The sequence below is a fragment of the Budorcas taxicolor genome, chromosome 13 (genome assembly GCF_023091745.1).
Source record: "Budorcas taxicolor isolate Tak-1 chromosome 13, Takin1.1, whole genome shotgun sequence".
Classification (NCBI taxonomy): Eukaryota; Metazoa; Chordata; class Mammalia; order Artiodactyla; family Bovidae; genus Budorcas; species Budorcas taxicolor.
The window spans coordinates 7635305-7779483 of NC_068922.1; the positions used below are offsets into that span (position 1 = coordinate 7635305).

The 144179-nt window shown below is 40.6% G+C and overlaps 2 protein-coding genes and 1 long non-coding RNA gene across 3 annotated transcripts in view; 1 reads left to right on the forward strand and 2 right to left on the reverse strand.

Annotated features, from left to right (window-relative positions):
• Positions 1-6969: 6969 nt before the first annotated feature.
• On the reverse strand, positions 6970-98032 carry SEL1L2 (SEL1L2 adaptor subunit of ERAD E3 ligase). Its single transcript, XM_052651129.1, has 19 exons — positions 98003-98032; positions 84751-84919; positions 66021-66123; positions 60464-60626; positions 48184-48237; positions 47698-47757; positions 47527-47608; positions 46173-46327; positions 45463-45519; positions 33674-33742; positions 32105-32182; positions 27501-27563; positions 26848-26935; positions 24032-24180; positions 22756-22921; positions 22560-22634; positions 17977-18149; positions 7228-7356; positions 6970-7089 (listed from the first exon to the last, which is right to left on the reverse strand). The coding sequence occupies exons 1-19, from the start codon at positions 98030-98032 to the stop codon at positions 6970-6972; spliced, it is 1983 nt and encodes a 660-aa protein (XP_052507089.1).
• Positions 98033-135473: 37441 nt separating this feature from the next.
• On the reverse strand, positions 135474-140793 carry LOC128058015 (uncharacterized). The gene is made up of 3 exons (XR_008200387.1): positions 140721-140793; positions 135796-135898; positions 135474-135514 (listed from the first exon to the last, which is right to left on the reverse strand). It is a non-coding gene; the product is annotated as an uncharacterized LOC128058015 (long non-coding RNA).
• Positions 140794-141307: 514 nt separating this feature from the next.
• The window catches only part of MACROD2 (mono-ADP ribosylhydrolase 2), a 2293708-nt gene continuing 2290836 nt past the window's right edge, over positions 141308-144179 (forward strand). The window contains exon 1 of the mRNA XM_052650651.1: positions 141308-141353. Coding sequence (XP_052506611.1) covers positions 141308-141353 — 46 coding nt within the window. The remainder of the gene's footprint in view (positions 141354-144179) is intronic.

Here is a 144179-nt window from a genome sequence, read left to right on the forward strand (position 1 = left end):
ATTGGAGTTTCACCTTCAGCATCAGTTCTCCCAATTAATATTCAGGACTGATTTCCTTTAGGATGGACTGGTTGGATCTCTTTACAGTCCAAGAGACTCTCAGGAGTCTTCTTCAACACCACAGTTTAAAACATCAATTCTTCAATGCTCAGCTTTCTTTATAGTCCAACTCTCACATCCATACATGACCACTGGAAAAACCATAGCCTTGACTAGATGGACCTTTGTTGACAAAGTAATGTCTCTGCTTTTTAATACGCTGTCTAGGTTGGTCATAAATTTTCATCCAAGGAGTAAGCATCTTTTACTTTCATGGCTGCAGTCACCATCTGCAGTGATTTTGGAGCCCCCCAAAATAAAGTCAGCCTCTGTTTCCACTCCTTCTCCATCTATTTGTCATGAAGTGATGGGACCGGATGCCATGAGCTTAGTTTTCTGAATGTTGAGCTTTAAGCCAACTTTTCACTCTCCTCTTTCACTTTCATCAAGAGGCTCTCTTTAGTTCTTCTAAAGAACTAAATGGTTACAGATAATCTAAAAGCCAGAGTCGATCCTGTCTTGGTCTTGGCTGGCCTTTGCCAAAAAAAGATAAACTGCATGTAGTCCAAACGCAGTCTGGCCCGTCTCTGGACTTCTTGTCCAGAGTCTCGTGCGTGTGCGTCAGAGCCAGGCCTGCAGAAGAAGAATCAGGAATGGCTCCAGGCCCCAGGGTCAGGAGCCTGTGCTGACACTGGGCGTGGGAGGAGGGGAGGAAGAGAATTCCAGAGGAGGACTGGACAGCCTTGCCAAGAAACTGGAAGTGGAGGGAAGGGCAGGGAGTGGGAGCCGGGGGGTCTGGCTTTGGTCCTGGCATACTGGTTCCTGACACGTGGGCCAGCACCATCTCGGACCTCAAGATTTTCACCTGTGGAATAAAGGTCTGGCTCTCAATCTCAAGGGAGGCCACAGGCGTGCCTCCCAAGTCCCTGAGGGGAATCTTCAAGCAATATTTTTTCCCACCTTCCTCCTACTGGTTGAGAGTCAAGGCCATAAGGACTTGAGTCCCTGAGCGGAGCAGGAGAATCCTCCACCACATTATGGCGGGAAGATGGCTGTGAGCCCTCGAGCAGGGTGAGTTCAGAAACATTCAGCTTGGTCCGAGGACCTGGGTCCCAAGACAGGAGGAGTCAGGATTGCCCTCTCGCCCTTGCAGTTGCTCAGTCTTCATGTTAAAAGTTGAGGACTTGTCTTTTCAACATTAACTTGGATTTCAACTGAAGCCAGCTTAACTTCTCAACCAAAACAGCTTCATTTAACCTGTACCAAGGTGCTATGGGTGGGCAGAGCCCTCCTTTTAAACTGGAGGGTATTACACCTCTGCCAGGCAATGTGCTGAGGCTCTGATTAGCATGCTCAATTCTCCTTTCATCTCCTCAGCTCTCCAGAAGATAGATGCTAATACTGTTGCCTCGAATTTCAGATGAGGAAACAGGTTCAGAGAGACTGTGATGACTTCCCCAAGGTCACATACATGGGAGAGCCAGTGTGCCTTTGGTTTTGTATGGGACGAAGCATTTAATTTTATCACACTGCCTTCTTTTGGAGGTCAGAGCCTTCTGCGTGATGCCCTAGTCTTTTTTCTCTGCATCTCTTCTCCCCTTTTAAGTATAGTGTGTACCAGCCAGCGTATTGGAACCTCCTCGGTCTCCGACATGCTCAGCCCTGCACTAGAATCTGTCCCTTGGAACCCCCTGCCCTCAAACTCTTCCGGGTCCCTTTCACTCTAAACTCACCTTCATCCAGTTCAACTTCATCGTGCCTTTTTCTCCTGGGCCATCTTGAACTTCTCTGAGTTCCATCTCCGTTAGCCCTTTATTTGATGTTCTTTGTCCACAGCTTCTGCATTTCTGCTAAGTGTTCAACCCTTTAAGCAGTGGCACTACTATAATCAGGGTTCATCAGCCACGGAGATGGCCCAGATGGACTTGCTGCCAGGCAGACAACAGGGGGATCCCCATGAGCACAAGAGGCAATGAGACCCTGGAAATACAGGCAGTGGGGGGACCAGGCAAGTTCAGCTTCAAATTTCAGGGATCAGCTCCTTGGCTGGGTTTCCAGTGGAGTCTGAGTGTCTCACAGAGCAGGGGGATACAGGTTGCAGGAGGCAGGTGAAGTGGGTACAGGGAAGGGCTTGGTGCTGGAAAATCAGACCCATGATGTGTGGCCACAGCAAGGCCTGCATCAGGATGGCTGGGCCTTAGATTGTGGGATGATAGGCTCTGGTGCAGGCAAGGTGTCCGGCTGTCATTAGATATCAGGGTGGCCCAGGAGAGTGGGCAGCATGAATTCTGAAATCAGACCTGCCTGTTGAATCCATCACTAACCAGCTTATCTTGTGTCAGTTATCTGCTGACATGAACCATTCTTAGGTTGTATGATGCCCAGCAGAGAATAAGTGCCAAGCTTGGAAAGCCAAACTCATAAGATGACTTACATGTGCAGTACAATAGCCCTCAAATTACAGTGTTACTAGGTCCTACAAAAGAAGATAAGCATTGGAGTAGGGGAGAGAGGAAGAGTTTCCAGAGGTAACTATGGTTGGAAAAGCTGAGTCACACAAGATTCAGTGGGTATTTTTCCTGTAAGATGCTTCAGAGTCTTTACTATGCCCACATTGTTGTGAATCTCCCACAAGAGGCTATGTGTGCATGCATGCTAAGTCACTTCAGTCGTATCCAACTTTCGCAACCCTATGGACTGTGGCCTGCCAGGCTCCTCTGTTCATGGGATTCTCCAGGCAAGAATACTGGAGTGGGTTGCCATTTCCTCCTCCAGGGGATCTTCCCAACCCAGGGATCAAACCCAGGTCTCATGTCTCCCGCAATGGCTGGCAGATTCTTTACTGCTAGTGCCGCCTGGGAAGCCCCACAGGAGGCTATACCTTACGGCATCTTCCAGATTTAATGACCCAATAACCCCTTTATCAAGGGGCACCCTGCAAGACTGTGAACATGTTTTGGGAAATACAGCCTAGCACAACTCCTGGCATTGTGAAGGCTTTTTGAGTAATTTGAATAGTTGCAGGAAAACTTAATGTTCAGCTATGAGAATGCAGTCACTGGCAAGAGTTGTTTATGAACTTTCTCAAGGCAGTCCAGTGCCGGGATTAAAAGCACAGACTCTGGACCTGGTTGTTCTGGCTGTGTGGCCTTGGACAAGTTACTTGACCCCAGTTTCCTCTTCTGGAAAAGAGGGAAGAAGATACATTACCCTTCAGAAAAGGTAGTTGTAAAGATCTAATGAGTTAATAATACATTCAGTTAGAACAGTCCCTGGCACATTATAAGCATGATATGTTGGCTATTATTATCCCAGACAGAATGAATTTTAGAGAAGCTTTCAAGAACAAATTATTGACAGCTATTATGATGTTGAATAGCTTACCATTTGTCTTACATAAAATTTCCTCTTGCTCATACAAAAAGACTGATTAATAAACAGATACTGCTTAAAGTCATTATTCCTTTTTTTAAAAAAAATGTCATAGGACCTCAGACAGCTGTTTTGCGTCTATGGCAAAATCCAAACCTGAAATATAAGAGATTTGCTCAAATATTCTATTAGGTGAAGATTGAATATTCCTTTTTTCAGAAGCACTTTACACCTAGAAATTATTTTCTGATTAATAAAACACAAATTAGGATAAATCATTTCACATAAGCACACACCACAAAATAATGTTTGCATATCAAATCACAGGCACAAATGCTGAATGAAATTAATTAGGTGGCAGGGGAAAAAAAGAAAGCTAAGAATTAAAGTAATCTCACAGCCTAAAAAATTATTCTTGCCACATATGGAAAGATTTTAAGACGTTTTCTGGTATAGATCTTAATGTTATACTGAGAGTCTGGATTGGAATTATAAAACTTTGGCGCTGTAAGACATTAGAGAAGTCTTCTTGGTTTGCAGTAGAGGAAACTGAGTCCCACAGAGAGACTCATTTGCCTGAGGTCACTAGCTGGCCCTGGAGAGACAGGTCTGGAACAAAGATGTTCCTGAGTCTTGTCCAGCAACCTGAGGCAGGGCTGGTCATTCACACAACCCCAGCAGAGCCAAGGCCCAGCCATCGCACCCACCCGGCTGGAGGTGCATTTGTGAACGTCCCCAGCACAGCTCTCCATCCAAGCACCGAGTCTTTAGCGAAACCCAGAGTCAGCGCCTTACACTGAATCTGTTTAGAGCACACTTCCATGTTGTGGGTTACAGTAGACCTCGACCTAGGCTCTGCTGCCTAGCTCCCACCCCCAGAGATTTTCGTTTAATTCAGCCTTGGGAGTTTTGAAAGTTATAGAGCATCAGCTTTCCTAAGGCAAGAAAACTATGAATCACAGATAAACGCCATTGTAACCTCCCTTGTGTTGTAGCTGGGAACTCTGAAGGACCAGCTACTGTGCTGGATATAAAAACATGAGTCACTGTGCACTTCGTGCCAGGCTTGTGCTGAGAGAAGGGGGTGAGCTGGCCCGGGCTGGGAGTGAGGAAGGGGGTTGTGGACAAGTTGGTCACCCAGTGCTGTCTGAGGACCTTCTGTATGTGGAGCCCTGGGTACTCAGGGATGAGAAGGCCGATCCCTTGCCCTCACAGGGCTCACGTGCAGCTGGACTGGCCACAGGCCACAGGGAAGCTGACACAGCATCTTTTCTTGCTACCAAAAGTCCTCTGACTGAGACACGTGCGGGAAGGCCCTGTGTGGAGCTCGGTGGTCAGTCACCACATGGCCGCCCAGGTGTGGGCGAGGGAGCTGCTACAGCCCCGGCTCTGGAGGAAAAGCCCAGAAACAGACGTTTGAATGATTCAAACACCCTCAACCATGCTTGCTCTCAGAGCCTTTGGCTCGTGTTCACTTGGAGCAATGAGCTGAAACAGGGAAGTGATGAGCTCACCCTGGTCCCACTCCTAGGGTTCAGGCAGTGTTCACTCGACACAGCTCACCGCCAAGTCGTCCTCCTTTCTGCCCCATCTGCAGCGATTCTCACAAGCTCCACCTCGAAGGAGTTCATTCTTCAGCTGGTCTTGGAGCCAGGGCTCACCGACTCTACACTCCCCTCTTTGCATTTATCCCATCTCTGATGTGCTTGCATTCCAGACACCTGTGAGATAGAACTGCACAGCTAGCCTATGCATTAGCCCCTGACCTGAGCTTTGGATGTTGCCTGCTCCTTCCTTTCACATTTGGCTTTTAAATTAGGCTTTTATTGTTCCTTTGGAAATGGAACTCTCTAGTAAGTCAAGGAATGTGTGCAGGAAATTCTAAATACTTGGACCTCAGACAGGCCTGGATAGTTAATGGCTAAGGAAAGACTATGGCTGGCATGTGGATATACAATGTTTACAAAGCATCTGTGAAGTTAGGCTTATTGAAATCTCACAAATCTCCAGTTAGGTAGGAGTTAATCCCATTTGATGGAGGAAAGATTGAGGTTTGGAGAAACTACACCCAAAGTCACAGAGCTACTAACGGGCAAAGCTGGACCTCAAACACAGGGTGTTTGGTTCCAAGTCCATTGCTCTCTTCTTTCTGATTATGATCGACATTAGCAATTAACTCTCTTCCTGTCTCTAGTTTGGGCTTTCAAGTAGGCAAGTACAATCTTTTCCTGCCTAAACACCCAGCATTTTGGCTGGAGAACTATCTCTGGGTACTGAAACCACACTGATTGTTATTACCTCAACTGTCCCCGTGTTCCATCTCCCATGAGCTTTTAGAGAATATTAAAAGTTGTCATTTATGGAAATTCATTCTAGATGCCAGATGCTGTGATAATTCCTTTACACACATTATCCCGTTAATCTTCATACCAGCTCCCTAAGATCTTGAAAAAGTGAAAAAGTCATTCAGTCGTGTCTGACTCTTTGCGACCCCATGGACAGTCCATGGAATTCTCCAGGCCAGAATACTGGAGTGGGTAGCTTTATCCCAAGGGAAAAACATGAAAAGATCAATCTTTTCATTTTGCAGATCAGGAAACTGAGGCTCAGTGAGAGTGAGATTTAAGCCTGGCCCTTGACTTCTGCCCCAGCCCTGGGCCCCAACCCTGCCTCATCCATCAGGGGAGACAAAGAGCCAGGCCCTTTACCTTCTGTCCTTGGAGGCTTGCACCATTACCCACTGTGATTACTCTGCAGGGGAGTCCCCAGGGTTCCAGTGAGGAAAGGAAGAGAGGGATACAATGCTGGACAGACCCCAGACGGTGCTGTTCACTACATGGCTGCTAAGGGAGCTCAGACAGAAAGACCCCGGTGAGGAGGCTGAGTCAGTCCCTAGGCACAGCAACGCCATGAGAAACTTTGGCTCATCAGAGATAGACTGTGGTTCACCAGGTCATTCCCTCAAGATAACAGTCTGTTTGTAATTTTTGCCTTTCTCAAATTCTGAGGGATCTGTGTTCTCGCCCTCCCCAAACTCTCCCTTCTCCCAAGTTCAGTATGTTTGCAGGAGCCAAGAAACAAACCCATTTGTCCTCTAGAAAGGGGACAGGTTGTCACAACCACTTGAAAATGGGTGATTTTTATCCCTAACTCAGGACTAGAGCCTGGAGAAAGAAATGGCAAGCCACTCCAGTATCCTTGCCTGGAAAATCCCGTAGACCGAGGAGCCTGATGGGCTACAGTCCATGGGGTCACAAAGAGTCAGGCACAACTGAGCAACTAACACACGGGACTAGAGCACTCCAAGACGAGAAGTTTGTAAGGGAATCTTAGCTGATGAGTCTCCAACAAACCTCTCCCCACAAGGAGTCACCTCAACTAAGCAGGAGGTCTGAAATGGTTTCTTAGAGGACAGGTCCCAGTCTTTGTCCATTTTCCCTCAAGGCCCGTATAAGAAGTCAGCAGCAGGCCCCTGAGTCTGATGGGGAAATTTTTTATTTAGTGAAGGTAACTTGCAGTGGACTGGTTCTGTGAGCAGGTTTTCCCATGGTCCAGATCCTACCCGTAGCGATTTCTAAGCAAGAAGATCAGCACAGCAACAATTAGGCCAATTACAAATAAATCCCAGCATGGTCCAATGGTGTTGTCCAGTACCGTCCACTTCCATCTCATTGTAAACTACAGGCGAGAGACATTCTGTCAAAAATAAACCCGAGCCTCCCACTTTATTCAGAACATCATCTCCGCCCATCCCTCTGCCCAAGAGTTGCTCATCGGAGTTTCCAGAGATTTGGGACCTAATTGAGACAAACTTACATTAAAAAACAGGATATCTTGGAGCAAATGCACAGTTTCCAGTTTCATGAGGGCCAAGAACACTGGTATGTGAGCGTCCGGACTTGTTTGAGCAGCCATGTCGTATAATCTCCTGGCCAAGTGAATGTCCTGGAAATAGAACAGCCCATACTTATTAGGTGCAGATTCTTTAGGAGTAATTAAGTGAAAGCCACTGTTTGAAATTTATCTTTGGTAGGTCTGAATGCTTTCCCCACTACCCCCTACCCCAGGATGTTCATGCCTTAATCCTTGGAACCACCAGCTTCCCTGGTGGTCCGGTAGCTAAGACTCAACTCGGAGCTCCCAACACAGGGGGCCTCGGTTCAACCCCTGGCTGGGCTACGAGATCCCACATGCTGCAACTAAGAGTTTGCATATCACAGCTAAGATGCAAATAATTAATTTTAAAAAGATAAAACGTAAAAACAAGATTGCTAAAGTCCATTAAAATTTTTAAAAAACAAATGTTAAAAATGTTATGTTACAAGGGCAGAGTAAATTTTGCAAATATAAATAAGGTTTCAAATGTTAAGATAGGGAGATTGTCCTGAAGCACCTGGTGGACTCAGTGTAATCACATGAGCCCTTAAACACTGAGTTTTCTCACAGAGCAGAAGAGAAAGGCAGAGAGACGTGGCAGAGGAGAAGTCAGACGTTCTAGGCATGGGAAGGACTCAATTTCCTGTTGCTGGAAGGGCCCCCTGAACAGGAGAAGGAAAGTGGACAGCCAGCAAGGAAGTGGGGCCCCCAGTCCTATAAACACAAGAGACTGAATTTGGACAGTGATCTGAACAAGTGTGGAAGCAGATTCTTCCCCAGAGTCCTCTGTAAGGACCACAGCTTTGATTTCAGGCCTGCAGACCCTATGCAGAGGTCCCAGTCGAGCTCACCTAGACTTCTCACCTACAGAAACAGTGAGACCAATGTGTGTGGTTTTAAGGCATTGAGTTTGTGGTAATCTGTTAACAGCAGCCGTAGAAAATCAACAGAGTCTCCAAAGAGCTTTCTTAGTATCACTGAACCAGAGCTATGATTCCAATTAAAGGGGCAGGAGGACAGATGCTAATAATACAGCTCCCAAAGCAAATGGCAATATGGACAGTGATAAGTTTCTTTTTTTTTTAATTTTAAAATCTTTAATTCTTACATGTGTTCCCAAACATGAACCCCCCTCCCACCTCCCTCCCCATAACATCTCTCTGGGTCATCCCCATGCACCAGCCCCAAGCATGCTGTATCCTGCGTCAGACATAGACTGGCGATTCGATTCTTACATGATAGTATACATGTTAGAATGCCATTCTCCCAAATCATCCCACCCTCTCCCTCTCCCTCTGAGTCCAAAAGTCTGTTATACACATCTGTGTCTTTTTTGCTGTCTTGCATACAGGGTCGTCATTGCCATCTTTCTAAATTCCATATATATGTGTTAGTATACTGTATTGGTGTTTTTCTTTCTGGCTTACTTCACTCTGTATAATCGGCTCCAGTTTCATCCATCTCATCAGAACTGATTCAAATGAATTCTTTTTAACGGCTGAGTAATATTCCATTGTGTATATGTACCACAGCTTTCTTATCCATTCATCTGCTGATGGACATCTAGGTTGTTTCCATGTCCTGGCTATTATAAACAGTGCTGCGATGAACATTGGGGTACATGTGTCTCTTTCAATTCTGGTTTCCTTGGTGTGTATGCCCAGCAGTGGGATTGCTGGGTCATAAGGTAGTTCTATTTGCAATTTTTTAAGGAATCTCCACAGTGATAAGTATTTAAACTTCCTACTTCTCTTCATGTACTTATCATACTTGAAGCTTTGGGATTTGTTAATTCATTGTCTCCAGGTCCTTGAAGACGAGGTTTTGAACTGCCCGTTTGCCCCTGAATTCCCAGTGCCTAATGAAGTGTCGAATACATGGTAAGTCTTTGATAACACATCAAATAAGTGAATAAATGAGAAGTGAGTGAATAAACTACTTTGGCTCTCAGGCTGGAATTTGATTCCATGAATGACATACTATATTTTTAGGAACATTTCTTCCCATTAAATTAGGCCATGACAGATCAAAATGTGGTTCTGTTTCATTTTCACCTACTTACGGCTTGTTTTTTGCTTGCTTTGTAGTTGTTTTGTTTCCCCAAACAGAATAATGAAAGTCTAAGTAGAATGTAAAGGTCTACTCTTTTAAAGGTCTACTCTGCCTGGGTGCCTGTGGATTATTTTCAAAAGAAGGGGAAGGAGAAGAGCTTTTCACTAACTGCAGTCGTCTTGTAAGTCTCTGTCTCCCCTCCATCTCCCAGACTCCCATTGCTGCTGCTGCTGCTGAGTCCCGTCAGTCGTGTCCGACTCTGTGCGACCCCATAGACGGCAGCCCGCCAGGCCCCACCAACCCTGGGATTCTCCAGGCAAGAACACTGGAGTGGGCTGCCATTGCCTTCTCCAATGCAGGAAAGTGAAAAATGAAAGTGAAGTCGCTCAGTCGTGTCCGACTCTTCTCGACCCCATGGACTGCAGCCTACCAGGCTCCCCATCCATGGGATTTTCCAGGCATGAGTACTGGAGTGGGGTGCCATTGCCTTCTCCCAGACTCCCATTACACAGGCCTTAATAGTTGTGAATCCTGAAGCCTCGGCTAAACACATTTCTTGGGTGGTGTCCTCTCAGCTGTGTTCTGCTTGTCATTTCTTAAATTTTTCCAAAGTTTTGTGGACTGGTAAATTTATGTTTGAGAAAGAGGAATAAGGCCTGCTTAAAATACTTAAAATTCAGGAGACTGTTCAGAACAAATCTTTCTGGCAACAGAGAAAATGGATGTTGTAAAAACTCTAATTTGTGTCTCTAATTCCAACAAATTCAGTGGCTGTTCATTTGAAAACACCCCACAGATGATAACAGTGGTGTCACTCCCACACGTGACAGGCATATTAACTTGAATGGGGCGTTCGGAAAAAGGCAGCCTGTGTCAATATCTCAGGCATTCCTTCTTATTTAAAGCCAGCAAGAGTTATTAATTCATTTCTTGGGGTACAAATATCACAAGTGAGTCACTTGGCTTATAAATAAAAAATAGCAAAGAAGTACCATTCAAGAGGGATGAGCTGGCTCCTGGCCAAGGCAGCCTCACCATTGGCAGAGGGGGTAGGATGAGATAGGAAAGTCTTTCTTTAAAATTACCAGAGAAAGAAAATCCTGAATGTTTCTGACTAATTAGGGCAACTCATAGAAAGAAAATTTTATTACTAGACTCTGGAAAAGACTCCTTGTTCTTTGATCTTATTTAGTAAAAAAAAAAAATAAAATCAATATCATTTCCACACAAAAATTCCCCTTGATGAACAGTGCTTTGGTGATTCCCAAGGTTCATTAAATATGTCCATTGCACATCTAGTCCTCTTAGGTTTAACTTTTCTGTGGTACATTTGAGTTTATTTTGCTTTAAATTATCTGATTAGGAGATTATGTAAACCTATCTGTAGACTTCTTACAGGTTTTTGACTATAATGTCAGGTGTGCTGAAGTCCTGTTCAATGCTCACATGTTCAAAAGTTGCTCACAACTCAAAGGTACAGAATTCTCCAGCAATAAAATATCTGGGTTATGAAAATTGTTCAATCACATGATGCAGGGGCTTTCCAGCCCAGAATCTTTGGGTGTCATCAAAAATTTCTTATACTGGGACAGAGACAGTTTCTTTAACAATCCATTCTTATTTTCTTATTATAAATATGTTAAATTAGTGGAAACTTTGAAAATATAGAGGTGAACAAATGAGGGGAAAACACCCACAGTCTCACTGTACAGAGGTAACTGCTGATATTCCACACACATCCTACTAGCATTTCAGTGTTCTTATACTCATGTATACATTTTTTTTTATAGTTTTTTATTTTTTTAATTTTAAAATCTTTAATTCTTACATGTGTTCCCAAACATGAACCCCCCTCCCACCTCCCTCCCCATAACATCTCTCTGGGTCATCCCCATGCACCAGCCCCAAGCATGCTGTATCCTGCGTCAGACATAGACTAGCGATTCAATTCTTACATGATAGTCATGTATACATATTTTTAATTAAGGAATTTTTCACTCTGTATGATACTTTGTCTTCTGTTTTCTTAAGCTAACAATATATTTCAAGCAATATACCACATTCTAAGATATTAGTCTATAATATTTGTATTTTTAATGGTTGCTCAGTATTGCAGAATAATGGCTGCTGTTGCTAAATCACTTCAGTCGTGTCTGACTCTGTGCGACCCCAGAGACGACAGCCCACCAGGCTCCCCTGTCCCTGGGATTCTCCAGGCAAGAACAATGGAGTGGGTTGCCATTTCCTTCTCCAATGCACGAAAGTGAAAAGTGAAAGCAAAGCCGCTCAGTCGTGTCTGACTCACAGCAAACCCAGGGACTGCAGCCTGAGGGGCTCCTCTGTCCATGGGATTTTCCAGGCAAGAGTACTGGAGTGGGGTGCCATTGCCTTCTCCTAATACTTATTAAATATTTACTGTGTAATAGCCACCACTGTTGTGGTGTCATTTAAACCCTATGACAATGCTGTAGGGCAGATGATATTAACCCCATTTTAAAGATGAAAAAACTGACATAGAGAGCTTAAGTCACTCATCCAAATTCATTTGACTTGTAAGTGGCAGAGCTGAGATTTTACAGGTTTGTAAAATAAAAAACTATTCATTTGGGCTGAGGAATCATATTGTCAGATTCTGTTCTAAAATTTTTTTTTTTTTTGACATAGAGAGTAAGAAACACATGATACTCTATTTTTATTTTTGGAATTTTTTTCACTATTTTTTTTGTTGTTTTGATACTCTAAAATGGAAGAAAGCATATATGTTTTAAGATATTGACTAGAAAATCTATCCAAATTAAGACAAAAAGTGAGAGGAAATTAGCCTTTAGAGTTTCACTATATTATAGTTAGACATACAAGATAACACATTTTTTTGGTTCCTGCAGGTAAAACAAAACCACATCTACTGAATAAACTACAAATAGATCTGTCAAAAACAAAAGTAATTATTGCATGAAGCATTTTTATTTCTCATTTGTCTGGTTTGACCACCTATTGAGTGTTAGAGCTGAAGCTTTAAACACCAGAACAGAATTATTTTCTGGAAAAGCCAACTTAAAGTTAGATTTTAAAATGGCCCTCTCAGAAATATGACAGGACAAAATATACATCTTTTAGAAAGAGTCATAACCTTTCTTAAAGCATTCGAACAGTAATTTGAAGTAGAGGATTTATTTAGCAAAAAGAGTACTATGTTCAGCAACACGGAAATGAACATTGTTTTTCATACAAAGTTAATTATTTCATCTGATTGATGATTGTCATTTACAACTATATTGCTACCTCTGTCTCGGGTATTCCTTTGGAAAAAGTCTATGGATTCATTACATTTTCTAATTTATTGTCTATAGATTATAAGATAAAGTCAAGCATGTATCTGCTGATACTTTTTAAGTTGATCTGTCTTTATACTTAGAAGCCACCACTTCTCTGGTGGCTCAGACTGTAAAGAGTCTGCCGGCAATGCGGGAGACCCAGGTTTGATCCCTGGGTTGGGAAGATCCCTGGGTTGGGAAGATCCCCTGGAGAAGGAAATGGCAACCCACTCCAGTATTCTTGCCTGGACAAAGGAGCCTGGCAGGCTACAGTCCCTGGGGTCGCAGAGAGTGGGACACGACTGAGCGACTATCACTCCCTCCCTCTCTCATGTGTGCACACACACCATTTTGCACTTTGATCTTCATTATGGATGTGTCTCTTCACAGCACACTGTGAACTCTTTGAAGGATGCCTTGTTCTTGTATCCCCAGAGTCACGCACAGTGTTTCTGGACACAAAACAAGGACTTGATAAATATCTGAGTAAGTAAATGAATGAAGAAAAGCAAGGCATGGTACCACAGAAGTTTAGAATCAGGGATTCTAAATCTTTTAAATCTTTTAAATCTAGGGATTCATCGAAGGATTCATAGAGGAGATGATATTGGAGCTATTCTTTGAAAAATGGATCGGTCTTCAATGGGCAAAAATGTGAGAGGAGATCATTCCAGCAGATGGGGCAATATGACCTAAAGTCAGGAGGGTGCAGTTTAAGGGCATGGGGGAAAGGAAAAGAAGCCTAGAAGATATATAGGGAAATAGTGGCATATCCAGCCATTATTACCAAGGCAGGTTAGGTCAAGGAGGGTTTTGAATGCCAGGGTAAAAAGTTTGGACTTCATTAGGCAATAGAAAGTCAGTAAGACTCTTTTTTATTTTTGCGTTTGCTCATATTTATATCTGTGTGTGTGTCCATGCATGCACACTTTGGGGGAAGTTAAGTCTCAGAGTAACGGTACCAGAGTTAGATGGTTAAAGTATAAAGAATAACCTGGTGGGGCTTCACTAGATGTATGTATGTTAACTGAAGTAATGCTAACATCTGTAACAAACAAACCCCCACATTTCAGTGGTTTAACACATTCAACAGTCCATTGTGGATGTTACTGGTTGGTGGTAAATTTTCCTGGGGTGGTTCTGTGCTACAGCCTCTGGGAGAAGCTCCATCTACTTCTTAGCAGCCTTGGCCCAGAAATTACACTCTTCCCTTTCACATCCATTCCTTCAGTGAAAAGTAGTCACGTGGGTATCACGGGAACTGGGAAGTGCAGCCTCAGACTAGGAGCCATATCTCAGCAGTGAGTATTTCCTCCATCAGAGATTACACATCTTTGGTGGACAGAGCTTTCTCTGCCATACAGTTCAAGAAAGAACATTAGAATGAGAGAACCCTGAGAAGCCTTTACAACAAATAGAAACTTTGGCCTGAACCAGGATAAGGACAAAAGAACAGACAGGAGAGAATGGGCAACTGTTTTTTTCTCATGGTTAAATTTTTGAAGTACCTCTAAATCAAGTATAAATTGAGAAGGAATTTCATATTAACTTGTGAGCTGAGTGCTTATATTTCTAAATTAGTTCAGGTCATTTCCCAGTTTCTCTCCAGGTACTATTTTGTGTTCCAAAACAATGGTGTGGGGACATCCCTGGCAGTCCAGTGGTTAAGATTCCATGCTTCCACTACAGGGGGCTGGGTTCAGTCCCTGGTCAGGAAACTAAGATCCTGCATGCCATGTGGTATGGCCAAACAAGAAAACAAGAGCAGTGCTGTCAGTCCTGGTCTGCAGTTTAAGCCAAGTGAGCTTAACTTGAAGTCAGATAATGGAGAATGAGATGTTGAGATGTTTCTCAATGAAGCCATTAGGATAATTCATCTATATCACCTTAGTCCCCAAATCTGCTCCTAAAGAAGGATGAGAAAAATAACCCATATTTTTGCATTGATTTACCAAGAGTTGATTTGTACCTTTCTTTTTCCAGAAGGCTTAACTACAGAGTTTACCAAAACCCTATTTGATTCTCTGATAAATCCTATTAAAAATGTTAAACTCACCTTTTCCACTGGTTTGCATGAGGTTTAAGTAACACAAAGGATGGTGAAGAGCCTTGTTAAAGACATGCGTAATTACCTGTTCTCCTAATTGCTTTGCTTTCATTAAACGTCTCTGGAACACGCTTTGGGCTTTTCATTATCCGCATATTTGTTTTAAGAATTAGAAGAAGTGATATCTCATCATTAATTTGACAGCAAGATAGCAAGATTAATTAAACTTGGCCTCTGGGTAGTTGGTTATTATTTTACTAGTTACTAAACAAAATAAATTAATAAAGATGAAAAGCAACGTCTCCTCATTAACTGAATCTAAAATTTCTGTGTCCAGGTCTGAGGTTAAGTGCAGCTTTTCCTTTTTTTTTTTTTTTTGGTTAAATGTAGAGACTTTCTGTAGGAAAAAATATATGTGTGACTGAGAGACTGATCAAAATGAACTATCCGTGATTTAACAAGAACTCTGACTGAAAAGAACAAAAATGTGACTAGAGGGAAACTTCAAAGTGTTTTCCAGATGTATGAAATGTCTGTCTCAACAACTGCTATTTGACATCGTGAAGAAAGTGCCTAGGAGAGAGCCCAGCAGTGGCTCCGCGGAGGAAAACCGAAGCTCCTGAGGTGGCGGGCCGGCTGTGTAGATGGCCAACCCCGTGTCCCGGCAGAGCCGCCCTCCCCGCTGCGGGGAATCAGGGCGAGACGACCTCATGGCGGTGAGGCCGCGGCCGGTCAAGTCCTCCTCGACTCGCGGGGGGCAGGGGGGGGGGGGGTGGGGGGGGGTGGAGAGGGAGTGGGGAAGGGGCGAGGCGGGAAGGAGAGCTCATCTGAATCTAACCCACGGGGTGGGGTCACCTTCATCCTCTATACAGACAATGCTCCTCTCACCAGTGTGGTTATGTTTTACATGGGGAATGAGGAGCAAAAACTTTAATCCTATTGAAGCCTGATTTAGCAATCCTTCAAGTTCTCTTCTGATCTACATAACAGCCATTCCACACACTGTTTCTCGACAAGCCCTTTCACAAAGGCTTATTCGTTTCATCCTTAAAGCCTGGGGCAGGGCTTGTATCCCTGTTCCGCTGTACAGATGTGGATGACAGCTGGAAGGGAGGGAGTGTGGTTTGATAACATCCAAAGAATCAACCAATTTAGCTATTTGGTCCCGTCCCCTCTGTCCCCCATTTCATCAACACAGGAAAGTTGCATCTGCTAAGAACAGGGATAACAGACTGCATTTGGGTTTGACAGTCTTTCCACGACTTAGGGCGCCGGGAAGATGGAGAGTCATCAGGCAAAAGGCAGGTGCAGGGAGCACAGAAAGGCAAGGACCTCTCCCACCGGGCTGTGGGCACCTGAACAAGAAGCCCTTGCTGCGGTAGGCATGGGAGCGGTTGTCAGCCAGGAAATTCCCTGCAATGATTGCCAGTTACTAGCACAACTGGAAGGAAGAAGAAAGCATCGAAAATGCATTAATGCAGGGCCCACTCTTCCCACCAGAAATGTGGGGTCAGATAGGTCTGGGTTCAAATTCTGGTTCCACCACCAATGAGCCCTGCAAACTCAGTCCTGTGATTTAACCTGCTCTGTGGTTTCCTGATGCAAAAATGGAGGCCAATGATAGGATGCATCTCATTGAGTGGTTATGTGACTTAGATGAGGTGGTACACACAATACACCAACACCTGGCTATTATTATCATTCAGTTCAGTTCAGTCACTCAGTCGTGTCCGACTCTGTGACCCCATGAATCGCAGCACGCCAGGCCTCCCTGTCCATCATCAACTCCCGGAGTTCACTCAGACTCACATCCATCGAGTCAGTGATGCCATCCAGCCATCTCATCCTCTGTCGTCCCCTTCTCCTGCCCCCAATCCCTCCCAGCATCAGAGTCTTTTCCAATGAGTCAACTCTTCGCATGAGGTGGCCAAAGTACTGGAGTTTCAGCTTTATCCTCATTCCTTCCAAAGAAATCCCAGGGCTGATCTCCTTCAGAATGGACTGGTTGGATCTCCTTGCAGACCAAGGGACTCTCAAGAGTCTTCTCCAACACCACAGTTCAAAAGCATCAATTCTTCAGTGCTCAGCTTTCTTCACAGTCCAACTCTCACATCCATACATGACTACTGGAAAAACCATAGCCTTAACTAGACAGACCTTTGTTGGCAAAGCAATGTCTCTTCTTTTCAATATGCTATCTTATGTCATAACTTTTCTTCCAAGGAGTAAGCATATTTTAATTTCATGGCTGCAGTCACCATCTGCAGTTATTTTGGAGCCCCCCAAAATAAAGTCTGACACTGTTTCCACTGTTTCCGCATCTATTTCCCATGAAGTGATGAGACCAGATGCCATGATCTTCAGTACTGATATGTAATACACCTTCCTCACCCTGTCAGACCCCAGTGCCATCTTCTGCCTTACTTACACTTACTACAGGATTTACTCAATATTCTTCTCCCACCGGACTGTCGGCTTCTTAATGAACATGCCTCGTCTCCTCAAGTCAAGTGTAGCTTTTAAAGGATGGAGATCCATCTTCTTGGGCCTCCTAGAGCTCTCAGCGCTGTGTCATGTATGCAGCGGTGTGTCAAAAGACATTTCTGGATCAAAGCACCTCCCAGTATTCAGCTGGGACCTCATTCTCACTTTTTCCTTACTACTGAGAGCTTGAGAATTAGTGGACACATTTTTTTTTAATTTGTATTCTTTTGGAGTACAGTTGATTAACAATGTTGTGTTAGTTTCAGGTGCATAGCAAGGTGATCCATATCACAGATTCATACATGTATCTAATCTTTCCCACATTCTTTTCCCATTTAGGTTATTACAGAGTCAATGGAAACTAATGGAAAGAGGTCTGGAGGTGGAAGGGAGTGGGGGCAGAGCCCACTAGTGTTGCTGGGAAAAGCGTGAATTCACTGTGAATCAGGTCAGTCACTAGATTCTTGCCTGGAAAATTCCATGAACAGAGGAGACTGGCGGCCTACAGTCCATGGCATCACAAAGAATCGGACATGACTTATCACACTCACACACCACACGCAGTCCAGGTGTCTTCCACTTGTTAGTTATGTCCTAAGGCCTCATGGAGAAAATAAATCCGATCCTATGGAGTCTATGTGAGGGTCCATGGTACGTGTTGGTCTGTGGGAGGGCTCAGCAAATGTTAAGGCTTCTTCTCTCCATTGATGACATCGGAGAAATGGAAAATATTTACAAATTTTCCTTCCTGTACAGCCATTGTTACTAGGTTTGGATGATCTGCACAATTACCTTTGTGATACCTAAACCGTGTTCGTACATATAGCCCAGGTTGAACATGGCTTGTGCGCTGTGGTACTTGTCGGCCGCGATGCTATAATGCGTGGCTGCTGTTTGATAGTCTCTCTTGGTCCCGTAGCCATAGTAATGGTAATCTCCAATTTTCACTCTAGCAAATGCATTGCCTGATAGAAATACCAGAAAGAGAAGAAGAACAACTCAAATGATTCAGGTGTAGTTCCTAGTAACTCAACCTAATGATAATCTATATAGAAAAGAAAAGAAAAAAAAACACTTAGAATCCTATAATCAGGATTAGATATGATTTATGGATATAACACACAATACTAGCTGTCTTCATTGTCGGATAATTCCCACAATGTGGTACAAATGTTCTTAAAGAGTAAAACATTATAACAATGTCTTTACATGTACACTCTGCTATATACTTTTGTTTATTTTTGGCGATGCCGCATCTCCACTGCTGCCGTGGGCGTCTGCGGGGGGCGGAGAGTGGGGGCTTCTCACTGCCATTGCTTCTCAGGGGCTTCAGTGGTCGTGGCATACAGGCTCAGCAGCTGCAGCTCGCAGACTCTAGAGCACAGGCTCGATAGTTGAGGTGCACGGACTTAGTTGCCCTGTAGCATGCGAAATCTTTCCGGACCAGACAGGGATCTAGTGTCCCCTGCATTGGCAGGCGGATTCTTATCCACCACGCCACCAGGGAAGTCCCAGAATATAACATTATTAATTTTACCTTTTAGATTAATTTTCTGAAGGTAGGTCAACTGGATCCCATCCCTCTTTTCTCAGATTTCACTCCTGCAGAAGCTCTGCTCTCCTGCATCACCAGCTTCTCCCCCTTTCTAGTCCCATCAGTCACACAAACACCCTTTGGTATCTTCTGTGAATGACATCAAACCCTGCATCCCATTTCTTCATCCCACGGCATCTCCTTGTCACAACGCCCCATTTCTCAGTTTACTTCACACTCAGCCTTTTCAAAAGTGTGTTCTATACTTGCTGTCTCAAAAGCTTCTCCTCCCACATACTCTTCAACCCACCCCAGCCTGGCTTCTGCTCCCGCCTCCATGAGACTGCAACTTTCGAGGTGGTCGATAACTTCCATGCAGCCAAAACCCCGGCCACATCCCTGTCTTCATCGCACTGGGCCGCTAAGCCACGCTGGAAGCCCCGGGACTAACTGCCCAAGTCCTTTCCTCTCTCGACTTCCCTCATGCCCCATAGGCCTCTCCTTTACAGACTCTTGCCTGACTTCCTCCACTAACTTCGAAATGTCCGACTGCTAAGGCCTTATCACCGATTTTTTTCCTCCCGCTCCTCTCCCTTCTTTCCTCTCCTCTCCTGCCGTCCCCTCCTCTCCCCAACTCTGCTCTGTCTCAACTCTGTCTCCACGTCATCTCGTCTAGTTCCACGGCTCTCTATGGCCACTATTTCTGAATCAGTATTTACAGTCCTGTCTCTCATAAGCTCCAGATTCTTACAGGTGCCTTCTTGACTTCCCTACCCGGATCTCAAACTTAAGACATCCGGTAGAGAATCTTAACACCCCATTCCCTCTTCCTCCAAACAGAATCATCAGTTTCTTTCCTCTCTCAGGACCAGCAGCCCACTTCTCAGGCCATAAATCTAGCAGAATTATCCCCAGTTCCTTCCCCTCACTTTTATTATCAAATCCGTCAGCAAGTCCTCTTTCTCTAAAACACACCCATTTTTTACCCTCTCCTCTACCATCTAGTCTCATCCTGGAATATTACAACAGCCAAGATGATTTTTTTCAAATGTAAAATTGAATCATGTTATTCCCTATGTGAAAACCGTCCAGTGCCTTCACTTTGCACTTGGAATAACACCCAGACTCCTGACCTGACCTGCAAGCGATGCCCTGTCTGTCTTCTACCTCCCTGACTATCCTTATCTTTCATCACTTTCTTGGCATGTTCTGGTCTTTATCATATTCCTTCAACACACCGAGCTCATCCTTGCCTCGGGATCCCTGTAAGATTCTTCAAGTCCCTTTGCCTGGCGTGTTTGGAGTTCCTCATCCTTCTGACCTCACTGCAAATGTTGCTTCCTGCCTAGCACTTCTCTGACCACCTTGTCAGACTACACTCCAATAATTATCTGTCCCATCTACATGCTTTATTTCTTCATAGCACGTAACATTATTATTTTGTTTACTAGTTTATTTTCTCTCCCTCTTTGATGAGAGAAAACTTTGACACTCTTGATCACTAATACAGTCCCAGAACTGGAACGGAACCTGATGAATATTTATGGAATGAGTGGATAGACATAGTAGGGAACTTTTTTAGAAAATGTTTTTCCCAGATGTTAAGTATTTTACAATCTTAATTCCCAACAAACATGAAAATATTCATGTCAGAGTAAAAATAATTCACATGACTTTTTAAGATGTGAGACTTCAGTCTTTTGAAGGCTAATTAGGGATGACCTCTAAGGGGGTCTCTGGGGCCCGTGTTTTCAGTCACCAGGACTATGTTGATTGGAAAGATGAGGGAATGCTCATGCAGGACTTCCACTTCAACTGCGGCCAACCCTGATGCACAGTCTAGGCTTACTTGGAAAACTGGTAAGTAACCTTGTGTGATATGGTCCATATCATTAAGGGCTATAGGACTCCTTCTAAGTTTTTCTCCCCATTTGGCCTAATACAAAGCCTAAAAATTTTTGAAATTAATTCCTTTGGGTTCTGAAGTTCTTTTAACCTTCTAGAATCCTGTACTAAAATGTAAACCACCTTTAGCTTTCTATAATTAGAAGTAACGTCATAAAATTCTTAAGCTGCCAAAGATATTGGTTGTTAGGCTTTGCTTCCCAGGTACTTCAAAATGTGCAGGTAGCTGGGGGCAAGACCTCATAGAAATGATGCCGAGAAGAGGGGCCCAGAGGGGCCTGGAGAGGCAAGAGACCCCTTGGGCTCTAAAGAGAAACCTGCTCCATCTCTAATTTTGCCCAAAGCTGCCTTAACGTTTGACTCCAAGGTTCCTTCTGCACCATAACCACAAAAGAAGAGGACTCTGCATTTTTGAGCTTTGCAAGCAGTAAGCAGGACCCCAGAGGTCTCTAGGAATGAAAGGTAGTGAACAAGCAGATTCTCCAGAGGATTCAGCTCCACCCTACTCAGGGGACTGACTGGGGGCAGGTGGCAATCCTGACAGGCTCCCAGAGGGTCACTAGACGGGTGGAGGGATTTCCCCTCCAGTTCACCATCATGATGGTTCAGCAGCCTCATCACACACAGCAGCTCCTGAAGGCAAGCACCACCAGTGACTGACTGGAAGTCTAACTTGCTCGACTAGATTTCCTCACCTCGAGACAGCCACCAGCGCCTACATCTTCAGGGACACTCATGTCTGACCTCTCTTTTGACACACAATTATTTTTAGTGGTCTGACATTTTTATATTGGTGAATTCTGTTTAATATTAATGTCCTCTCGTTTTCAAGGTCTCTTTCCCTTGGTGCAGCTTCTGCAGCATTTTATGGCTTGGGATAAACCTGTATTTGTACAATTGAGCTGATTTGCCATAGATGAGAGATTGCTGGTGGTGTTTCTCCACTCCAAACAAGGTCTTCTTTAAATTTTAGAAAACATGGGCTTTTCTTTTTTCGGGAATTTCTCACTAAAATCACATGGATGGCTTGCCACTGTAGTAGCAGCTTAGCTGAATCCGAGAAGGCACAATGGTGGCTTTTTCCTTCTGCCTCATCAACTGAGAATTGTTTTTTTTATCCCATTCACTTCTTGGAGAAAAGGGATGATTCGACCTTAGCATGAGGTGACTTTAAGAAATTAATTAGAAGTAAAATTGCTCTCTTACTATAAGATAGTTCCTCACATATCCAAATGCCAATAGTGACAGCTTTGCAAAAGCTCTCTGCTTTTAGCAATATGATTTTAGGGAAAGAATGGAACGAGACACAGTGATGCAAATGCCACCTGCCACTGCTTCCCCACCACCCTATCTTACCTTCTTCATCACTTGTGATCCCTGTAGTGGGGCTTAGGAACTCCAGGAAGGGAAGGGGGTTGGATCTTGCTAATTAATTTTTTTTTCTGATGCTACCATACTAATCATTACAATAAGGATCTGAAGGTTGTGGTAATCTTCAAAGTGATATTTTAAAAGAAGAATCAAGCAAGTCTTACCGCCATAAGTAGTTTTATCTATAAACTCCTTGAAAGATAGATAATATCTCTGATAAGTTAAAAAAAAAAAACTCAGCAAATGAGTGACTGAAGCCAGACCAAGAAAACTAATTTCTTGAGTAACACTGTCAAGTTTCAGACAATTGTTTGAATTGGTGCCATGGAGACAGAGCCATAGAAAAATTCCCGCCATATGCTAAACTGGGGACCTTGAGAATAACAAAAGAAATTTCTGGAAATGACCTCCAACCAAAGACTGACCCTATCATCAGTTTGAAATACCACGTACTAGATATTCTGCACCTTTGTGCCTATGTGCCCAAGAGCTCAGCTGTAGCAAATCAGAGGAATAATAGTGGACAGGGGCCAGGCAGTGCTCATTTTTATCTAAGTTCGGATACCTTGAATGGCAGCTCGATTCCATAGGAGAAGTGCCATTGGATACATCTTCTCTTTTTCAAGAATTTTAGCCTTTTCTTAAAAAAAGAAAAAAAGAAAAGGAGACATTCCATTAGGAAGGCTTAAGGTGTCCCTGTAGTAAAGTCAAATATGCATATGTATGATTAGGGAATTGCAGAGAATTTTAACTTATCTTACTAGATTCCAAAATGAACGCTGAATTGCTTTGAGCTACTTCATACCCCATTTCTGCAAGCAGTGCGTACTGAACAAGAGAAGAATCTATATCACCATTCTTATAAGCGAAGTATGCTGTCAGGAATTTCTCAGCCCAGTGGCCTAGTTCACAGACACCTTTATAAAGCTGTATTTGGAAAGAAAAATCAAGCAGACTAGTTAGCCAATACATGTAATTCCATGCAAAAGGTAACTGACATCAGTCTTTAGTTCCTCCTGGCTGGTCAGGCCAGGATTTTTGGTCTGAAGCATGGCTTTTGAAAATTATTTAGAGTGAGGAGTTCATATCTTTCATAGGCACAAAAGTTATAAGTGTGTATTTTATTTGTCTTGAGCTTATTTTAAACTTGCATAATACACTTTTCTGACTTAGAGGCTATTTGGCAGGACAAGAACGTCTCAATTTCTGTTTTTGTTTTTGTAAGGGCCTTACTGGGCACTGCGGCCCTGTGAGGGCAGCTGATGTGGGAGAGAGAGCGAGGAGAGGACACGCCTGCGGGCACGGGCGGCAGAACGAGGGAGGTGTGCAGAGCGCACGGGACTACTGTCAGCCGAGCTGAACAGCGCGTAATTCCGCACGCAAAGGAGGCTAGCCACCCACGGTTCATTAGGGAGCTGGCAAAGGAGCAAATCTAAAGACAGATTTTTAGCTGGGAGCTTTTGAAACGAATTTCAGAGGGATTAGATTACAACATGGAGGTATTTATACTGGTGCAGGGGAAGTGTTTAATAAGTCAATGAACGACATTAAGATCCTAAAAGCACTCTTTTGAAAAGTGCACCAATATCCCAGGCTAAAAGAATTTACTTTCTCCAGTATCATCCAAATCATCAAAAAAACCTCAGGACCTTGCTTTCCGGGAAGAAGCGGGCTACATTTTCTAGGCTAAATCAAGCCTTGCATTTCGCAGCTGCAACTCCCAAGCCCACTAGAAGTGCCAAGTTGCCCTGGCAATTTGATTGACGACTGAAACAGAGCCCCCTAACTGAATTCTGCGGAGAGCTCTGAACCTGATGAAAAGCCAAATGCAAGAGAGAGGAAGGATCATTTCTCTGCCTCCCTTTCCCAGGCTGAGTTACATCACTGCTCTTCCTCTCTGGCAAATGTCAGTATTCACACTGTCAGCTGGAAGAAACAAAATAATATGTATAAAATCAAAGGCACCACAATTTAAGGACAGTATCACCTCCTCTGTGTGACAAATGAAAAGTACTTCAGAAACAGCTCCTGATTTACCTCCACAGCGGTTCTGCATGATCGCAGCACTCCTGTTCCTGTGGCGTACATCTCGGCCAGGTAATAAATGGCTAGGGGCTGCCCACTCTGAGATGCCAAGTAAAAATATTTGAAGGCAAGTTTATAATCCTTCCATACTCCAGAGCCAGCTGAAAAATTAAAATCATTTTGAGCCACCCCTTATTTACATTATATTTTTTACATTATAGTCTATGCATGTAATGGTCATGGTGATTCCTGCTGTTTTAAATAGGTTCAGAAGAGTCAGGCAAAAGTCAAGCTACACTCCCGATTCACTATTTGGAACCGGGGGTGGGGGGTGGAGGGGGGGATGTTGAGTTAGATTAGAAGTAAGAGTGTGGAAATGAATGTTCTCTGCCCATTCAGCGAACTGAAGGAGAAGGACTGTCTAGTCTCATGGCAGTATCTCCTCAATACGGCACATATTGTTAATGAAGTTAATGGAAAGGAGACCAAGTGGTAGGCTCTGAGGACCAGAAGCCCCTCCGTGACATGTGCTACCATCACTGTCGTCCTTCCATACCACGGGGCCGGTACAGCTCCTCCCAGACGTAACCATCGAGTTTGGGGCAGGCAACTCCCAGCTCCAAGGGGCCCAGCTCAGACTCGGCTCATGCTTGGAGCAAGGAGAGGTATTTGGAGCTGGTGTGGATAAACAGCTACTCCCAGAAGCTGGGGTTCTTGTTGGGGTTCTCCCATTACTCCTTTGGCCACTTGGGCACCTTGGGGCACATCCTTTGCAAGAGGAAGGGTTTTCTTCAGGTGGTTCTGAAATTGCCTCCCAGCTCTAACATTTCTTAGCCTTCAGAAGCAGTGCCATGTTGCTGCTGAGACCAGCAGCTCTGCCAGTAGATCATTTGGGTTAGAATCTCAGATCCACTGAGCGTGTGATCATGTGACCTCGTGTAAGACTTGTGACCTCAATATGGCTCAGTTTGCTCACCTATAAACTGTGGGATACCCCACAGGATGTGTTGAGAGGACTAAATGAGTAAAAGCATGCTGCTGCTGCTGAGTCGCTTCAGTCGTGTCTGACTCTTGCGACCCCATAGACGGCAGCCCACCAGGCTCCCCTGCCCCTGGGATTCTCTAGGCAAGAACACTGGAGTGGGTTGCCATTTCCTTCTCCAATGCATGAAAGTGAAAAGTCAACGTGAAGTCGCTCAGTCGTGTCCGACTCTTCACGACCCCATGGACTGCAGCCCACCAGGCTCTTCCATCCATGGGATTTTCCAGGCAAGAGTACTGCAGTGGGGTGCCATTGCCTTCTCCGAGTAAAAGCATATCAAGACTTAAACATCAGCCATAACTATTACCCTAATTTTGAAGCTTGAGGAAACTGATGGATCCTGGGGCTGGGACTTGGAATAAACTAGAAGGACAGGCTATCTCAGTCAGGCAACCTTCCAAGATGTACAGAACAGACTCTGAAGCTGGACTGTTTTGGAAAATGCCAGCTGACCTCTAGGCCAGATCTGGCTTCCTGATGATACATCTACTCCTGCCCTTGCTCTACCTCTGATGGGATGGACTGAGACAGAATACTCAGATATATTTGGATCTCTTGGTATGTGTCTTGGCCAATCTCTTTCTCAGTGCTTATAAAAATGATTACAAATCTTCAAGGCTTTCTGAGATCACCTATCTCAATCACTCCACCTTTGTTCTCAGGTAATGACCGTACCTCTGAGCTCACTACAGGAGCCCTCTTGTTATCTTTCCTCACTTGCCTCTCTCCTCAGATTAACAACTGCACTGTTTGTTTCATCATCTCTCCAGTTTTGAGGATGAGAAATCCCTCCTCTTTATCAAAGCTAGTGAGGCTCCCTGGACCTGATCGGATACTTGCAGATTTGCCACTGGTCAGGTAAGATCAGAAAGGCCACCTAAATTTTTCCAGAACCTCTTCATCAATTATCTCATCTCCCCAGTGACCCATTAACCACTTCCATTGGTTGACTCGCTTTCATTTTTTCTGCAAAAAATTATACTCAGGTCTCTCACCACCTTAAAAACAACTTTCTCTTGATTCTTGATCTCCCTCATGCTATTATCTCATCTTTCTCCTCCATTTAAAGGAATACTACTTTCAATAATGTTTGGACCCATCTACCTCTTCACCTCGCATGTAATCCTCACCCCACTGTATCTGGCTTCCCTCTCAACCAGTTTGATGACCTCACAAACATCCTCTTTACTGATAAGTTCCACAGACACTTTGCCCTTTTTTTTTTTCGGAAAGTGAGAACCAGGCTTTTCACTGAATTTCAGCGGAGTATCATTCATTTACTCTTTCTTGAAATTTCTAACCCTTGTCCTCCTTAAGATAACCTCCTCCCCACCCCATCCCTCTGACTGTGCATTTTCAGTCTTCCTGTGATGACTCTTTCTTTACCCATATTTTCAATATGGCGCCAAGGATCACCAGATCTCTTATCGTGGCCTACCGCGCCTTCCTCTTGCACTCTCTCTCCGTTCCCTTTGGAAGCTTGGCTACTCTTAACTAACACCTATATGTTGATGCCACCCAAATCTTTCTCTCAAGTTTGACCTTTCTTGTGAGTTTCATACTTGCTCAAACTTGGCTTTTTAAGGTGACCTTTCGGGTCGTGCCTCATTGCCCCCTCCCCCAAATAGTGTACTTTTCCTTGTCTTCTTCAAATTCCTCCTCAGATTGCTGCCTGACTGTTCTGTCTACACCATCCACACCAACCCTTTGATTTGTGCTAGAAAAGGGCCAGACTTGATGATGCCTTTGCCACCCTAAGTCAAGCAGCCACATGTGTAGTACTTACAGTAGTACATGAAGCCTAACTGAAACTGAGCATTGGGCCATCCCTTCTCTGCAGCTTTCTGAAAGTATTTAAGCGCTTCTGCATAACTCTGCAAGATAATTACACTTTGTTACTCAAAGGTACATGCATAACTCCATGGTAACAATTGCCTTCCACTTTTTTAAAGAGTGTAGTTAGTGCCCTATGTGATTTAAGCTAATTAAAATTTTATCAGAAGTATTACACATTTTATTTCATTATTATATTAGATTCTACCAAGAAATAATTATCTCATGATCATTGTAAATTATGTCTTTTCCTACACTGACAATAGGTTTTGTTAGATATTGGGGGAAGGTCACTCAAAAAGACAAAAGTTAAACTGAGAAGACAAATTTATCTATCCAAAAAAAAAATCCTCTTGGGTTAGATGATTTCTAAGTTTACTTAGAATCTATGATTCTAAGATATTAATTAGGGTTGTTATTCTTGTCATAAGCTTACTCTATGTCTCTGGCAAATATTTCACTGGATTATTTTATTTTGTATTATTAGATATGATACCGCCACGAACCAGGTAATAGAGACTAATTCCTTTAAATTAATCAATGGTCATGAATTTCACCCTAGTCAATTTCTGGAAACATGAAAGATGATAAAACTATTTAACTTACCACGGGAACTCCTTTCCCATAAAAGTAAAGAAGACCGAGCCCATGAAGACCAATTGCATTGCCCTAGAACGGATTTAAAAATCGAAGTAACGTCTTAGTAGAATTCATGATAAGGAACAGTGCTGCAAAATCATTCACAAAATTTGAAACATGCACAATAGGAGCTGAATTAAGGCAGGTTAATGAGGCAGTTGGCATTATTCTGAGCCTCTCTACTTTCTCCTTTCACACTTTCATAGCCCCCTTCTGACCAGAAAAGAGGGAAATGACAGTCACATCTTTCCTCCAATCTTCTTTTTCTTACTTTTTTTCAAATTAGAGAATGATTGCCTTTTCTGCCATACAACAGTGTGAATCAGTTATAAGTATACTAATACCCCTCCCTCTTGAACCTCTTTCCCAATCTTTCATTCAACATTTCTTTAAGGATTGCTTTGTGTGACTCCACAAGAGGCGTCGGGCAGAGGTAGGAGGTGAAAGTCAAAAGATTCTGAGGCAAACCAGACAGCACCTTCCACGTCTAAAGGCAGCCTGACAGGTCCGTGGGCTCTGACCCACTAGGAGGGACCTCTTAATCGTGGCAAATGTGGTGAGTCCTGCAGTGGAAACAGATGGATGGTGTTGTGGGCAGCCCAGAAGAGGGACACTCAACTGCCTGTGGGACCGAGCAGGCTGAGTCGTTAGAGGTGGTGATATTTGAGCTGGGTCTTAAAGGATGTGTGGGAATTTTTCAGAAGGGAGAAGTCTATCTAAACACTTGTTACCTGCTTTGGGCAAAGGAGGTTGATGTAAGTGGCCAAATAACATTTTAGAGACTCTGTGGCTTTCAATCTAGCCATTGTGGATGGTAAAGCACTGTTGGCCTATGTTTTTTTAATTCAAATTTTACTGTTTATTAGGTTCATAGTATTTCCTCAGGAACTTAAGTTCTGATAGGAAACTCTCCAAATTTCTTTTTACTGCCTAAACATATTCATTTGTAATTATTTTTAATAATTTAATAATTGAAATGTAGTTATTGCAGATACAGATAGAGTACTCCTCGGTGAGACAGAAATCGCACATAACTAGAGACGGCATAGTTCAACAACTATTTCAAGGTGCTAAACTTTGAACCTATCCCTATTCAAAGGGCCAGCTAGTGTAAGAATTATTGAGGACAGTCTATGTGCATTCCAAACAGCTGGTATATGTCTACTGTCTTCTTCTCTCTTCTCCCCTGACTACATCGACCTGTAGTCCCAGGAGTCTGGGGATGGTCTGCTCTGGGGGCAAAGCCTAGTGTGAGGCATGTGGTAAAGTATTGAATCTATCTCCTTTTAGCTACCCTTATTTATTTATTTTTTATTTTTTATACCTTTTTATGTAGACCATTTTCAGAGTCTTTACTAAATTTGTTACAATATTGCTTCTTTTGTTTCATGTTTTGTATTTTGTGCTTGGGGCTTGTGAGATCTTAGCTCTCTGACCAAATGTTGAACTTGCACCCCCTGCATTGCAAGAATTCTTAACCACTGGACCACCAGAGAAGTCCCTATCTTCATTTAGATGTTGAGAGAAATGAGAGGGAAGGGAAATGAGAGGAAGGAAAAGGGAAGGAGGCAGAAAGAGAAAGGTTAGAGTACTGGGGACAAATTCCTTTCTATCTTTAAGAGAATCCCTGGGGAACCAGGGGCTCACTGGATGACTCAGCAACCGTCTAAGGCCCAGAGTAATGGACATTAGTTTGAGCAAACTCTGGGAGATGGTGAAGGACAGGGAAGCCTGGCGTGCTGCAGTCCATGGGGTCACGGGTCACAAAGAGTCAGACATGACTTCGTGACCAATCAACAACAAAACCTGTTCAGAACGTTCAGATCAAGAGCGGCCAGCTCAGATGCCCCCTGAGCCATGTGGGTACTGTAAGACGTGCGTAAGCCAGGTTACGGGGGAGAGGTGGAGACTGCGGCGAACCAAGAGCAGCTGCACGTCTAAAGGCAGCAGCACCTCCTCTGCTCTGCTGCAGCTCACTGTCCTCACGTGGAATGGCCACCTCCTGTGCTCAGCTCTTCTCATTTTCCAAGAAAAGCTGGACACCCAGATTTTGATATGAAATTTCCTAATTTTTAAAACTCCTTCCAAGCTGAAAAAAGTATATGCATAGGCAATCCCTCTCCCTATACATAACTTCCACATTAGGGCTCAGTGCTCCGGCTGAGATGAACTGACATGAACCTAGGGAGCAGATGCTCATATTAGATGCTCCACTCCTGTGAGGAACGAAGACCACTGCCCTCCTCTCCTTGGAGAGACATGGCCTTCAGACACCAGGAGAGAGGGTGCAGCATAGCAGCAGTGAAGTTCTAGCAGTACAGAGTGAACACAGGGCACTTTCAGAAGAGGGAGAGGATGAAGTGTGCCAGGAAGGCAGGGAAGGCTTTGTGGGGGTAGAGAGGACAGAGCTCTGCACTGGGGATGGGTGTTCAGAATGATTCTGGGAAGGGAGAGGGGATGACAAAAGTGTGAAGATGGAGCTGGGCCTGGTGTGTCCATAGTCGTGAGAGAGAAAACCAGAAGAATATGGTCCAACTTGGACCCAGCATCACATTGGATAACTTCATGTTTCTGAGTAAGATACAAGAAGTCAGAGAGTCCACAGCTTTGCATCGTGGTACTGATGTGACTTGGAAACAACTTTAAAAGCAGCAATTAAGAAAAAAAAAAAAAAAAAAAACAGTAAAAGAAGATTATGGGGCTGCCCTGGTGGCTCAGTGGTGAAGAATCTGCCTGCCAGTGTGGGAGACATGGGTTCGATCCCTGGTCTCGGAAGATCCCATATGCCACAGGGCAACTAAGCCTGCGTGCTGCCTCTACCAAAGCCCATGTGCCCTGGAGCCCGTGCTCCACTGTAAGAGGAGCCACCACCGTGAGAAGCTCCTGCACCGCAATGACAGAGTAGCCCCTGCTCACTGCAGCTAGAGAAAAGCCCGTGGGGCAATGAAGACCCAGCACAGCCATGAGATGGTAATACTGAATTTTAAAAAAGAGAAGCGTACAAGTGTGCAGGAGTGGAGACAGAAGCTCTATACTTTGGTAGTGAGCCCAAGGGAGAAATCTAATAAATTGTCCTGGAGATGATAAGGGATTACATGGTCATATTTACCTGATGCCATTCAGAAGAATGACCTTAAATACAATGTTAGATTTCCTCCATAAAGAAGGGCAGCTCAGGCTTAGGACATGAGTAGCTCAGATCACAACTGGTTACATGGCGCTGAACAGCTTGGGGGCTGGGTTAATTTACACACTCAGCTCCCTGGCGTTGTTCCTTTACACTGACAGATCAGCACTATTTGCTGTTACATTACCCCGCCTCTTTTTCGGGTCTGCTCTCCTTGTCATCCTAATCTAATGGTATTCTGGATGACTGTCTTGCTGAGCAGCAATTCCATATAAATTACAAGGGAGAGGAGCCGACTACCAGCCTTCTCAGTAATTTACACCATAATAGCAGCAGTTCCGAGGTGCTAGTCATTTATAAATAGGCTCCTAAAGCAGCATGTGGGCTTTTAAAAAGCATGAACAGTTGAAAATATTCCCCATTTGAGCACATCTCTACTGCCAGTGTTGCAGTAAGATGGTGTAAGACAACAAAAGGGTTCTTACGCCGCAGGGATAGAAAGTTTATCAAGGCTGCTCTCCAATGTTAGGGTGGTGGGTGTTGCTATGAGGATGTCTTTTATGCACCAAAGGTGTTTAGGGGAGTCTGCTAAATTTCACCTGACAGATCCAGCCTCACTGAGCTTAGGAACCAAGGCAGGAACTTCAATGGCAGGAGCCATACTCTGAGATTCCTCTGTTTCCTCACAGATCCAATCCATTCTGCCTTGGATATGCTTTGAAATTGACTCTACCTAACGGGCCCCAGACTTAGAAAGATAATAGCTGACACACAGCACATACTATGCACAGGCACTGCTTCAAGTATTTTTAATATGAGGCACATAACTATTGACTCATTAAATCCTGAAAACAGCAATATGAGGCAAGTATTCTTATATTCTCATTTTATAGACAGGGAAATTGGGATGTGGAGGGGTTAAGTAACCCATCTATGGTCACACAGCTAGTCAACTGAAGGACTGGCCTTCAGACCAGGGATTCTGTCTCCAGAGCTGTGCTCTCAGTCATCTCGTCCTGGCTCTTGGACAGCCTTCTGCCTGAGCCAGAGCCTTTGAGTAAGGTCAGAGGAGAGAAAACTGGGCATTTTTTGGTTATCTTTGTATTCAACTTACCGCAGTTACTGATGGAGTTTTCCCTTCCTCTGCCCTCATCTTTTTTGTTTCTTGAGCTAGATGGCCTCATGTACCACATGGTGGAGGGGACGCTGAGTTGTCTGGCCTGCAGCTAGGATGCCATCTTCCATTTACCAAGAAGGCGAGGTGGGTCTCTGCCTACCCCAACCTGCTATTTCATTGTCAGTGACGCTGTTCTTTACCAGGACCCTACACTCCTCCCAGGCCCATTAATCGGGCACGGGGCTTTAGAGTTAATGCTTCAGCCCCAGTCTGCATGTTAATACAGGCAAATGTTTCATGTGTCTACAGAATGGGCGGGGTGCATACCTTACTAGCTGCCATAGAAAAGTATTTGAAAGCAGTAGCATTATTTTGTGGTGCTGCAGCATTCCCTTCTAAATACATCTACAAAAAAGCACACACACACACAAATAAAAAGCTGTAAAAACTAAAGATTTCGAGGGCAATGAAAATGTTTTAGAATGACATCGAGGTGATGATGGCACAACACATTGAATGTAGTAAATGCCGCTGAAGCACATACTTTAAAATGGGCAATTTTATGTTATTTGAATTTCTCCTCGTTTTTAATAAAAGGAAAAATTAAGGATACAATCTAGTACACACACTCTAGAGTACCCTCACCTAAGGGTGAGAAAAGAATCCTGTTGGTATTTTTTTCGTGTTTTCTTGCATCTAAATTTACTGTATGTAGTACTTCTGGAAACTGGGCACTCGTCCCCATGGTTACTGATACAGACTGGCTGTGGGAGCCAAGGGCAGAGCGCAGGGGAGTGAGTAGTCTTGTAAGGAGAGAAGGTGCCTCCCCAGAGGAACCTCCCACAAAGGCTCCTCCCACAAAGGCTCCTCCCACAAAGGCTCCTCCCACAAAGGCTCCTCCCGTCAGTCAGGGAGGAGCTGGTTCTTTGGTCAGTCTGGACCTGGTTCTCATTCCAGGGACAGTGGGAGGAGGCACCACGTTGGGTGGAGGTGTGTCCCAGGGTTTGATGTACAATTAGATCAGCTCTCCTGTTACACACCAGGGGTTCATGGGGAGGGCTCCGAGTTACTCTCAGCCAGGAGCCCTGGGCCACTGGTACTTTCAAAGACTGCTTTAGGGGAAGGGATAGTTAGGGAGTTTGGGACTGACATGTACACGCTGCTGTAGTTTAAATGGATAACCGACAAGGACAGAATGTATAGCACTTGGAACTCTGCTCAATGTTATGTGGCAGCCTGGATGGGAGGGAGGTTTGGAGGAGAATGGAGCCTGGTGGGCTACAGTCCATAGGGTTGCAAAGAGTCAGACATGGCTGAGCGACTTCACTTCACTTCAAGCTGTGGCAAGTTGCAAAAATAGCCATAATACTTTATGGGCTTCCCTGGTGGCTCAGAGGTTAAAGCGTCTGCTTGGAATGCGGGAGACCCGGGTTCGATCCTTGGGTTGGGAAGATCCCCTGGAGAAGGAAATGGCAATCCACTCAAGTATTCTTGCCTGGAGAATCCCATGGACAGAGAAGCCTAGTAGGTTACAGTCCACAGGGTCGCAAAGAGTCGGACACGACTGAGCGACTTCACCTTACCTTACCTATAAATATGGCTGAGTCTCTTTGCTGTCCACCTGAAACTATCACAACATTGTTAACAGCTATGCTCCAATATAAAATTAAAAGTTAAAAAAAGACTGCTTTTGGTACCCCAGATAAAGACCACTATTGTATGGGACTTCTTCTCAAACTGTCACCTCAAGAATACCACTGTCAGTTTGTAGCTGAAGGCCCTGCTTAGCTGCTTTCATGAAAAAGGCAGGCAGACCTATTACCCTACACTGGTTCAGTTAGCTGGTACTACTAGGTTTTAAGAAATGAAAACTATTGATCAAGATGAAGCTTGTACCTTTCCTATAAATGCCATAGCATTTGCGCTCCCAGCTTTTGCTGCCTTTAAGAAGTAGTACAATGCTTTCTGGAGAGAAAAGGAACAGTATTATTGACAGTCATAAACATATCCTGTAAAATAGCTTTTGCATTAAACTTTATTTCATTTGACATGCATTAAAAAACCTCTCTGAAATGCCTGCTTCGTTCAAGGCACTCACTACTCCAAGTGCTATTTCAATCATGAACCTGGAGAGTGGGAGATAAATATATATATATATTTCATACATACAGTTTTAGAATGTGAGGGCTTGTTTTTCACATTTGGAAAGGCATCATGGGCATGTTGCTTTGGGGAGGAGGGATAAATCCCAGCTGTAGAACTAAATACTCCATTATTTCTAAAAAACTACACTTGTATGTTGACAGTATGTACTTACTGTGTAAGACAGTTTGTGTAACTGGCAGAATTGAATATACAGCATCCTAATGTTTACAGTGCAGAGGGAATGAGACCAGACACACCTGGTTGCCTTCTTGGTCCAGGTCTCTCTGCAGAGGTGAACCTCAGACCAGTTCTTTCCAAAGAAAGTCAAAGGGGGCCAGCAAAACCTTCTGACTCTCTCTGGGTCATAACATTAAACGAAATGCTCAGTCTAAACGCATGGGAGGTCACCTGTCTCTTGCTGCCTCATTCCTCAGGCCTCCTCCTGATTTTCCCTAAGTTCTCGTCAGAGACTTCGTGGAGAATTAAGGAAATAAGTCCCAGGAATGAGAAATGAAGACATGCTCCAAAGTGTCTTAGTAGGACACAACTTTCCTCTCTTTAAAAAGCCTTGACTGATTGTAAGGGCCTGCAATTGATGGGCAAGGATCTTCCCCTTCCCAAAGAGAAGAGAATGCTTGAGGAAGAAAGGTACGTAGTTCTTTTATATGTAAGTTTTCTCTAGAAATATTGGCAACTTATTTGAGAACTATACACATTATGTCACAAGTCAGTCTGCCACGGACATAAAGTAAATACAAAAGCCACCATCCTGGACCTCATCATGTCATGGATCCATCCACCCATCCTTCTCTTCTTCACGTATCCTTTCAAGATCTTGACTGATACCTGCCATACATATGGTAATATGTTAGGTATCACAGGTGATTGATAGATGAACAAAAACCACGGTTCCTACTTTGCTTCTTAGCAATGCTGCTGTGAAAAAGTAGATGTAAATAGCGATGACAATAAGTGTAAGGTAGAATAAAAGGGACACTAAAAAGAATTAGAGGGGTTTAGAACAACAGAAATTGTACCTAGTCCTTTTAAGTATTTTATAAGCTTTTTCTTCCTTCATCTTCAAAACTGCACTGTAAGGAAGGTATTACTAATATCTGAGCTATTTAGTGACAGTTGGAGTCAAGGAGCTGATACTGGCATCCTGCCAGCAGCCTAAATCCAATTCCCACGCATTCGGCACTCTGCCTTCATGGTTTAAAGAACGAGGGCTCAAATGATAAAGGTCACACAAAAGATGGAGAGGATTCACCACACAGCGGGCATCAGGAGCTGAGGGAACAACATGAGCAAAGCATGGAGATGGGAGTGTCCAAAGTGTGCCAGGAAATAGTAGTTCCTTCCCTATGGCTGAAGTAGAGCACTCAAAAGCTAGGATGTGCTAAACTGTGATGGGGCAATATTATTAACAGGCTAAGGCCTTTTATTTTATTTGGTTTAGAAATAGAAACCAGTGGAGATTCATGAGCATGAGGGAGTGTTGAAACAAATGCGGCTGAAAATGTCTGGAATAATGTAGGTGTCAGTTGGATAGGAGAAAATTATAGCAATGTATGATTTACTATACCAATTACATATTGGTAAATAAATCAAATGTATGATAAAATGTATGATTTAATAATCACATTTATCAAAGAACATCAATATAAAAAATATTTCTTATGAATATCCCTGCCGAACCAAGGCCCAAATATATCCATCAAGAACCATGATGCGTGCAAGTCACAGTATCTCCAGCCTTGTTCCCTCATTCGTGGTCTCCTTCTCCATGCTCTTGGGCACTCTGTCTTTCCCCATCATAGAATGCATCCATTGATTTAACTGTCCGCTTAATTTTCTGTTTCCCCCAATGTTGACTCCTCTGTACTTAGCACAGTATCTACTGTATATTAGGCAGTCAGAAAATGTTTCTGGGATGAATGAATGAGTGAGTGAATGAAAGAACAAATTTGTTAATCTCTAAAACAAAGGGACTGAATTTTAATCTTTATGGTCCCTTCCAGCTCTAAAATTATGATTTTGTAAACTCATTTTCAAAGTGCAGTTTCAGAGTTTGGGCTCAAATATTTGGCATTAGAGAGTTACGCTCTGGGAAACTAGATTTAAACTGTTAAAAGAGAATAGCCTATTCCCCAGAAGCAAATAAGAATCCTGGAGTTTTTCCCCATCCTTCAATATAATGAGTCCATAAAGACCAAAAATGGAGGATCTAATTTCTCCTTCCACTTTCCTTGGTTACTTGGCATCTCAGTTCTCTTTAATTTCTCTTTACATTAACTTGCCTTTAATGTTGGGCTTTCCAGGTAGCTCAGTGGTAAAGAATCTGCCTGCCAATGCAGGAGATGCATGTTTGATCCCTGGGTGGAGAAGATCTCCTGGAGAAGGAAATGGCAACCCACTCTAGTATTCTTGCCTGGAAAATGTCATGGACAGAGGAGCCTGGCAGGCTACAGTCCATAGGGCTGCAAAGAGTCAGACATGACTGAGTTCACATGCCTTTAAAGCCACTGTTTCAACTGCATAAACATTTACTAAACACTCTGTGAAAGTATCATGCAAGCTGCTTCAGCGGCCATGCACGGGCCAACCTGCATTCTTGCTTTTAGAGTCAAGTATTCATCCATCCATTCATCTATCCATCTGCTGTGTTCTGTATATTTCTGTTCCCCCCAAATCCATATGTTGAAAACCTACTACCCAACATGATGATATTAGGAAGTGAAGTTTCTGAGAGGTGATTGGGAGAGTCTTCATGAATGGGATTAGTGCCCTTGAAAAAGGCCCCAGAGAGCTAGCTTGACCCTTCTGCCAGGCAGGGATACAAGGAAAATCCTACAGATTGTAAGAGGGCCCTCACCCAAACATGGTGGCACCCTGATCTCAGACTTCCAGCCTCCAAAACTGTGAGAAAATAAAGTTCCATTGTGCATAAGCCACCAAGTACTCAGTATTTTTGTTATAATGGTTCAAACAAAAACATGATCCATCCATCCATCCTTCCTTCATATATTTACTGAGCACCTACCATCATATTTTACTGGTTATAACATGTATACCCCCATCTCTCATTTTAATCAGGACATTTTTACTATCAATGGCACCATATAATTTATATTGGCAGTGTTTTCTCTTGCTCAGTAAAACATAATGTATCTTATAACTGATGGTGTCTTAGGATGAAATACAGTGTCTTAGGCATTATGCTAAGTGAAGTTTTATTATTTGAATGCACATCTCTCTCTTTTTTTAAACTGAACATGATTTTTCATTGGTTCTAAGAAAATCCCTAGTTTAATCAGTTTGCAATGTTTCCTCTAGAATGAAATGCCAAGAAAATGTATTGTTCTAAAAACATTTGGGAATACTTCTTTTATCTCAGGCTCTGTAAATAACTCTTAAAAGGGATAGCATTAGCTCTTTTCTTTTTCATGGATGGCAGAGTGGATAAAGCAGTTGCCTTTACAATTTGATACTATTCCTCTGCTGGTTATAACTTAATTAACTTAATTATGCCTTATCCACTTTAATAACATGCACCAAAACACCCAGCTTTTCCTAATCCAATTCATCCTGGGCCTGTATATATTTAGAAAAGCAAATAACATTAAAATGTATGTATACAAATTCAAGACAATGTAATCAAGACTTGCACATACAATACTTTCCAATAATTAAGAATCTTGTGGGGAGAAGGTGAAAATGTTGCCTATAGTGACAACTAATAAGAGAAATTAATTCAATCAAACAATGAGGAGGGTGAAAACATCAAGCTAGTCATTTCTAAGTATTTTGATTTTCAATTTGCTGGACAGTGCCAGGACAGGACTGGGAAAGGTCAGTTTTCATTCCAATGCCAGAGAAAAGCAGTGCCAAAGAATGTTCAAACTACTGTACAATTGCATTCATCTCACACGCTAGCAAAGTAATGCTCAAAATTCTTCAAGCTAGGCTTCGACAGTACATAAACTGAGATCTTCCAGATGTTCAACCTGAATTTAGAAAAGGTAGAGGAACCAGAGATCAATTGCCAACATCAGCCGGATCATAGAAAAAGAATTCCAGAAAAACATCTACTTCTGCTTCATTGACTATGCTAAACCCTTTGACTGTGTAGATTACAACAAACTGTGGAAAATTCTTAAAGAGATGGGAACCAGACCATCTCACTTGCCTCCTGAGAAACTTGTATGCAGGTCAAGAAGAAACCAGACATGGAACAACAAACTGGTTCCAAATTGGAAAAAGGAGTAAGTCTCAAGGCTGTATATTGTCACCCTGCTTATTTAATTTATATGCAGAGTACCTCATGTGAAATGTTGGGCTGGATGAAGCACAGGCTGGAATCAAGATTGCCGGGAGAAATATCAATAACCTCAGACATGCTGATGACACCACCCTTATGGCAGAGAGCGAAGAGGAATTAAAGAGCCTCTTGATGAAGCTGAAAGAGGAGAGTGAAAAAGCTGGCTTAAAACCCAACATTCAAAAAATTAAGATCATGGCATCTGGTCCTATCACTTCATGGCAAATAGATGGGGAAACAATGGAAACAGTGACAGACTTTATTTCTGGGAGCTCCAAAATCACTGAAGATGCCAACTGCAGCCATGAAATTAAAAGATGTTTGCTCCTTGGAAGGAAAGCTATGACCAACCTAGACACCATATTAAGAAGTAGAGACATTACTTTTCCAACAAAGGTCCATCTAGTCAAAGCTATGGTTTTTCCAGCGGTCATGTATGGATGTGAGAATTGGATCATAAAGAAGGATAAGTGCCATAGAATTGATGCTTTTGAACTGTGGTGTTGAATAAGACTCTTGGGAGTCCCTTAGACTGCAAGGAGATCCAACCAGTCCATCCTAAAGGAGATCAGTCCTGGGTGTTCATTGGAGAGACTGATGTTGAAGCTGAAACTCCAATACTTTGGCCACCTGAAGCAAAGAGCTGACTCATTGGAAAAGACTCTGATGCCGGGAAAGATTGAGGGAAGGAGGAGAAGGGGACAACAGAGGATGAGATGGTTGAATGGCATCACCGACTCAACGGACATGGGTTTGGGTGGACTCCGGGAGTTGGTGATAGACAGGGAGGCCTGGCATGCTGCAGTTCACGGGGTCGCAAAGAGTTGGACACTACTGAGCGACTGAACTGAACTGATGCTGAAGCTGAAACTCCAATACTTTGGCCACCTGATGCAAAGAGCCAACTGATTAGAAAAGATCTTGATGCTGGGAAAGACTGAAGGCAGGGTGAGAAGGAGATGACAGAGGATGAGATGGTTGGATGGCGTCACCAACTTGATAGACACGAGTTTGAGCAAGCTCCAGGAGATGGAGAAGGACAGGGAAGCCTGGTGTGCTGCAGTCCCTGGGGTTGCAAAGAGTCAGGCATGACTGAGTGAGTGAACAACAACAACCAGGCATCACTTATATTTATAAAGAACCTTGCAATAATTTTCTTTGGTGGACTAAAATATTAGCATACTCACTCAAGTGGCTGAGAAATAACATCTAATTCTTAGGATGCTATCATTTATTTATTCAGTAGACAGTAAGTACCTAGTACGTCAGTTCAGTTCAGTCGCTCAGTCGTGTCCGACTCTTTGAGACCCCATAAATCACAGCATGCCAGGCCTCCCTGTCCATCACCAACACCCAGAGTTCACTCAGACTCACGTCCATCTAGTTAGTGATGCCATCCAGCCATCTCATCCTCTGTTTTCCCCTTCTCCTCCTGCCCCCAATCCCTCCCAGCATCAGCGTCTTTTCCGATGAGTCAACACTTCACATGAGGTGGCCAAAGTACTGGAGCTTCAGCATCAGCATCATTCCTTCCAAAGAAATCCCAGGGTTGATCTCCTTCAGAATGGACTGGTGGGATCTCCTTTCAGTTCAAGGGACTCTCAAGAGTCTTCTCCAACACCACAGTTCAAACGCATCAATTCTTCTGCGCTCAGCCTTCTTCACAGTCCAACTCTCACATCCATACATGACCACTGGAAAAACCATAGCCTTGACTAGACGGAACTTAGTCGGCAAAGTAATGTCTCTGCTTTTGAATGTGCTGTCTAGGTTGGTCATAACTTTTCTTCCAAGGAGTAAGCGTCTTTTAATTTCATGGCTGCAATCACCATCTGCAGTGATTTTGGAGCCCCAAAAATAAAGTCTGACACTGTTTCCACTCTTTCCACATCTATTTCCCATGAAGTGATGGGACCAGATGCCATGATCTTTGTTTTCTGAATGTTGAGCTTTAAGCCAACTTTTTCGCTCTCCTCTTTCACTTTCATCAAGAGGCTTTTTAGTTCCTCTTCACTTTCTGCCGTAAGCATGGTGGCATCTGCATATCTGAGGTTACTGATATTTCTCCCAGCAATCTTAATTCCAGCTTGTGTTTCTTCCAGTCCAGCATTTCTCATGATGTACTCTGCATAGAAGTTAAATAAGCAGGGTGACAATATATAGCCTTGACATACTCCTTTTCCTATTTGGAACCAGTCTGTTGTTCCATGTCCAGTTCTAATTGTTGCTTCCTGACCTGCATACAGATTTCTCAGGAGACAGGTCAGGTGGTCTGGTATTCCCATCTCTTTCAGAATTTTCCACAGTTTATTGTGATCCACACAGTCAAAGGCTTTGGCATAGTCAATAAAGCAGAAATAGATGTTTTTCTGGAACTCTCTTGCTTTTTCCATGATCCAGCGGATGTTGGCAATTTGATCTCTGGTTCCTCTGCCTTTTCTAAAACCAGCTTGAACATCAGGAAGTTCACAGTTCACGTATTGCTGAAGCCTGGCTTGGAGAATTTTGAGCATTACTTTACTAGCATGTGACATGAGTGCAATTGTGCAGTAGTTTGAGCATTCTCTGGCATTACCTTTCTTTGGGATTGGAATGAAAACTGAACTTTTCCAGTCCTGTGGCCACTACTGAGTTTTCCAAATTTGTTGGCCTATTGATTGCAGCATTTTCACAGCATCATCTTTCAGGATTTGAAATAGCTCTACTGGAATTCCATCACCTCCACTAGCTTTGTTCGTAGTGATGCTTTCTAAGGCCCACTTGACTTCACATTCCAGGATGTCTGGCTCTAGGTGAGTGATCACACCATCGTGATTATCCGGGTCGTGAAGATCTTTTTTGTACAGTTCTTCTGTGTATTCTTGCCACCTCTTCTTAATATCTTCTGCTTCTGTTAGGTCCAGACCACTTCTGTCCTTTATCAAGCCCATCTTTGCATGAAATGTTCCCTTGGTATCTCTAATTTTCTTGAAGAGATCTCTAGTCTTTCCCATTCTGTTGTTTTCCTCTATTTCTTTGCATTGATCGCTGAAGAAGGCTTTCTTATCTCTTCTTGCTATTCTTTGGAACTCTGCATTCAGATGCTTATATCTTTCCTTTCTCCTTTGCTTTTCACTTCTCTTCTTTTCACAGCTATTTGTAAGACCTCCCCAGACAGTCATTTTGCTTTTTTGCATTTCTTTTCCATGGGGATGGTCTTGATCCCTGTCTCCTGTACCATGTCACGAACCTCATTCCATAGTTCATCAGGCACTTTATCTATCAGATCTAGGCCCTTAAATCTATTTCTCACTTCCACTGTATAATCATAAGGGATTTGATTGAGGTCATACCTGAATGGTCTAGCGGTTTTCCCTACTTTCTTCAATTTGAGTCTGAATTTGGTATAAGGAGTTCATGATCTGAGCCACAGTCAGCTTTGGTCTTGTTTTTGTTGACTGTATAGAGCTTCTCCATCTTTGGCTGCAAAGAATACAATCAATCTGATTTCGGTGTTGACCATCTGGTGATGTCCATGTGTAGAGTCTTCTCTTGTGTTGTTGGAAGAGGGTGTTTGCTATGACCAGTGCATTGTCTTGGCAAAACTCTATTAGTCTTTACCCTGCTTCATTCTGCATTCCAAGGCCAAATTTGCCTGTTACTCCAGGTGTTTCTTGACTTCCTACTTTTGCATTCCAGTCCCCTATAATGAAAAGGACATCTTTTTTGGGTGTTAGTTCTAAGAGGTCTTGTAGGTCTTCATAAACCATTCAACTTCAGCTTCTTCAGCATTACTGGTTGGGGCATAGACTTGGATTACCGTGGTATTGAATGGTTTGCCTTGGAGACGAACAGAGATCATTCTGTCGTTTTTAGGATTGTACCCAAGTACTGCATTTTGGACTCTTTTGTTGACCATGATGGCTACTCCATTTCTTCTGAGGGATTCCTGCCCGCAGTAGTAGATACAATGGTCATCTGAGTTAAATTCACCCATTCCAGTCCATTTTAGTTTGCTGATTCCTAGAATGTCGACGTTCACTCTTGCCATCTCTTGTTTGACCACTTCCAATCTGCCTTGATTCATGGACCTGACATTCCAGGTTCCTATGCAATATTGCTCTTTACAGCATCGGACCTTGCTTTTAATCTAAGTACAGGACACACATTTTGAATAAGATGGATAAGAATTTACATTGCACTGCAGGAAGACAGTTAACAAGCCAAGATCAGTAAAGTACAAGAAATGAGAGGGGCTAGAGAAAAATAAACACAGCATGATAAGATAAGTGATTAAAAAAAAAAGGTAGAATTGATCAAGAAAATCCTCTCTGAGGAAGTAAGATTTTAAGGATAAGAAGCTAGCCATGGGGAGATCTTCCCACTCCTCTCTGCATATCTCACACTATTCCAAATTGATTTTGGTGCAGGGCTTCCCTGGTTGCTCAGACGTTAAAGCATCTGCCCGCAATGCGGGAGACCTGGGTTCGATCCCTAGGTTGGGAAGATCCCCTGGAGAAGGAAATGGCAACCCACTCCAGTATTCTTGGCTGGTGAATCCCATGAATGGAAGAGCCTGGTGGGCTACAGTCCACAGGGTTGCAAAGAGTCTGAAATGACTGAGTGACTTCACTTCACTTCAAGCTGTGGCAAGTTGCAAAAATAGCCATAATACTTTGCAGGTCTGCCTGTTAAGAGAAGTTCTTTTTCCTATTCTTTCAGTGCTGGCTGGCCTTGTGACTTACTTTGGCCAAAAGAATATGGCAGAATTGATTCTGTCGTTTCTGACCCTAGGCCTCAGGAGACTTTCACTACTGCCTTTGTAAAACATTTGACTGCCATGTAAAAAGAGTGGGCCTGCTAGCTGGAGGATGAGAGCATGTGGAGAGATCAAGTCATCCTAGCTGCCATGGACCAAGCCATCATAAATCAGCCAGCCCTGGTCAAAACTCTAGCAAACTCTAGATGTGTGAACAAGCCCAGCCAAGATCAGAAGAATTACTCAGGGGAACCCAGCCATAACTACTGACCTGCCAAAATCATGAATTAAATAAATGGTGGTTGTGTTAGGGTACCTACGTTTGGGGGTGGTTTATGATGGCAGCCTAAGCTAACTGAATAGCCAGTGAATCTTGAGGTCTGATGCCTTGATGGGAATCCTTCATCCAAGTTCAGGTTTCTTTAGGCTAAGGAAAGCAGGAAGGGCTAGTGCTTGCCCTACTGCTGGGATGGTTCTGGAATTAAACAAGTCTTTTTGAGATGTCTGGATGGGAAGAAGGGGGCCCAACCTACCAACAGAAAATTAGAAGCAACCTGAATGATTACATCATTCCTTTTTCTTGCCTTATGAATAAGAAAACTAGATATCAATGACTGGTGTTTTTATAAACCTGTTTTTTGTTTTTGCTCAGGTCAAGAGTAAGTAAGTAAGTTTTAACTTGAGTTTAAGTAAGTTTTAATGAAAGGAGCACAGGCTTTGAATACAGAAATACTGAGTTGGACGTTTATTTCTTAACACTCTTACTACCAAGCTGTGAGATTTGAAACAATTTACATCATCTATCATCTATCATCTACAGCCTCAGCTTCTCATCTGTAAAACAGAGCTAATGAATGTGAATGAGCCCATAGCAGAGCTTGTCTGGGCCATTCAGCTGAGGCTCGACTGCCTAGCCGTTGCTGCTACAGCACCAGACTCTTCTATTGCCAGCCTTGGGACTGCACCTCATTCTCACCTGGAGGCAGCTATAGCTCCCATCTGGTGTTCATGTGGCTGGAGCTGACTGGAAGCGCTTAGCTTTGTGGGGTTTTATATACTCTATAGATGTTAGTGGGCATTCTGTATAGGTGTGGTTTTGGTGCCTTCATAATCAAATTTTGTCTTTATGGAAAATGGGAACTTCTTCCCAGTTTTGCATCTTGTAGTTAGCAGAAGAAACTCATCACAGGCTAAAATCTGATATTGCCATAATATTGTGAATCCAGAAGTTCTCATCCAAGAAGATAAAACCTTAGTTGAAGACCTTCAGTTGAGCTGTCCTGAGATGGATGCATATGTTTATTTCAACTGCTACCTATTTTATCACATTTTATGAAATTAACTTTGACATTTACATAATGCGTATAAAGTGAAAAGTGAAGTCACTGAGTCGTGTCTGACTCAGTGACCTCATGGACTGCAGCCTACCAGGCTCCTCCATCCATGGGATTTTCCAGGCAAGAGTACTGAAGTGGGTTGCCATTTCCTTTTCCAGGGGATCTTCCCAACCCAGGGATCGAACCCAGGTCTCCTGCACTGTGGCTGGATTCCTTACCAGCTGAGCCACCAGCCCATGTAGGAAGCCCATTGAAAGCGTACAGTACCTCATATAAAACACAAACTATAGTGCCAAAGATACATTCATGAAATAACAATGTAAAGTGAAACAGAGAGTAATAACAGTTCAGATTTTTATGTAACTGCTGTGGAAGTAGTTATTTCTATTGCTTAGCCATTGGGATTGAAGTAGAGCAAATACTCTTTTGAGACAGTGAGCACATGGCTCCTATAAAATGACAAGGGCTACAAAGTCATCTTTTAAGAAGAATATCAGCTACTTCCCCAGATCTATGGGGATCTAGGGCCTTAAAACTACAATCAGGGTTGAGAGAAGATCTCATCCATGGGTTTTGGCATCTTACTGAGGAGGATCCTGTGTAGGTTAAGTTTATTTGCTTTTTTCTCCACCATATATTTGAATTGTTAATTAATCGTCTAACTTCACTGGGATAAAATAAGGTTAAGTGATTGAAAGGAGCTTTACAAATTTATAAAGAAGCTTAATAATATACTCAATTATGTTGGAAGCAGCCTGCCCTCTGATTTAGCTCAATGGGGTTGAGGCTGGTCCTCAGGCTCCCTGGCAGGAAATTCCCAGGTGGACTTGCCACAGCTGGCCTTAGAGAGAGCGTGTCCTCCTCACCTAGCCCCAGGGCCATTGAGTCTCAGTGGGAAGAGGGCGGGTTCAGTGGGACCCCAGAAACTCCCCCCAGCTACTCTTTCACAGGCCTCTACCCCTCCATACTTAGAGGATGTAGGAAAAGTGCTTCCTCTAACGAACTCTGTTCTCCTTCAAAAGCTGGAAAGCAGGTCTGACAAAGGAAGCAGCAGTGGGCTTTCCCGGGCAGCTTGTCCACCCACCCTCAGCTTCCCTTACCCCTGTCCTCCCACCCACATGACTCAAGCTTGAGATGGACTTACATAGTAATCTTGATCCAGACCTTTCCTCCCAATTAGATGCAACTGTCCGAGAGATACCTAGAAAAGAGGAGTTTTGGAAAATAATTTTAGCAGTAGTATTCATTTTAACAAAGAAAAAGGGAAAAAAATTACCTGATGATTTTACTATAGTACATCAATCCAGTTTGCTGCAGTTAGCGTGTCTTAAAAAAAGAGGCAGGAAACCATTCCTGACTCTGTGTTTTATTGGGTAAATGGTTGACATTGGGTATGCAGCTTCCTCAGGGGCAGGAAGCTGGCCTGATGATGTACAGCAATGCCCGGCACACTAGTTACCTTAACTTTTGGTTCTCAAAGGTCACATAAACGATGTCTCATTTCTATTCTTATTTCCAAAGACAGGCTGCTTCTGGCTTCTGATAAGAGTTCATTCATATTAAAACCAACATTTATGGTAACTCTTTTCTATAATTACAATCTAGTTTTTTTTTTTAATAAGTTTTTTAGGGTAAGTGCCCCAAAAATGCCACTACTATGGCAACTGGCTCCTTCATAAGCTATAAGAAACTACAAGTTAGGGAACAAAAAAGGAGCAGAACAAAGAGGAGGGGGTTCTCTTTCCTTTCCTATTCTGGATGGGGCATTGCTGTTAACTCTTCTAGGACTCAGAGAGAACCAAGGCCTTTGTCATTAAAATGTTCTAAAAATTTAAGTTCATCTGTATACATTACTTGTATCTGAACATCTCCTCTTTCTGCCAAAAATTTATAGTATTGGTATATGTCCCAGTCCAAAATCTCACTGTTAGAACTCAGATTTTCAGGTCTTTCAGTTAGTCTCACTTTTTCCACTGGAATACCTTCACTTTTTTCCAATTTATCAGCAACTGTGAACAGAAACAAGCAAGAGCAATATATAACAGTCATCTTAGAGCAAGCACTATTTGGCTGATTCTCTTTAAACTATGCCGAGATTGGGCCTACTAACAGAAAAGAAATACCCTTAGGAGACAGAAATCTGCTAATTTTGTTGATTTGGTTCTGAGGAAAGTATAAGACACTACCTATTCTTTGTAACCAGTATAATCATTGTATCAGTATATGTCAGACCCTACTGAAGACCTTAGCCAGGCAGACTCAGGAAAGAAGATAGATGTCAGAAGAAGGCAACCAACCTTTCTATCACTGACTTTTTCTGGGCATCCTGAAACTACAATATAAGAGTAAGAACTGCTTCTTATTTACTTCCTATAGATAGTCTGAAAATAAACTGTAAATATGCTTGAGTAAACCTAAAAAAACAGCAGTTTGAAATATATATATATCAAATAATTTCAGTTTCATTAAGCACATAAAAACATCTTGCTATATAAAGCATCTTAAATTCAAAAGCAGTTTTTTTCTCAGATCCTAATCATGACAAAGATGTAAATTTAGATGTTATTATGATTATAGAAACTAACTAAATGGACTTTAGCTTACTCACTTCTTAGACTTTTATTTAATACTCCATTATGTAGTCCAGTTTAGTGATGCTGCGTGTGGAAATATTACATGCAACTTTGAAAATTCTAGAAATAATTAACCTCATGCTCAATTTTTTTTTTTTGTAGACAAAGGATAGGGTAATAGAGTAATGATTACTTGAATTGTTCTCAAATGCAGTGATAGAGATTGCCAGTGTATGTATCTTGCACATACATTGTACAATGTATGTACATCCATAGCTTCAGGAATTTTTTAACAAGGCATCTTATATTTGAAATGTTTGAATTATAAAAAATACTTAATATTTATTGATGTTATATTTAAATTCTCAGTTTAAGGAAAGAAGATCACCAGATCAAGTAAAACAGAATTATTTGGAGACATGAGCTAACAAAAATAAAAGATGAGTACAATCATTTAGAACTTTTTGAAAAGTAACTTAAGAAATCAGAAGCTTCACATTGTATGGAAAGAGCTGTATTATAACTGATGTTAAAGCACAGTCTTTAAATACCTTATAAATACTTCAACTAGTATTGATTAATTTTTTAAATTTCTTGGCAAGTCTATCTTAAAATAAACTATGTGGATTACTCACTATAATCTGCCACTTTCTTGTAATGACTTAGGGCAACTTCACAATTCTGTAGAACATTGATTCCTGACAAATATCTGTACCCCTAAAACACAGGCATATACATTCTTAATATTCTGACAATGCTATGTTTATAACACACCTATTTGGGCTCAAGAATATTTAATTACAAACCAAAATCATCTGTGACATCATGCTTCCTCCAGCACTTCCAAAGGTATAATATATCAGTGCCTAAAGTTAAAAAAAAAATTATTTGACATCTAAATTTGAAACTCAAACCCAATCACTGCTTTTTTATTCCTAGCCCAGCAATGAACCTCGAACTACTCCCACATAAGTCCTAAATTTCATTCTCTTCCTCTTTAAAGATGGCTGCCATTCACTGAGGGCTTATTGAGTTCTGAAGTTTGTGAAAAGGGGATTGTACATGATATTTCATTAAAACATCATGAAATCCCTATGGAGTAGATGTTATCTGAAACTTTATAATATGGAACATTAGGAAACTATGGCATTCAGGCCCTAACCTTCTCTAACTATTGAGCTGTGCTCTTACCCACCACTCTAGAGTGAGCTCTTCACTCAAAGAGTAGACTCTCTATTCAGTGTCCCTTTAAAAAAATCATATTTTGTTCCAAAAAAATAGAATGACTTTACCTTAGCTTGATTGTATTCCATTCCTATTCCATAAGAAGACAAAAATCCTAAGGCCTAAAGCCCAAAAGATAAAGAAAAATTCAATAAATCCATTTATTTTACAGTTATTACCAACATTAGTAAGGGTTGTTTTAAATGTCTGCTCTATAATTACTTGCATTGTTAACTTATTTCTTATAGCAAGTTGCATTATTATACTTTTACTAAGGCAGCACGAATTTAGAAAAGGTGGCAATAATGAAAGCTTTGTATAATATATGTGGAAATAAGCTAATACTTACTGAACTTTAGAATAATTATAGTGATAAAATAATATAAACCAATGCTCTGTATGTGTTTGCCTTTTTAGAAACATAAAGACATTTTTCTCCAATATGTTAAAATTTGAATTTGAATATTTTTCTTCATATTTTAAAAATAAAATGTGATGATATAAAAAGTTTGAACAGGAAAAAATTATATTGAATAAAAGGTTAGTCTGAACACAGATCAAGATGGTGGAATACGAAGTCCCAGGCCTTGTTCCTCCAATGGAGCCAAAATATATAGTGCAAAAAGCCTTTACGAGAACTCAAGAGACCAGTTAAGAAATCACTGTTACCCAGTCAAACTCACAGCAAAGAATAGCCCATTGAAATACTCCTCCCCAAGCCAGCATAGCTTGTTGTGATCAGGAAAAAAAGAGAAAAATGGGATAGGAATTCTGACTTTCAAGGAGTAGCTGATCAAAGATCTGACTTTCGTCTCATCTGTTTTACAGCACTGGCAGAACTGGAATGTTAGATGCTAGGGACCTCTAAGCAATAAAGAGAGCTTAAAGACTTGTTGCAACTCTAGGGAACCTACACTACCATAAAATGCAGTACTTAAGGAACATCAGCAAACCAAACATTATATTACATATAATAACATTGTAATACATATTGTGGGAGTCACAGGGGAGTGAGAGAAAAGGAGGCAGAGAAATTATTTTAAGAAAATTTGGCTGAAAACTTCCCAAACCTGAGACAGGAAATAGACACCCAAATTCAAATTCAAAGAACTCCAAGTAGGATGAACTCAAAGAGCCTAATGCCAAGACATATCCTTAATCAAACTATCAAAAGTCAAAGGCACAGAACACTGGGTGCAGCAAGAGAAAAGAGACTTGCCACATACAAAGAAATTTCCATATGATTATGAGCAGATATATCAGCAGAAACATTACAGGGTAGAAGGGAATGGGATGAAACATTCAAAATGTTGAAGGAAAAAAGCTGTCAACCAAGAACACTGTATCTGGCCAAACTAACTTTAAAAAATGAAGACAAAAATAGAAATTCCCTGATAATCAAAAACTGAGGGAATTCATCAACACTAGAGCTGCCTTACAAGAATTGCTAAAGGGTATCCAAGTTGAAAGAATGCTAGCCATAACACAAAAGCATATAAAAATATAAAGCTCTCTGGTAATAATAAACACATAGACAAACACAGAATCATATAATGCTGTAATGGTGGTGGATAAGTCACTTTAAATTCTGGTAGAGAATTTAAAAGGTAAAAGCATAAAAGATAGCTATAACTAAAAAACTATGCTAATGGATACAAAATATAAAAAGATATGATTTGTGTCATTGATAACATAAAATGGGAGGAGAGCAGAGTATATGTGATTGAAGTTACTGCTGCTGCTGCTAAGTCACTTTAGTCATGTCCGACTCTGTGCGACCCCATAGATGGTAACCTACCAGGCTCCCCGTCCCTGGGATTCTCCAGGCAAGAACACTGGAGTGGGTTGCCATTTCCTTTTCCAATGCATGAAAGTGAAAAATGAAAGTGAAAAATGAAAGTAAAGTCGCTCAGTCGTGTCCAACTCTTCGCGACCCCATGGACTGCAGCCTACCAGGCTCCTCTGCCCATGGGATTTTCCAGGCAAGAGTATTGGAGTGGGGTGCCATTGCCTTCTCTGACTGAAGTTAAGTCAATATCAATTTAAAATAGATTGGTGCAGTGGTAAAGAATCTGCCTGCCAGTCCAGGAGATGCAGGAGACATGGGTTCAATCCCTGGGTCGGGAAGATCCCCTGCAAGAGGCAATGACAATCCACTCCAGTATTCTTGCCAGGAAAATCCCATGGACAGAGGAGCCTGGTGGGCTACAGTCCATGGGGTCACAGAGAGTCAGACACAACTGAACAACTGCATGCATGTTGTAACTATAAGACATTTTATGTAATCCCAAGAGTAACTACACTCTGGAGCAGAGAATGGCAACCCACTCCAGTATTATTGCCTTGTCTTGTGCCATGGACAGAGAAGCCTGACAGGCTATGGTCCATGGGGTCACAAAGAGTTGGACACAACTGAGCAACTAACACATGCACACAAAGAGTAACTACAAGGAAAATACCTATAGAAAATGCACCCAAACAATGAGGAGGGAATCAAAGTATGCCATTACAAAAAATAAATGAAAGACAAAAGAAGGCATCAAGAGAGGAAAAGGAGGACAAAACAAGGAGGACAAGCAGAAAATAATGAACAAAATGGCAGTAGTGAGTCTTTCCCTTTAAGAAGTTACTCTAAATGTATATGGATTAAATTCACTCAATTAATAGACATAAAAGGCTGAATGGATAAGAAAACAAGACCCAACTTAATGCTGTCTACAGAAGATTTATTTTAGATACAAAAACACATAGTCTGAAAGTGAAAGAATGGAAGAAGATACTCTATGTAAATTGCAACCAAAAGAGAGGGATGATCACACTTAGACAAAATAGACTTCAAGTTAAAAACTGTCACAAGAGATAAAGGATATTGTGTAATGGTAAAAGGATCAATTCACCAGGAAGATGTAACCACTATAAATATATATGCATCTAAGAGCAGAGCACCCAAATACATGAAGCAAACACTGGCAGAGCTGAAAGAAGAAATAGACACTAATACAATAACAGTAGGAGATTTTAATCCCCCACTTTCAAAAATGGATAGAACAACCAGACAGATTAACAAAATTTTCTTTGTTCACAGATGACATGATCTTATATTTAGAAAACAAAAACTGCTAAAACTAATAAATTTAGAAAAAGTGTAGGATGCAAAATCAACACACAAAAATAGATTTTCTATACATTAACAATGAACATTCAGAAAAGGAAATTAACAGTCTAATTTACAATAGCATCAAAAACAATAAACACTTTAGAATAAACTAACCAAGGAGGTGAAAGGCTTGTACACTGAAAACTATAAAACATTGCTGAAAAAATCTGAAAATACATAAGTAAATGGAAAATATCCTATGTTTATGTATTAGAAGAAGTAATATTGCTACTTTATATCCACAGGGATTGGATTTAGTGCAACCCCTGTTGAAATCTCAGTGCCATTTTGCAGAAATAGAAAAAACCATCCTAAAATTTATATAGAATCTCATATGTAAACTCACAAAATAGCTCATCTATCTTGAGGGAAAAAAACTAAGCTGGAGGCCTCACACTTCCTGATTTCAAAATATATTACAAATTAGAGTGATTCAAAATCTGATGGTACTGGCATAAAGACAGACATATAGGCCAATGAAACAGTGTAAAGAGACCAGAAATAAATCCTCATATATATGGCCAAATGAGTTTCAACAAGGATGCCAAGGTATCGGATGCTTCTGAGAAAACTGCAATCTGTCTTTCAATTCTGAACATTAATGTCTCTGTTGCAGTTACTGTGGCTGGTGTAACAAATCACTCAGAAACTTGGTAGCATGATGACCATTTATTACGCCAAGGATTCAGTGGGTCAGGAATTCGGCCAAGGTAGAGTGGGGATGGCTGTTCTCTGATTCATGATCTGGGGGCCTTAGTTGGAAGACTCAAAGGCTGGAGTTGCCATAGTGTGGATTCTGGTTCTTTCATGCATTTGGCAGTTGATTCTAGCTGTTGGTTGAGATCTTAGCAGAGGCTAACAGCCAGAACAACAACATGGGACGTCTTCTATCATACGAGCTTCTCCAAGTCTGGTAACTGTGTTCCAGGACTGAGCACGCCGAGAGAGCGAGAGCCAGGCAGAGCTGTATCCTTTTTACGACTCAGCCTTCAAAGCGACGTGGCGTCACTTCCAGCAAACTCTCATGTTTGAGGTAGTTACAAGCCCACCTGAAAGCACTGAGTCTTAACCATTGGACTGCTAGGGAACTCTCAACCCCGGTATTTTCTGACAAGTTCTTTGCTATCAGATAGGATAAGATGCTTCAATATCATCTTGTACATTTTTTGCCCCAGACCTGGAATTTGACATTTTCCAAAGGAGTTGGGTTCTTTTCAGTGGGAGAGGACGTCTGTTGTTTACTTTAAGGATAATTCCTTTGTGGGGGAAGAACGAATATATAAATTTAACTTTTTATTTCTTTGTTAACAAATTAAGAGATGTATATGTATTAAAAATTAAAATTCTAATACTTCTGAGGGCTTAAATTTTAAACAGCAATGCCCTGCTCTTTTCTCAGAAACTCCCTATTTTCCTCATAGAAAACTACTTTTAATTATTGTGGCTGTTTTCTGCTGATAATTACCATCATTAGGACTCCTGATAAATTGCTTCTACTTGCTGCTAATTTATATATTTCACACATTTAGCTATAGATTTGCTACATGATAGATAATAATTTAGGTCATCTACATGACTTTCTTCTTTTTTCTTTTTGCTTCTCTTCTCAATAGAGTCATAACATTATTTTTGTCAGAATAATTGTAATAGTCTGTTTTGGTGTTCTTAATATTTTCAAGCTTCTGCTCATTTGTAAGTTTATCTTTCCTATCACCATTTTAGAGGTTCATTCCACACTCTTTTACATATCATTGATAATACACCTTTCTTTCCATAAGTTCAGTGCAGTCACTCAGTCGTGTCCGACTTCTTGTGACCCCATGGACTGCAGCACGTCAGGCCTCCCTGTCCATCACCAACTCCCAGAGCTTGCTCAAACTCATGTCCATTGAGTCAGTGATGCCATCCAACCATCTCATCCTCTGTCAGCCCTTTCTCCTGCCTTCAATATTTCCAAGCATCAGGGTTTTTTCCAATGAGTCAGTTCTTGCATCAGGTGCCCAAAGGATTGGAGTTTTAGCTTTAGCATCAGTCCTTCCAATGAATATTCAGGACTAATTTCCTTTAGGATGGACTGGCTTGAGCTCCTTGCAGTCCAAGGGACTCTCAAGAGTCTTCTCCAGCACCACAGTTCAAAAGCATCAATTCTTTGGCACTCAGCTTTCTTTATGTCTGACTCTAACATCCATACATGACTACTGGAAAAACCATAGCTTTGACTAAACAGACCTTTGTTGGCAAAGTAATGCCTCTGCTCTTTAATATGCTGTCTAGGTTGATCATAACTTTTCTTCCAAGGAGTAAATGTCTTTTAATTTCATGGCTGCAGTCACCATCTGCAGTGATTTTGAAGCCCCCAAAATAAAGTCTGCCACTGTTTCCAATGTTTCCCCATCTATTTGCCGTGAAGTGATGGGACCAGATGCCATGATATTCTTTTCTGAATGTTGAGTTTTAAGCCAACTTTTTCACTCTCCTCTTTCACTTCCATCAAGAGCCTCTTTGGTTCTTCTTCGCTTTCTGCCAAAAGGGTGGTGTCATCTGCATATCTGAGGTTATTGATATTTCTCCCAGCAATCTTGATTCCAGCTTGTGCTTCATCCAGCCCTGCGTTTTGCATGACACACTCTGCATATAAGTTAAATAAGCAGGGTGACAATTTACAGCCTTGATGTACTCTTTTCCCGATTTGGAACCAGTCTGTTGTTCCATGTCCAGTTCTAACTGTTGCTTCTTGACCTGCATACAGATTTCTCAGGAGGCAGGTCGGGTGGTCTGGTATTCCCACAAGAATTTTCCACAGTTTGTTGTGATCCACACAGTCTAAGGCTTTGGCATAGTCAATGAAGCAGAAATAGATGTTTTTCTGGAACTCTCTCGCTTTTTCGATGATCCAACAGATGTTGGCAATTTGATCTCTGGTTCCTCTGCCTTTTCTAAATCCAACGTGAACATCTGGAAGTTCATGGCTCACGTACTATTGAAGCCTGGCTTGGAGAATTTTGAGCATTACTTTACTAGCGTGTGAGATGAGTGCAATTGTGTGGTAATTTGAGCATTCTTTGGCATTGCCTTTCTTTGGGGTTGGAATGAAAACTGACCTTTTCCAGTTCTGTGGCCACTGCTGAGTTTTCCAGATTTGCTGGCATATTGAGTGCAGCACTTTCACAGCATCCTCTTTTAGGATTCTTTTCGGATTTCTTTTCATGCTTCATATTAAGAACAATTTGGTATTAGACACAGGAGGAGGGCATGGCAACTCACTCCAGTGTTCTTGCCTGGAGAATCCCATGGACAGAAGAGCCTGGCAGTCTACAGTTCATAGCGTCTGAAAGAGTAGGACACTACTGAAGTGACTTAGCACGCACACACGCACTCAGCTAATAGCTGATGGAATATTTGAAGAGCACAAGGTCATAGGCAGTGTCCTGTGGTGGACTGCCAGAAAATCTTTCACCTTGGCATCAATCCATTAGTCTATACTCTTTATTTACTATTATCAAAGCCCACATTTCTACTTTTTCATCTAGTTTATGGTAACATAATCCAAGACTTTGTTAGATGTCTCCCTAAAATCAGGATACAAGGTCTGATAATTTCATCAAAACAGAAAATGAATAATTTCTTAAACATTTTGTTATAATTTCAAGGACAAAGAACTATGTTACTTTTTAAACTAGGAAACTGAATGCAGAGAGTTCAATTCCTAAAAGCATAATAGCTCTACTATGTGGTTTATAATTTGTCAACTACTTAATTCATGCACTAAAAAAACTTACTATACTGTCAGTTTCTCTTTAGTCTCAAAGGTTCCATTTTTGGGAAAGTTGATCATAAAGGCTGTTATTACAAAAGAAAGGCTGGAATCCTGGTACTCCTCAAACCTCTATAGTTATGTTTAAAATGGTTAAATTGGCTCCTTGCAAAAATATCTTTAGCCAATGTTATTGGCAAAATAATTTATTTTTTCTTGCAGCTCTTAGCAATTTTTGACTCTGCTCAATTTAGAATCTTGTGTATGTAGAAACTTTGATAGAACACAAATATACTGACCTTTGTATAAGAAAGTGAAGATACTGCTCTACTTAGTTGATCATGTATTTTAAGATACTTTCGCCAACACTGAATCATTTTGTGCAGAGCCTACCACGCTTTTTGGCCTGATCCTCTTGGAGAAAATTGTGAGGTTGGGAGGTTGTGCATTGTGTGGGAGTTAATTTTTATCCTATGATTGCGGGGGGGAGGGTGCTTTATCTGTATAATGCTCAGACTATAAAGTAAGGAACTAAAACCATGACTTTTGAAGCCTCAAATAATCAACTCAAAGAGCACGCTTCTTTCTTTAGCAGAAAATAACGAGTGATTTTAAATTATTTCTCTGGAGGGCTCCACTTTTTTTTCACTCTTTAAAACATGCCAGGCACTCGTGGAAGACAGAAGATGTCATGGGCTATCATGTAGTAAATATGCCAATTATAGTCAGGGTTGTCCTATTTCTTTACAGTTGGGCATTGTCACCTAAAATTTTACAGTAATAAGTTTTTGGTCTTCGATATTTTCTGAGATGAGGCTGAGGTGCAATGAGATGGATTATAGAATGATTAAATCTTAACCTAGACAAAAAAATGCTGTAAGTTGAAGAGAAGCTATGCTATAGTGATGACATCAATGGTGGTTTTAAAAGGTCAAACTCTGCAAATTAGATTTGTTTATCAGACTCTGATCTCAACCACTATGCTGTGTTATAGTAGCTGGGATTTAAATTTAAAGAGTTAAGTGTAGAGGATATTTTAATCAATTTCAAAGTAAATTACTCAGGTTCCATATTAACAGTTTAAAAATTAAATATTCCTCCTTTTACTTTTTATATAAGAAATTAAAAGAGAAAAAAGATCAAGCATTTAATTATTGTAATTATTTTACAAGTCTTGAAAGCATCTGTGGTCATTCTTTTTAGATTAAATTGCAAGCCGAAAAAAATGTGAATCAACCCTGATGAAAAACTCAGTTCCTTTTTGTACCCTTAATACAAAAAGATGATTTACATCAAAAAAAAAATGCTCTACACAGGTAGTCCTAGAATTATCAAAATGATTATTTGATACTAAAATGATTTTTTTTTTCAGTTGTAGCACAGTCCTAATAATCATTACCATGATTCAATTAATTTTAAGGTGATACAATGTGAATGATCCATTTCTTGATTCTTAAAGCAAATGAGATTTAGGCCCTACCTTCTTGTTTGGCAAATTAACAAACAAATTTTCCTATTAAAATGGTTCATCACTATTAAGAAAAGAGTGAGCCTTTCTAATTCTGAATTTCTGCTTCCTAAATGAGAATCAGAGAAATAAAAAATACCTAACTACCTCTAGCTGGTATAGTGTAGTATCTTATAAGATCCTCTATTTTTATTTTTGCTTGCTCTTTCTTCAGTTTTCACCATTTTCATGAAGACTAATTCATGAATAGTTTTTTTCAGAAGGTACAGTTGTCTTGAAAATCAGTTCAATGAACTCTGTTCACAATCTTAATTGCTTCTATTGCCCTTATTGGGATTTCTTTCAGTTTATTTGGATTTCTGTCAGATGAACCATTCAAGGTGCATGAAAAGAAATAATTATGCCTCTTTGCCTCCATCAGTTTCCCTTTTATACGTAGCTTGAAGCTGCCTTTCTCCCCCTATGCCCTCAATGCCACTTTATAATCTGAATTCACATCTTTCTTGCTTTCTTTGTTGAACCAGGGCTCCACGAGCCCGCTGGTGCCTGGCTTCTCCCATCTATCCCCCTTCAGCATTTCCAGCTGCCCTTGACCTCTCCCCCAGAGACAGGTGTCCTTGTTCTCTCTTTACCTCTGTCCCTCTCACCGTCCTCTGCTGTCATCTCAGTACACAGTTCAGCTTCTTCAGCCACATTTCTGTTGCTGCATTTTCCCAACAGTTCCCAGCAACGTTTCCTATATCAACCTGGCACAAACAGCTTGAGAGGAAAGGTGGTCACCTGGCCAGTCCTGTTAGAGAACTGTGATCAATATGGCATGTGGCCAGCCTGGTCCCAGAAACCAGTCATCGAACAAAGCAACGTTTGTACCACAGAATATTTTTAACCGTGCTTTGTACAAGGAGATAAATCAACTGCACAAGGACTTGCTGTTGGAAATAGATTTTCCTGTAGTGATGACTGGGATAAAAGTTAAAATTCCAGACTCGAATCCAGCATCCATTAGAATAGAATCCAGCTGTAGCACTGGACCAGGGTATCCTCTAGGCCCCCTGCCCATCCAGATAACACTTTGGCTCAATATCATGGGAGCTAAAGTGAGGAAGGGGAGTCCGAGAGAAGAATAAGAGTGTTCAGGTTGTCAGGGAGAGCACAAGAGGAGCTTGGGGCAGAGACTTTTTCCAATCAGTATCGCAGCACTTCAACAGTGTGGCTGAATTTTGCATATCAGGTTAACGTTGGCCTTTCAGGTGAAACATTTGTCCTCATCCACATTTTGCTTTCTTGCCCTCCTTGTCTGTGGTCCATGCCACAGAACCATGCTACCTAGAGTATGTGGAGTAAAACTCTGATGTCAGCTCTCAGTCCATATGTTTAATGTACCAATTATGTTAATTTGGGATTTCTTTTCTGGGAGTAGTGTTTTGACCTTGCATCAGATATGTCATTCAAGTTCAGACAAATCCTTCATGTTGCCTATATCCAGTATTCTAGACTGAGTGTAAATGTTCCTTCATCCTTGAAGCCTTTTCTACCTGCCCCAGGCAAAGCCAGTCAGACACTTTTCCATGCCTAAAGCACTTTATACCTTAACTCTAGTCCACCTAAACTGTGCTGCAATTATTTGTTTATATTTAAGATTGGCCCATAAGGACTTTGACCTATTAATTTTTTATTCCCATCAACAAGATTGTGTGTGGCACATAGTAAATGTCCAAGAAACCACTGTTGACTTAATTAATATACCCACTGACAAAGCACATGTTCACTAGTTCATTACCTAGGGGTTAGGTAATATTATTTGTAGTGGTGGACATGATAACATTTGGTCTGTTTTGGAACTTTATATTTTTGATTAACCAAATATGGGATATATTCACAGGGAAAGAGATCTATTTGGGTTGGCCAAAAAGTCTGTTCATAAGAGCTTATGGAAAAACCCAAATGAACTTTTTGACTAACTCAATATGATATATTATTAAGTGAATCAAGAGCTGATTAGGAAACAGTAATTAAAGCATGTCTCATTTTTGTAAAACACATTCTACAAAGTTATAGAAAAAATTCTAGAAGGATAATAGAATAATAATAATTATATATATATTTTTTTCTGGTGGATGATTATAAAGTTACAGGTATAGAATTAAGTGCCTTCACACACTGTTTTAATTCTCACAACTTTGTTCATTCATTCATCATGAATTAATTCACTATTGAGCTATATTTTTTTCTGTCCCAGGCCCTGCACTATATTTTTAGAGATACAGTGGTGAACCAAATAAACACAATATCTGGTGTTTTATCACTATCCTAACTCTACAGATGAAAATTAGGGACGTTGCCCCACCCATCAGAGTTCCCCTGGTCCAACTTCTGGTTCAAATGAATGCAGTCTCACAAGAGGCTACACCTGTCAGTCTGCTCAGGTGGACATAGCATAGCAACCAGAGTTTGCCAGAGGGCAGCATCAGTCTCCTTTCGGTAGGAGTCCTTGTAGCTGGTCACACAGTCCTCTAGCAGCCCTCATCTTTAGTGCTTCAGATGACAGACCAGACTCAAGGAGATGAGATCTACACTGGGGGTGTGGCAGCTGCCCTGACATAAAAGCCTCATTCCCTGTGTAAGAATTCCATAGGCATAGTCAGTCCATATTGCCCAGGGTCCCTGTACGTATAGCTCATAAGAGTTTCTCCCAAGGTAGTTTACCAAGCAGAGGTCATTTCAACGATAAGTAATACTACCTGGAAACATAGAGAACATTTTATTCCTATCATATCACCAGGGAAACACAAGTAGAGGGTGAATCAAAGGTCAAATTCTCACGCAGAAGGGGAAAGGGTTTTGTTAAGTGGAAAGTGGTAGAGTGGATTTGAAGTTAAATCTGTCTGATTCCAAAGCTTAGCTTCTACATTTACTTGATGGGAAAAAAAAAGTAATCTCTGGGAAGAAAGCTTTTAGGTAATTTTTACTCTCTCCCTCAAACTTTCTGAATTCACAGGGTTGTTTTTTTTTAAATTGTAATCAGTATAAATTTCATTTGTAATCAGAAAGAAGTGTTTTCATTAAGAAGACCAAGAACATGAAAACATACTTTTGCTACCACACTAAGTACAAGCAGCCAAAAACAAAACAATGCGTGCGCTTCCTCTGTGATGATGGTGCTGTAAAAAGGGAAAGAAGCCAAACAGAAACACAGAGTGGTCCTGACAAGTAGTGCAGTCAGGATGGCTGGCTTATGAGAGGCTTTTTTTGTTTTGTTTTCATTGTTTTCCAGATTTTCTATGAAATGCTTATGTTATTCTGGGAATAGAATGAAATGTTGGTTGGTTGGTTGGTCACTAAGTCACGTCCTACTTTTGTGACCCCATGGACTATAGCCCACAAAGCTCCTCTGTCTCCGGGATTTCCCAGGCCAAGAATATTGGGGTGGGTTGCCACTTCCTTCTCCAGAGACTCTTCCCGACCCAGGGATCACACCTGTGTCTTCTGCGCTGCAGGCAGATTCTTTACTGTTGAGCTACCAAGAAAGCCCCATAAAATGAAACACACATTAAAATAGAAAAGCAAATTTATATAGCTTGTAAAATATTTAAACCAGGCAAACATCATCCTAAACAAATAGATTTAGTTCCATATTTCTTTGCATAGGTAAATACAGTGTATTTTTTAATAAAATTTAACTATGTTAGGGGCTTGGAGTTCTCACATTATTTTAAAACACACATGTGGACGTGGAAGATGGGAAGGGGGATTAGAGAGCAGCTCTGTTCCACTCCTGAAAGTCACCCAGGAGCTAGAAGGACTTGCCCCAGGTTCCTGCCTTGTGTCCTGATGGAACATTTAGGGCATTGCAGTAACTTTCCTAGGCCTGGGCTTGTGCAGCAGAGGCTCAACTCCTCTCACATGTTATTTGTCCATAGTTATTTCAGGAGGTAGCTATTTAAGATTTAATTTTCTCTCAAAACTCACGTTTTGGGCTTTATATGATCCTTCCTTAGCCAAGGACTCATATAATTGGATAGCTGCTGTAATGTTTTGCATGCCAAAATTTCCAAATAGCAAAGCATCAGCCATTTTCTCCATAGCTTTCAAGTTTCCCAGATCAGCTGCTTTGGCAAAGAATATGTAGGCTCTGTTTCAAGAATATGAAGTTAGAAGTGTGAGTATCAAAAATGAAAATTTCTGCTCCTCCTGCATTCTGCTTCTAACAAGAAGGACCCAGTTGACATTGCTACTAACACTACAGTTTCACTATATAGTCCATTACATCTCTATACCAGAAGATTTTTATCAGCCCTAAGCCAGTCTAAGACTATAATTTCAAATATATCTGACAAATAATGAAGCTGCTGAAAAGGAGAAATATGTAAGCTATATCATCCATGCTTCAAGCTTATAGACCAAGTGGAGTGAAAAACTGGGGCATTTGTCCTAAAATAGTAAACCTTCCCACAATAAATCCCATTACTTATGAGTGTTTGATTTATAAAATGAACTCTGAACAATATAATTAAAATCAGTTTTAAGAAATCAAAACTGCAATGTCACACCTAAGAAGTTCTCATGATTGAGAACAGCTGTCCCTTTACATTCCAAAATATTTTTCTGAAGCAGAGCGTATTCTTTAGCACAAGCAGACTCTGGAAAAACAATAACGAAACAAAACTGTAATGATTTTTAGGGCTTTAGAGTCTGATTGACTGGGTTAAAATCTACCATTAATTAGTTTGAGAGCTTCAGGCAAGTTACTTAACTTCTCTGTGCCTCTGTCATCTATAAAATTGGATAATAATAGCATCTACTTTATGGGGCTGCTGGGAAGATTCAATGAGATAATCCATGTGAAGTTCTTGGCATACTGCCTGATATACAGTAAGCCCTCAATAAATTCAGCTATAATTATTATTAAGACTATTGCATAGAAAGTTTTATGGCATGGTAATTGTTCTCCTATAATTTGTGGGTAAATCACATAAAGTTACTGATTATAAATATAGACACCAGAGGATTGCCTTGCAGTATATTTTATGAGTCCTGGTCAGAAGTCACCCAGACCTGATCTGTGTAACAAGTAGTGATGGAGAGCCTTGCAAGGTCAAAACTTGTGTTGGAGACAGAGTGCTCTGAGGATTTATTTTTATTCTTATCACTTCCCCTTTGGTAGCAGTAAGATCACAAAGCATTAACCTCTGCCTGTGACCTTGACTCAAATACAGGAATAAACACACAAATCTACCATAGCTACCAATTCAGAAGGATTAGGAGATTCAGCTTTATACACCCCTACCCATGCTGATATTAAAATAAGTTGCTCATGGTCAAAGGCTGGAGCCAAATAGAATAGGCCAGAAGGGCCAAGAAAGAGAGATATCCAGGTAAGCATTAGGGTCCTGGATGGTAAACAGAGAGTAGATCACAGTGGAACAAAAAGAAGCCAGGAGATCTAGCAAAAAAATAGCTGTGGTCAAATCAAGTGTAAGTTCTGGGGGCCAGAAAGCAAATAATAAGAGAGAGGGTTTCAAAGGTCACTGAATGCACGGGTCTGGCATCACGGGAAAGGTATGGCACCAAGTACAGATTCCCCGGAGCTCTTCTGTCACATGGCTTGTTGCTGCAACAACACAGTCTGCTGGGACTAGAAGGGCACCAACATGGTCCAGAGCAGAGAAACCTGAGATGGACTACAGGGGGCAGGAGTACATGTAGTTGCTGGTCCCAAGAGGCAGCAAACATTTGCAAAACCAGTCCCTCCAGGTGGCTTTGAGTCTGAGGGAGGAGGGGTACCTCTGTCCCCTATCAGGGCAGTCCAAGCTGATATGTGGAATACCAGAAGCTGGACCCAGGGTAGAAGAAAAGTCATGGCAAATTAGGTGGGATTAAGATCTGGACTGCAATCCCCACGAGGGAAAAAGTAGGAAAAACTGGGAAGGAGGGGTAGGTCCACAAAAGAAAGTTCAGTTAGGTGTCTGGATTGTCTCTAGAGGATTTGGTGTTGGATGCTTGGGGGGGTACTGGGGTAAGGAGAGGCTAAATGCATCTCTAGGACACGTCAGATTGGAGAAGGAAATGGCAACCCACTCCAGTATTCTTGCCTGAAGAATCCCAGGGACAGAGGAGCCTAGTGGGCTGCTGCCTACGGGGTCGCACAGAGTCGGACACGACTGAAGCAACTTAGCAGCAGCAGCAGGACATGTCAGAGGCTTATCTCCAAACCTTCTTCGCTGATAAGTAATTCTTAATGACAGTTAACCTTGGATATCATGGAGGCTTCTCAGCTCTTTCAGACAAGTTTGTGTTTCCCTGACATATGCTTGTTTAACATCTGTACTTCTAAAACCACGAGCTTGTTCAACAATTTTCCTCGCATACATACGAAGAGACTGAACAAATGAATTAGACCAAGATGTGGGTGTGGATGAGGCAAAAGGACTGGCAGCACCTGTGGCTTATGCTACCCTCAGTGAGGAGTGGTGAGGCAAGGAGCAGGCAGGGCACAGGATGAAGAGTAGCAAAATGACTCCCCTTTGGTCTGGGGGTGTAGCCTTTTCTCTTCCCTGACCAGAATCTTAGAGATGGCTAAGTTGGCTGTAAAGCAGACAATCCTGAACACTGAAGGAGTTTCACACATCTTGCCCACAAACTCCTGGGGTCTCTGGTTATGAAGAGATTTGTTTTCTGTTCTCTGCTGCTACCAACCTAGAACAGTCAGCAGACTCAGGTTTATGTACCCTCTTACGTATCTGTGCTACTGCACACATAAGCTGTTCTTCTGGGATTCTTGGGCAAGGACTGGAGCAGGATAGGTTGGGAAAGAGTAATCTGAGATTGAGTGATACCATGTAGGCATGAAGGTTCCTGCACTGGTTAATGGCCCTGCAGTGAAGGGCTGGGTTTCTCCCCATCCTTTAAGTCAAAAAAGGAAGGCACCTATCAAGGTTAAGCAGAGCCTTCTAAGAGTGATGTTGTCCCATCAGGCTGAATCTAGGAATCCCTTGGACTTAATGGGGCCCCTCACCTTGGGTTCACCTGCTAGGTTGAATCTCAGGGACAAGCCCTTCCCAGAACGCCACTGTTCTCTCATCCTGCTAGGCTGGGCTCAGGATTCCCTGTCCTTCTTACTCATCTGCTCAGTGGCACCCAAATGAGCTGACTTCCCTCTAAGGCTGGATCGTATTTTTGGAGCTTGGTTTAACTCCATCATCATCATGACAGTCCCCAGGGACACTTAGCATGAGGCTTGAGTTTTTGCTGAGGATGGTTTCTTTTGCTCTTATTCAGTTCAGTTCAGTTCAGTCGCTCAGTCGTGTCTGACTCTTTGCGACCCCATGAATCGCAGCACGCCAGGCCTCCCTGTCCATCACCAACTCCTGGAGTTCACTCAGACTCAAGTCCATCGAGTCAGTGATGCCATCCAACCATCTTATCCTCTGTCATCCCCTTCTCCTCCTGCCCCCAATCCCTCCCAGCATCAGAGTCTTTTCCAATGAGTCAACTCTGCGTATAAGGTGGCTAAAGCACTGGAGTTTCAGCTTTAGCATCATTCCTTCCAAAGAAATCCCAGGGCTGATCTCCTTCAGAATGGACTGGTTGGATCTCTTTGCAGTCCAAGGGACTCTCAAGAGTCTTCTCCAACACCACAGTTCAAAAGCGTCAATTCTTTGGTGCTCAGCTCTTAAGTGCTTCTAATTTAACTTTCCCTAGAGAGAGGATCAAATGCCTTACTTCATTTTTCTTGTCACTTTGGAAAAATCAAAATCTTTTTGACCTTCTATTTCCTCCTCCATAATCTGGGGATAATAATTTATGTTTTACAATATCATTGTGAACAATGAAGAATATCCCACAAGTCACACAAAGAAGAAGCTTGAAAAATGGAAGTTGTGATGTTGTGATAACCAGGTTCATACTTAATCCCCGCACCCTATCTTCTAGACTCACGTCCATCGAGTCTGTGATGCCATCCAGCCATCTCATCCTCGGTCGTCCCCTTTTCCTCCTGCCCCCAATCCCTCCCAGCATCAGAGTCTTTTCCAATGAGTCAATTCTTCTCATGAGGTGGTCAAAGTACTGGAGTTTCAGCTTCAGCATCAGTCCTTCCAAAGAAATCCCAGGGCTGATCTCCTTCAGAATGGACTGTTTGGATCTCCTTGCAGTCCAAGGACTCTCAAGAGTCTTCTCCAACACCACAGTTCAAAAACATCAACTTTTAATTTTAAAATCTTTAAAATTAAAAAAATAAAAAACTATAAAAAAATAAAATAAAATAATCTAAACTATAACAATAAAAAAAAAACAACAACAAAAACATCAACTCTTCGGCGCTCAGCCTTCTTCACAGTCCAATTCTCACATCCATACATGACCACAGCAAAAACCATAGCCTTGACTAGACACGACTGAGCGACTGAACTGAACAGAACTGAACTGATCCTCTACACTCTTACGCTCGTCTCAGAGGCTTTGAGCTTTAGGAAAGAATTCATGGACTCTGCAGCTGCCCTGCCTCAGGCTGGCTACCCCAGCTCTGGGAAGCATCCCATAGGGCTGGTATGCCTAATCCGCGTGAAAACAAAAGAAGCAGGATTGTTGGAGGTTCAGAGTTTATTCCTTCTATTAAGGTTCAAGACACACTTGATTTCTCTTCCACACCTTCCACTTACCAGTTAAAGGACTAGAAATAAAAATGGCAAACACTTATCTCCTTATTACTGTGTATCGGACATGGTTCTAAGAGCTAGACTGCATTATCCAGGGCACAAGGGGTTAAGTAACTTTCTCTGTTCCACGGCCAGGAAACAGTAGAGCCAGAGTTCGATTCCAAGGTTGTGACTGGAGACTTGGTAGGACTTCAGGTTGTGCCTCTCTCCTGGGGACGGGGGGTAAAGATAGCTCTGCCTCCCATTTAGACAGAGCAGAGAAGTGAAACGAGAAACGGTGGCCGCGGTGTGAGACCACATGGCCTCTGCTTGATCACCTCCCAGCTGTGGATTTGTCATCACCTCCCTTTACCATCCTCGCATCTCTGTCCCCAGAGTTTCAAACGGGGTAAAAATGGAGCTCTTCTTAACTCATAATTCTGTTCTGGGGATAAAATGGCATCACGTACATGAAAGTGTTCTGAAAACCATAAAGCGAGGCACAAAAGCTGTTAGGCAGCATAAAGCATTCTAAAACAACTACTCCAGTTCAAACAATACATCTTTTTTTCAAATAGTACATATTTTGTTTCACTTGAGTCAATTAAAGCCAAAACAATACTTTTGCTTGAATACTTAGATCAGTGCCTTTATTCTGCATTTCACTTAATGTGTAGGGACTGCGGTTTCATATATAAGGTCTTCCACATGTTTAGGCTGATAATTTGTAGGATTCTTTAAACACCATTTGATCTTTTTAAAAACAAAAGTTTATAGGCAAATAAGCTTATTTGTTATACCAATAAGCTTTTAATGACAAATCAGATTTTGGATTGCTCTCTTTTCTCAACCTGGAAATTGCACTTGGCTTGAGTGCTGGGTGGACTTACTCTGCTTTTTGTTTCTGGCTTTTAGACTGCTGGAGGATCTTGATGCCCATCTTAAAAAGCTGGTCTCCTTCATCCGTGAAATTGTTCTTTGCTTGGTTTTCTACTGTATGTGGACAAACAAGGAAAAATAACATTATTTTGTGTTTTACATTTTAAAAATAATGTGCTGGCATGTTATTTTGGGGTTTGCTCTGCTTATTTTTTAGCCTCTGCATTTCAAGATCACCCTACCTTTGGCTAGACGGTAGAAGCTGTCTACAAAAGTATTCTCTTCCTCTCTTTTGTGAAAGGGTCTTGGAGGATGGAGGAGAGAGATGGATGTTTCTATGATAGGAGGGAGAGAGATGTCCCCAGTCTGAAAAAGGGGTGTAACGCCCTGCAAGCAGAAGACAGGAAGCAAGGCCTCCGAGGGAGGCGGTGGCTGGGTGCGCCCTGCTCTCTGGGCCTTAGCTCCCTGGCTTCCCAGTGCTCAGCTCTCTTGTCTGAACCAGAAGATATCATGGGCAGTGTGTGCTCAGGATTGGAGGAGAAATGCTCTCTCATCCTCCCCAGAGTCTTTCTAAGACCTTTCTAGCCTGACTGAGAACTGCTGGGGATGAGCGTCAGGAATAAGTGGGCAGGGTAGAAAGCACAAAGGAGGGGATCAATAATAATTTGCCTTGTGGGATGATATCTCAGAGTAAAATTTTATCATATTTAAGGAAACTAAGAAACATAATTTTACCTGCTACAATAATAATACTTCTAAAACATTTATATAACAATTCACGATTTTCAAAGCATATCACCAGTTTACAGATGGGGAAAGCTGTTTAGAAGGAAAGTCTGCCTTAGAGCCCCCACCCCAATGCGCGCACACACACACACACACACACACGCACACGCCCTTCCATAGCATCACAGTGCCTCTTGAAGCCCATTATGACACTCACTGAAACCTCGGATTAGGTGAACCACATGTGAAGCCATTTTAAAGGACAGGCACTCTGGGATTTGATGCCTCATTAACAAGACCACAAAGAAATTTTTAAGTGGTTCTTATTTTTCTTCCTCCTGACATGCTATCAGAACTTCCCACTTTCTTTTGTAAATTAAAAAAATTACAATTTACAATCCAGTTTACAATTATTTTGAATGCTTAAAGTTATCCAATCAATTTAGTAACACCAGACGCATTTAGTGTCTAATTTCTGCTTTGAGTTATAGGTTATCTATACTTAATGATTAAGAGGAAAAATAATGGGAAAACATATTAATTTGTGCTTGGAATGGCAATCGGTCCTATTAAGATGCTTTCACAGAGGGAGAATAAATGTTGAAAGGTTGTCTCTACATCCTCATACATGTGAGAAATGATTTACCACTATAGATTTCTATCCATGGTTTTTACCTTTACATGTAATTTTATTTTGGGCTTTCCAAATGTACTCAAATACAAGTTTTATGTACTATAAGAGGGCTTCATTACCAGTAAAATTATCTTGACAACACTTTTTCTTTGTATAGGTTAATGATTTCCAAATTTGGGTAAAGTGCAGTCAGGAAATGATTTGAGGATTTGAGGAGACAACCCTGAAGTTGTTGTAAAGGACCTTCATGACTCTGGGGTCCTCTGAGCAGCCGGCCAGTGGATGCCTGTTGCTTTGTCCTGATAGGAGCTCTTCAGTGACTGGGAAGGGCTGGGGATGAGCCTCAGGGATAAAGGGTGAGTAGGTGTGCCAGAGGAGTATCTATGGCAGCAGCAATTGTGGAACTTGCTCCAACTAGATGAATTTGGACTTCAGTGTTTGTCAGAGATATAATTTGTAGACAGTTCTAGACTTTTTATTACTTTTTCAGTCTTATTATCAATATTCTCTAATTTGGGGACTGTCATGGGCTGAATTGTAACCGCCAAAATTTGTATGTTGAAGTCTCATCCCCCAGTACCTCAGAATGTAACCTTATTTGGAGGTAAGGTCTTTAAAGAAGTGATTGAAGGAGGCTCTTTGAGTGGAGCCCTAATCCAATATGACTGGATGTCTGTTTAAGCAGAAAAAACACCAGCAGTATGCTGGCATGGAAAAGAGACACTATAAGGACATAGTGAGAAGGTGACCAGTTATAAGCTAAGGAAAGAAGCCTGAGAATGAACCCTTTAACCCTTTAACCCTTTGATTGTGGACTTCGAGCCTCCAGGACTGTGAGAAAATCCATTTCTGCCGCTTAAGCCACTTTGCCTATGGTATTTTGTTATGGTATCCCTGGCAAACTAATACTGATGCTAGCTCTGTATCACATGGAAAACAAGCTACCTCTTCTCCCCATAAGAAGGGAGGTACCCAAACTCAGCTCAGATCAGTGGCTACTCTCTAAAAGCAAGAAGGACTGAGATTTCCCATGGGCCTCCAAGGTTTCCAGATGGACTGGACCTCTGACTTTCCTAGGCAACTGGATGCCCAAGCAGCCCACCTCTGACAAGGCTGTGTTCTCATTACTGTACTCAAAGTACAGTGTAGTTGGTGAACCTTCCAAGTAACCATCAATCTCTAGACCCAGATCACTTTTCTGAGACAATGGGATGAACAGGAATCTATGCCTCTTCCTTCTGATACTTCAATTGTAAAATTCTCTAATCAAGTCTATTTCTTAACTCCTGTCACTTGTCACTGTGGAATTCATGCAAAATCCTCTCATTCATAATGCTGCTGCTGCTGTTGCTAAGTCGCTTCAGTCGTGTCCGACTCTGTGTGACACCATCGATGGCAGCCCACCAGGCTCCCCTGTCCCTGGGATTGTCCAGACAAGAACACTGGAGTGGGTTGCCATTTCCTTCTCCAATGCATGAAAGTGAAAAGGGAAAGTGAAGTCGCTCAGTCATGTCCGACTTTTCGTGACCCCATGGACTGCAGCCTACCAGGCTCCTCCGTCCATGGGGTTTTCCAGGCAAGAGTACTGGAGTGGGTTGCCATCACCTTCTCTGCTCATTCATAATGACTAGAAGCAAATCTTTAGAAGAAAAATGGCCCACTTGCTTGTTTCAGATATAAGAAGAAAGAGTAAAGTTGGAGACAACTTGTTCTCTGCCATTCATACATTACTTGTTCATTTAATTGGTATGAACTGATTCTTACCATGTGTTAGACACAATGCTAAACATTGTAGATTAGCCTGGCAGAGACAAACATGTTTACCAAAAATTACAAGGCCATCTGGTAGGCTCTACATAAGAAGGCACTGTGGGAATACAGGGGCCTTCTTTGTTTGTGAGCCACAGAAACCCAATCTGATTGACTTAAGCTGAAGGAATTAATTAGGAGGTTCACAGATTCAATGGGGTTGATCAGGAATCAAAGCATCCTTGTAAACAGTGGCAAGCACGACCACTGGGATGGATGAGGATCGAATCCTTTTAAGACCTTCCTCTCTCTGTTCCAGCTCCCTGATGAGTCTGATGAGTCTAGTAGGGAAGACAAGGCATCTCATTACATTCTTATAAGAATGTATCCACTGGGGGAAACCTAATTCCAGAAAAGGAAATTGGGATGTTGAGAAGGGTAAAATGGATGATGGGAAGCCCACAAACAGCAAATGCCCACCCACTTCAGGTCCCTTACTCTAGCCTAGTGAAAGAAAGAAATCTTCACAGATGAAATGGCACTTTAGACAGTTCTCCAAAGGTAAGTAGGAATTTGCCAGACCAAGAAGATGAAACTGGTACTCCATTTGGAGGAAACAGTTGGTGCAAAATAACTGGGGTGGGCAGTATGTTTTAAACGAAGATAGAGAGCTTGCAAGTCATAGCTGGCCAGGCGGTCAAAGCTGGCAGCCAATGATGCTGAGGAGAGTGGACAGAGATGTGAAGAACGAAAGGGAGGAGGCGACTCAGGGCACTGTGAAGGTGAAGGCAGGATTGCTAGGAGAAAGACAGAGGGGTAAGAAGCGGCAGGAAGCTGGCCCTGATCAGAGATCGCTGCTTTTAAGTCTGAAATTATATTGGTGCAATGGCTCTACATGTGGCTGGTAAATGGCTGAGGAGAAATAGGGATGAAGTTGACTGGAATCCAGGAGGTCTAGCAAGTAAGGCAAAGTCTTACAACAGGGATGTTCAATCCTGCAGGGTGCTGGAGGCCTCTAGCCACTGACTGATGGATGAAGAAGTAAAAGAGCCCAGCTCCCTTGGCTTGTGGGAGGGGGCCAATCCTCCAGTGCAATTTGCTCTTCAAAATCCTAAATTTTGAAACTCTATCTTTGCTCAGTTCCTTCCCTTGCCTTAATCTGCATTACTCATTTTCTTAAATGTTTCATCAGAAAATTTAATACTTTAACATTTAAATTCAAGTATATAAATATTATCTAAATGATCTAGAAAAATAAAAGGGAAAAGATATTAAATTCCTTAGTTTGAATCTCAAGTTTTATTACTTCTTGAATCACATAAAGGACCACTGAGAGTTAAAAGACTGTCTTGACATTGAGAGTTAAAGGAGATGAATATCTTTTAATCTGACTAAAAATTAGGTGCTTTCACCATTAAAATGATACAGAAAAATAAAATGGGAAAATCTTTGCTCTGCAGAAAAGCTTGCCTCCACAGACACTGCATCTATCTAATTTTAACTGTATTTAATATAAACCAACTTCAGTTTCTGATTTTCCAAATAATGCATCAGAAGAGCTCTTCACATTTGCCCTTAATGTCTGCTAGAAAGATACAATCTCAGATAAGGTGGGAGAGTAATGATCCATTTCTAAAAATAATATTCCACCCAAGAAAGAATGACTCAGCAGAGTTTAGTCAGATAAAGATGCCATCAACTCAAATCCACTTGAATACAGCACAGATATTTACAACAGTCAAATTTATTCATTCTGTCCCCAGATCATTGTCCTCAGACATAAATGCCTCTGTTGGTATTTCTTGGAAACGGCAGACAAATTATAAGTTAAAAAAAAATTTTTTTTTCCTCTTCAAATATCTACTAAGCAAAGCTTAAAATGAGAGAGACCCTGACTTAGAAAGATATAATTCATGATCTAAAATCCTTAATTTATCAGAAAGACATGCATTATAAAAGAAGTGAATAATCAAATAATGTATAGTTATAGTTATAATTGGTGCTAATATTCATAAACCACTTGGGTCCTAGGCAATTTTCTCATTGGCTGTCATTTTACAGATGAGTTGGTTTATGCACAGAGCCTATAATACTTCTCAGAGCTACATAATACGCAGAATCATGTGTTAAACACAAAGTTATTATCAAATGATGAAAAATTTGAAAAAAGGTCCAAAATACATTTAAAAAATAAATTTACTGTAATTGTTTAAAGTATTTTATAGTTTTTTCTTTATAGTAATACTTCATTTACCTGACTCTTGAGAAATATGTTTCATATAAATAATTTTCCCCATTAGATGAATCATATCTCTTTTTGACTATTTTCTGATGTAAATCCGTCTAAAAAGGGTACAATATATTCTTCCACCTTCCCCAGCAGAAGATAATGAGCGTGATTTAACCAGGTCTTGATGATTCAGAGCATCATTATACACACATGATAATTCCCAGTCTGGTTGGTTTGGACATGATTATGTAAGAAGACAATGCTTATGGGAGGCCTTGGATAATGGAAAGACCTTCAGCGGTGAGGAGGAGCAGAAGGGGCAAGAAAAGAAAGTGGCACGCTGTATTCATGTCCCCTGGGGTGGACAAGAGTGCCTGCTGGAAGTGGCTGGTTTGACACTTCGGTGTACATGGTAATTTGTAGCACCTTAGGTCACTGATTCCCGAAGGGTATGTAGGATAATTTTTTTATTGGAGTGTAGGTGCTTTACAATGTTGTGTTAGTTTCTGCTGTACAACAAAGTGAATCACCTATCAGTTCAGTTCAGTTTAGTCGCTCAGTCGTGTCTAAAGTGAATCACCTATAAGTTCAGTTCAGTTCAGTCGCTCAGTCGTGTCTGACTCTTTGCGACCCCATGCACCGCAGCATGCCAGGCCTCCCTGTCCATCACCAACTCCCGGAGTTCACTCAGACTCACGTCCATTGAGTCAGTGATGCCATCCAGCCATCTCATCCTCTGTCGTCCCCTTCTCCCGCCTTCAATCTTTCGCAGCATCAGGGTCTTTTCAAATGAGTCAGCTCTTCGCATCAGGTGGCCAAAGTATTGAAGTTTCAGCTTCAGCACAAGTCCTTCCAATGAACACCCAGGACTGACTTCCTTTAGGATGGACTGGTTGGATCTCCTTGCAGTCCAAGGGACTCTCAAGAGACTTCTCCAACACCACAGTTCAGAAGCACAGATGTATACATATACTCTCTCCCTTTTGAATGTCCCCCCACCCTCACCACCATCCCACCCCTCTAGGTCATCACAGAGCGCTGAGCTGAACTGCCTGTGCTGTGCCGCGGCTTCCCACCAGCTATCGATTTTGCACATGGCAGTGTGTATATGTCAATCCTGCTCTCCCAATTTTTTCTCACCCCATAAAATAATTTTAAGTGGTACACACACAAACTTTAAAACTTTGATAGTTAAAATACTTTATACTCACCTGTAGATTCTTTTTATGTCAAGTGATGCTAATTTCTATTTTTTTTTAAATAACCGTGAACTATTTCAAACATACAAAAAAAGTACAGAAAATGAAACATACCTCACTATCACCCTCCCAGCCTCACACACAGTTTAACTGATGGTAACATTTTGCCTCACTTGTTTTATGTATCAATTGTAAGGAAACAACGTACAGATACAGGCAAGCCTCCTCCCAACAACCCTGGACCTTGTTCCCTCTTCAGAGGTGGCTATTTTCCTGAAGTTGCTGGGTAGCTCTTCATTTATTTATTTGGTTGCGCTGGGTCTTCCGTTGCTGTGCACAGTCTGTCTCTAGCTCTGGAGAGGCTACTTTTTAGTTGTGGTGTGTGGGCTTTACGTTGCTGTGGCTTCCCTTGTTGTGGAGCGCAGGCTCTCGGACATGCAGACTTCAACAGTTGTGGCATACAGGCTTGGTGGTTGTGGCCTGATGGGCCCTAGCGTACGCCGGCTTCAGTCGTTGCAGCAGGCGGGTGGTCATGGGCTCTAGAGCTTGGGTTCAGTAGCTGTGGCACACAGGCTTAGTCGCTCCGTGGCGTGTGGAATCTTCCTGGACCAGGGGTCAAACCTGTGTCCCCTGCATTGTCAGCCTGATTCTTCTGTACTGTACCACTAGGAAGGTCCACTGTGTAGCTCTTTTACTACATATGTGTACCCAATGTTATTTGTATATATAAGTAGCATCATACTATGTATACTTTTGCAACTAAGTTTTTCATGGTTTGAGATTTATTCATCTTGATTCAAGCAAGCTTCATTCATTCATTTTAACAGTGCCAATTGTCTGGTCAAAATTCTTTGTATGAATGAAAGTGAAAGTGAAAATGAAAGTGAGAGTCGCTCGTGTCTGACTTTTTGTAACCCCATAGACTATACAGTCCATGGAATTCTCCAGGCCAGAATACTGGAGTGGGTAGCCTATCCCTTCTCCAGGGGATCTTCCAGACCCAGGAATCGCACCGCGGTCTCCTCCATTGCAGGAGGATTCTTTACCAACTGAGCTATCAGGGAAGCCCAGTTTATCTGTTCATTCCTTCATTATTTCTCCTAGGCCTTCCATGAACATTCAGTTTTTCCACTTGTATGCTACCAAAAACAATTCTGCAATGAAAATCCTTGTGCACATTTTCTTCTACGGATGTGTGAGAACTTATCTAAAAGTACATGTGCAGAGTGGGATATATGCATCTTAAACTTTACTAAATATTACCATATTGCTGTTCAAAGAGGTTGTACCAAACTTCACTCTCACTCTCTGATATATGAGAGTTATTGTTTCTTCACATTCTGGATCACTCATGGGGTTATCTTTTAGTTTTGCTAATCAGTGTGAAATAATTATTCTTTGCTATTGAATTTGTTTCTTCAATTATAAGTGAAGTTAAGTATATTTACTGACCTTTGGTTGTTTTCCCTTTTCTGGTAAATGGCAAGAAATAAATGTTAGTGAGGGTGTGAAGAGAAAGGAACCCTTGTATACGGTTGGGAATGTAAATTGATGCAGACACTATGGGAAAAGGTATGGAAGTTCCTAAAAAAATTAAGAATAGGACTACCATGTGATCCAGCAATTCCACTTCTGGGTATTTATCCAAAGAATATGAAAACACTAACTTGAAAAGATATATGCCCCCATGTTTTCGTCACTTCTGTATTCACAATAGCCAAGACGTGTAGACAACCTAAGTGGCCATCAATAGACAAACAGATGAAGGAGATGACATTGCACCTCTGCCATTACATACCAAAATCCTCTGTACATATAAGACTGACTCTAGACTCTCTTCTATTTTTCAATCTATGTACCAAAACATCATTTTATCGGAAGAATTTAGTGGGACAAGTTCCCCTTATCATTCTACTTCAAAAGTATCTTGGCTATTTTTAGACTTGCTTTCACATATACTTTAAAATTTATTTTTTTTTAATTGGAGGATAATTGCTTTACAGTGTTAAGTTGGTTTCTGCCATACAACAACACAAGTCAATCATAACCATATGTATATGGTTATATATATGCATATCCCCTTCCGCATGAGCCTCCCTCCCAATCTCTCCCCCCCCCCCCCCACCCCTCTAGCTCATCACAGAGCACCAGGCTGGGCTCCCTGTGTTATACAGCAGCTTCCCACTAGTTACCTATTTTTCACGGTAGTGAATATATGTCAGTGCTACTCTCTCGGTTCATCCAACCCTCTCTTTCCTCTGCTACCTCCACAAGTCCACTCTCTACATCTGCATCTCCATTCCTTCCCTGCAAATAGGTTCATAAGTACCATTTCTCTAGCTTCCATATATATGAGTTGGTATATAATATTTGTTTTTCTCCTTGTGACTTACCTCATTCTGAATAACAGGCTCCAGGTTCATCTACCTCACTACAACTGACTCAAATTCATTCCTTTTTATGGTTGAATAATATTCACTTCCTTGGTGGCTCAGTGGTGAAGAATCTACCTGCCAATTCAGGATATATGAGTTTAATCCCTGGGTCAGGAGGATCTCCTGGAAAAGGAAATGGCAACGCACTCCAGTATTCTTGCTTGGGAAATTCCATGGATAGAGGAGCCTGGAGGAGTCCAAGTAGTCACAAAAGAGTTGGATACAACTTAGTATCTAAACAACAACAGTATTCCATTGTATATATGTACCACAACTTCTTTATCCATTTATCCGTCAATGGACTTCTAGAATGCTTCTACGTCCTAGCTATTATAAATAGTGCTGCAGTGAACACTGGGGTACATGTGTCTTTTTTAATTGTGATTTTCTCAGGGGATATGCCCAGTAGTGGGATTGCTGGGTCATATGGTAGTTTTATTCCTAGTTTTTAAAAGAATCTCCATACTGTTTTCCATAGTGGCTATATCAATTTACATTCCTACCAACAGTGCAAGAGGGTTCCCTTTCTCCACATACTCCTACAAACAGCATTTATTATTCGTAGGTTTCTTGATGATGGCCATTCTGGTTGATATGACCTGATACCTCACTGCAGTTTTAATTCACATTCCTCTAATAATGAGTGAAGTCGAGCATCTTTTCATGTGTTTATTGGCCATCTGTATGTCTTCTTTGGAGAAATGTCTGTTTAGGTCTTCTGCTCAGTTTTCACAAATACTTTTAAAATTAGTTTGTCAAATATCGTGAAAATCCTCTTGATCAATTTTTAAGCTAATTTGACAAGATATACTATCTTACAATTTTGAATTTTCCCATTCACAATCATAATAACTATTCTTTTATATATTATTCAAAAAGGTTTTACGATTTTCCTTTTCTCGAACATCTTGTATATCTTTTATTAGATTTATTCTTATCTTTTACTTTTTATTGCTATTTTAAATAATACTTTAGTCATTTCATTATATTTTGCTTTTCATACATGATATACAGAAATGCTATTGAGTTTTATATATTAATTTTAAAATCTAGCAACTTTTCCAAACTCTATTAATTCTTATAGTTTAACAGATTTTCCTTAATTTTTCAAGATCAACATCATATCATTCTGGTGAATTGTTCTTATGAACACTATGTGGTGATGCTTTCTCTCTATTAAATGTCTTTACCTTGAAGTCTATTCCGTATACAATTAATAACAGCTTTCTTTCACTTAGTATTGCTTGAGATATCATTTCAGTCCTTTTACTTTAAGTCTTTTTGTGTCATGCTTAAAGTATATGTCTTCAAAATGGTATACAACTGAGTACAATATTTTTATTTTAATCTAAAGGTCTCTTGTTTTCACTTCATATTTTCTTTCTGAGCTGCATTCAGGGAAATTTCTTCTGATCTTTTCTTATTTTATTAATGTTCTCTTCAACAGTATCTAATTTTTCTGTTTACCCATCTGCTCACTTAATTTAAATGAATATGCTTTTGTTTTTCCTTAGTTTTATTTGGTTCTTTGGCACAGATGCTCATTCATTTTTCATGATGCCTTCTCTTTTTTCTTATGGTTTCTTAATCATTTAAAAATACATTTATTTCATAGATTTATTTTCCTAAACTTGGGGGGGTCTATGCCTTATATGTTGTGTGTGTGGGTGGATGCATGTACTTGCAAACTGACTCTCGCTGAGTAGAATTTTTTTAACTTGGTTCATTAAAATTTTTTTTCATGAAAGCTTATTTCCAATAAGGTTTTTAATGTAGAAATTGTGGAAATGTTTCTCCAAAAAGTGATTTTGTGTTGCTTCTGTCAGGTTTCCAGATTTATCAACTTATTGGTGGAAGGAAATTCATATATGTGAACATATTGGCTTGAAAAGTATTCACAAAAGTACTGGGTGGCATAAATTCAAATCCAAATCTATATAAGGTGCAGGAATGTGGTGTAAGTTTTCTCCAGGGAGATGCTTTTCTCTGTGAGAGCCCAAGAGGAGGAACAGCTTCCTTGATATTTGCCTATAATGGTGGGTGGTTTGTTGGTATTTCCTAATTTCGTCTTTCACTGTATACACATCTTTGTGAGACTCTTCGCTTTACTCATAGCTCTTCATTCCAATTCTCTTGTCAAAAATCCTTATGTCTATTTTATTTACCCAGCCTAGGATTAAAATTCAAGGCTCATGCGTTACCAGCTCTGATCACATCTTGCCAAAACATCAATTTACAGGCTTATTTTTCATTATTTCTAGCACCTGGGGATTTCAGTTTCATGTGAGCCCAGCTCTGCATTTAAAAAGAGTTTTGGTATACTTTAGGTATAAATTTTAGTTATTTGTAGCAGTAGGATTTTTATATTGAATTAGATCACCATTTTGCAGAATAGGAGAGCTTCAGTGATTTAAAAAAAATCAATTTATTTGCAAAATGTGTTGATTCAAAGAAAACTTTCAGTAAGTAATAGGAAAGCTATTAAAGGGTACACAGATTGGGTTCCCTAATAACCAGACTTTTCGGGGGTTAGTTATTAAAAGGTAACCTTGGGTATCTGGGGGAGAAATTGGATTGGGCAGAGAGAGAGAAGCTATGATGCAGGCCTGTAACAAAGAATAAGCCTGACTCCACAGTGCATCTATTCCTTTAACTCTAAGCCTTGTGCTCTGTTGCCTATTCTTTTTCAAGCTGGCTCTGCACCTTTTGTAAAAGAATGTTGCCTGTAGCCTGAAACATACTTGAATGCCTATTCTCAAGTTTCTGGTCTTTAAAGGCATACCACGTTTCCATTCATATAGAGTTAAAAAGTTGCAGAATGGAAAATAACAATTGTCTTGCTGGAGGATAATAGGTTTATAGGAACATTGTCAAAAGATCTGCTTGGACAGCTGCGAGAATAAAGGATTCCTCCACCAAAAAGTTTTCAACAAGTCATACTTTTCCCATTTTAATACAAAAGAAGCCTGAGTTCTAACTCAGGTAAGATGGTTCTTTGGAACATTAATCCACCATCTTTTTGGTCACTGATTTTCTGAATAAAATCACTATTCCTCACCCTAGCAACGCATCTCTTGATTTACTGACCTGTCACATGGTGAACAGGACAAGTTTGCATGTGGTAAAAAGCCCAGTAAAACCCTTTCTTGACCACGCAGGGTGCTCTGGAGTTAACATGTCTCTTCTAGCTTGTCCCAATTAGGCCGACATGGTCAAGGCTTTATGCGCCTAAATTGATTAGCCATTAGAAGTGGGCTTTTCCTGGAAGGAGGCATAACCTTGGGTTATGCAGTTGTCTGCACAATGGCACCCCACTCCAGTGTTCTTGCCTGGAGAATCCCAGGGACGGGGGAGCCTGGTGGGCTGCCGTCTATGGGGTAGCACACGACTGGAGTGACAGCAGCAGCAGCAGCAGCACCTAAGATAGTCCCTGAAGGAACTGCTGCTGAAGGCTGTCTGTGAACCTTGTTGCCTCAGCAACTGGGCAACAAGTTCCCAATTGAAGAGAGAATCTGCATGGCACTTCCCAGTGTCCTCCACATACATTCCAAAGTCAATAAAGTTTATCAAATGATAAACTTAGCCTAGCTGGTCACAGACTCCAGAAGTGAGGAAAAAAAAATGTGGAGACTAGCTTAAAGTAAGATTCCAAGACACCGCCCCCCTGCCAACCAAGCATGCAGGGATGATATGGTCTGATCACCAAAATTAATGAGGATTCAAGTCTAAGAACTGCCAGGAAGGATCTGGTCAGGAAGGACAAAGAAGCTGGTGTTCCAGTTTCCTGCAGGAATAGGCTCCACTGTTCCCACTGCATGATTAATTATTGATTTGTCTTGCTAACAATTTAACAAAGATAATTACTCTATTAGGCTCAATTCTGACTCAGAAGGAAGTATTAATTGTTGAAATTATAGTGATAAGATACCCTGAGAGAAAATGAGCATGCCATTAAAAAAGTGTAATGGGATGTTAAAGTATTGTGTTCAGCCCTAAAACACTATTCAAATGTACTCTTAAAATGTAAGGCTTTATTGTTATTATTCATTTATTTTTTGGTCATGTCACACAGCTTGTGGGATCTTAGTTCCATGACCAGAGATCCAACCTAGACCCACTGCAGTGGAAGCGCCAAGTCCTAACCACTGGACCACCAGGGAATTCCTAAGGTTTTATTATTTTTATGTAGCACCTATATTATAGAGCTTGCTGAACCTGAATTCAGAAGATCTGAGTTTACATCTTAGCTCTGTACAGGAAGAATTCAACTCATTAATTCAGCAAATACTTATTCATATTAAGTACGACAGACACAATGTTAGGCATAGATCTTGCCTTGAAGTAAAGGGAATACAAATGCTATTGGTTGTAGTTTCAACTCTAGGAAAAGGAAAAACTGGTAGTGGACTGAAAATTGGTAAATAGTTCCTCTACTTCCAAGATGTGGAAAAACACATTCATATTCTAGAAACAGCTTGATGTCAACCTCCTTAAGTTCTAATTTTTTGAACAAATTTTTATACACAGTTTATGACCTTGAGTTAAGGAGATATGATCACTAAGAATTAGGAAGTTGTTTGGAGAATGTTATGTTAAATCTCATTTTTTCTTTTCTGAAGTCTGAGGAGTAGCATTTATATAAAACACCTATAGCCTATGTTTTATGATATCTTATGCACAAAAAGGTGAAAAGGAAACTGCATGAGAATGAAAATTAACAATGTTTTCAGCCAGTTCTATAACCATGTATGCCTTCCCAAGTGGAACAGTGGTAAAGAATCTGCCTGCTGGTACAGGAGACACTCGTTCAATCCTTGGTTTGGGAAGATTCCTTAGAGGAGGAAATGGCAGCCCATTCCAGGATTCTTGGTGGGGAAATCCCAAGGACAGAGGAGCCTAGTGGGCTACAGTCCATGGGTCGCAAAGAGTCAGACACGACTGAGCAACTGAGCACAATAACCGTGTGTAACCCATGCTCCTGGCTCATTTTACAGCTTGTACACCTTCTGTCTAAGGAAGGTTTACTTCTCCATGGCTTTCTCTACTTTATTAACTGCTAATTCTACAGTTTCCTGACACCAGGCTTCTGTGTGGGGTTGGAGAAGGGGGACAGGAGAGGGTGTTTGCCTATTTTCTGTCTACCAATGCTTATTAAGGCGTCTTCCCAAACAAAGGCAGTGCACTCTGTATAAGGCATTCTCATAATTAAAATTTTACGTTTTCAACCTCATCACATGTAGATTTTCATCTGTCATCAGTGGGTAAATATAATACTGGAGATTTATGGTGGATTATTGTGGGCTCTAGGCTCTAAACTTGGTCCTGCCTTGTTACCTTCTACAAGGATTTGGATAAAAGATTGATAGGCATGCTCATCAAAAACTTGAATGACAGAAAACTAGGAGAGTTTGATTGATATAATAAATAGGTTGAAATAATCCCAAATGAACACAAGGAAACTAATAGATATAACTGTAAAATCTTTCACTTAGATTCAAAACTTTAGATGAACACAAAAGGATGAGGAGAGACTTTGTGTTTCTTCTTGGTGAGGATATAGTCCCCGGTTATTAAATTCAACATGAATCTAGTTGTTGCTGTGACAGTATTTAACAGCCACATTTAAATAAGAGAAGTTATCCTAGATGATCTGGGTCGATCTGATTCAAACAGTTGAAAGGCCTTAGGAATGGAATTGAGGTTTCTCTGAAGAAGAAAAAATTCCAGCTGTGAACAGCAGCTTCAGGTCCTGCCCAAGAATTCCTTTCTGCCCTTGTTGATAAACTGCCCCATGGATTTTGGACTTGCCCTGCCAGCTCCCATAATAATCATGTAAGCCAGTACCTTACAATAAATCTTCATATATATATCACCTACTGGTTCTTTTTTTTTTTCTGGTTGAACACTGATTGATACACTGGTGTAGTACTTTTAGGTGAGAAAAGATTTCAGCTTGCTCTAACTTTGTCACGGATCATCACTGGAAGTGGGTGCCAGAAACAGCTCACAGAATCTTAGAAACAATGAGCACATGCCACAGGATTGTGAGGATGGGGGCAACAGCTCCGTGACTGGAGTCCACATCCATAGCAGGATTATTCTGTCCAGCTCCAGCTGCCTAAGATCACCATGCGGAAGGGATTTTGGTTTAATGTAAGTTAAGAACTTTATAAGAAAGAGATATCTTCAATAACATCACAGGCTGCCCTGTATGATGCAGTGAGCTTAGTCGCATGTATTTAAGTAGGAGCTGCTATTATCTGCCTGGAATATCTGATGAAAGATACTGGCCGAGATGACCACTAACGTTTCCTAATTCTAAGATTCTATAATATTACTTTTAATAACTATGCTTCTAATGCTTGCCACTAAAAGTCCTCCTCCTTTCAGTTAATGCTATTTAATTCCCCTTGTTTAAAAAGTCTGGTTGTCTTCTGATTGTCTTTCTAGAGCCATTCCATCCTGCTCTATGCCCACATGGGTTCTTCAAAGGACTCCTTTGTCCTCAGGCTTCTGCTTAGATTTGGCCGAGAGGCATCACCTGGAAGCCTGAAGGACAGGAGGAGAGTTAAGTATTCCCTGGTTTCCCAGGTCTTGGTTGTTATGGGCTGACTTTGTCCTTGACCTAAGGTCATATTCCTGTTAGAGAGCCCTCTCCATATACCTCTTGCTTTCTTTCTCAGCATCGCTGTAGCCACTGCTGCCCTAAGACCCTTCAGATCTAGGGGTGGTAATGAGATTGCTGTTACTATACTGGGGCAGGGGATTACTTTGTGGATTCTCTACACTCTGTGTGCCCTTTCAGAAACAGGCCCTTGATTAAACTTTACTTATTTTCTTGGACTCTGAAATCACTTCAGATGGTGTCTGCAGCCATGAAATTAAAAGATGCTTGCTCCTTGGGAGAAAAGCCATGACAAACCAAGACAGCCTATTAAAAAGCAGAGACATTACTTTGCCAACAAAGGTCTGTATAGTCAAAGCTATGGTTTTCCCAGTAGCCATGTATAGATGTAAAGTTAGACCATAAAGAAAGCTGAGTGCTGAAGAATTGATGCTTTTGAACTGTGGTGTTGGAGAAGACTCTTGAGAGTCCCTTGGACTGCAAGGAGATCAAACCAGTCCATCCTAAAGGAAATCAGTACTGAATATTCATTGGAAGGGCTGATGTTGAAACTGAAGCTCCAAGACTTTGGCCACCTGATGTGAAGAACCAACTCATTGGAAAAAACCCTGATACTGAGAAAGATCGAAGGCAGGAGACGGGGATGACAAAGGATGAGATGGTTGGATGGCATCACCGACTCAATAGATATGAGTTTGAGTAAACTCCGGGAGTTGGTGATGGACAGGGAGGTGTGGCATGCTGCAGTCCATGGGGTTGCAAAGAGTTGGACATGACTGAGCGACTGAACTGAACTTATATGACCCAATTTAAATGTGTCACTTATATCCTGTAAAAATCCTACCTGATACTTCAAGTCACATGCATGTCAACATTTTTATGTCCTATATAGAGCCAACTCTTCAACTGAGCAGTGAACCATCTTTTGGAATAAATATGGGAAAATGCTCTTAAAATATTAAGATTTTAAAATTTAAAATCTTTGCCAAGGCAAGACTCATAAAGATCAAGCAGAGAATAGAGTCAGTAAGAGTCTTTCCAGCTCTAAAACTAACCCCTTTCTCTCTTCTGGAATCCCTTTGGTTCTCAGTTTCTTCTGGAATCTTCTGGTTCTCAGTTTCTAATTATTGCTCTTATTAGTAGTGATCACTTTCCAATACTTATAATCCTTATGCCAGAAGGAAACACTTTCTAATTTATGTAAATCTTTATGAATGGATGTTATGACTATTGCAAGACAGGGCTTCTCAAATGTTCTTGAAACGTTTATAAAGGCAGTGATGAATGCATGTACACTCCCTAGAGATGTGGAGGAGAGGAAAACATTGTTTTAAAGTCTTAGGTTTGATAATTCAAAATGTGAATTTTGAAATATACTGTATACATTATACCATTAGTTCTAAAATGAAAATGTTTTCAATGATTATATTTACAATTATTTATTCCCCTTAAAATAATCAAGTAAATTTTGTGCTCAGGAAATTGAGCATCTTTGCCATTTAGTTCAATATTTGCCCTCAGCCATTTTGAGAAGCATGGGATTAAAAGCACTTGTCCCACGCTTACTTGCAAAATACTGTCGACTTACTTTGTGAGATGCATATGGTCCCCTAAGAGCTAGAGGATTTGGGCACCAAACTAAGTTCAAATCCTAGTTTCCCTATTAAATAATGGTTTTATACTGTTAAGAAAATTACTTTATTTCTGTGTTGCAAGTTTCACATCTTATAAAGTGGAAATCATATAACCTATCTTAAGTTGACTAAACATTAAAACAATATGGGAGATGCTCAGTTAGAGTTAGCTTATTATTTATTATTATTAGGCATAATACAACCAGTTCCATATAAGGGAAAAGGATCTCATTTGAAGGGTGGCCTTAGTTACTCTTTTAAAAAGCAGAAGCTCTCTTTATCAATCTCTACCTATCTTATTTGCCAAATTAATCAATGATTTTCATATCTTCTATCCAACTTATGGACTGACATCCACAGCATATTGAATGCTTTGCGGCTAGTGGGATGCTCTTTTGTATAGGTGTTACTTCTGTTTCCACCTTTTGCATATTTACCAAAGATCAAGAGTGCTTGTTGCCAAATCTATTTGCATCAATTGTACTTGTTGTTATTATAATTACAGAATTTAACCAAACAATATGCAAACTTACTAAAATAAGTGCAAAAAGAAAATGTTTCTATGTAAAGTGATCAAAATATTATGGAAAAATGTGATAAGGAGAGCCGCTAAAAGTTATCAAATTTAATTGTAGGTAAACCATTTATATATGACTGGGGGGAAAGTCAGTAAATATCTGGAAGGATTTTGCTCATAGTTGTTCCATAAATGTTTTTAGCACTTTGTTTCATTAAAAATCTGAGATGGGAAATCATAGATAATACAGTTTGAGTGTGCTTTACACTGGAAATACCAATCTAAATAAAAGGCAGGCCATATTTCTATGTCAAAAAATGGTCCAATTTATGTTTCAGTGTTTATAATTTAGATTTAAAATAACTTTAAGATATGTACATATCATTTTTATAATGCCATTAAAAACTGGTATTCTTAATTTTTCTCTGCCAAAGAAGATTCCTTCTCTTACATAAGATGTTAAATGATAGACATTCATACATATTTGTTAGAAGAGAGACAGCTTTCATGTACCACACTTGAATGTTGAAAATGTCTTAAGTTTTGCAACTGAGCACCAGTTAGCTCCTGCACGCACAACCAATGGAGACATTATTTATATTTTTCTAAACTCTTCTTGCACCAGAGAAATCTATCAACTAATCAGGTATGGCTTTACTAGAGAGAGTTTTAGATTGCTAGAACAGAAAGAAAGTGTACTGTATTAACTTCAGTTTTCTTTAGAGAATGAGAGTTTCCACTAGCAAAATATTTGATAAATGTTTTATTCACCTAATTATGGATTTTTTTTATCCATGAGTCCTACCTTGCTTGTTATCATTGGTACAAATTCCAAATCAAGTCAGGGGATAGAAGCTAACAAAATTTAAGGCTTTCATGGGTATAAATCTTTATGACTATATCCCAAGGTTTCTTAGAAAGTAGCTATAAAATTTGATTTTAAATTACATGAAGTCATTTTAAATTTATATGTGAGAGGGAATTCTACTTACAGTGATCTTTATTTCTTTTCCAGAGATCTTTATTTTGAATTCCTTTTTGTCTTAGTTTATGATGATTTTTCTTATTTTCTAAGAGATTTTCTTTTTTACTGATTACATTAATTGGTTTTCTTTGTTCCAATACATTTGATAAATATTGTTTGACTTTGTTCACTGATACCTATAAAGAAAAACATTTTTGCTCATTTTTATGTGTTTTAAAATGAAACAAGAGACTCTTTAAAACTAGATTTACTGAGATATAATTCATATACTATAATATAAATGTATAATTGTACATTTGTTTATTTATTAAAACATTTATTTTTACTTTTTGGCCATGCCATGCAGCATGTGAGATCTTAGTTCCCTGATCAGAGATCAAACCTGAGTCCTCTGCATTGGAAGCCCAGAGCCTTTAACCACTGGGCTTCCAGAGAAGTCCCTATAGTTGTACATTTAACATGATTCAACAGTCTTTAGAACAGTAACAGATAATGTGCAATCATTACCATAGTCAACTTTAGAATATTTTTATCACTTCAAGAAGAACCATGAATCCTCCAACTGTTACCGTCCCTCTACCCCTATCCCCTCTACTCCCAGCCTCAAAGTGAAAGTGCAATCTCTCAGTCGTGTCCAACTCTTTGCGACCTGATGGACTATAACCTACTAGGCTCCTCCATGGGATTTTCCGGGCAAGAGTACTGGAGTGCGTTGCCATTTCCTTTGAACCCAGATCTCCTGCATTGTAGGCAGACGCTTTACCGTCTGAGCCACCAGGGAAGTGAATCCATGGAACCATGAATCCTCCAACTGTTACCCTCCCTCTGCTCCTATCCCCTCTACTCCCAGCCTCATGAAACCACTAATCTGTGTTCTGTGTCTCTACACAGTCCCCTCTTCGGGACTTTGCTGTGAATGAAATCATATAGTATGTGAATTTTTGTGACTGACTTCTCTCACTTAGCATAATGTTTTCACACTCAATTCTTGTAGCTATCGTCACTTAATCCCTTTACATGGCCAGATACGATTCTTTATACACTACGTTTTGTTTACCCATTTGTCCACTGATGGACATTTGGGCTATTTTTACCTTTTCACTATTATGAATAATGCTGCTACAAACATTCATGTGCAAGTCTCTGTATGGAGACTTGACTTTATTCTTATCGTAAGTTTGCCATATTTGGCAAATAAAAATACAGGATGCCTAGTTAAATCTGAATTTTACATAAGCTGCTGCTTAAGCTGCTGCTAAGTCACTTCAGTCGTGTCCGACCCTGTGTGACCCCATAGATGGGGGCAGCCCGCCAGGCTCCCCCCACCCTGGGATTCTCCAGGCAAGAATACTGGAGTGGGTTGCCATTTCCTTCTCCAATGCAGGAAAGTGAAAAGTGAAAGTGAAGTCACTCAGTCGTGTCCGACTCTTCGCTACCCCATGGACTGCAGCCCACCAGGCTCCTCCGTCCATGGGGTTTTCCAGGCAAGAGTACTGGAGTGGGGTGCCATTGCCTTCTCCAGAATTACATAAGCAATGAATTGTTTTAAAGTGTGAGTGTCCTCCCTGGCTTGGGGAGATCCCCTGGAGAATGAAATGGCAACCTACTCCAGTATCTTGCCTGGGAAATTCCATGGACAGAGGAGTCCATGGGGTTGCAAAGAGTCAGATACAACTTACCAATAGACAATGAATGGACAAATATTATATGTTAACCAATGGGCCCATAGTATACAATGGCTCAGAATCAACAGCCAGGTCTTCAAGTCAATGTCACCTCTATGCTATCATTCAGGGATCTGGGCAGACAGAGGCTATGCTAGCTTCAACATGAGGATTCCAAGATTTCCCTGATTTGACTGATATCTAGCAGACAGAAAGAGAAAGAGCACAGAAGATCTTATGCAGACAGTTTTTGTTGTTCTTGTTTGTTTTTGCTTGGTTACATTTGGCTTGCTTGGTTCAATTTTCTTTTATAGGCCAGACCTAGAAGTGGCAGACAGTGTTTTCAGCCACTTTCCATTGGTTGAAGCTGTCACATGGCCCCACCTAACTGCACAGGGAGCTGGGATATTTGGGTGTCATGAGGAAGAGAAAATGGATTTTGATGGGCCTACAGCATCTGTGATACAATGGGATTATCATGCTATTGCTATTAAAAGAAATTTAATTTTCAACTAAAAAATAGCCAACAGCTAAGTTGAGGAGGCAGTGAAGCTTGGCAAATGCCTCTGATTGTCTGCTGTTGCTATCTCCTCCTTCTACAGAGGCTGTTTCCCAATTTTCATTCCTTTCTCACCCAGTAGGAGTGGGCAGAACCACAGCCAGCTGGAGCAAGTATCAGGGAGCCCCGGCAGACAGAGAGCCTTCCTCTAAATCTTAAAAGATTATATAATTCAACAGCAAGTATTTATTCTCTATCTCAGACCCTGTTCTAAGATCTGGGGAGATAGCCATGAACAAAAGTATTCTCTGTCCTCATGAAGCTGAGGTTCTGGTTGGGAAGAAGAGTCAACTGATTAAAGGAGATTTAAAAAAGCAAGAGTAAAAGGGATGAAATTGATTGAAGTTGGTGTTTTTGACACGGATGGTAAGGGACAAATTCTCAGATAGCTTTTGAGTAGACCCCTTTGTGGGGAAGCAGGGAGTTAGTCATACAAACACCTTGGAAAGAGAGTCCTGGAAGAAGGAATAGCAAAGACAGAGGACTTGAAGCAGGAGGAAGCAGGGGTGCAGTAAGACAGCCCACTGAAGCGGAATAGGGTGGTGGGTAAATGAGAAGACAGGGCGGCAGCTCTGAGATCACCCTCAGGATTGCCCATCACATTCTGTATGAAGCAGAGACCCGGGGAGTGTTCTGAGTGGAAAAGCAATCCTGACTTAAATTTCTAAAGGACCACCCTGGATACTGTGTAGAAGATACTCTACGTTGGAGAGAGAGTGGGGAAAAAGGAGACTGCTGAAGTAAACTGGGTGAGAGCTGATGGTGGCAGTCAAGTCAGAAGATGGTAGATGGAAGTGATGATAGTGGCTGGTTTCTGGATATGTTTCAGAGGTATCGTTGGCAGGATTTTCTGTGGAAAGACGATTCATGTGTATTTTTAGTTTTTAAACAGAAAACCCAGTTTGAAGTATGTTTTTAAACTCCAAGTTTGAAGTATGTGCTTTGGAAGTATGTTTTTAAACTTCCAAGCCCCATTAGAGACTGAATATAGCTCTTGATCAGAGTGGCACAGTGTTTTGATAATCTCTTACTTGGCTCTGCTGCCTCTTCACTTCCCCGTCTCCTGAAACTCATGCCAGATGAGCTTTTCTTAAGGATCCATTTGAACACATCACTGACCAGCTCACAAGCCCTCAGTCCTCAGTGACAACAGGATAGAATCAAAATCCATTGCACAGGATCTAAGACTGTTCAGAGTATGGCCTAAAAATGTCACAGTAATCTTATTTCTTACTACTCCCACACCTGCACGAACATCTGCAACAGCCAAACTCTTCTATTCCCTGTTCCCCAAATAGAACAGGTTCTTTCCTCCCTCCTGAAGCCCTTGCTTATATAGTCTTCATTGCTCCCTCTTTTCTGTTATCCCAAATACCACTCCTGTCCCCAGACCCAACTCAAATTCCACTTCTCTCTGACCCACAGTGATCTCCCTCTCCTCTGACCTTGTGATAGCGTCCCTTCTTCATAAGCAACAGCTGAGATTATTCTACGTCATGTATTTCATGTTATATCTACTCAACAAATTCCAGATGCACTGTAAACTCTTTAGTGTAGTTCTCATTTCAAGTAGAGTGTCCTGAGTAGAGGGAATCCTGATGGATGTGTGGGTTTCCTTATTTGGGGGAAATCCCTTGCTTTCTCAAAGCACAGAAAGAGTAGGAACATCTTCTCTCAAGAGAAACTAATTGATTTGTGAGCTTGGAGGAAAGAAGGTTGAATTTATCTCACATTTAAATCCTACATTTAATCCTAATTTATTTGTGGCTAGCTCATGCTTCTTGTGCCTGGCATGTTCCCTTGTGGCTCAGACGGTAAAGAATCTGCCTGCAGTGACGTAGACCCAGGAGACCAGTTTCGATCCCTGGGTTGGGAAGATCCCCTGGATAAAGGTATAGAAGTCCACTCCAATATTCTTGCCTAGAGTATTTCACGGACAGAGGAGCCTGGGGTCTCAGAGTCGGACATGACTGAGCAACTATACTCTTTTTCTTTCATGCTTGTTGTGCCTAGAGACATTTCCAAAGAAGGGCCAGTCCTATGGTTTTTTTGCCTGAAAGCAAAACCAAACAGACACACAAGCAAAAACAGTCCTGGGATACAGGATGCACATTGAATAGCTTTGTGTTTAAAAGAGTAAGGTATCCTGCTGAGGCTAGTGGTTTGACTTAAGGGCTTATTCTGTTTTGTTTGGAAGATAATTAATTGGTTTTATTCTTTAAAAACACACAACTTTACATTTTAAACACAAGAAACTTTGCTTACTTGTTAACATATAAACAGATAACTGTTCATCCAAATTGCTCACATCCCCAAATAAATGTACTACAGATTTTAAAACTATTATTTTCATTCCCTTCATAGTATTTTCTGTTCACCACTAATTAAATGCGTCTAACTGTGGGCAAGTTAACTAACCTCTCTGTGACTCAGTTCAGTTAAACTATTAAATGTAAATGTAAAACAGAGATAATAACATTGCCCTGTGAAAGTGAAAGTGTTAGTCTCTCAGTTGTGTCCGACTCTTTGCGACCCCTCGGGCTGTAGCCCACCAGGCTCCTCTGTCCATGGGATTTTGGGGGCAAGAATACTGGAGTGGGTAGCCATTTCCTCCTCCAGGGGGTCTTCCCCAGCGGGGTCTCCTTCATTGCAGGCGGGTTCTTTACCATCTGAGCTGCCAGGGCCTACTTCACTGGATAATCATGAGGGTCAAATAAGTTAATGCGTGTGAAGATCCTTTCACATAGGAATAAGAAGACATTAGGATAAATATTATTATTATCACTATTATTATATGGCTGTGTTTTAAAAATTAATATTTCTATTTTTCTGTTTCAAATTCTAAACTACCAGGACCTAGGTATTCTGATTATTTAATTTGCTCTGTTCGTTGGTGAACTATGACTTCAGCCTAGAAACTCAGTAAACATTGTTAGTTTTTTTGAAATACATTTCTTTTATCTCTTAAGCAGAATACCCAGAAACCTTTTTACTAGTAGAAAACACTTTTATGCCATACATTTTCTGAACTAACTTCACTTAAAGTCGGGGAGGAGCAATTTTAGCATGTCCTAGGACCCAACAGCTGCCTGGGATATATTTGATACTGAGTGTAAATTAGCCCCAAATTCCATGCTAGTTCTTTAATAGAATTTTGACAACAGCAACATAACTAATGTTAATGGAACTTTATCAGCCTCATAAAATAGTCTTGGGTAGGCAACAGGTATAAAATAAGTAATGAACCAATCTTGTTCTTTCTATACAAATCAGTGATTCATTCATTCAACACATTTATGCTTGGCATTCCCTAGGATTTGAACACATAGTGGCAAATAAGACAGAACTTTCTGATCTCATGGAGCTTTCATTCATCTGTGAGTAGACAGATAATAAATAACCAGTAAAAAAATAAATGAACAAGTTAGTAGCAGGTATCAATACATGCTTTGAAGAGAATAAAACAAGGAGATGTAAAAAAGAGTGAAATGCAGAGAGAAGAGGGATTGGTATACAGGTGATTTAGACTGGATGTCCAAGAAGCCTCATTGAAGAGGTGATTTTGGAGCCAAGAGTTTAATGACAGGAGTTTAATGCTTTTAAAGAAAGCAGTCCTGCATAGATATGGAATAGAGCATTCCAGGCAGAGGGAATAGTGAGTACCAGTGCTCTAAAGTGGGGACAAATGTGTATGTTCTAGCAATGAAAATAAGGTCCCAGTGGCTGAAGGAGTGTGAGCTAAGGGGAGAATTATAAAAGAGAAAGAGAGAGCAGTAGGGGTCATATCATGGAGAGACATGGTAAGGATTTGACATTTTATTCAAAAGACGAGAGGAAGACAATGAAGGGTTTTAAGTGACAGGCTCTTATTTACATTTTAGAAAGAACGAACATTCTGGCTGACTTGTGAGGCACAGATAGTACCAGATTAAGAGTGGGGACACTGGGAGCCCAGTCTGGTGCTCTGTGATGACCTAGAGGGGTGGGATGAGGGGAGGGGAGGGAGGCTCAAGAGGGAGGTATATATACACATGCTTATGGCTGATTCACTTTGTTGTACAAAAGAAACCAACACAACACTGCAAAGTGATTTTCCTCTAATAAAAAAACAAATTATAAAAAAAGAGTGGGGACAGAAAGCACAGTTTAGACACTATCATAGTCAACCAGGTGGCAGATGATGCGACTCAGGTGAGTGCAGAAGCAGTGCAGATAAACTACACAAGCAGATTCAGGATAAGATTTGGAAGTAGTGCAGATAGAGGCTGGATATAGGCTTATTCTGAATGGTCTAGTGGTTTTTCCCACTTTCTTCAATTTAAGTCTGAATTTGGCAGTAAGGAGTTCATGATCTGAGCCACAGTCAGCTCCTAGTCTTGTTTTTGCTGACTGTATAGAGCTTCTCCATCTTTGGCTACAAAGAATATGATCAATCTGATTTTGGTGTTGAGCATCTGGTGATGTCCATGTGTTGAGTCTTCTCTTGTTTTGCAGGAAGAGGGTGTTTGCTATGACCAGTGTGTTCTCTTAGCAAAACTCTGTTAGCCTTTGCCCTGCTTCATTTTGTACTCCAAGGCCAAATTTTCCTGTTACTCCAGGTGTTTCTTTACTTCCTACTTTTGCATTCCAGTCCCTTACAATGAAAAGGACATATTTTTTGAGTGTTAGTTCTAAAAGGTCTTGTAGGTTTTCATAGAACTGTTCAATTTCAGCTTCTTCAGCATTACTGGTTGGGGCATAGACTTGGATTACCATGATATTGAATGGTTTGCTTTGGAAACAAACAGAGATCATTCTGTTGTTTTTGAGATTGCATCCAAGTACTGCATTTCAGACTCTTTTGTCCGAACTCTTTGGTCCGAACAGGACTGGAAAAGGTCAGTTTTCATTCCAATCCCAAAGAAAGGCAATGCCAAAGAATGCTCAAACTACCGCACAATTGCACTCATCTCACATGCTAGCAAATAGATGGGGAAACAATGGAACCAGTGGCTGACTTTATTTTTGGGGGCCTCCAAAATCACTGCAGATGGTGACTGCAACCATGAAATTAAAAGATGCTTACTCCTTGGAAGGAAAGTTATGACCAACCTAAACAGCATATTGAAAAGTAGAGACATTATTTTGTCAACAAAGGTCCATCTAGTCAAGGCTATGGTTTTTCCAGTAGTCATGTATGGATGTGAGAGTTGGACTATAAAGAAAGCTGAGTGCCGAAGAATTGATGCTTTTGAACTGTGGTGTTGGAGAAGACTCTTGAGAGTCCCTTGGACTGCAAGGAGATCCATCCAGTCTATTCTAAAGGAGATCAGTCCTGGGTGTTCATTGGAAGGACTGATGTTGAAGCTGAAACTCCAATACTTTGGCCACCTGATGGGAAGAACTGACTCATTTGAAAAGACCCTGATGCAGGGAAAGATTGAGGGCAGGAGGAGAAGGGGATGACAGAAGATGAGATGGCTGGATGGCATCACCGACACAATGCACATGAGTTTGGGTAAGCTCCAGGTGTTGGTGATGGACAGGGAGGCCTGGCACTGTGGTTAACAGGGTCACAAAGAGTTGGACACAACTGAGCGACTGAACTGAACTGAATAGGCTTGTCCCCCAGGCCAAAGTTGAAGGTACCTTCTTGTTTTTTTGCTGAACCAGCTGAGCAGATGGAGATTCCAGTTTTAGGGGTGAAGGAGAATGGGGAGCCAGGAGGAATTGTGGAGGGGGGAATCGGTCTCACCCTCCACCCCTCCACACACATACCTGTACATGTGGTCATGTCTCCAAATTGTGTGACTATATACATGGAAAACAAAAAATGTTTTGGCTTTTTTGTTTAAGTGGGAGTGAGAGTCATGTCTGTCATGGAACGGGAAGTGAGCCTTGTTCCTTGCAAATAGGAGATACCGAGAAGTGAAAGAAAAACTGGAAGGGAAGGGCTCTTGCCTGTCAGACTTACTTTCCCTAGGGCTCAAAAGTCAAGGGTGTACCTTGCTTTCCTTAACTATCTGTGTCCCTTTTCTTTTTTTCCTGGCTTACATACTTCAAAGAGTCACTGTTCCTGGGCACTGTGTAATGTCCTAAATTCTGCTCAAAAACATCTCTGGAAAAAAGCACATGAAAAGAAGGAGCTTACTGAAAGCAGAAGACGATAAGAGTGTGGCAAACCAGGACTAGCTGAGCACCTCCTCATTAGCGGCCCTCATCCACGGGGAGCAGTGGGGGCTACAGGGCTCTGCCAGAGAGGGCAGAATAAGCTCTGGCAGTGCATTCACAGAAAGTCTTGATCCAGAAGAACTTGGCCCAGCATGTAGCCTTACAGAAGCTGGTGTGACTCTTCCCGCAGAAGAGAAAAAAAGCAATTTTTCCCATCTGCACTCAAAAGTCTACAGAATCAAAAATTCTGGGGGTGAAGCCCAGCAACCTGTGTTTTAACAGGCTCCCCAGGTGTTTCTGATGCAAGTGAAAGTTTGGTAGTGTCCTACTACCCTGCCCTAGGTAGTAGTGAAGAAGGTAGACAGCAAATTAAAATGGGATTAAAGTACACCAATAAAATAGTATAAAATTTTGATCACTTATCAGACAGTGACAATGTTTACACATATAGCAAAGATACATTGAAGTTAACATTGTCTGAATTATAGTTTTTACCAGGAATTTAAGTTAGATGGCTCAAGCTTTCTAGATCTTAAATAAAGGTATGCATATATTTGGGAAACAAGGACTGGTGTTTTAAATTTGAAAATAACACCGATTTAATAGTTTTTCTCTTTTAAAGTAAGATTTTACTTGAGATGCTTCAAGTGAAGCAAAGATATTTTGGGTAATGATCTTTTTATTTTTCATTTTTCCTGGGCTATGTTCAGTTAAGAATATAAAATAATCTGAAAATACTTTTTTCTAACATGCCTAAGATTTTCCTAAAGCAAATATGGCAATAGCCACCTCTCGTTAAAATAGCCACCCCTTTCAAAGAATAACTCATTCATCAGCAAAAACATTTCTTTCTCTTGGCAAGTTCAGTTCAGTTCAGTCGCTCAGTCGTGTCCGACTCTTTGCAACCCCATGAATCGCAGCACGCCAGGCCTCCCTGTTCATCACCATCTCCCGGAGTTCACTCAGACTCACATCCATCGAGTCAGTGATGCCATCCAGCCATCTCATCCTCTGTCGTCCCCTTCTCCTCCTGCCCCCAATCCCTCCTAGCATCTGGGTCTTTTCAAATGAGTCAACTCTTCTCATGAGGTGGCCAAAGTACTGGAGCTTCAGCTTTATCCTCATTCCTTCCAAAGAAATCCCAGGGTTGATCTCCTTCAGAATGGACTGGTTGGATCTCCTTGCAGTCCAAGGGACTCTCAAGAGTTTTCTCCAACACCACAGTGGATCTCGCTAATTATTTTATCATCTATTTGTACATCTACCTTCAAAAGTCACAGAATAACAACTGTAGATGGCAATCCAAAGATATGTGAGAAATGTGGGAAAATGGTTAAGTAGAAGGTAAAAAGGGAAAAGTAAAATAACGTCAGTGAAAGCGAAAGTCGCTCAGTCCTGTCCGTGACCCCATGGACTACACAGTCCATGGAATTCTCCAGGCCAGAATACTGGAGTGAGTAGCCTTTCCCTGCTCCAGGGGATCTTCCCAACCCAGGGATTGAACCCAGATCTCCTGCATTGCATGCAGATTCTGTGATACTAGTAATACAGTGCTAATATAACATTCTACTAATCATTAGATGCATTATAAGGGTAGCTCTAAGAATTTAAGAGAACATTAAGAACTCATACATATTAGAGTATTTATATTCTGTATTTTTACATACAAGGAGCATAGCATTATAGTTAAACTTATAGTCATATTAGGTATTCATGGTACAGGGAATAAACAGGTTATTACAATCAAAAGGTAACCCTGGTAATCTGTGTTTCATCAGAGCTTTTTTCTCATAACTTTCACTAGTGTTTCTGTTCTGTCCCTTAAAAAGAAAGAAAATTCAGATACGTGCTACAGCATGGATGAACCTTTGGCAAATTATGCTGAGTGAAATAAGCCAGTCACAAAAAAGACAAATACTGTTATGATTTTAAAAACTTATATGAGGCACCTAGAGTAATCAAATTCACAGAGGCGGAAACTATAGTGGCGGTTGACAGGGGCTGGGAGTGGTGAAGAGTTGTTACCTTATACACATCAAGCTTCAGTTCTCAAAGATGAAAAGAGTTCTAGAAACTGGTTGTATAAAATATGAATGAAGGTACCTAACACTAATGAATTGTAGACATAGAAATTGTTATGAGAGTAAATTTTATGTTATGTATATTTTACAACAATTGAAAAAAAAAAAAAACAACAACAACAACCTTGAGTTCTGAAACGCACTTGTTCCCAAGGGTTTTGGAAAAGAAACTGTGGTCCTTTAATGATGAGCCGCCAAGTCAAAAGCCAAGTAGGAAAAGAAGTGAGAATGTGAGGGGGATGATGGCAGTAAAAGGTGCAAATAGGTCTGAGGTCCCGGTGGGACTGAAGGATTGACAGAGCAACTTAGAGAGCACCAGGCTGCCATTAAAGACTTAGAGCCTTGAGCGCTTGATTTGAAAAAGACATCGCTGAGCTTATGACCATGGGGGCAGAGAGAAGCATGCAAATCTTGGCGCTGAAAGATCGAAAGAACAGAATTAAGAGGCTAGGCTTCATGGGCGCTAGAATAATAGAGCAGAGTTGGAGAGAAGCCTGTGAGTCACCTCTCTGTCCCTATTTCCTACTACTCTCTCAGTGAGAAGGCAGCAATGCTCAGCACCCCAGCTAGGACTGATATTATATCTCCAATGGGAGAAAATTCCTGAGAGGGCTGCAGGGAATGTTCTCAGGAGGCAAGCAGATTTCAGTTAAAATGAATGTGAAGACAATATTTGGAGAAGTATGACACCAAGATAAGTGATTAGAAAAAAAGAGTCAGGGGGTGGAGAATTGTAGCAGCATGTTTAATTAAATCTTTAAACTCTTATTGTATCTTACCACATGCAAAAAAGTTTGAAAATATACTTTATACTTTCTTACCCTTTAGAAGTTCACAGTCAAGTTTAAGCAATATCAAATGGAGGATTCACAAAGCTAAACAAAACTAGAACCTTTGGATATTCCAAGTTCCAATAACTGGCAGGCATGGTGTTGAATGAATGAAATTTGTATTATAAAGATCTTTTATATTTGAATGGGATTGGTTATGCTAATCTGTAAATGGGGAAAATAATTAGCTATTTAAATAACTTCTGTAACGGAAACGTTAGGAGAAATGAATAGTATATGTGAAGGGGTTGTATAAAGTACTATTATATAATTGTAAAACATAAATCAAAGTACCAAGATGTGTAAAAAAAAACTCTAACTCTTAGAAAAAGGTGTTAATCTCAAAAACAAGCAGAAAGTGTCTGCTTAGGTGAAACAGAGAAAGGAGCTGAGAACTCTGGGGCCTCTGGTGAAACTGGGCAATGCTGAGAGCTGGGCTACCCTTTTCTTGTTTTCAGAGTTTTCATTTTCACTCTTGGTGGTGGTGGTTGTCATAGTGGTCTCTCAGCCATACACTTGAATTGCTGCCTTTGAGGGCCTCAGTTACTCCCCTGTAAGACATTAGACACCTGAGCGTCTACCCCCTCTATGATCATGATCATTCTTTAATACTGAAGGAAGTAATACACAGAACTGAAAATATTAGATCCTCAACACAAAACAAAGTGTATTTAAACATCATTTTAAGTGTGTAGGTGTGTTTTTAGAAAGTTAAATGTTGGGGAATGGAGGAATAGGTGATATGCTTGTGGATTTTAGAGTTCTAAAGCCAGAAAGAGAAAGCGTAGGGAAGCTAGCTATACTTACATAGCCGTACTTAAGTGAAAGTGAAAGTTGCTCAGTCGTGTCCGACTCTTTGCAATCCCATGACTATACAGTCCCTGGAATTCTCCAGGTCAGAATACTGGAGTGGGTAGCCTTTCCCTTCTCCAGGGGATCTTCCCAACCCAGCGATCAAACCCAGTTCTCCCGCATTGCAGGCGGATTTTTTACCAGCTGAGCCACAGAGGAAGCCCTAGCTATACTTAAGTAAGGGTTAAAAAAATTACAGTACAAATAGTAATTATTATGAAAGACAACTAGAATTTGCTGTGTCTGTAATGAAGGTAGAGACATGAGGAGGGCATCTTCAGCCAGATTATATCCTGACTCCTAAATATTATAAATAATATTTTTTTATTATAAAGGAGTCATGAAACAATGTGGCCAGTTGAGTAAACTGTTACTTTATCCTGGTTGTAGTGAAGCAGGGATATAAGGGAACTTTGCATTAGAGCCATTTACAGTCGTTGGTCTTTTCACTTTGGCGGTCTGTGCTCTATGAGGATGGCTCTCAGGAAGGCAGGAAAAGGAGAAGCTCCAGGGGAACTGTGAGACAGATAGTCTGCAAACAGGCTACCCTGGCATATTTTCCCATCTTGGACATGAAAATAGTATTTTTTTCTCCAAATATTCTAAGATCTCTAGTATAGTTCATATTTTTCTTTTTATTCTTGGCTATACATGGGTAAAGCTGGGGTCCTTTCCTGTGTTTACTATATAGGCCTTATCTACTGATGCTGGGCATCAGGGAAGACACTTATGAGCCTGAGCAATATCATTGGTCCCAAGCAGTAAGGTGATCCTCAGACCCAAAGAAGGCTTTTACATGCTATTGGGTAGGCACTGCATATCACAAGGCATCATGGAAAACAAGATGACCTGATGAAGCACATGTCCTTCAGTCTCCACCTGCTCAAGGACAAACTGAGTTTTTTGCCAAGATCACTTCTATTTATGTAGATGACAATCCCACTGCTAATTATGGGATGTGGTAGTTATGGTAATGGGGGAAAGCTAAATTTGGAGGGGTTTAGAAAATATTGCAATGTACAGAGTTTTTAGCTTGTGCAAACATTTCTTCAAAGTTTACCTGTTTAAAGCAATTATCCTTTGATTAAAAAATAAATTAATTAAAACAAAAAACAAAGTTTACCTGTTTAATCTGGATTTTGGATTTAGTCATTAAGCAATAGACATTTAATGAGTGCCTGCAAAGTGCCAGGTACTGTTCTAGCTACTGGGATAATAGCCCTGAACAACAGAGACAAAAACTCCTGCTGTCATGGAGTTTATGTGCTAGAGGAGGGAGAGTGACTGCACACATCACAGAGTGTTCCATAATGGTAGCTCTGTTACAGTAAGGAAGGGAGGTATAAAGTGTTGTGATAGGGTTAGTAATTTTGGATAGAGTGAGTGCAACTTCACAGAATGCCTAGGGGAAGACTCTCCTAAAATATGATTTTTGAGCAAGGGAAGGGAGCCACATGGATATCTGGGCTCAGGGACATTCCAGGCAGAAAAAACAGAAAGGTGGGCACGTGTGTGGGGGTTTCTGAGCAATAGCACAGAGCCTGGTGTGTCTAGAATGGTGTGTAAGGGAGGTGATATCAGAGAAAAAGCAGTAGGACTAGCTCACAGAGCCTGTTAAGCAAGACACTGGTTTTACTTGGCATGAGATGGGAAGCCACTAAAGGGTTTCAAAGAAAGGAGCAAGGGTTGCTGGGCTGAGAACAGACGGAAAATGCTGAATTCTTTCAAGATGTCAGGAGACATCCTGAGGTTAATCAAGTTAAACAAGCATCTGTGGCTCTATAAGCCAGGCTGGTCTCTGTCTGCCCTTTTTGTCTTGGTATTTTAGGACCTCAGACAGACCATGACTTATAGGAAGGCTCAAGCCTGATGACATTCTTTTCTTCTCACAGTGGAATGAGTAACTGTTTGTTTAATGGATGAACCAAAACTGTGGATTGAGATTGGAAAAAAAATAACAGAAAGAACAGTCAAAAATTCGTTGTTTAAGAAATTCTGAGCATACCAAATAAATGCTAATAGGTATAGCTTAATTTTGTGTTGGAAAAATATAATGATATAGCAAAATTTTTACCTGTGTGGTGACATTTCTTCCTTTCTGCTTTTTACTATGTTTTTCTGCTTCAATAGCTGAAATACATAAAACATCTTTATAAAATACTAAAATTAAAAAAAAAATTTCACTTAGTATAGTTTCTTGTTAAAAAAACTTGTGGGATAACAGAATTCTAAGAATAATAGTTAAAAACAATTTAAAACTTTAAAGTTATTAATGTGATACAAACTAATTTCTTCACTGATAATTTTTAAAGATGTAATTGACACTGATCAAGTATCAGTTTGATCAAGTATCCTGAAACTGATATAACCTGAAAGAGTTCTACAAATAATGGAGCTAATTACAACAGTGGAAAACTTTCTGAGCTAGAATTTAATTAAAATGTATCTATATAAATAAATGCTATCTATTAATAGAGAATATTAAAACATAGGAGAGGGAATACAACCTTTTAAATTTTTATAGACTCATCCATGTGGCAGAGAGATACTAAAAATTAATACAGTTGAATGATATAAATATCTGAGAAATGTAGAGTAGTATAATTATATCAAGCTTTGAAATTTGAGAACATTTTCACAAGAAATTTTTAATGACTCTTTTTATAAACTGAAGACTATATATACCATATATTAATAGACTATATATGTCAGCTCAGTTCAGTCACTCAGTCGTGTCCGACTCTTTGCGAACCCGTGAATTGCAGCACACCAGGCCTCCCTGTTCATCGCCAACTCCCGGAGTTCACCCAAACTCATGTCCATCGAGTTGGTGATGCCATCCAGCCATCTCATCCTCTGTCGTCCCCTTCTCCTCCTGCCACCCATCCCTCCCAGCATCTGGGTCTTTTCAAATGAGTCAGCTCTTCGTATGAGGTGGCCAAAGTATTGGAGTTTCAGATTTAGCATCAGTCCTTCCAAAGAACACCCAGGACTGATCTCCTTTAGAATGGACTAGTTGGATCTCCTTGTAGTCCAAGGGACTCTCAAGTGTCTTCTCCAACACCACAGTTCAAAAGCATCAATTCTTCGGTGCTCAGCTTTCTTCACAGTCCAACTCTCACATCCATACATGACCACTGGAAAAACCATAGCCTTGATAGACGGACCTTTGTTGGCAAAGTAATGTCTCTGCTTTTGAATATACTATCTAGGTTGGTCATAACTTTCCTTCCAAGGAGTAAGTGTCTTTTAATTTCATGGCTGCAATCATCATCTGCAGTGATTTTGGAGCCCAGAAAAATAAAGTCTGACACTGTTTCCCCATCTATTTCCCATGAAGTGATGGGACTGGATGCCATGATCTTCGTTTTCTGAATGTTGAGCTTTAAGCCAACTTTTTCACTCTGCTCTTTCACTTTCATCAAGAGGCTCTTTAGTTCCTCTTCAGTTTCTGCCATAAGGGTGGTGTCATCTGCATATCTGAGGTTATGGATATTTCTCCCAGCAATCTTGATTCCAGCTTGTGCTTCTTCCAGCCCAGTGTTTCTCATGATGTACTCCGCATATAAGTTAAACAAGCAGGGTGACAATATACAGCCTTGATATACTCCTTTTCCTATTTGGAACCAGTCTGTTGCTTCATGTTCAGTTCTAACTGTTGTTTCCTGACCTACATACAGGTTTCTCATGAGGCAGGTCAGGTGGTCTGGTATTCCCATCTCTTTCAGAATTTTCCACAGTTTATTGTGATCCACACATTGGTATATTTCATTTTTGCATAGTACTTGAATTTTATTAACTTACATATTTAGAAAAATTAGAATTTGAAAACCTGATAATAACAATTGATAATCATGACATGTCAACTACTTTATTAGTATTACTCAGTTTCAATTACTGAAAAATTATGTGATGGACAGCAAAAGTGTCACCCCACATATTTCCTGAAGTAAAACATGCATGTATGTGATACATTCACCTTTTATAGACAGAAAAACTTGACTCAAGACAAATATAGGGAAGTCAAAATTTTACATTTCCAATATATGAGTTTGTGCTTTAAAGCATGTTGTCAATGTTCTAATGTTATCTTTGACTTAAAAAAATTAATTTGATATGTTTTATCCTTTCTGTCACTGATGAACTTTAGCACTTAACCTCATAGTTCTGTTTACTTCCTAAGCCAGATCTTATACAAACTGATCAGGTTATTTGATATTTAGTCCTCTGTCAAATTAGAGAAACAGTTGGCAAATTCTAAATAAAAATCCAATAAGTACATGCTGTCAAATGCATTAATATAAAGCATATGAAAACTTTAAAAGATTATGTATGTTTCAAATAATTATACATATCAAGATCGCTCTTTAGATTCAGAATGTAAAATAAATTATCCCAGAATTAAAGTGTTTACTACAAATAAAACTTTTTTTATCGCAAGTTTGTCAAGTGATCATTTTGGGGTCATGAATACTCATTATCAGAGGCAACATGTAGCATCATGACCCACCATTCGGACTTTGAGTCAAACAGGTCTGCATTCAAGTCATAATTTTATATCTATTTCATTAATGTGTTATGCTAATCAAATGAGGTAATCTAGGTAAAGTATTTGGCACAGTACTTAATATGTGTTCAGTATGTTTAAATGTTAGCTATAGAAAATGGCAACCCACTCCAGTATTCTTGCCTGGAGAATTCTATGTACAGAGGAGTCTGGCAGGCTACAGTCCATGGGATCACAAAGAGATGGATATGGATATGACTGAGTGACTAATACACTAATATATAAAATATACAAAAATAATAACAATTATTATTATATGAAGCTTACTTCTTTAAAGGACTTAGATGCCTTCAAGATAATAGTACTTTAAATTTGTATTTTAAAAAGACTATGATAAAGAATTATTAAAGATTTAATACACTATTAAAATTTATTAATGCTTTGCCTATTTGCCTTCTTTCTCCATTAAGCACTTTCTTCAAAACAAATTAGTCTAATTATATTTGTGTATTAGAAATCAGACAGTGACTGATACTACAGTCATAGTTAATGTCTACTAGCTTAAAAATGCCATTAACAATAACTAGAAAAAGCAATGTGATTTGATAGATTCCCATTATTATATTCAAAGTACAGACAGTAAAATTAAAGTTAGTATGTACGGAATGTACAGACACAGAATAAGAAGTACAAAGTGTCATGTGTATTAGAGTAAGAAAAGAAAATTATGGATATTAAATGGAATAAAGTATGTATTATACATTGGACGAGAAAATCAAACTGTCAGTTGGTCAAAAACTAACATGAAAATTACAGGGCTAAAAGCAGTTATCAAAGGTAAAATAAATGTAGTTAAAAGAATTAGTGAAATGGGAGGAGATATAATAGTCTAACTCAAAGAACAAACTAATAGCTTAAAACACAAAAAGAAGACAAATGTAGTTGGTCATTATTTACAACAGAAGATGCACAATCATAAAAAAACCTTGAAATTCATTTCAAAGTATGTGTTTCTTTTCTAAATATTAGACTTCTAGGTTTTCATATAGATAAAGTTTTGATTGGCTACCAGGGAAACCATTCTGCTGCAAAAAGTACCTTGCACAATGTTTTCTGGTAGACATTTATATTAATTGAGAGACATCTGTGATTGTTGGAGACCTGTTGCACTTTCATTCTCTATATGAATATGGATATTGCCACAAATTTTAGCACTCCCTGAGAAAAACACAGTCTACTGGGTACAGGAAGAAAATATTAGACTTTCTACTTATGTGTAATTTTAAAAATATCTTTTATAATTTCTACTTCTGGGGTGTGTTTTATAATATACTAGATCAGTAGTATGGGTCTTCCCTAGTAGCTCAGATGGTAAAGAATCCACCTACAATGTGGGAGACCTGGGTTTGATCCCTGGGTTGGGAAGATCCTCTGGAGGAGGGCATAGTAACCCACTCCAGTATTCTTGCCTGGAGAATCCCCATTGACGGAGGAGCCTGGTGGGTTACAGTCCATGGGGTCACAAAGAGTCAGACATGACTGAGCAACTAAGCACAACAATAAGATCAGTATTATATCACTGTTATAAATAATATATATAACAGCAACCATCAAAAAGTTTTGATATGGAGTTAGCTTTGGAAGGGGATTAAAGTTTTGTTCAGCTCCAAAATTGTAGCTCTAGATATAATATATTTATTTATTACTTAAAAACTTTTTATTGGGGTATAGTTGATTTACAATGTTGTGTGAGTTTCAGGTGTACAGCAACGTGAATCAGTTATGCGCATACATGTATCCACTCATTTTTAGATTCTTTTCCCATATAGGCCATTGAGTATTGAGTAGATTTCCTTGTGCTGTATAGTAGGTCCTTATTAGTTACCTATTTTATATATAGTAGCTTGCATGTGTCAATCCCAATCTTCCAATTTAACCCTTCCCCCTTTCACTCCCTGGTAACCATAAGCTTATTTCTATATCTGTAATCTAACTATAATTTATTATATGTCAGTTGCTTTGCAGAATTTAGTTCCACTCTCCTTAGCAACCCAGCAAGATAGTAAGCACAGAATATCTATATTGTTATTTTACTGATGAGGAAACTGACACCAAATGAGCATGAGTAACTTGTTCAAGGTCACATGGCAGAGTGGATTCAAATGCAGGTCTGACTCCAGAACTACCCCTCTTTTTACCTACTGAGTCTCCAAACTTTACCAAAGGATTCATGATAGATCAAATGGCAAATTCTACAATGAGATAAATTCCACTGTCTTTATAAAAAAATCAATTTATGCACAATATTTGATATGGCATGTCTATTTGCGTAATGTGAAATATACCCTTTTATGTACATAAGAGCTTTAATTTACTATCCCCTATTGGGTTGGGAAGATCCCCTTGAGAAGGGAATGGTTGCCCAGTCTAGTATTCTTGCCTGGAGAATTCCATGGACAGAGGAGCCTGATGGGCTGCAGTCCATGCGGTTGCAAGACTCGGACACAACTGAGTGACTAACACCTTCTTGTTTCATTGAGAAAGAAGGATTTTGAAAAAGTAAGGAAGAAGCTAGCACTACAGCTCACTGCCTCCAAAAGAATTATTCATGTGCTTTTAGGGTTATAGAGTGAACCTGAACAACTTTGTAGAATATCCACATAGTGTTAAAAGAGTTGTGTTGAAAAATCATCACAGCTTGGAGTGAAAGAGACAGAAATAGAAGAGGCTTCTGGGCCTCTATCTTTCAATGAATAGGAAATAGGATGAGAAAGCTTCTCTCTTACAAGCATGGGTCATTTCTTACTGAGAGGGAAGAACAACCAAGAGGGCAGAGAGTGTTGCCCAGAGCCCAGAAGGACAGAAGATTAGGCATATATTTCAAGAGAGTAGAATCAAGGAACTCTGCCTACTCTTGGAGTATAGAAACTTGCCAGCATGTACCTGGATGGGTTTCCAAATTGTCATGGACCAGTAACTATTGCACATTTTCCCCTCTCCTTTTTTGAACATCAGTGTCTACTAGAGTGTGGTTTTTGTCTCTCTCCAATGTACATTGGTACCTGAGAAAATGGGCGGATAACTTGCCTTTTTAGTTCACAAGTCTCTGAATCTAAGAACTGTAACCAAGGAGCCTCACTGACATCTTGACCTGATGCAGATTATGAGATTGTGGATTCTGAGCCCTATGTCATGACTGGATGAGATACAGACAGTTTTGGAAGGGGAGGGGGGAGAATCACGTGAGAAAGACGTGAATCATCAAAACCAAGGGTAGACTGTTGTAGATTATCACATCAACTGCCCCAGTGAATCACAATAACCCACGTTTATGCCCCTTTAGTGCTTCCCTGGTGGCTCCGCAGTAAAGAATCCGTCTGCTAATGCAGAAGCCATGGGTTCAATCCCTGGATCAGGAATATCTCCTGGAAAAGGAAATGGCAACCGACTTGAGTATTCGTGCCTGAGAAATCCCATGGACAGAGGACCCAGGGGGGCTATAGTTCGTGGGGTCACAAAAGAGTCAAACATGACTTAATGACTCAGTTCAGTTCAGTTCAGTCACTTCGTCGTGTCTGACTCTTTGCAACCCTGTGGACTGCAGCACGCCAGGCCTCCCTGTCCATCACCTACTCCCGGAATTTACTCAAACTCATGTCCACTGAGTCTGTGATGCCATCCAACCAACTCATCCACTGTCATCCCCTTCTCCTTTTGCCTTCAATCTTTCCCAGCATCAGGGTTTTTTCAAATGAGTCAGCTCTTCGCATTAGGTGGCCAAAATATTGGAGTTTCAGCTTCAACATCAGTCCTTCCAATGAATATTCAGGACTGATTTCCTTTAGGATGACTGGTTGGATCTCCCTGCAGTCCAAGGGACTCTCAAGAGTTTTCTCCAACACCACAGTTCAAAAGCATCAATTCTTCAGCACTCAGCTTTCTTTATAGTCCAACTCTCACATCCATACATTACTACTGGAAAAACCATAGCCTTGACTACACAGACCTTTGTCGGCAAAGTAATGCCTCTGCTTTTTAATATGCTGTCTAGGTTGGTCATAATTTTTCTTCCAATGAGTAAGTGTCTTTTAATTTCATGGCTGTAGTCACCATCTGCAGTGATTTTGGAGCCCCCCAAAAATAAAATCTGCCACTGTTTCTCCATCTATTTGCCATGAAGTGATGGGACTGGATGCCATGATCTTAGTTTTCTGAATGTTGAGCTTTAAGCCAACTTTTTTACTCTCTTCTTCCACTTTCATCAAGAGGCTCCTTAGTTCCTCTTCACTTTCTGCCATAAGGGTGATGTCATCTGCATATGTAACGTTATTGATATTCCTCCCAGCAATCTTGATTCCAGTTTGTGCTTCATCCAGTCCAGCATTTCTCATGCTGTACCCTACATATAAGTTAAATAAGCAGAGTGACACTATACATCCTTGATATACTCCTTTCCCCATTTGGAACCAGTCTGTTGTTCCATGTCCAGTTCCATGTCTAACTATTGCTTCCTGACCTGCATACAGATTTCTCAAGAGGCAGGTCAGGTGGTCTAGTATTCCCAACTTTGTGACTAAACAACAACAAATGCTCCTTTGCCACGTGATTTTGCCCAATCCTCCCATCAAGAGGTGGAGATTATGTTTCCTATTCTTTGAATGGGTTGCTTTTGTGACTAGTTTTGGCCAAAAGAAGTGTGGTGGATGATATTAACTTCCAAGGGTAGTACTTGGGCCATTCAGTCTCTTTTACTGTCTTGGAAAAATGCCTTGAGCTTATCATATCCAAGTAAAAGAGCATATGGAGAGAGAGACCCAGCTGTCCCCACTGACTACGAGCTGAGTGAAACTGCATGAGTGAGCTCAGGTGAGACCAGGGGAAAAACCACCCAGTCAACCTCAAAGAGAATTACAACAAATAATAAATCATTGTTTCATACCTCTAAGTTTGGGGGTTTTGTTATACAGCAATTGATAACTGAAATAAGCTTATTTTTTCAGCCTACTAGGACTCCTTGGATAGAATTCTCAATTCTCAGAAGCCACATTAGACCAATATATGATGCCAAAATAAGTCATATATAAATAATAAATTCATAGCATTGAGAAAAAGATTTGAAAAAATAATATCCCCAAATATTGCTTTGATCACAGTTCTTTTCAGACCTACTTTCTCTTGAAAGGCTTGATATAATTAACTCCTGGCTTTACCATGAAATCCCCCAGTTTGGCTCACCTCCTTTTTTTCCAGAACATGGTTTATCTTCCTTTAAGTTAACATCAGGATAACTGATGTTTTTCACTGACTTAAGTTCTGCAAAAAACACTTCTATTCTTTAGGCAGGATCTGCCTGGGGAGTTAAAGTCAAGTAAAATCTGTTTCTTTATTCATACAACATTGACAAATGAAACTAAATGAAGTATTTTATTGATTCTCCTGTCCTGGTTCTCTAAAATGGTGCTTTCTGCCTCACTATGATCTTCACCTGATTCATTTGGTGTAAAAAATATTAGCAACTGGTTTCTTTCCAAACTTCCTTTTAGACCCTGCATAGTACACTGGCTTCTGTGACATTACACTACCCTGGATATCGTTCTTTCTTTCAAACCCCTATGCTAGAGTTTCTCTGTGGTTTTATATCCACTAATGACTGTGTATTTCTCAATGCTTGGTCCTCACCTTTTCTCTCTGGTGTGATCTAAGGGCTGAGTGCAACCAGGAAGAGCTTTGAAGTGGACAGATGGTGAGTGCAGGAGGTCATGAGCTGGGAAAGGATAATGTGCTGATTCCAGGACAAGTATCAAGCAGCCATGTAAGAAGTAAAACCGAGCGAATCAAACTGCGATGGCAGGAAAGCAGGAAAACACAGGTTACAGGAGAATCCAGAGAAAGAATCAGGTTGGCAGAGGTGAAACAAGTGGTGAGCGAAAACCAGGCATTGAGGACAGTTTGAAAACTTGGGACTAAAATCATGGGGGTAGGTCAGGGTGGGCACAGAAGTGTGTAGATGAGCGAGAAATGAGTAAACAACTGTGGAAACGTAGAAGTAAGAAGAGGGAGGGTTGGCACCTGTATGGGTCCAGAGAAAGTTCTGTGAAAGGATTTTGTGGGGGTGAGTATTTGGTTTCCTGTGGAAAGCATAGCATGAATGAGATCATCATTGTTTCAGGCCTGCATTCTTAAAACAGCCCTCCAACGGATTGAATCATAATTTATCTAATACCATATAGAAATGGTATGGACCTAACAGAAGCAGAAGATATTAAGAAGAGGTGGCAAGAATACAAGAAGAACTAGATCTTCACGACCCAGATAACCACCATGGTGTGATCACTCACCTAGAGCCAGACATCCTGGAATGTGAAGTCAAGTGGGCCTTAGGAAGCGTCACTACAAACAAAGCTAGTAGAGCTGATGGAATTCCAGCTGAGCTATTTCAAATCCTAAAAGATGATGCTGTGAAAGTGCTGCACTCAGTATGCCAGCAAATCTGGAAAACTCAGCAGTGGCCACAGGACTGGAAAAGGTCAGTTTTCATTCCAATCCCAAAGAAAGGCAATGCCAAAGAATGCTCAAACTACCACACAATTGTGCTCATCTCACACGCTAGCAAAGTAATGCTCAAAATTCTCCAAGCCAGGCTTCAATAGTACATGAACCATGAAATTCCAGATGCTTGAGCTGGATTTAGAAAAGGCAGAGGAAGCAGAGATCAAATTGCCAACATCCACTGGATCATCGAAAAAGCAAGAGAGTTCCTGAAAAACATCAACTTATGCTTCACTGACTATGCCAAAGCCTTAGACTGTGTGGATCACAACAAATTGTGGAAAATTCTTAAAGAGATGGGAATATCAGACTACCTGACCTGTCTCCTAAGAAATCTGTATGCAGGTCAAGAAGCAACAGTTAGAACTGGACCTGGAACAACAGACTGGTTCCAAAATGGGAAAGGAGTACACCAAGGCTGTAGATTGTCACCCTGTTTATTTAACCTATATGCAGAGTACATCATGTGAAATGCCAGGCTGGATGAAGCACAAGCTGGAATCAAGATTGCCAGGAGAAATACCAATAACCTCACATATGCAGATGACATCACTATTATGGCAGAAAGCAAAGAAGAATTAAAGAGCCTCTTAATGTAAGTGAAAGAAGAAAAGGAAAAAGCTGGCTTAAAAGTCAACATTCAGAAAACTAAGATCATGGCATCCGTTCTCATCACTTCATGGCAAATACATGAAACAATGGAAACAGTGACAGACTTTATTTTGGGGGGCTCCAAAATCACTGCAGATGGTGACTGCACCCATGAAATTAAAAGATGCTTGCTCCTTGGGAGAAAAGTTATGACCAACCTAGACAGCATATTAAGAAGCAGAGACATTACTTTGCCAACAAAGGTCCGTCTAGTCATAGCTATGGTTTTTCCAATAGTCATGTATGGATGTGAGAGTTGGACTAGAAAGAAAGCTGAGTGCTGAAGCATTGATGGTTTTGAACTGTCGTGTTGGAGAAGACTCTTGAGAGTCCCTTGGACTGCAAGGCATTCAAGCCAGTCAATCTGAAAGGAAATCAGTCCTGAATATTCGTTGGAAAGACTGATGCTGAAGCTGAAACTCCAATACTTTGGCCACCTGAAGCAAAGAGCTGACTCATTTGAAAAGACTGTGATGCTGGGAAAGACTGAAGGCAGGAGGAGATGGAGATTACAGAGGATGAGATGGTTGAATGGCATCACCAACTTGATGGACATGAGTTTGAGTCAACTCCAGGAGTTGGTGATGGACAGGGAAGCCAGGCGGCTGCTCTCCATAGGTCAGAAAGAGTTGGACATGACTGAGCAACTGAACTGAACTGAAGTGAGTCTAATTTTGATCTGGTTTACTTCTTGCCTCAGAATAATTTCACCCAAGTACTGTTTCCAGCAATGCATGCATCTGCTTAGAAGTCCTTACATCTTATTGTACAATGGCTAACTTCCTATTTTGACTTCTGGTTTCCTAATCAGGTTTAACTCCACATTCACAACTATTTTTCAAATCCAAATAACCTCTGCTTCATTAGCTACTAATTGTTTTTTTTTTTAAGTTTTCTTCCCCTAAATTTTAACAATTCCTATTGAAGAGACTAAACATTAAACTTTTTTAATAAAAACAAATATAATTTTAGGTCACTTATTTTGTTTTGTGAGGTACTTAGCTTTGGATATCATCAAGAATGATGTTTAGAAATAACATTTCATACCTTCTTTTTAAAAATTTTATACATTTATTAGGACAAAGGATAATATATTTAGAAGCTGGGGAGAGTTGAGTGTATGCCCTAAGGAATATAAATTAGTGGTAGAGACACAGACAAACCTGAGACCCAAGACTAATAATCTGTGTTTATGCATAATCTTGCCAAATTAACAAGTAGGCACAAAATCTCTACCATCAAAGCCTCTGCTGACATAAAACTATTTCATAGCTATTTTATAAGAATTGGAGTGTAGTTGCCTCACAATGTTGTGCTAGTTTCTGCTGTACAACGAAGTGAATCAGTTATATGTATACATATATCCTCCCCCTTTGGGAACTCCCTTCCCTCCACATCCCCCACTTCACCCCTCTGCGTCATTCAGGGCACTGAGCTGAGCTTCGCGTGGGAAGAGCAACTTCCCACGAGGTCTCTCTTTTGCACATGGTAGTGTATATGTGTCAATTCCCAATCTGTCCCATCACCCCTTCCCCCTCATCCCATCTACATGTCCATTCTCTGTGTCTGCATCTCTATTCCTGCCTGCGAATGATTCATCTGTACCATTTTTCTAGGTTCCACATGTATGCGTTAATATGCAATAATGTACTTCACTCTATATAGTCTTCTTACTTAAGCCATGTGACCTTAGATACTTTAACTTCTCTGAGTCTCAGTTTTGCATAAAATGGGAATATCAATACTATATGTACCTCTTAGAGCAGATATAAAGACAGAATAGAGTTAAAGTGTAATGTTCACTGTTTTACTTAATACATGGCAGCTAAATAATAAATGTCAGTATAATAATAAATATAATAATAATGTGTCTCTTTCTCTTTTTCCAAAGGCTTATCTTTTAAAACAAAACTGCACTAGCACCTGTGAGATAAACACTTCCCTCATCAAAATAAAACTAAGAAACTATACAGGTTTGTTATAATAGCATATAATTCTGCTCTTGGATCTAAAGTTAAAAAAAAAATGCTTTTAAAGTTACTACTGGAAACTTAGAATCAAAGAATCTCAGGTTTGGAATTGTCAAATGAAATTACATAGCCACAAAGACAAATTTTTTGAAAAATTTTACACAAAGATGTGGCTTTCCTATTCAAAAAAAATTTTTTTTTTACTGTTGCTATGCTTCATCCCTGCAACAACTTTGAATTAAGTAGTTCTATTCATGAAGTTGTGTTATTTTTAAATCTTTATATAATATACCATTTTTCAAAAACAAAGATGACACAGGACTATAACATTACTGTTCTTTTTTCCCCCTAGCTACCAATAGAATTTTTATCCATATTGCTCTACCATTAGAACATTACAAATCTGGGAACAGGCTGACCGAGTTGAAGGTGCTTTTAAGTTCATATGTTCTTATATATGTAGAATTAATTGACTGATTGAAACCACAGAAGTATTTGACTGATTACTTTTAGCAACCTGATATGGAGGATTTGTTTTGAATATTATAAGAAGTAGTTTTAGAGCAGGTTTAGAACTTTGTAGCTTTTAGTTCTTATGTCCTTATTTACCAATGTGTCTTTCTTTAAAAGTAAGAATATGTAGATTATCAGTAGAGCAAGGTAATACGATTCAGAAGTCTTTAACTCTAGTCTTAGTTCCCCTTGTAAATGAATGTGCTAATTGATTTGAGGTGAGGCATTTATGTTTACCACATCTTGTCTTCTCCGGTGATCTAAATGAATAGCTTGGGGTGATTAAAATTACTTAAATAATTAATGCAGTAGGGATCAAAACTGACAGAAGTTGAAAGAAAGATAATTTATCTGGGTGTATTAAATCAACCAAACACAGGAAATAACCATGTAGAACATTCCTAAAGCATTTGTATTGTGGTATATTTTGTATATTTTATACAAATATACATTTTATACAAAATATACATTTTATACAAAGATACATTTGTAGAAAACTATGTACCTGATCTTAGAATTGTGTAGTAATCTGGATACTGTAAGCACTTGAGGTAATGTTCAACATCTACTTAATGTGGAGATAAGAAAGTAGTTTGTTTATGTGCAGGAATTTTTTGTTAACCATTCTTGAGGACTTCTGACATATTAAAAGTAAAATCCAGAATTTCAGGTTTGGAAGAGAGTCATCTCTACAATGATGTTACATATAATTATTTAATGGATCAGTTCAGTCAGGTCAGTCTCTCAGTAGTGTCTGACTCTTTGTGATCCCATAGACACATGATATTTTCAATGATTTTGCTATTACAAACAATAACACTGTAATGGATAATCTTGAACACGTTTTCTGTGAAACAGGTATAACGGTTTGCTAGAGTAGACAACAAGAAATAGATTTGCTCACTTAAGAAGTAATATGCCCAACTTAATTTTTGATAGTCAATGGTATATTCTGTTCAGTTCAGTCGCTCAGTCGTGTCTGACTCTTTGCGACCCCACAGACTGCAGCATGCTAGGCTTCCATGTCCATCACCAACTCCTGGAGCCTACTCAAACTCATGTCCATAGAGTCAGTGATGACATCCAACCATCTCATCCTCTGTCATCCCCTTCTTCTCTCACCTTCAATCTTTCCCAGCAACAGGGTCTTTTCCAATGAATTGATTCTTCACATCAGGTGGCCAAAGTATTGGAGCTTCAGCTTCAGCATCAGTCCTTCAAATGAATATTCAGGACTGATTTCCTTTAGGATGGACAGGTTGGATCTCCTTGCAGTCCAAGGGACTCTCAAGAGTCTTCTCCAGCACCACAGTTCAAAAGCATCAATTCTTTGGCGTTCATACTGGAAAAACCATAGCTTTGACTAGATGGACCTTTGTTGGTAAAGTAATGTCTCTGCTTTTTAATACTCTGTCTAGGTTGGCCATAGATTTTCTTCCAAGGAGCAAGTGTCTTTTAATTTCATGGCTGCAGTCACCATCTGCAGTGATTTTGGAGCCCCCCTCCCCCTCAAAATAGGCTCTCACTCTTTCCATTGTTTCCCCATCTATTTGCCATGAAGTGATGGGACTGGATGCCATGATCTTAGTTTTCTGAATGTTGAGTTTTAAGCCAACTTCTTCACTCTCCTGTTTCACTTTCATCAAGAGGCTCTTTAGTTCTTCTTCGCTTTCTCATAAGGGTGGTGGCATCTGCATATTGGCATTCCCCCAAAAGCTACACTGACTTATAATTCCACATATGGTATACCAAATATTAATTTTTCCTCACTCTACAAACATTTTCAGTCTTTGCCAGTGTATTGAAGTTTGCATAGAAATTAATGATCTTTTAATGATCATTAATTAATTATCTGGCAAGGTTAGTGATCTCTTCACATTTAGGGGCGTTTGTAAAATATATCCTCTCCAAGGAACTGACTGTTAGATATTTAGCCCATCTTTCTGTAAGGCTTTTTAAGATATGCAGTTTTAGGAGTTCTTTATATATTCTGGATATTATTTGATTAAGGTATATGTTGTAAACATATTTTTCAATCTGTTGTTAGCCTTTTAACTGTTTATGGTGTCCTTTGTAGTAGAGGTTTTAAATTCTGATAATGTCAAAATAATCAATCTTTTTCTCACTTACAACCTGTGTGTATGTGTCTTGTTCAAGAAGGCTTTCTTACCAACAGTTGAATATACATTCTCCTATATTTCCTTCAGCTATTTTTTAGAGTTTTGATTTTAATTTTTACTTTTTAAATACTCTGGAATCAACTTTTGAGATTGGTACGAAGCAGAATCTGACATTGTTTCATAAATGAATGTACACTTTGACAACAGAATTCATTACAGTCAATCTTTTACCCATTGAATTAAAAAACCTTTTTCAGGCACCAAATTCCGATTTATACATGGGTCCATTTTAAAACTCTCTGTTCTGTTTTCTTGATCTATTTCTCTATTCTTCTTCTAATACTCTAATTACTGCAGACAGTATGCCAGCAAATTTGGAAAACTCAGCAGTGGCCACAGGACTGGAAAAGGTCAGTTTTCATTTCAATCCCAAAGAAAGGCAATGCTAAAGAATGCTCAAACTACAACACAATTGCACTCATCTCACACGCTAGTAAAGTAATGCTCAAAATTCTCCAAGCCAGGCTTCAGCAATACATGAACCATGAACTTCCTGATGTTCAAGCTGGTTTTAGAAAAGGCAGAGGAACCAGAGATCAAATGGCAAACATCCGTTGGATCACTGAAAAAGCAAGAGAGTTCCAGAAAAACATCTATTTCTGCTTTATTGACTATGCCAAAGCCTTTGACTGTGTGGATCACAATAAACTGTGGAAAATTCTGAAAGAGATGGGAATACCAGACCACCTAACCTGCCTCTTGAGAAATCTGTATGCAGGTCAGAAAGCAACAGTTAGAACTGGACATGGAACAACAGACTGGTGCCAAATAGGAAAAGGAGTATGTCAAGGCTGTATATTGTCACCCTGCTTATTTAACTTCTATGCAGAGTACATCATGAGAAACGCTGGGCTGGAAGAAACACAAGGTGGAATCAAGATTGCCAGGAGAAATATCAATAACCTCAGATATGCAGATGATACCACCCTTATGGCAGAAAGTGAAGAGGAACTAAAGAGCCTCTTGATGAAAGTGAAAGAGGAGAGTGAAAAAGTTGGCTTAAAGCTCAACATTCAGAAAACGAAGATCATGGCATCTGGTCCCATCACTTCATGAGAAATAGATGGGGAAAGAGTAGAAACAGTGTCAGACTTTATTTTTCTGGGCTCCAAAATCAATGCAGATGGTGATTGCAGCCATGGAATTAAAAGACGCTTACTCCTTGGAAGAAAAGTTATGACCAACCTAGATAGCATATTCAAAAGCAGAGACATTACTTTGCCAACAGAAGTCTGTTTAGTCAAGGCTGTGGTTTTTCCTGTGGTCATGTATGGATGTGAGAGTTGGACTGTGAAGAAAGCTGAGCACCGAAGAATTGATGCATTTGAACTGTGGTGTTGGAGAAGACTCTTGAGAGTCCCTTGGACTGCAAGGAGATCCAACCAGTCCATTCTGAAGGAGATCAGTCCTGGGGGTTCACTGGAAGGACTGATGCTAAAGCTGAAACTCCAGTACTTTGGCCATCTCATGCGAAGAGTTGACTCATTGGAAAAGACTCTGTTGCTGCGAGGGATTGAGGGCAGAAGGAAAAGGGGATGACAGCGAATGAGATGGCTGGATGGCATCACTGACTCGATGCACATGAGTCTGGGTGAACTCCAGGAGTTGGTGATGGACAGGGATGCCTGGCGTGCTGCAGTTCATGAGGTCGCAAAGAGCTGGACATGACTGAGTGACTGAACTGAACTGAATAATTGCATATTATACAATCTGGTTGCACGAGAATCTCTGTGAAGATCCACAGAAGTACACCCTCATTGTTCCTCTTTTAAGAACTTATATTGGGAATTCTACCATAATTTCTTTTTGAGAAAAATTTTAGAATAAGGTTGTCAGATCCATTTCAAAAAATGTGTTGATATTTTCTCTGAGATTGCTTTGGATTTATATATTAATTTACAAAGACTTGTGATATTTACAATAGTGAGATATATTCAGTTGTGTAGCCTTAATTTATTCAAATTTTCTATTTAATAATCTTCAGAAAAATTTCATCTGTATTATTCATGTATGTATTGTTTCACTTTAATTAAATTGACTCTTGGGTATTTTATAATTTCCATTGCTATTGTGGAAGGGATTTTTATTTATTTATTTATTTAATTTTTATATTTACTTTATTTTGCTTTACAATACTGTATTGGTTTTGCCGTACATTGACATGAATCAGCCACGGGTGTACATAAGTTCCCAATCCTGAACCCCAATCCTGAATTTGTGACTGCTATATTTTTAAAAATTAAAATGAACTTTTATGAATAGTCCTAAGTCTTAAGGCTTTCTTTGCTTACCATTGATATTTAGTGTTCCTCCTGAGCTTTCTTTCCTCCTTTCCTTATGATAGAGCATATCTTCTAGTCAATATTTCATCTAAAATTTCTGAGTGGTAAATTTTCTGAATCCATTCTTGTCTGAAAATGTCTTAGTTAGCCATTACACTTGTCTGAGGATTTGTCAGATTATACAATTCTAGATTCAAAATCATTTCACCTCAGTACAAAGAAAATATTTCTCCAGTATCTTTTTGTACCCAACATTGCTGATGAATTTGAAGTCAATATGTTGTTTTTTTCCTTATAAATAATTTTTTTTTCATGTTAGAAGTCTTTAGGATTTTCTGCTTATCCATGAAATATTAAAGTTTTACCATTACTTTCTAAGGATGGGTCTTTTCTCAGTCTTCTTGCTTGACACTCAGTGGAATTTAATTTAAAAATGTGAGTCTTCTTTCACACTGAGAATTTTATTTTTTTATTTCTTTCTCTAAGTGCTTTGATTTTTCTCTTTCTGGAAATCCCATTTTGTGGATTTGTAACTTTGGATGGGTCCTCCAAGGCCTTTGACTTTTATTTTATACGTATCTTCTCTGTCCATTCACACTGTGGTCTAAGATAATTTCTCAGGTTGATCTTTGAGTAGCCAAGTTGCTCTTGCCCTCAATTTTGCTATTCAGCTTCGAGGCTTTGCTTTTTTCTTCTTCTTCTTCTTCTTTTTTACCATTATTTATTTCATTTACAAAGTAGCTCATCTTTTTATTAAGATGCACTCTTGTTTCAAGGATACAATAACCTCTCTAAATACATCTTATGACAATCATTTTACGTCTTAAAGTCTTCAACCATCTGTTCTATTGTTCTGTTTCCTCAGGCGTTATCAGGTGTGTGTGTGTGTGTGTGTGTGTGTGTGTGTGTGTGTGTGTGTAGGCTGATGCTTTTCTCTTATGGTGTTAGTTTTCGTCAAATGTTTGGTGAGGCTTGGTTATATTCATGTTGGACTTGGATTTTCCCTCTTAACCTGTATGTGAATGCTGTAACAATGAACTTAGCTTGCCACTAGTAACTTAGTGTTGCAGGATATGCTATTAGAATGTGACATGAGCTAGTCTTCTGGGATAGAGGTTCCTTGAGTATCACTAGACATTTGGAGCTGTAACCTGTATTTCTGGCTCAAGTGCCCACCCCAAAATGCCCCCACTTAATGGTGCTTTGTCTCCTGTGTGCTTAATTATTTTATTAAGTACTAAAACCCTTATCTGAGTGAATTCTTTGAGACCTACAATGAAATCGCCCTCCTGTGAAGAGAACATAAATTTGCTTTTGCCAAGTGCGTGGGGCACTATAGTACAGGACCATCTTAGATCTAGTACTAGACGTAGAGTACCTGGGATAACCAAGTCTGAAAATCTCCAGGAGGGCTGGAGGTCACAACTTCTTAGAAATGTACTTTTTCTTTTTCCTTTTCTCCCTGCTCTTCTAAGTGTCAAGACTCTGCAAATCCCTGGACTTTGGAAGAGGTGTATTTGTTTCTGGTTTGCCCTTGTCCTAAGAGTACAGCACTTTAAGGATTTAGGTTAATGTTGACAAGGATTCCTATTAGACGCCTCAAGTCCTCTGGTCTTGAGGACTAGATTCCATCCTCCTTGCTTTGTGAGGCAACTATAAACAAAGCCCAAGTTTATCTGGCTCAGGGCAAAAGCTGTTTTGGTGTTCAGGTACAGGGCTGGGAGCAAGGTAAGGCAAGTGCTGGCCCTGCTCAGGTATTCTGTTTTTACTTCTTTCATTCCAGCGATCTCTTACATGTTAAAAAAAAAATCTAGTAGTCCTTTACTAACTTCTCAACTCATTTGTATGCTTCTGTGTCATATTTTTCAGTGGGCGGGTTAGTCCAAATAGCCCCTCACCTAGGCTTTGTTACTAGCAATCAACCTGTTGCCTTTTCCTTTGTATCCGGTGGGAGTGCCATGCAGTGATGAGGGGAGTAGGGGTCAGAACTGCTAGGCTGCTTCTAATGTTTTCAACCAACAATCCTTTCTTTTTGCCCTGGGGCTCCTCTCTTTTTTCCTAAATCCATGTGTACATTTTTTTTTCTAGCCATATTCTCTTTTTACATTTTTTGGCAAAAGTTTCTTCTTTCAATCCATTTCTACTTCTTGTCCTTTAGGTATTCCTAATTCCATTTCAACACAGACATTTGTTTCTCAGGACTGATGATCTGTTTTCTTTAAAAACAACTCTTCTCTGAGGGAAGCTGCAGGGTATATATTACTTTTTCCAATCTGGGGAAACCAGTTTTCCTTGCCTACCATATCTCTTTGGTGATAAACTACATAAATAAAATTAGATGGTTATAGCTAACAAATACAGTAGTAATATCACAGAATCAAGAAAAAACTGATAAAATGCCATTGTTGAAGTTTATGTAGTCATCATTCTGCCAAAACAACTGGTTGAAAAGTAAGTAATGCAAATCAATCACCTAGCTGTTTGTTCTATACAGAAGCAAATATACATTACATTTTAAAATATTCAGATGATTGATTGAATTTATATTTTTCATCTGATTGTTTGGTAGTATGTAGAAACAGCTTATGGCAAGTAAATATGATAATGAGGCAAATACTCTGAACAGTCTACTTTGGAGAATACATAAAATAACAAACAGATGATAGGAAGTAAAAAACCAAAAAGCAAAACTTGATTCTCATTGGAGGATTTGGGTTTCCTAGATTTTAGAGTTTTGAAAATGTGCAAATCTAGAATAATAAAAATATTTACATGACTTATTTCATAGGTTTTGGGAATGTATTTTACAAAGTTTTAAATTGTTACATGGCTATTAGTTACGATCCTATTTTACAAGTGCTAATTGAGCATGTGCCAAGTTCTGCAATGAGTTATAAGAAATATTAGAGGTGAGGAAAACACAGTCTCTACATTCAGGTAGTTGACAGTTTAGTGAGAAGGGTAAAAACTAACTCAATTGTGAGACTGTGATGCATAAGAAAATAAAGGCACAATTTTCTATGAGGAAGGGCTTGGAAACGCTTTTTATTGGAAGAGTAAAACTTGAAACGGACCTTTAAAGATTAGTAGGATGTTATGCTGTGTATTTATGGTGGTGAATTAATTTCATGACTCTGGAAGACAGTCCTATCACCTGTAAAAACATTGAATTAGATGATTCTTAGTGCATCCCAGGTGGCTGAGATGGTAAAGAATCTGCCTGCAATGAAGGAGACCTGGGTTTGATCCCTGGATGGGGAAGATCTCTTGAAGAAGGGAATGGCTACCCACTCCAGTATTCTTGCCTGGAGAATTCCATGGCGGGCTACAGTACATGGGGTTGCAAAGAGTAGGACACAACTGAGTACCTTACACTTTCTTTTTTCAGTGCATTATTAACCATATGATCAAGAATTTGAGGTTTTGCACCTGAGAACCCAGGATGCTGGGAGAGATGTTGATACCATTAAGAAGAGAGAAACTAACTTGGAGAAAAAATGGTCAATTTAAGATGTTTGCAGATTATACATTATTCATGACAATCATGCAGCTGATATGCAGGTCAAGAGATCTGGAGGAAGGTCTGGGGTGTAAATGAAGCCCTGAGGGACTTCCCTGGTGGTCCAGTGGCTAAGACTCCATGCTCCCAATGAAAGGGGCCCTAGTTTGATCTCTAGCTAGGGAACTAGACCCCAAATGCTGCAAGTAAGAGTTCATATGTTGCAACTAAAGTCCCTGCGTGCCACAACAGCATGTCGCAATGAAAATCCCATGTGCTGCAACTAAGAACTAGCACAGCCAGGTAGATAGATAAATTAAATATATAAAATAAATATAAAAGTCACAATTACTAAAAAATAAAAAAAAATAATTGAAGCTTGGGAGAGAGAATCAGAAGCACAGAATATGAAGACTAAGAAAGCTATGCAATGAACTTTGGGCTTAGCATTTAAAGGGAGGGTTGAGGAATACAAACCAGTGAAAGTGTCTAAGAAGATCGTACAGAGGTAGAAGGGAAAAGAATACAGTGCACAGTGTCAAATGCTGCAGAGAGTTTAAGTAGTAAGAACAGTAAGAGCCCCCTGGATTGGTAATCAACAGTTATTGGTGTTCTTTAAGAAAGCAGTCTCAATAGATGGGAAGTAGATCTTAGAATCAGTTAAGAACAGGTAGACAGCTATTGGGCTTCCCAGGTTGTGCCAGTGGTAAAGAACCTGCGTGCCAGTGCAGGAGACAGAAGAGGTGCGAGTTCAGTCCCTGGGTGGAGAAGATCCCCTGGAGGAGGACATGGCAATCTACTCCAGTATTCTTGCCTGCAGAACCCCATGGACAGAGGAGCCTGGCAGGCTACAGTCCATAGGGTTGCGAAGAGTCAGACACGACTGAAATGACTTAACATGCATGCACAGACAGTTATCACTGACAGAGAGGATTCTTGGCATAGGAGAGACATGAGCCTTTGCATGGAGAAAATGGAGTAGAATTGGAAAGAGTGATTTCTGATATGACAAAAGGACATGGCAGAAGTTAGTTCCTTGAAGCAGACAGAGTAACCAGAAATAAAGCTGATGCCAGGGCATTCATGGGAGCAGCTGGGGAAGGGGTCTATCCTGCCCTAGATCCTCAGGTTGAGGGCTGCCTTCTCCCACCAAGTGCTGTCTTACTGAATGGTTCCAAAGAGGAATAGTAACTTGTTAATATAGAAATGTTTCAGACTCTAGGATATGAATACAAGGAAAAGGCTTACATATTTCAGGACAATTCACAATAGGAATGAGCTTCCTTACTGATCTCTAACATAACATAGAAACCAAAGCTGTCTCTAGTAGTCAGTGGTTACCCCATGACACACCTGCTCATTCCCGCTTCTCTGCAAGGAAAGATGCTCCAGATACTGGCAATTAATTCTCTCCCTATTTAGAGGCATAATGTAAGGGACTGAAAGGAAACAAAGGTAATTTAAAACTTCTGGATTTCACAAGTTATTCAAAATATAATACAGCTGGTAATAAAAGGTACGTTTCTGAAGCAGTAAGACATTGCCTGCTTCTACTGCTTATACCCAGCATCCTCTAAAACACGTCCAGGACTTGGCCTTTATGTGGCTCCTCTCTGGACTCTCCAAGAATGTAGATGTGATTGCTAGGCAATTGCTTCTGACCTCTGATTAGAGTGAGATCAATAAGCTTCTTCCCTTTTTCAACTGGGAAAGACAGTTGCTGGGTGGGAGGGTAACAGTGGAGAGAGTTGCTGCGAACTTTTTATTTTAGCATGTATTTTATTTTTATTTTATTTTTTCAAGTTGTAGAAGCTTATGATAGTGAGAAATTACTACCAGAAAGTGAGATAGGACAGAGAAACCTTGGATCCTGAGTGATCTAGAGCCAGAACTTCTGGCAATGTCTTCTTTCTGCCTCAGTTATATACCTTATGTGTGCACACGTGCTAAGTTGCTTCAGTAGTGTCCAACCATTGTGACCCTATGGAGTGTAGTCCACCGGGCTTCTCTGTCCATAGGATTCTCCAGGCAAGAATACTGGAGTGGGTTGCCATGCCCTCCTCCTCCAGGGGATTTTCTCAACCCAGGCCAACTGTGGTTCCTGCATTGCAGGTGAATTCTTTACCTCTGAGCCACTAGAGAAGCCCCTATGTACCTTATATTACCTCTTAAACCAGTGGCTGAACAGGTAGGGTGGATAGAGAGAAAACAGACCATTGTTTTACTTCCATTTTCTAAGGTACACTTTGGGATAGACTGCTCAGTCTTTCCATGAGCATCAACTACTTCATTTTGAGCATTTATTAAAAGGGAAACCTAAGGTCAGTACTATTTTAGAACGCTCCTGAGATGAATGCAGAGTCAGGGAAAAATTGCGGTTATGGCATCATCCCTGTCTCAATAATTTCACACAAGTGAAGTCAAAGTAAAGTGAATATAAGTGAAAAAAGCATAAGAAGGCAATATGCAAGCTCACAATGTGAATGTAAAAGGTGAGACCTGTTTTGCCTTGAAAACTAGGGGTAGAGAATCAGGAAGGAAAAAAAAATGAGTAGGGTTAAGGACTGATTTTACATATAGACCTTTAGGTGTTTTAGCACTTGCTTGGAAAGCAACTGTCTTCTCCCCCATGATACCTCAGTTAGTAAAGAATCTGCCTGCAGTGCAGGAGACCCTAGTTCAATTCCTGGGTGGGGAAGATCCACTGGAGAAGGGATAGACAACCCACTCCGTATTCTTGGGCTTCCCTGGTGGCTCAGATGGTAAAGAATCCACCTGCAATGCTAGAGACCCTGGGTTCGATCTCTGGGTTGGGAAGATCCCCTGGAGAAGGAAACAGCTCCCCACTCTAGTATTCTGGCCTGGAGAATTCCATGGACTGTATAGTCCATGGAGTCGCAAAGAGTTGGACACGACTGAGCGATTTTCACTTCACTTCTCCCTTACGAACTTCTCCTCTGGGTCTCTATATACCTGCAACTGATAAATGATCTGTTGTAAACTCCTCTGACTCTGTGAAGTGTGATAATCCCAGAAGAGCTCTGTACTCATCATGGCTGTCTCTATTCGCTCTCCTCCTGTTCACTCCTACCAATTGAAATCAAGTTTTTTCTCTGCTTCTCTGATAAAAGTGTCTTGGAAATGTAAAGATTCTCCAGCTATTAAATCCAGTGTTCACATGTACCCCAATGTTCATCACAGCACTGTTTATAATAGCCAGGACATGGAAGCAACCTAGATGTCCATCAGCAGATGAATGGATAAGAAAGCTGTGGTACATATACACAATGGAGTATTACTCAGCCATTAAAAAGAATACATTTGAATCCATTCTAATGAGGTGGATGAAACTGGAGCCGATTATACAGAGTGAAGTAAGCCAGAAAGAAAAACACCAATACAGTATACTGACACATATATATGGAATTTAGAAAGAAGGTAATGATAACACTGTATGCGAGACAGCAAAAGAGACACAGATGTATAGAACAGACTTTTGGACTCTGTGGGAGAGGGAGAGGGTGGGATGATTTGGGAGAATGGCATGGAAACATGTATACTATCATGTAAGAAATGAATCACCAGTCTAGGTTCGATACAGGATACAGGATGCTTGGGGCTGATGCACTGGGATGACCCAGAGAGATGATATGGGGAGAGAGGTGGGAGGGGGGTTCAGGATTGGGAACTCATGTACACCTGTGGCGGATTCATGTCAATGTATGGCAAAACCAATACAGTATTGTAAAGTAAAATAAAAAATAAATAAATAAATAATTAAAAAAATAATAAATCCAGTGTTCACTCACTGGCCTTTGTTTCCCTTCCCTACTTTCTCTGGCATTTGGCACTACTGGTTATTCTCATCTTCCGGGCACGCTCTCACTCTGAACTCTTATGACTCTCTTTAGTTTTGTTTTCCATCTACAGTACTCCTTGGTCCCCACTGCTGTCGCTATAGTTGAAGTCCTCGTCATTTCTTGTTTGGGTCATTTAATAGTCTGCTACTGGTTACATGGTCACCAGTTACACAGCCGACCCACCTACCTCTCAATTGCTAAAATGACTGTTTTTTAAAAAGCATAATTTTATTCACGTTTTTCAATGAGTAAACTCTTAAATGACTCCCTATTGCTCACAAGATCAAACCCAAGCTTCAAAGCCTATCAGTCTTTGCCTACTTCTCCAGCCTCAAAACGTTGTGTTCCATACTTATTTATAGACCACGCTTTTATTTCTCTATGTCTTTATTCCCTTTACATAGTCTAAAATGTTTTCCTCTTTTGCCTGCTTAGTGAACACTCACTAATCTTTCAAGATTCAGTTTATGCCATTTCGTTTGTGAAGCCCTCTGACTGCTCCACAAACTGGTAGAATTGGCCATTCCCTGATTTGTGCCCTATATATAGTACCTTATAAATGCTATTATTTAAATACCTATGTGCTTAGTCGCTTTGTCATGCCTGATTCTTTGCGACCCCATGGACTGTAGCCCACCAGGCTCCTCTATCCATGGGATTTTCCTGGCAAGAATGCTGGAGTGGGTTGCCATTTCCTCCTCCAGGGTATCTTCTTGACTGGGGATTGGCCAAGATCTCCTGCATTGTAGGTGGATTCTTTACTGCTTAGTTACCAGGAAGCCAAATACCTGCAACATTTAATAATTTATTCACTTATAGTTTGTTTTCTTCTTAACTGCTCAAGGATAAGGATTGTGTCTTAGATATTCTTCACATATCCTTGACATATAATTTTTATTATATTCTTCCCATACCCCTGACATATAACTTTTATTAAATACTCTTCTCCCTGCAAGTCAATGGCTTTTAGTATATTCACAGATATGTACAATGATTGCTATAATTTTAGAACATTTTCATTACTCAATCAGTAATCTTGTGTCCTTTAATTATAATCTCCTACAAGTATCCTACACCTCCCAGCCCTAGGTAATCAGTAAACTACATTCTGTCTCCATGGGTGTGCCTAATCTGAACATTTCATTTACGGATATCACACAGTATGTGGGCTTTTGTGGCTTAGTACAATATTTAAATTATTATCCATATTGTACTTTCTTTATTGCTGAATAATACTCCATTGTATGGGTATACCAAAGTTTTTAATTCATTCATTGGTTGGTGAAGATCAGTTTTTCACCACTTGTTGGCTACTATGAATAATGCTGCCATTTGTGTACAAGTTTTTGCATGGAAAAGTTTTTAGTTTCCTTGTATATGTACTTAGGAGTGTAATATCTAGATCATATGGTAATTCTATGTTTAATCTTTTGAGGAACTCTAAGGCTGTTTTCCAAAGCACTGTACGATTTTAAAAAATTGAGATGAAATTCGTAACATACAAGTAACCATTTTTTTTTCAGATTCAAGTTGATTTTATTTATTTTTTTAAATTTACTTATTTTAATTGGAGGCTAATTACTTTACAATATTGTATTGGTTTTGCCATACATCAACATGAATCCACCACGGGTATACACGTGTTCCCAATTCTGAACCCCCCTCTCACCTCCCTCCCCGTACCATCCCTCTGGGTCATCCCAGTGCACCAGCCCCACGCATCCTATATCTTGCATTGAACCTGGACTGGCAATTCGTTTCTTATATGATATTATACATGTTTCAATGCCATTCTCCCAAATCATCCCACCCTCTCCCTCTCCCACAGAGTCCAAAGGACTGTTCTATACATCTGTGTCTCTTTTGCTGTCTCACATAAAGGGTTATCATTACCATCTTTCTAAATTCCATATATGGTATTGGTGTTTTTCTTTCTGGCTTACTTCACTCTGTATAATCGGCTCCAGTTTCATCCACCTCATTAGAATGGATTCAAATGTATTCTTTTTAATGGCTGAGTAATACTCCATTGTGTATATGTACCACAGCTTTCTTATCCATTCGTCTGCTGATGGACATCTAGGTTGCTTCCATGTCCTGGCCATTATAAACAGTGCTGTGATGAACATTGGGGTACACGTGTCTCTTTCAATTCTGGTTTCCTCAGTGTGTATGCCCAGCAGTAGGATTGCTGGGTCATAAGGCAGCTCTATTTGCAGTTTTTTAAGGAATCTCCACACTGTTCTCCATAGTGGCTGTACTAGTTTGCATTCCAACCAACAGTGTAAGAGGGTTCCCTTTTCTCTACACCCTCTCCAGCATTTATTGCTTGTAGACTTTTGGATCGCAGCCATTCTGACTGGCGTGAAATGACACCTCATTGTGGTTTTGATGTGCATTTCTCTGATAAGGAGTGATGTTGAGCATCTTTTCATGTGTTTGTTAGCCATCTGTATGTCTTCTTTGGAGAAATGTCTGTTTAGTTCTTTGGCTCTTTTTTTGATTGGGTCGCTTATTTTTCTGGAATTGAGCTGCAGGAGTTGCTTGTGTATTTTTGAGATTAGTTGTTTGTCAGTTGCTTCATTTGCTCTTATTTTCTCCCATTCAGAAGGCTGTCTTTTCACCTTGCTTATCTCACATGCTAGTAAAGTAATGTTTAAAATTTTCCAAGCCAGACTTCAGCAATATGTGAACCATGAACTCCCTGATGTTCAAGCTGGTTTTAGAAAAGGCAGAGGAACCAGAGATCAGATTGCCAACATCCACTGGATCATCGAAAAAGCAAGTTTCAGAAAAACATCTAATTCTGCTTTATTGACTATGCCAAAGCCTTTGACTGTGTGGATCACAATAAACTGGAAAATTCTGAAAGAGATGGGAATACCAGACCACCTAACCTGCCTCTTGAGAAATCTGTATGCAGGTCAGAAAGCAACAGTTAGAACTGGACATGGAACAACAGACTGGTGCCAAATAGGAAAAGGAGTATGTCAAGGCTGTATATTGTCACCCTGCTTATTTAACTTCTATGCAGAGTACATCATGAGAAACGCTGGGCTGGAAGAAACACAAGGTGAAATCAAGATTGCCAGGAGAAATATCAATAATCTCAGATATGCAGATGCCACCACGCTTATGGCAGAAAGTAAAGAGAAGCTAAAAAGCCTCTTGATGAAAGTGAAAGAGAAGAGTGAAAAAGTTGGCTTAAAGCTCAACATTCAGAAAACGAAGATCATGGCATCTGGTCCCATCACTTCATGAGAAATAGATGGGGAAAGAGTAGAAACAGTGTCAGACTTTATTTTTTTGGCCTCCAAAATCACTGCAGATGGTGACTGCAGCCATGAAATTAAAAGACGCTTACTCCTTGGAAGAAAAGTTATGACCAAACTAGATAGTATAATCAAAAGCAGAGACATTACTTTGCTGACTAAGGTCCGTCTAGTCAAGGCTATGGTTTTTCCTGTGGTCATGTATGGATGTGAGAGTTGGACTGTGAAGATGGCTGAATGCCGAAGAATTGATGCTTTTGAACTGTGGTGTTGGAGAAGACTCTTGAGAGTCCCTTGGACTGCAAGGAGATCCAACCAGTCCATTCTGAAGGAGATCAACCCTGGGATTTCTTTGGAAGGAATGATGCTGAAGCTGAAGCTCCAGTACTTTAGCCACCTCATGCGAAGAGTTGACTCATTGGAAAAGACTCTGATGCTGGGAGGGATTGGGGGCAGGAGGAGAAGGGGACGACAGAGGATGAGATGGCTGGATGGCATCACAGACTCGATGGACGTGAGTCTGAGTGAACTCCGGGAGATGGTGATGGACATGGAGGCCTGGCATGCTGCGATTCATGGGGTCGCAAAGAGTCGGACACGACTGAGCAACTGAACTGAACTGAACTGATAGTTTCTTTTGTTGTCCAGAAGGTTTTAATTTTAATTAGGTCCCATTTGTTTATTTATGCTTTTATTTCCAGTATTCTGGGAGGTGGGTCTTAGAGGATCCTGCTGTGATTTATGTCGGAAAGTGTTTTGCCTATGTTCTCCTCTAAGAGTTTTATAGTTTCTGGTCTTACGTTTAGATCTTTATTCTATTTTGAGTTTATTTTTGTGTATGGTGTTAGAAAGTGTTCTAGTTTCATTATTTTACAAGTGGTTGACCAGTTTTCCCAACACCACTTGTTAAAAAGATTGTCTTTTCTCCATACAAGTAACCATTTTAAAGTAAACAATTGAGTAATACTTAGTGTATTCACAACCATCATGTATTTTTACTTTCAAAACTTTTTCATTAGCCCAGAAATACACTCTATATTCATAAAATAACTTCCTATTCTCTCTGGCAACCACTAATAATCTTTCTATTTCTATGGATTTGCCTATTCTGGATATTTCACTTACATTTCATATAATAAAAATCAAATAACATATGACCTTTTGTATCTGGCTTCTTTCACTTGTCATAACGTTTTTGCGGTTCATCCAACTTGTAGTACATTCTAGTACTTCATCCTTTTCATGGTTGAATGATATTCCACAGTATGTATACACAACAATTTGTTTACCTACTCATCCATTATTGAGGTCGTTTCCATCTTATAACTATAAAAAGTAATGCTTTTATAAGCATTTGTATACAAACTTCCATTGTGGACATAAGCTTTCACTTCTCTTGGGAATATTCCTAGTAGTAGAATTGATGGGTCATTGGAATTGATGAGTCATATGGTAGTTCTTTCCAAATGTGGTGCTGGAGAAGACTCTTGAGAGTCCTTTGGACTGCAAGGAGATACCTGTCAATTCTAAAGGAAATTAACTCTCAATATTCATTGGAAGGACTGATGCTGAAGCTGAAGATCCAATAGTTTGGCCACCTGATGAGAAAAGCCAACTCACTGGAAAAAACCCTGATGCTGGGAAAGAATGAAGGCAACAAGAGGAGGGGGCAGCAGAGGATGAGATGGTTAGACAGCAGCACACGCTCAATGGACATGAATTTGAGCCAACTCTGGGAGATAGTGAAGGACAGAGGAACCTGGCATGCTGCAGTCTGAGAAGTCACAAAGAGTTGGACAGTACTTTAGTCATTACTGAACAACAACAACAAATGACAATTCTAAATTTAACTTAGTGAGGAACTGCCAACCTGTTTCCCACCATTTTACACTTCCACTAGCAATGTGTCAGGGTTCCTATTTCTCCACATCATTTCCAAATCTTGTTATTTTCCTTTTTTAAAAATTATAGCCATCCTAAGTGAAGCTCAGCTGGGGAAGACAGGACGCTAAGCTAGTAGAAAGCTGCATTATCAGCTGGTGAGAATGACTCCACGTTCTGGCCCCTTTGGAAAACACCAGCGTACAAGCTTGCCTGCTTCTTGCCTCTGGTTTCTGCCTCTCTCCATCTTCACCTCCACCTCCTCAACCTTTTCTCTCCTTTACTGTCTTCTCCTGAGAGTGACCAACCTTCTAGATTTACCCAGGACTGTCAAATGATTGCATACAATGTAATATTTCATTGTGGTTTTGATTTGCATTTTCTTAGTAAGCAATGAAGTTGAATATCTCTTTATGCACTTGATGGTGATTTGCATATCTTTTGGAAGAATATCTAAATCCTTAGCCCATTTAAAAATGGGGTTAAAAAAACTGGGTTGTGTGTTATTTTGTTGATGAGTTGTTAAGATTTTTTCATACATTCTGTATTCTAAACCTTTACTGAATATGATTTGCAACATTTTCTCCTATTCTGTGGGTTGTCTTTTTAGTTTCTTGATGATGTCTTTTGGAACATTAAAGTGTTTAATTTTGGTGATGTCCAGTTTATGGTTTTCTTCTTTCTGTTTGTGCTTTTGGTGGCATATTTAAGAAATTATTGCTTAATCTAGGGTCAAAAAGATTTATGTCTATATTTTCTTCTAGGAGTTTTAAAGCTTAAGCTATTATTCAGATCTTTGGCCCATTTTGAATTATTTTTCACATAGAGTATGAGGTAGGTGTTTGACTGGGGTGAGATAGGTGTGTCTCCAGCTGTCCTCACCATATGTTGAAAAAATTATTCTTCCCCTTCCCCATTAACTCAATATTTTGGCATCCTTTCCAAAAATTGATTGATAATAAATGTGAGGATTTATTTCTGAATTTTTAATGATATTTTATTGATCTATATAATCTATCTTCATACAAGTACCACACTGTCTTGATTACTGCAGCTTTGCAGTTCGAGAAATTTGAGAAGTACGTGTCCTCTTCTTTTTTTTAAAGAACATTCATTTCTATGCTAATTTTCAGATTTTGTTAATTTTTACAAAGAAATAAGCTGGGATTTTGATAGGGATTATATTGAATCTATAGATCAAATTGGAGAGTATTGCCATCTTAACAATATTAACTTTTCCAATCCATGAACATGGGAAGTGTTTTCATTTATTGAGATTTTCTTTAATTTCTTTCAACAACTTTTTCAGTTTCAGAGGATGAACTTTGTACTTCTTTTGTTAAATTTATTTCTAAGTACCTTATCCATTTTGATGCTATTACAAATGGAACCAATTTCATTTTTGGTATGTTTACTGTGATAGTATAGAAGTAGAGTAAATTTTTGTCTATTAATCTTTATCCTGGAACCCTGCCAAACTCATTTATCAGTTCTAACTCATTGGAAAAGACTCTGATGCTGGGAGGGATTGGGGGCAGGAGGAGAAGGGGACAACAGAGGATGAGATGGCTGAATGGCATCACTGACTTGATGGATGTGAGTCTAAGTGAACTCTGGGAGTTGGTGATAGACAGGGAGGCCTGGCATGCTGCGATTCATGGGGTCGCAAAGAGTCGGACACGACTGAGGGACTGAACTGAACTGAACTGAACTGAATATTTTAAAAATTGAAAACCTTAGGATTTTCTGTGTATAATATCCTGTCTTTGGTAAATACAGAGAGGTTTACTTCTCTTTTCCCAATCTTTACTTCTTTTTTTTAATTGCCTTGGCTAAAACCTCCAGTACAATATTGAACAGGACTTGCAGGAATGGACATCTTTGTCTTGTTCCTGATCTTAGGGGACCACTGGGAGAAAGCATTCAGTGTTTCACCATTAAATATATCAGGTGCCAGTTTTTTGAGGATGCCCTTTATCAGGCTGATAGTGTTTCAATTTCTTATTTATTGAGTGTTTTTATACAAAAGGGAAGTTGATCTTTGTTAAGTGCTCTTCTTGCATCAGTTGAGATGATCATGTGGTCTTTGTCATTTGTTCTATTGTTGTAGTGTGTTACAGCAATTAACTTTAAGATGTTATACCAACCTTGCACTCCTAGGTTAAATGGAAATAAGTATTTCTTAAATTGAATTCATGATGAGCAAATTATGTAAGGACTGGGTAAAAATTAACTCAATAAATGACCAGAGAAATAAGACTGGAAAAATAATTTCCATTTTAAGATAGTAACTAGTTAGGCCATGAAATTAAAAGACGCTTACTCCTTGGAAGAAAAGTTATGACATAAGATAGCATATTCAAAAGCAGAGACATTACTTTGCCCACTAAGGTCCATCTAGTCAAGGCTATGGTTTTTCCTGTGGTCATGTATGGATGTGAGAGTTGGACTGTGAAGAAGGCAGAGCGCCGAAGAATTGATGCGTTTGAACTGTGGTGCTGGAGAAGACTCTTGAGAGTCCCTTGGACTGCAAGGAGATCCAACCAGTCCATTCTGAAGGAGATCAACCCTGGGATTTCTTTGGAGGGAATGATGCTGAAGCTGAAACTCCAGTACTTTGGCCACCTCATGTGAAGAGTTGACTCACTGGAAAAGACTCTGATGCTGGGAAGGATTGGGGGCAGTAGGAGACAGGGACGACCAAGGATGAGATGGCTGGATGGCATCACGGACTCGATGGACATGAATCTGAGTGAACTCCGGGAGATGGTGATGAACAGGGAGGCCTGGCATGCTGCAGTTCATGGGGTCGCAAAGAGTCGGACACGACTGAGCGACTGAACTGAACTGAACTAGTTAGGAATTATGGAAACCTTGAAAGTAGAATTGTTATTGTGGAAAGATTGTAAGAGACTATAAGAATATCAATTAAAGTACTTTACCACTCTTTGAGTCCTATAATTCTCATTTAAAATTCTAGAACTAGATCTTCATGATATTCTAGATTTAAGAAAACTCAACAACCTGTGTCAAATATCCCTATGGTATAAAAATTATTATAATACTTTTCTCATAGATTTGCTCAATGTCTGCCCCTCTTCTCTCTCTTTTAATCTCTTTCTCGCTCTCTCTTTCACACACACACACACAGACATATACACATATTCTTCCCAGGTACTGTCTTAAATGAGAGTATCATTGCTATCTATCCTTATTGCATATTTTAAAGTACTTATCCAAAAATTGTGTTAATTACAAATATTGTGAAGTTATTTACAGTTCTCTAATCAGATTCTACTCAGCGCTAAGACCCTCATAGAGAACTGTAAGGACAGAAAAACTTACTTTTAATTGTGACCTCAAGAATTATCAATATCTCTATTAGCAGGAACAAGGGCTTCATCTTCTTCTAAGTAGCTCCTTCTTACTGTAACACAGGCAGAACTAGGTGGCTAGCCCACAAGCTTCCTCTTTTCAGGCCTGTAGGGGTTAGGACTTGGTTGCTAAGCAACAATTTCCTTACTCTTGGGCCAATGAGCTGCCAGGAATTTCCTTTCAACCTGGAATGATGGCAGCTGAAGGACAAAGCAGGCTGTGGACAAGGAACCATATCTAGTTTGCTACTTCTCTGGTAAGAGATAAGTGGTGGCCTTGAAATAGGTAGGAGTTGCTCTCTGAACTCTTTTCAGAGTTGCTGGAAGTTCTTACTTTTATGTTACCTCCAGAGGTGCAAGCTGCAATTATGGGAAAGCACAACTAAGCACATGAACTAACCTGACATCATCCTTTAATCTAACATCTCAAGGGTACAGTGGACAAGAAACATATGGACAACTATGTTGTCCCCATCTTGGTGAAAATGTTTCTTCTCTGTTCAAGTAAGGAACTGCTGACGTTTTACTGGGATCAAGTCAAATTTCAATCAATTACATTTTTAAAAAAGTGCTTCATTTAACATTTTTATAAAAGGTGTTTTAAAATGCCTTATTTATTATCTTAAAATACATGGGCATTTCACAAATGAATACTCTCAAGGCTAGGACCAGATATTAAAATGAGCATTTAGGTCATGAAAGTCACTCAGTTGTGTCCAACTGTTTGTGAGTCCATGGACTACACAATCCATGGAATTCTCCAGGCCAGAAAACTGGAGTGGGTAGCCTTCCCCTTTTCCAGGTGATCTTCCCAACCCAGGGATCAAACCCAGGTCTCCACACTGCAGGCAGATTCTTTACCAGCTGAGCCACCAGAGAAGCCCAAGAATACTGGAGTATTCTTCTCCAGTGGATCTTCCTGACCCAGGAATTGAACCAGGGTCTCCTGCATTGCAGGTGGATTCTTTAACCAACTGAGCTATCAGAGAAGCCTGAGTATTTAGGTAAAAGTATGGCAATATTAACATTATCCAAAGAAAGGAGCTGGTAGAGGAATCATACATAAAATATACCCAACTTTTACAGTGTGTTCAGATAACTACTTCCGAAACAGCTGTATTTATTGCCTTGAATTTTCAGGTTTACTTTACTCCCTTTATTGTCACTGTTGTGACGAATACTACAAAAACCCCAGAAATTTATTCTTTTACGGTTCCGGAGGTCTGGAGTCCAAAAGCATTCTTACAGAACTAAAATTAAGAGTGGATCTAGGGTCTTCTCTGGTGGTCCAGTGGATAAGATATCCAGCTCCCAGTGCAGGGGACCTGGGTTCGATCCCTCATCAGGGAAGTAGATCCCATGTGCTGCAAAGAAGATCTGGTGTAGCCAAATAAATTTTAAAAAGTGTTTAAGAAAAAGAGAGAGCAGACCTAGTTTGTTCAGGGGAGAATCAATTCTTTGCCTGGAATTATCCAGGTTTTAGTGGCTGCCCACATTTTTCAGTTTGTGGCTATATCACTCCAATCTCTGCACAACCATTACTTTGCTTTATCCTCTTCTGTGGTTTAATCTTCCTCTGTCTCCCTCTTAGGACACTTGCAATTACATTTAGGGACCATAAAAATACAGGACAATCTCATCTCAAGATCCTTAGTCATGTCTGCAAAGTTCCTTCTGCCACATAAAATAACATTCATAGGTTCTAGAGATTAGGTCCTAGAAATCTTTGGGATCATTATTTAGTCTTCCAGAGTCCCTAATATCTTTTCTTTTCACTAAGGGACTTCAAAATATAACTGTCGCAACATCTGTGCTTTTAAAAAGTCTCTAAATAAAATTTATTTAAACTGTTAATGTCAGTCATTAAATGTTCTTTACACAATCTTTTTACCAGTCCCCATTTGGATCCAGAATTATCAGCATCTTTCTGCAGATGATTTTGCTTCTTGTTTTCACTCAAACCATGGCCATCTGACCTATCTTCCCTCGACTTCCTTCCTTCTATGTCCAAACTTCTCTCACTTTTGATTCTATCCACATTTACTTTCTCTGGCACTTCAATCTATTTAGCATTTGTTCTTCTTTTTCTCTTTACGTCTCTCTTTTTCTTTTTGTTTCAATCTTTTTAATTTAAAAACTCTTCATCTCTCCTAGAAAAATTTTCTTTTGGCTCTAGTATCCTTACTACTGATATTAATATCTTCTCTATTTATCTTTTAGCCTCTAAATATCTCAAAAGAATACTCTATAATCACTGCTCCTGTCTGGCTGACTCTCACTTATTCTTCAACTATTTGCTTTTATTTTCACTAATTTACATAGACGATAAACCCAATTATCTTTTCTCAGTTCTTATCCTACTTAATCTCTGTGAGAAATCTGACATTTCTGATCATTAACCTCTTCTTGAAAATATACTATTGTTTTTTTCTGAAAATGGAATTGCAAGTAATATTCTACACTGTTGAATAAACTTCTCATTCTTCTTCTACTGCATCCTCACTCATTCATTCACGTGTTGAAAATCTGCTGTATGCTAAAGATGGATGGTGACACTCTTTGACGTGTTCACAATAATTTTGTTAGTTCCTCTCTTATTCTTCACATTAAAATTAGGGTCTCCCATTTTGGTCTCATGTACTCTTCCTTAATTTTGCTAACATTTCTCTATAGATGCTTCCTTACATTTCATTCATTCAATAAACCTTTATTATGTGCCAGGCGTTGGGCATTTTCTGTGAATGGTGAGCAACAAGATATATTTCCTGTCCTCAGAGAGTTTGTTAAGTCCAGAGTAAAAGATAAGTATTAATAAAATAATCTCAAAAAACCTGTGAAAAGTGTTTTATTGGAAAATGAATGAGTACTGATGACATATAAGGGGAAACTGTGTGAAGAGGTCAGATGGGGTCAGAATCACCGAAGGCTTTGCCAGGGAGAGAATTTTACCAGCTATACTCTGAAGAACGAGAATGGATTGGCTAAGCATGACATGTCCTAGGTAGAGTGATAAACATGTGAAAAGGCCATGTGGTGAGAATAAGATGTGCTTAAGGAGCTGAAAAGCTCTAAGGGCTGCTATGGTTGGAATCAGAGATGGGTGGCGGGGTGAAGCATGGTATAAGATAAAGCAGAATTGGTAGTGAGGGTCACTCCTAAATGATTCAGTTTTAATAATGATTGTTTTAGTCAGCTTGGGTGGCCAAGACAAAATACTGTGTGGCTTGAACAACAGAAATCAATTTTCTAACAGTTCTAGAAGCTGGAAGTCTGTGATCAGGGTACAGCGTCATCTGCTTCTTGTGAAGGCTCTCTTTCTCTTGCAGATGGCTGCCTTCTCACTTTGTCTCTACATGATGGGGGACAGTAGAGTCAGGATGGTGGGGTCAGGGGGAAGGGGGAAGAGAGAGAGAGAGAGAGAGAGAGAGAAAGTGTGTGAACTCTTCCTCTTTTTTAAAGGTCACAGTCCTACTGGATTAGAGCTCCACCCTTATGACCTCATTTAACCCTAATTACCTCCAAAAGACCCTATATCTAGATATAACCATATCATGGGCTAGAGTTTCAACATATGAATTTTGGGGGAAACTCAATTCAATCTATAATTAAGACCATCAGAAAGTCACTTAATGAGCTACAGCAGTGAAATGACTTGATCACATTTGATAACTCTAGATGCAGGGCATTGAACAGACAGAAGAGACGCAAAAGTCAACAGGGGGACAGACAGTAAGGAAGTCTTTTATTCAGACTTAGCTTACTGCAGTGCTATTGGAAGGGTGAGTAATTCAAGAACAGTAGTACAGGAAATAAAACTGAGAAGTATAGCCATTCACTTGAAATGAGAGAAAAGTTTAACGAGGTACCAGGGATGGTGCTTAGGTTTCTATATTGCTCAACTGAAATGGGTGAAGAAGCCATTCAAAGAGATGAAGATGCTGCTGCTGCTACTGCTGCTAAGTCACTTCAGTCATATTCGACTCTGTGCGACCCCATAGACGGCAGCCCACCAGGCTCCTCCGTCCATGGGATTTTCCAGGCAAGAGTACTGGAGTGGGGTGCCATTGCCTTCTCTGGATGAAGATGCTAGAAGAGGTCTAAGAGTGGGGAAAAGATCAGTGTGTTACATGGTACATTTCAAATATTTCTGAGATATTAAATATTTATTTTAGTAAGCGCCAGGATTTGGTGATGGACAGGGAAGCCTGATGTGCTATAGTCCATGGGGCAGCAAAGAGTCGGACATGACTGAATGACTGAAATGAACTGAAGTGAACACTTTTCAATGGTATTTTGTCAGAGTAATTAAAACTAAATACTGAAACAAGGACCCTCTAACTACCAATGCCTTAACACAATACATAAGTTTCTTATTTACATCATAGCCTGATGTGGTACTCCTTGGAGGCCAGAGATACTCCTTCAAGCAGTGACTCAGGGATCTAAGTTCCTTCCTTCTTGAGATACTGTTTCTGTGATCACTGTGGAAAAGAAAGAGAATATGAATGAGTACACAGACAGTCTGATGGTTAGGCCTGGAAGTGGCATGTGTAACTTTTGTCCCATAACTGACCCAGGATGCAGTCATATGTAGTAACTAAATTCAAGTGAAAGTGAAAGTTGCTCAGTCGTGTTGACTCTTTGTGACCCCATAGACTATACAGTCCATGGAATTCTCCAGGCCAGAATAGTGGAGCAGGTAGCCTTTCCACTCTCCAGGGGATCTTTCTAATCCAGGGATTGAACCCAGGTCTCCCACATTGCAGGCAGATTCTTTACCAGCTGAGCCACTAGGGAAGCCCAAGAATACTGGAGTAGGTAGCCTATCTCATCTTCAGGGGATCTTCCTGACCCAGGAATTGAATCGGGGTCTCCTGCATTGCAGATGGGTTCTTTACCAGCTGAGCTATCAGAGAAGCCAACCAACTTCAAGGGAGACTAGAAAATATGGTATTGTTATGGACCAAGAAAGAACACATTATATTAGTGAGCATCTCTGCCACATTTACTATGTGCTAGTCATTTTGTGTTTTGACTCATTTGATCTTACATCAGTCTTATAAGGTAGATACTATATTTTAGTTTCCATATAACAGATCAACCCCCCTCCCCACAAAGTTCAGAGACCTTGAATAACTTGCCAAGAGTCACATAATCAATAAGGGTAAACCTAGAATTTGAATTCAGATGAACTGGCTCCACATGCCTTTTTACCAGTGTGTAACACTGCCTCTTGAAGTTAAGATCCAGTACATGGTAGGTCTAAAGTTCAAGAAGAAAGTTTTCCTAGAAATAATAAATTTGGGAGTCATTGATGTAACTCAGGATTTCCTAACCTCAGCAGTATTGACATTCTTTGTTGTGGGGGACTATACTGTGCATCATAGGTCGCTTAGCAGAATCCTTGGTTTATACTCACTCAATGCCAGTAGCATTCTTCCCTTAGGTGTGACAACCAAAAATGCCCACAGACATTGCTTGTGTCCCCAAGGGAGAAAGAATTGCCCCTAGTTGAGAATTATAGTTATAAATGGAGCCATGAATATGGATGAAATTATTCAAAGGAAAAAGTGAAAAGAGATAAGAAGCTATAGTTCTGAGTGTCAATGAACTCCAAAATGTAATGACTGAAAAGAAAGATGGGGCAAAAAAGGAGACTGTAAAGGAATGAAGATATTAAGAAGAGGTGGTGAGAATACACAGAAGAACTATACACAAAAGATCTTCATTACCCAGATAACCACCGTAATATGATCACTCACCTAGAGCCAGACATCCTGGAATGCGAAGTCAAGTGGGCCTTAGGAAGCATCACTTTGAACAAAGATAGTGGAGGTGATGGAATTCCACTTGAGCTATTTCAAATCCTAAAAGATGGTGCTATACTCAATATGCAAGCAAATTTTGAAAACTCAGTAGTGGCCACAGGACTAGAAAAGGTCTCTTTTCATTCCAATCCCAAAGAAAGGCAATGTCAAAGACTGTTCAAACTACTGTACAATTGCACTCATCTCACACGCTACCAAAGTAATGCTCAAAATTCTCCACGCAAGGCTTCAATAGTATGTGAACCATGAGCTTCCAGATGTTCAAGCTGGATTTAGAAAAGGCAGAGGAACCAGAGATCAAATTGACAACATCCTCTGGATCATCGAAAAAGCATGAGAGTTCCAGAAAAACATCTATTTCTGTTTTATTGAGTATGACAAAGCCTTTGACTGTGTGGATCATATCAAACTATGGAAAATTCTTCAAGAGATGGGAATACCAGACCACCTGACCTGCCTCTTGAGGAATCTGTATTCAGGTCAAGAAGCAACAGTCAGAACTTGACATGGAACAACAGACTGGTTCCAAATTGGGAAAGGAGTACGTCAAGGCTGTATATTGTCACCTTGCTTATTTAACTTACATGCAGAGTACATCATGAGAAATGCTGGGCTGAATGAAGCACAAGCTGGAATCAAGATTGCTGAGAGAAATATCAATAACCTCAGATATGCAAATGATACCACCCTTATAGCAGAAAGCGAAGATGAACTAAAGAACCTCTTGATGAAAGTGAAAGAGGAGAGTGAAAAAGTTGGCTTAGAACTCAACATTCAGAAAACTAAGCTCATGGCATCTGATCTCACCACTTCAAGGCAAATAGATAGGGAAACAATGGAAAGAGTGAGAGACTTTATTTTGGGGGGCTCCAAAATCACTGCAGATGGTGATTGCAGCCATGAAATTAAAAAGACGCTTGCTCCTTGGAAGAAAAGCTATGACCAAACTAGACAGCATACTAAAAAGCACAGGCATAACTTTGCCAACAAAGGTCCGTTTAGCCAAGCTATGGTTTTTCTATTAGTCATGTATGGATGTGAGACTTGGACTACAAAGAAAGCTGAGCACCAAAGAATTGATGCTTTTGAACTGTGGTGTTGGAGAAGACTCTTGAGAGTCCCTTGGATTGCAAGGAGATCCAACCAGTCCATCCTAAAGGAAATCAGTCCTGAATATTCATTGGAAGGACTGATGTTGAAGCTGAAACTCCAATACTTTGGCCACCTGATGTGAAGAAACGAGTCATTTGAAAAGACCCTGTTGCTGGGAAAGATGGAAGGCAGGAGGAGAAGGGGACAACAGAGGATGAGATGGTTGGATGGCATCACTGACTCTATGGACATGAGTTTGAGTAAGCTCTGGGAGTAGGTGATGGACAGGGAAGCCTGGCATGCAGCAGTTCATGGGATTGCAAAGAGTCGGACATGACTGAGCAACTGAACTGAACTGAACTAAAAGGAATGACCAGACAGGAGGAAACTCAAATTGAAGTGAAAGTGAAAGTCTTGCTCAGTCGTTTCTGACTCTGTATCCCCATAGACTATATAGTCCATGGAATTCTTCAGGCCAGGATACTAGAGTGGGTAGCCTTTCCCTTCTGCGGGGGATCTTCCCAACTTAGGGATCTAACCAGGTCTCCCACATTGCAGGTGGATTCTTCACCAGCTGAGCCACGGGGAAGCCCAAGAATCCTGGAGCAGGTAGCCTATCCCTTCTGCAGGGGATATTCCTGACCCAGGAACTGAACTGGAGTCTCCTCCATTGCAGGCGAATTCTTTACCAACTGGTCTATCAAAGGAAAAGAACACTATAAGGAGCAATAAGAGGTTAATAGTGTTAAATGCTGCTGAAAGCTCTAGTAACAGAAAGATTGAACAGTGTTCACTAAATATAACATGAAAGTCATTGATTACCTTAGCAAAAGCCATTTCTGTTGATTTATAGGATAGAACCCAGAACCCAGATTTGAATGAACTGCAGAGCAGAAAGCAGGATGTAAGAAAATGGACACACACAATATTTTGAAAGGAAGAAGCTATAGCTTCTGCTAGTAGTAGTGGGTGTGGGATCACAGGAGGAACTTTTCTTTTCTTTTTTTTTTTAATGTAGTAAAGATCTGAGAAAGTTTAAAAGTTGACAGATGGTCCCAGTTCTATGAGTCAACATGAGATAAAGGATAATCAATAGTGTAGTATTCCTAAGAAAGCACAGGTGGAATGCCTGGCTCTGGGTTGGGGTAAAAGCTTCTCTGTTGTAACAGAAGAGATGGTGCCTATATAATACACTTTCCTGTAAACACATAACATTTTGTATTTCTAACTAAGAATTCAATATTTTTCTCACAAAATTGAAACTGTTTCTGTATTGTTCACTTTATTATTAATCATATTGCTGTTTTCCTCAATTATACCATGAAACCCTATATTCTTTCTCTTTCTCATTCTCTTCCCCAAATCTATTTCATTACCAATTATTATTGATTCTGCCTTGGTAATGTGCCCTTTACTAGTTTATCTTTTATTTCCACTGCCAGTAAATGAGTATTTTTATTACTAGTTCAAATTTCACTTTCTTCTTGAAGCTTCCCTTATTTCTCTCAATTTTTTAGTGTTTCACAGTGTTGAGAAAAACAGAAGCACTGTCACAATAAAAATTTTACCTGTTATTAATCATTTTCATGAGTGTCCTGTTACTCAGAACATTTCATTCTTTACAATTCTAAGTGGGGCCTCCCCCTTTCTTTTCTCTTAAAAGAAACTGTGTTCCAAATAATTACTTGCTCTTACACATCTGACATACCTACAGCACATATGGCACAGCACTTCAATTATCAAATGCGGATTCACCACTATCATCAAATCAGCCTTGTAGATGATCTGATGTTTAGAAACACCATAAATTTGGGGAGGGGGTTACCAAATTTCCTCTAAATTCTAGATCATTCTACTCTTATGGAGGACTTAAGTAGAACTGGGTTTTCAGAACACGTGCAGACTAGTATTGCCCAGATTCAAGCGAACGCTTTAGACCAGCAGCTTTACCTGAAGCAACTGGCGGAGAGTAAAGTAAGATGACGGACTTGGATTAACACCCACTTGAACCTGCTTTGATGCAAGTTCTTCAATTTTCTATATAAAGTTTTGGCTGCTCACTCCTCCCCGGGTCTTAAAACTCTTGAATAGTAGTTCATTTTACCTCTGTTCCTTCCAGACTTTACCGGAATCGAGTGAAATATGTAGTTTCTACAACAAGGTCGAGGAGCTGATAGTGTATGGTCTGGAATCATCACCTAATCCATTCCCTTCTTTCAGTTATATTTGCCCACTACGAGGAAATCTTCAGATTCTGTGGTAAAATCCGCCCAGACAGGGCGACGAGAGCGAGCGAGTACAGTTCGTGCTGACTGACATCCCTCCCACAAATACAGCTTAAGGCCCTGCGGCAGCGTTGCCCGTCTACAGTCACCTGGCGCACCTGGCCCTCCTCATAGGCCACGCCCTCGGGTTCTCCCTCCGCAGCGAAACCGGAGAGAAGCCCCAGCTCTTCTCAGAGTTCCCAGGTGGCCGCCCCACGCCACGCCCCAGTCGTGAGCCACCTCCAGCCCCCTCGCGCCCTGGCTCCGCCCCCTCCAGCTCCCCAACGTCTCCGGCGTCAGGCCCGAGCCTGCGCCTGCGCCTGCGCCCTGGGGCCGAAGTCGGGGCGCGCGGCGGCTGGAACGCGGAGAGCGGCGGGCGGTGCAGCCAATGGGAGGCGGCGCTGGCTAGCGGCTCGGAGGCGGGGCCTGCGCGGGTGTTAGGTTAGCGCGAGGCGTGACCTAGTTGACAGGCTCTGAGGTGCTGCTGTGGCGGCGGCCGTGGGGCTGAGGCGGGTGGGAGCCGGAGCCGAGCGCGGGCTGAGGGAGGAGGGCGGCGACTGGAGAGCGGCGAGCGGCGCGGGACCCGGAGCCTCTTTCACTTTTTCCCTCCCGAGTGCCCCCTCCCCACCCTCCCACTCCACACACACCCTGTTTGCCCGTGAGCCTGGGGAACTTGCAGCTTAAAGCCAGCCACCCCCACGGCAACATGTACCCCAGCAACAAGAAGAAAAAGGTGTGGAGAGAGGAGAAAGGTAACCCGGCCGTCGAGTCCTGGGGGGTCGGGCGGCGGGGTGGGGTGGGGGCGGGGGTCAGGGGTCTGTGTGTGCCGCGGCGCGCTCCTCCCGGCTCCTGCCTCTCGCCCGCCCAGCCGGTGCCGCCTTCCCGGCAGGTCCGTGTGTGGACACGCGCGCACGCCGGCGTGCACGCGCCGCCCCCGGGCACCTGCGGCTCGCGCACGTGTGGGCGCACGCCCCTCTCTGCCTCCCGCTGCGCCCGGTCACCTTTGCCGGGCCGGCGGCGCGGACCTCTGCGCGGCGGCCCCTGGGCTCTGCCGGGCTCTCCCAAGCTCCCCGCCCTGTCCCCGGACCCCAGCCGGGACTCTGGGATTCCCCGCCCCGGTGTCCCGCGGACACGTGCCCGCTGGCCGACGGCCGGACTGCAGCTGCTGATGCTGCTCCACTCCCGCGGAGCCTCAGCCGGTCACCTCTCTCCTCGCTCCCTTGTGCTCCGCTGGCCGGGCGTCCCCGCCTCTGGTTCAGTCAGGGCCTTTCCTTCTGCGCCCGCCGCAGTGTGACTTTTGGAACCGGGATCTCCGGGGAATCCTAAAGCGAGCGTGTCTGGTCCGCGAGGCTAGGTGCCTTTGGAGAAGTCCGAATGGGTTTTTCTCCTCAGTGCTTTTCCTCTCTATTCCGTCACGGTCTGAAGTTGCTCCGAGTAAGATTGTGAGACTAATGTCACTCTGTGAATAAGCCCACCCCTGAGTTTTGTGCAGATCCAAGCTTGCCCACATCGGCAAGGTTGACGGCAGCATTGAGGTCGATAAGGCACTGAAGTGTGCGACTCAACCATCTTTTCTCCCCCTTTCTCCTTGTTTCTCTTTGGCATCGGTTAGGCAATATTCCAACAGTCTCTGCAGTTTTTTCTCTCTCTTTTAGAAATTAGCTAATTATACAGAAATGTAGTAAAAAGTACTTGCAGTGCTACTGTTAAGATATACTAAACTTAGTATATCAAGAGTGACAGAACTGCAAATCTCTCCTAAGTACCTTACCTTCTTTATAGAGCAAGGATAAAAGAGTGACTAGAGTGAAAGTTGATTTCATTGATGATAGATGTTTACAACCTGTGGATTGTTATTGCAGCTCCTGGTCTTTATAAATAAGGCCAAACAGCGGATGAAAGAAAGGGAATGAATGTGGGAAAAGAATCCTTTAATATAAGGCTTACTTCAAACAGCGCATGAATAAAAGGATTAATAGGGATTCTTTTTTCCACATTAACTACTGGCAAGAATTAACATAGCATAACTGAAGGACCCAATTAAAAGGGTCTTTAAATATTGACAGACTAGGTTGTATACCATTTAATTATATTTTAATGATTATGGATATATATAGAACTGAATTTTGGTGTTGCAAAACAAATGCTGTTGATTATATAAAATAGTGTAAAATAATTTTGCTTTGTTTTCCCAGTAGAAGTTATTTGAATTTCAACAATTTACCTTGTAAGCTTTGAAAAATCTTTTATGCCCATTTTTATTGATAATCTTGAACTATTAGGTTGATATTATTGATAATAATGAAGGCAGAATAGTGAAAGACATGGAGATTGTTTTTAATAGATGAATAATTGATGAAATTATAGCAATTACTTAAGAACTATCTTTATTCCATAATAATGTTCCTAAAGTAACAATGTTATAATGGTTCCTTCATTTAACATTTACACTGTTAGACTGTGATAAATAAGCATTTTAGAAACTTTCATGTCTTGATTTTTTTCTTCTCTTACTTGTAATAATAGGATAAAATATTACCAAATTAATATATCGTAACAGAGAAGCAAATGCACAGTTAAAGAAGGCGTTTAACAAAGTAAATTTTTCTCTTGTCCAAAACTAACCTATTTTTGCATGAAGTCGAATGTTAAAAGAGAAAGTTATTATGGCCTTCAAGACATTTTAGTGTGTCAGTGTCTTAATTAGAATATCTATTTTTGGAATATGTAGTATATATAATATTGTAAATCAACTATATTTCAATAAAATTTCTATCTTATGTTGTACCATCAAGAAGGAGCTAAGGATTTCCAGGATCGTAGTATTAAGGATGGAATGCATTACCTTTTTCTGAATTGCACTGAAGAGGGTATTATTGTATTTTTGTAGCTGTTATTTAAAGCTAAAGGAAGGCATTCTATAAACATATTTTAACTCAGTATACCATATAGTAAGTATGGCTGCAAAGCTGAAACATCCCTTAAGGAAAAGTTTTGTGTAAAACTGAAGAGACTGTATATATGACTGTGGCCTCCAGTATGTGTCGTTGTTTAAATAAGTAACTAAGGAATTCTCAAGTCCACATAGGTTAAATAAATGATGTTGATCTAATAGTTTGCACCCCCTAATTCAGAAGCACTCAAAGTGTGTTATCATTTTAAGTACTGAAAGTTAAATCATCTTTTTGCCTTATTTCGTGTCCATAGTTGAGTTTTTAAGTAAATGGAATGACAGAGGTCAGGTTGCTTTCCCATATGTACTCTGATAACTAAAAAGTACAAGTTGCTTCGTAATATTTTCGATCCTGATTGTTGATATTGCAGTATTTCCATATTAGTGATCTGAGCTTTTATGGTTGTGCTTTGGTAAACACCAGTCATCACTTTTCTTCCTCTGTGATTATTTCATATTTACTGTTTCCTTTAAGCTTCTTTTTTCACCAGGACCCCAACCTCCTACACTAAACAGATGACATTCTCTTGGTTTCTTTTTTTTTTTTTTTTGGCTGCAATTGGTCTTTGTTCCTGTGTGCATGCTTTCTCTAGTTGCAGCGTAGGGGCTACTCTTGGTTGCTGTG

What these genes read in the sequence shown, in the direction of transcription:
- SEL1L2 (XM_052651129.1), bottom strand. Translation starts at nt 98,032, where the DNA reads ATGACTAAATCCAAAATCCAGATTAAACAG. An exon ending in CTATGGCATTTATAGGAAAG is followed by an intron (nt 32,183 to 33,673) that starts GTACAAGCTTCA and finishes GCTTTTTTGTAG; the next exon opens with ATGTATTTAGAAGGGAATGC. An exon ending in AGCGTTCATTTTGGAATCTA is followed by an intron (nt 22,635 to 22,755) that starts GTAAGATAAGTT and finishes TCTTTTTTTAAG; the next exon opens with AAAAGGCTAAAATTCTTGAA.